Raw genomic sequence first — 144179 nt, forward strand, 5'->3', positions numbered from 1 at the left:
CACTCTCACTGAACCTTTTCCTCTCTCTTCCAGGATGGGTGGGTGTGACAAGCTGCCTGTAAGCGCCCCTTCCCCTCTCCCTGGAGCCATTCAGCTCTGGCCAGGTTGTGTCTTTCCTCCTTTTGCCCCTCTCTGGGCTGCCTATTCTACCTCCTACATTCCTAATCCTCTCTTCCCCTGAGTTGGCTGGCTGTGGCCCCAACTTTGTGCCTCGCTGCTCCCCCACTTCAAGAGCCCGCTGGGTACCAGGAAGCTTCCTTGGTTGCCTGAGGACTTTCTCCACTCTCTGAGCCTGCTGAACGCTGGTCTTGCAGGCAGTAACCCTCTAGCTTCCTTGGCACTATGAGCCATCTGTCTGCTGGTTTGAGTGCCCTATGTTCTTCAGTTTCCCTGTAGCCTGGCCATCTGGGCCCACTTTCTAGCTGCATTCTCCAATTGCTCCCGTGATTCCATGACTTTCCTTCTGCTAGGTAAACCTGCCTAACTTCCTGATGTTTCTCAAGTAGCAGGCTGTCATTCCCTACTCTGCCATCTTGCATCTTATTGCATGTTTTGTAATGAATCTTGTGAGGGAACTGATAAAATTATCTATAGATTTTGGTTGGGAGTAAGTATAAGTAGTTATGCCTTAAGTTCATAAAAATTCAAGCCAAGGGATGGGATTCCCGTAAGACAGACTCATATTCTTTTGGCCCTTGGGTGTCTGCATATTGCTTCCACACTTACGTCCTTTCCCATAAATAATATATAACTCCATAATATTGAAAACAGAACTTTACAATGAAATCATTAGTTACTTAGTTGAGAGAATAAAGATTAAAATATAACTAGTTCTATACGAGTAAATTCACCATTAATACTATATCCAATGAACACATGTGTAATCAGCTGTAATATTGTGGGAGCAAGCCAGAAGATAAGGACATCTCAAAGAAGAAGAGACTAGGCATGAAATATATCTTACTATACTATGGTATAATGCTCCTAGAACAGTAACAATATTTTGTCTTGAAACATTGGAAACAGAGATTTGTTTCACTCTTATATCGTCTTATTTCAAATTAAAACTGAAATAACTATTGAAGTTATTTAATTCATTTTAGAGACAGAAATCAGGGTACATTCATAAGCAATGAGAAATATCACTATGTGAATTACTGAAATGTGGATAGAAATTAATATTTCATGGATTCTCTTAATATAATGATAACTAATAAATTTCTTTAAATAGCTATAGAAAAAAATTTTTAATTCAGAAAGGGCATTCACTAAATGCCTCTAAGCAATGATAAGAGTTTGAAACGAATATGTTCAGCAAATATTTATTGAACACTATGCTGTCTAAGGCAACATTCTAGATGCACTCGTAGGGATTGCTAAATTAAGTAGAAATTGAACTTATCTTTAGAAAACTCACTGACCAAATTAGAATAGAAGGAAATAGATTATATTTGTCATGATGGAGACAAAGATTTTTAAGAAATGAGAAGGAAAATATTTAAAGTTATCATAATATAGTTATTGTGCTGTCAGGATACATAAGCATTATTATTACAACTGTTTTAAAGATAAAATAGCTAAGGCTCACAGGAATGAAATATTTGTGTATTTATATGCTTATGTATATGTATATGCTTATGTATGTGTGCATACATATATGCATGCAATTTCTTATGTGTGTGTTCATAAGTATATCTGTGGAGAATGAAAGTTGGACAGGAAAAAAATGACAAGGAAATCCATAGGAGACATACTATTTATAGCTTTTTCAATTACTAGTCTGAATAGTTTTCTTACATTCAATATTTATTCAAAATATCATGTTTACTATTGCATAAGTTCCATTAAAATCCACCAGGATTTACTATTATTATGGTTCCAAAATTTGCTCTTAAAACAATGATGTATCAGTTTAAAAAGGTTGATTGACTAAACTTCATTTCAGTAATTCATTAACATAATCGTAGAGCTATAATCTCCTTAACTAATACACAATGACCAAGATAAAAAAAAAAAAGAGTTACAAGCTGAAGGATGATTTGGATTGAGAAATGGCCAACCAAGTCTTGATAAACAAAAATTAGAATTTTGTGGGAGAGGAAGCAGTTATTCAGTAGAAGCCAATTTTCCCTGCAGAATCCAAAAATATTTGCAGTGATGTAAAGCAGGAATGAGATATAAAGTAGAAAACAGATTACTGATGTTTCTGCAGGAAGCGAATGATTTCCTCGATCCTATCCTTTTCCCTGAACACAGAATTCCTGGATCCAGTCTATTGACAATCTCTGTGAAGAATCAGAATGATTTGCTAAAAGTGAATAAATATGCCCAGAGATGAACTCTGCATTCTGGCCTAAAGGATCAAAGCATAGTGGTTGTTGCTCTGCCTAATGATTCTTAGCAAATCGCACTGATCATACGTCCGTCCATATCTACATAACTCCAGGGTACCTTTCCTGGTGGCCTCATTCCTACCTTAAGGAGACATCCAAGACCAACATGAATTGAAATATAGTGAAACATGAACTAGGCCTCGATTAACAGAAAAAAAGTTCTAATAAATCAAATAAATTAAGGAAACTAAACAGTACTTTAATGCAAACTAATCTCCTCTTTAATCATACCAGTGCGAGACAATATTGAATTAATCAACAATGTACGGGCTGGGCCGCCTGGTGGCAGCGCGGGCTGCAGCCTGGAGGGGGCGTCCGCCGAGGCCCCCCCCCACCCCCGGCTCCCCGCTCTCCAGCCCTCGCGGCGGGCCCCGGCCCCTTCTGCCGCCCTCCCGCCCGCGGTGCCCACCCCTCGGAGCCTTTGTGCTCGCGTCGCCCCACGACCCTCTCTCCGCAGGAACCCCAGCGCAGCCGGCCCGCCACTGCGTTCCAAGCCAGCGTGGGCGCGCGCCTGAGCCGGTGGCGAGGGGCCGCGGCGCGTGCCCGGGCGCTGCGGGCAGACACCGCCAGACTGGCGACGCGCCCACCAGCATTGTCTCGGTCCGGTGCCCTGGTCCCGAGCCGCAGGCGGCGCCGGAGAAGCGAGGAGCAAGCCGCGGAGATGGAGGAACTGACCTAGGAGGTCCCTGGTGTGACTAGCAGGAGCTGGAGCAGGGGCTCTTCCAGGAGGAAAACCTCCACCCCAGGCCTGCTGGATGCTTAGCAGATGCTCGCCTGGAACAGCTGAATTCGAGAACCCTGCCTAAGGGAGGATAGAGACCATCCATCCTCAGGGGGAAATAATGAAAGAGCAGAACCCTTGGACCACTTTACATCAGCCCCGGAAGAATGAAGTGTTGCCCTTTCTGCGTTTTGATCTGAATTTACACAATCGACTCCAACTAAGCATTGTCTTAAGAAATAGCCTCGTGCTGTGAAAAAGACCAGTGACTTCCTGAACAGTATTTTAGCAAAACGAACGAAATAAGCCTCCCCTTTTGTACCAGTACTTCTGTTTCTAGGAAAATATTCTAAGAAAGTAGGAAGTGATTTGCGCAAAGATTTTTGGTCAAAGAAAATAATTATTGTTTCATTTTTAACAGAGAAAAATGTTAAACGCCGTGCAGGTCCAACAATAAAGACTTTTTTAGGAACATCTCTTTAGAGACCTGTATGCAATAGAAACCTATCCGTACCCTATTGTTGAAAGAAAATAACAGGAAAACATGATTCTGTTCACACAGGCTTTCATCTATGATTGTTTACAGCACAGAGAACCGGTTAGAAATATAATCACAAATACTAACATTTCCTTTCTCTAGGGGTGTATCGTCTTTTCTTTCTTCCCTGCCCCCTGACACACAAGCACACACCTGCACACACACATGCACCTGCACACACATACGGTGCATCTTTAATTACTTACACATAGCATTATCCTTTCACAAACATTTCAGACCAAGTTCATAAAATGAAGGAAAAGGTGGATGTCAACGAAAAACCAATCCAAGGGGGCAAGATATGAAATATAGAACTTTCTGAAAAAATAACAGGGAAGAGACATGGGAAGGTTGTTCAGATACACTGCTGGGGAAACGGACTTTGGCCCAGTGGTTAGGGCGTCCGTCTACCACATGGGAGGTCCGCGGTTCAAGCCCCGGACCTCCTTGACCGTGTGGAACTGGCCATGCGCAGTGCTGATGCGCACAAGGAGTGCCCTGCCAGGCAGGGGTGTCCGGGCGTAGGGGAGCCCCACGCGCAAGGGAGCCCCACGCGCAAGGAGTGCACCCCGTAAGGAGAGCCGCCCAGCGCGAAGGAGGGAGCAGCCTGCCCAGGAATGGCGCCGCCCACACTTCCCTTGCCGCTGACGACAACAGAAGCGGACAACACAGAAAACAGACAACCGGGGGAGGGGAATTAAATAAATAAAAATAAATCTTTAAAAAAAAAAAAAAGATACACTGCTGAAGAATTACTCAAACTAAATAAATGATGTCAGTATGATTTGGACCAACCAATTGTGGAGCAAAATGAATGAGATAAAGAAATTTACTTTCAAAGCGCAGTGTAATTCAAAAGTCTAAAATACTGAGATTATCCTAATATTTATGAAGAAATAAAATCATTGAAATGACCAGAAATATTTCAGCAATACTGATTGTTATAATATGAAAAATAAAAGTTAAACTTGAGGAAGAAATGTTTCCCCTAGGAATACACTCCTAGCAAAAGTATCATTCAAGGGTAAATGTAGAATAACAAATTGAAGACATGCAGGGTTACCAGGTTGCTATCTGCATACCTTTTCATAGGAATTGTGCTCCGGAGAAATGAAGGAAAACCAAAACAGAAAGCAAAACCTTAAAAACTGTAGATTTCTATCAATAGAGTTGTAAAGAGTTGCTTTAATATCATACTAAGCAACGAGCTTTAACTGGAACAGGGTAATGGAAATGTTTGTGGGGAGAAAAAACATTACAGAATATCTAATATGATTGTGAGATTAGAAAGAGGGGCCATGATGAAAACAACACTAGAAAAATAACATAAAAAAATAAACTAATAACTGAAGAAAATGTATTCCTAGTATTTACTTCTGCAATAGAAAATATTTATGTAATCAAAATTACATTCAAACTTCCTATCACAACTTAATACTATGAAGATCTGTGGAAAAGAGGAAAGTATTAAGAAAGGTATCAACATCTAGTGTCACATTAAATTAGTAGATTGTGTTAAAAATGATACATGGAAGATGATGGTATAAAGAATTAAGAGAAATGGAGGGTCCTCACTAAGGAGTGAAATTATGGACAGATACTTCTGCATGTCTTTGTAGATATCACACTTCTTTATTTTATTAGTTTAATGTTTTAGCAAGTTTCTCAAGGTATAATTCACATACCATAACATTCACCATTTTAAGTTACAATCTAATGACTTTTTGTACATTTACTGAGATGTGTAACCATTACCACAACCAGTTCTAGGGCATTTCTATCACTGAAGAGATTCTTTTCATAATCATTAACAAATAATATTTATTCTCACTGTGAAGCCCTAGGAAACTGTTAATCTGCTTTTTGCCTGCCTAGATCTCCCTTTACCAGACATTTTATATTATTGTATTATTTAATTTTAACTAATTCTCATATATTAGTTTTATAAGTTTTTGACACTGAAATGCAAATATACATTCTTATACAGACATATTTGCCCACAATTATAGTTATTATATCTTAATGTGAACTCAAAAAAGAAACTTGGTGGATGTTGAAAATTGTGTTTAGTCAGGCATGTTATTTATTTGATCTTTAACCAATATTCATCCAGAATGGAAGATATTCCTAAAACATTTCAGACATTCATAAAAGCAAGTCTACATATTTGGTAGGAGTGAGAGGATAATAAAATGATTTTTTTAAACTTTGTTTTTTGATGTGTAGGAAGATGTTATATACCATCTAAAGAACTCATATTATTTACTTTTTCTTTCATAATATCTTTCATCAATTATTTATAACATATGTATTATATTCATCTTAGTGACTCTTTTTCATTCTTTAAATTGAAATTTTCCAGATTGTAGTTTTCCATTCAACTTGTTAATTGTATATTTAACTTCTTTGATCAATGATATTTTATTTAATTAAATAAACAATTCCTTACTTTATGGAATATGAATTTGTCTTTACGATAATAAAGTATTTCACATCTGAAAAAAATTATTTTAGTTCTTTAATATCATTCTTTATTTTGCATTTTTAAATGAAATATTTGTTGGTTCATATTATATGGTTGAAATGTGATGCTTTGTATTCCAGTTAATTCTGTGTGTCCACTTGGCTAGGTTATGGTGTCCAGGTGTTAGATCAAGTAAGCCCTAGACTGACTGTTACTGTGATGATATTTTATTGATGGAGCTAAGTCATTAGTTAGTTGACTGTGTCTATGGCTTACTACATCTACAATCAGCAAAGGAGTTTGACCTCCACAATGAAAGGAATCTCCTAAGTCAATTAGATCTGAGGATTTCAGCCGTCAGAAAGAATTTCTATCTCTTTTTCAGTCAGCCTGCTGCTCCTGGAGATTCATTGTCATCCTCCAGATCCAACCTGTGGCTTATCTTATGAAATTCGTATGTGCCAGTGTCATGATAATGTGTGCCAATTCCTATAATAAATCTCTTTGTGTTTATATATATATATGTAATACTGACATACATATAATTATATATATGCTATTGTTATAATATCTATTATAAATGTATATATTACTGTATAAGATATGCATATATGTATGCCAATTTTATTTTTCTGGGAACCCTAATACACTTTCATTCTATACATTTTTAATCAATTGTCTAAAATCCACTAATTCTGGGACATTAAGTAAAGACGGGGGTATGAAAAGGGCATGGTACACACCATTCTTCAGGGAATATTTCCCGAAACAATTCCAGGATGAACAGGTATATACAGCCCTTTGTAGTTTTTTAATCTGAAAACAGTCTTATTGTGCACCTGTTACTCATACCTCCCAATAATGCCTACCACCACGAAATCTGTTCTGACTTAGGGTAGCCACAAGAATATAAAATAGCTCTTGGTTTTCAGGCAAGTATTGCTTTTCTAGCATCATCTGGCACAGAAAGGGAAGGATGAGCAGTGATTCTATCCAGCTTAATGTCCTCTTCAAGAATAGGAAGTAGAAGGAAAAAGGAAGAAATTAACTCTTAGACTTCATATAAAACCTTTCAAATTCTGAGAGAGATCAGAGCAGGAGTGGGAAACAATGTAGATAGCATTTGAGATTCCTTCTTACATACACAGAGGAATAAATAGATATAATCTATATAAGTATTGTCTATAGTGCCACACAATCCATAAATTTGAATCTCCTGACTTGTGGAAATCATCAGAAGCCTCACATTTCCAAGGACACTGTTGTTAGACAGGAAATATGGCCATATTCTGTTGAAATGCCTGTGGCAATAGACTGATTCTCATGATTTTTAAAATATATTCTTACTAGGAATATTATACCCAGCAATTTAGCATGGAAAGAGTGAAATGTATAGCAGAGGAATGTCTGTAAAGCAACACTATATGAAATCATAAATGCAGAAGTACATATATGGTGTTTAAAGAGCAGGAAGTGTCCAATATAGCAGTGGATGAGTAAGAGAGGGGGGAAGAAGGATATGTTGTCAGAAAGTCAAGGGTGGGGATGATTCAGCACCATTTATGGACCATAAAGATATTTGCAGGATGTTGATATCTTTCTGAAATAGAGATAGAAAAATGGAGGGTTAAAATTTAGAGAAAATAAGTATTTCCAAGTATTTAGTAAGATTTTACTATAAGGAAAAATAAATCTGTTTGTAGTAGTATGGAGAAATTTAATCAAGAGTGTTTGTCAATATAGGTTATGAAAGCGATCTATGTTCATTTCACTAAAGTAACAGCAAAGAGAGAGAGAGAGGGAAAATCCCATCCAGTGTTTTATTCATTATTAGAGAGGTTGTGCATTTAATGGACAATCATGAAGAAGAAATCAAGATATAAATTTCATTTACAATAACAATTAAAATAATAAAATGTCTAGGGATAAATCTAACCAAGAATTTAATCAAGAATGTAATGTAGTCTGTGTGTGCAGAAAATGACAAAACATTGCTAAAAAAAAAAAAAAAATCAGAGGACCTGAAAATACAAAGGAATTCCACGTTCATGGATGGTAATATTAGATATTGTTAAAATGTAAATCCTATCCAAAGCAATTTATTGATTCAATGCAATCTGAATAAAAATGCCAACAACTATTTTTGCATAAATGGAAAAGGCAACAAACAAATTTATATGGAAGTGTAAGGGTCCCCGAATATCTAGAGCCATTTTGAAAAAATGAAGAATGAAATTGGAACACTCATAATTCCTGACAGAAAAATTTATTACAAAGTCACAGTAATCAAAACAGCTTGATACTGGGACAAGAACATATATATAAAGCAATGAAATAGAATTAACACTCATATATCTAGAAATTAATTTAGCAAGAAATGTAAAGGATCTTTATTCAGAAAACTATAAAACAATGCTAAAAGGAAACAAAGAAGAACTAAAGAAATGGAAGGACATTCCGTGTTCATACATGAAGAAGTCAATTCTACTCAGGTTCATTTACAGGTTCAATACATTACCAATGAAAACTCTAACAGCCTACTTTACAGAAACTGATTAGAGAAATAGGACTTAGGACTTCCTCAAAATGAAACACTTTTGTTTTTCAAACAAGTTTTTAAGAAGGTAAAAATGCAGACTCTTCAATGGGAGAAAATCTTCAGTAGCCACATATCCAACAAGGGTTTTATTTCCATGTTATACCAAAAGATCACATAACTCAATGACAGAAATATGAAAACCTAATTTAAAAATGGGCAAAAGACTTGAATAGACATTTTTTCTAAGAAGAAATACAAATGACCAATATAGCTTATGAAAAGATGCCCTGCATTTCTAGCTATTAGGAAATGCTGATGAAAAGTACAATGAGAGTTTCATGCCTTATAGAATGGTAATTATTAAAAAAATAGAAAGCTATGTGTGCTGGAGAGGATGTGGAGAAATATGAACACTTCTTCACTGTTGGTGGGAATGTTAATGGTGTTTCTTCTGCGGAGGATAATTTGATGGTCCCTCAGGAAGCTAAATATAGAACTGCCCTCTGCTTCAGCCATCCTACTACTAGGAAAATACAAGCAGAAGGACTGAAAGCAAAGATGCTAAAAGATATTTGCACAGCCATGTTCATAGCGGTAAAACTGACAATTGCTAAAAGATTTAAATTTTAAATGTCAATCAACTGATGAAGGGATAAACAAAATGTGGTATATACATACTATGTAATACTATTTGGGTGTAAGAAGAAATGTAATCAGGATTCATGTGTCAATAAGGATGAACCTTGATGATATTATGTTGAGTGAAATAAGACAGAAACAAAAGGATGAATATTGTATGTTCTCATTGATATGGACTAAATACAATCAGTAAACTTAAGGAATTACATTATAGTATATAGATTAGGAGACAATGCTGGTTAAGAACGGGAGATGATACTGAATGTATATAGAATGTTTAATGAGGTCAATTGTAAATATGCTGTAATGGAGAGAGTTGATAGCACATTATAATGACTATTACACACACTGCTTATTTATAACCTGGGATTGAAGTTGAAAGATGTAGTCTAGAGAGGTTAATGTTAATTGAATGACAACATAACGGTAATCTAGGAGTTGCATAAAACGGTGATTTTGGTGGTAGATGAGGATTGCGGTTAATACTATAAATACAAGAATGTTCTTCAATGACAAGATGTTAAGAATTTTGTGATAAATAGGAAAAATACAACTAATAAAATTTGTGGCCTATAGTTATCAGTACTATTATAATATTTTTGTAGAAATGGTAAAGAAGGTGCTATATTGCTGCTAACGGGAAAAAATACATGTTTAATTTTATGAACTATGAATAAGATCAAAGATTTTTTCTTCAGTTTCTTCATTAAGAAGGAGACGTTGGTCATGACATGTAACCTATGTCGAATCATTTATATATCTTTTTTATGGGCTAAAAATAGCTTATTTCAAAGGCTGTGGCAGAACTCATTAAAAGTAGGACTTTTCCATCTCTGGACCTATAAATGAGCCTTCAACAATTATGAAGCACAAAACCCAGTGTGCACATATTCTTCCATCCCGCTGGTCAGAAAATATCTGATTAATAAAATCTTCAGTAACATAACCCACTGTCCAAGAGGCTCAAGTACTGGAATGCCTTTTCATTCTGGCTAGTATTCAAAAGTAAAAAGAATACTACTCCTAGTAGTAGTAATAACATTGACGCCGCACCAATAGATTTATTCAATAACACTCCAACCAACGAAGAAGACCACCATCCCCTTTCAGGAAGCTGACAGGTGGGCAGGCGGTAGGGCTCCACCTGGAGAACCAGGCAGCCGAGCACCGGGCGGCAGGAAGTGTCGCGGGGCAGGGCCGAGGCAGGGGCTAGATCTAAGGGCGCCCCCCACGGAGCCACCAGTGCGTGGAGGTGGGAAGAGAGCAGCCCTTTAGCCCTCGGCACCGCCGCGGCCGTGTTCCGTCCACCCCGGCTTGGGCCTCGGCCCAGGGAGAGCCCAGCTTAGAAAGTCCCAGCGCTGAGCCCGGGCCCCGGCTCTGCCCTTGGCCGGGAGGAGGGAGGCTGGAGCCAGGCACGGCGCCCGCGGACCCGGCCTCCCGCCGCCTCCCGCGGAGTGAGAGGGGTCTGGGAGCCCCGCGCCCCCCTCCCTCCAGCCGAGGCCGGGCCGGCGGGACGCAGCCCGCGGGGCGGGAGGTCACGGCTGCGGGGCCCAGGCGAGGGCAGCGACCTCAGCGGTCCCTTTGGCCTCGCGGCCTGCGGGGCCTCGTCCTCCTCCCGCAGCAGCTTGGACGGAAGGAGCTGGGGCTGCTCGCTCAGCTCTGAGCCTCCTCCTGGCCAGAGCGCGGCGCCATCTCCACCGCGGGAGGAGAAGCCGGGACGGCTGAGGGGGCGGCGGACTGAGGACCCTCAGCGAGGGCTCCTGGCGCCGCCGGGCTCGCGGGGGACGCAGCCCGAGAAGCCGCGGCGGCGGCGGTTGTGGCAGCCCCGACAGGTCCCGCCTCCTCGCCCGGCCGGCCCGGTCCCCACGGACGGAGCCTGCGGGAGACGGGGAACCCATTTATGTGTCTTTCTTAACACTGGGGAAACAGTCGTTAGCTTTTAGGATAAATAAGATAAATGTGACTGGAAAGAATATTTTAGATTAGTGCTTCCCTAAATTGTTAAGCTTCCTTTTGTCTGTTTTTTATTTTTTGAACTTGTGATAAAGTCAGAAAAAAATCAGGGAGGGAGGTGGTTCCCTGCTTTTCCCATGTGGGAGGTCCTGGGTTAAATCCCTGGTACCCACTAAAAACAAAACAAACAAATGAGAAAATCGACTGGCATTGGGGAGCAGATGCAACTCAGTGGGTGAGCGCCTGTTTTCCGTGTACAGGTCTTGGGTTCAATCTCTCCTTTAAAAAAAAAAAAATCAGCGGTGGAGGGGTGACGTCATCAACACAGCGACGGAAGCCGTCTCCTGGAAACGTCTCCCCTGAGTCTCTGGAGAGTGGCTGAGACTGGGGGACTCCACAAATGCTGAATTGAAGAAAGAGAAAAATAGCAGGTAGGAAATTCCCATCAAGGACCTACAGGTCCTCCTCCTTTCCCTCCCAACTGGTCTGTTCAACGCTTGGGATTTCTCCAGAGGCAGCTGGCAGCCTGGATACCTCTCACCCGGGAAACAGATTTTAGAGAACCTCACAGTAGTGCGATAGAACCCCATGCATATCCAGGTACAGAGGCAAAAGCTCACAGAGACCTAGTGCTGAAAACAAGCGGCTGAGGAATGCTAAAAGCAAAAAGGCCGCCATTTGAGGAGGGTAGGGAGTAGAGTCGCAGCAGAATGGCTATGGCCTAGTAGCGCCCTCACTCAATCCAGATACTACTTTTGGTGGAATTCATTATGGACTCTTCTGGGGGTCCCACCTTTCTGGAATGACCCTGTCTGACTCTCAGAGGCAGGATAACCTAGTAGGGAAGAAATGTTTGGCAGAAAAGCCTCAACGAGAAAAATGGAGGGGGAGGGTTGAACTGAACTGCTGCTAGATTGGAGAGTTCCAGAAATGAAAAGTGTAACAAAAATGGTGCACTAAGTGAGAAAGGAGCACGTACAAGAGGTAGAAACTAAGTTAAGCTTCAGTTTACTGATGTAAGGCTTAGCACAAAGGAGTCCAGCGAGGGCCCCCTGTTTGATCTGGCCATTGAGAGTTGTGATGAAAGTGTAGAGTGTGGAGCCCATTTTCAGTTACTGCCTAAGGTCTTAGTGTAGTACTTGCAGATTATTTTCATGTTGGGCTCATAGATGTTCCTGATGCCAGTTTTTCCATGATCATCACTTTTATGTCATTCCAGACATGAAGAAATCATTTGCTCCATCACAAGTGGCTGGGAACATACATTCAAAACTCTTGAGAGTAAACAGTACACCAGGGAAACTGCCATGAGTACTAGAGTGATAAAAGGCCCAACTGCCTACATCCTAGTTATCTCCTAAGCCCAGGACTCATGATTTGACCCAACTGAAATCAATGTTATCAAATCAGGTCCTTGAGGAAGGCCTACCTATTTAAACCATGTAGTCTGTCCAGTTATTTCATGCAGTTGTGTCTCACCTTCCTCAGAAGTGTCTACCCAGGTACAACACATGGTGTTGGCAATGGCAAAAATGTTTCCTGTTTCAACTAATAAGTAACAAGTTTGGCAATGCTATTGTCTAAAAATTTAATTTTTTAAAAGAAATTTGCTTTTACTTCTGTTTTCACCAGAAATATTAGAATTTTGTTTTCCTTAATTTCGGGAATTATACAACTATTGATTTACATATGTGCTTATTTATCTTTAAGCCAACTTGTATAGAGCTCTTTGAATGAATTCCATGTTACTTTGGTGATAGTATTCAAAGATAGGAAAATGTCATACATCAAACATACAGACAGACAAATACAGAACTTATAGCTTCAATTAAAACTAATTTAGCCATTTGTCAGACACAAAAGCAAAACAAAATTCCTCTGAGCTTACACTTTCTCATTTGTCTTTTGCGAAGAGTCCTTTAAAGAAACTATTTTTCTTGCATTTCTTGGCAAATTCTGAGTATTAAATGTAGTAGACATTTCATTTAGCTGTTTTGTTTTGGTGCTCCTTTTCTAGAATGATAAATAGTTTTTTCTAAGTGGACATTTCCCGAAATGAACATGGTAATTCTAGATTGTCTTTGGTGAGATCTTGCCATTTTGTTAGACTGATACAGCTTCCAGCCCCCAATTTTTTAAAAAGAGACTTTAAATTATCTAAATGTTACATGAAAATATAGGGGATTCCCATATATCCCACTCCCTCCCCCTACCACACTATCCCACGTTAACAATATACTACATTAGTGTGGTACATTTGTTATAATTTATGGACACATATTCAAGCTTTGCTACTAACCATGGATTATAGTTCATAGTATAGCTTATACTCTGTCATGCATAATTTTGTAAGTTATGACAAAATATATAATGGCCTGTATCTGTCATTGCAAAGTTATTCAGGACAATTCCAGTGTCCCCAAAATGCCCCCATATTACACCTCTTCCTTCCTCTCCCCACAGAACCTCCAGTGATCACTCCCTCCACATGAATGCTAAAAGTTCTTCCATTGCTACAATAATAAGTTTATAGTAGAATAATAGTAATTCCATTTTAGTCCATTGTTCATTCCCCAATCTTGAGGATTTTGGGATGGTGATGCCTACTCTGCCTTTAATTCAAAGGGGACTTAGATTCCTTGGGACAGATGGATGGAACTATCTTGCCTGCAGTTGCAGACTCTCTGTTCCTTGGGATAGGTTTTGTCTTTCATCATCAAATTGTTCTGGGTGAGCTCAATGAACTGGAAAGTAGGTTTTGCAACTCTGCTGACATTCAGAACCCAACTGCCATGGGGACAGACCAAAGATTTAAGTGTCTTGGACATACACCTATCAAGTATAATACTACCTGTAGCTTCAAATAGAAGATGCAGAAGAACCAAGTGTAGGGAAACCACAGATGAGTCTAGCTCTGTCACAATGAGGAGCATAAATTCCAAAGTAAGGCCCACACTCTCAGGGTGCCAAACTCCTGAGCTGTCCGCCCTGCCTATACTCTCTGGATATCTCTAGAGTCCTCAGTAGCCCCACTTTTTGAGGCATTGTTTACTGTGGCAGTGAGATCCTGCTGAGATGTGCACAAGTATAACCTCTGGAATGAGCTCCTGGCTCACTTTGAAATCTCTTAGCCATAAAAACTCACTTGTATTTACCATTCCCCCTTTTGGTCAAGGTCTGTTTTCAGGTTTATTGCTAGTTGGTGCTTGGTAATAATCCTTCTGTGCCAGGAAGGCTCATCCCCAGGAGTCCTGTTCCATGATAGGGGGAGATAGTGTGTTTATATAGTGAGTTTGATTTAGAAGCCACATTTGAGCAATAAGGAGGCCCTCAGGAGGTAACTCTTAGGCAATATATGGTTTATATAATCTCAGAAAATTTTATAAACTCCAAAGAAAACCTCATACTCACAAAAGTAGTTATTCCATATTTTTGACTCCCCTCAGTCCCTGTCAACCATTAATCATCTTTCTATCTCTTGATTTTCCTCTGCTAGATATTATATGTAAATGGAATCTTTTATAAATTGTCCTTTTCTATCTGACCTAAGTTTTGAAAACACTTAGCACATTTTCAGGTCTTTTCCATGGTATAGGTTATAAATTAATTCATTCCATTTTAAAACTGAACAAAATTCCAATGTATGGATATTACACGTTTTGCTTATATATTAGGCGATAGAAATTTTGGTTGTTTCTACCTGTTATTTTAAATAATGCTAATGTGAACATTTGTACACAATTACTTGAATATCTTTCTTCAGTTCTGAGGGGTATCTAACAAGGAAGAAAATTGCTAGATGTTCAGCAAATTTAGTGTCAATCTTATTGAAGAACTGCATAAATATTTTTCAAGTGGTTGTTCCATTGCACATACCTACCAGCTATGTACAAGGATTCCAGTTTCTCTACATCCTTATCAACAGTTGTTTTAGACTTTCAGAAAAAGTAAAACTATCCTGGCAGATTTGAAGTAATGTCATATTTTGATGTTGATTTCCACATCCCTAATAAGTAAAGATGTTGAGCATTATTTCATGTGTTTTTATCCAGTTGCATATATTCTTTGAAAAAATGTCTACTCAAATACTTTGCCCATTTTTAATCATATTATTTGTCTTTATGTTCAAGGGTAAAGGATTTTAAAATATATATCTTCTGTGTTATTAGGCCCTTATCAGATGTATGATTGTAAACTTATGTTTTCCTTTATGTAGGTTATCTTACTATTTTCTTGGTAGGGTTTCCTTTGATTAAAAGGCTTTTAGTTTTTGTGAGAAACAATTTGTTTATTTTTATTTTTAATTATTTTAATGTCATATCTAAATATCAATTGCCACATGAAAAGTAATGAAGAATTTCCCCTATATTTACTTGTAAGTGTGGTATAGTTTTGCTCTTATATTTACATTGCTAAATGACAAGTATACAAGGTAAAGATCAAAATTCATGCTCTGTATGTACATATCCAGTTGTTCCACCACCATGTGGTGAAGACACTGTTCTTTCCTGAGTGCAAGACCGTGGTACTATGTATGTTAAAAATAAATAGATGATATATATATAGGTTTATTTCTGAAGAATCAATTCTATTCTATTGTTTAGGTGTTTACCTTTATGCCAATATCATATTACGTCAATAAACGTAGATTTGTAATACATTTTGAATTATAGAGTTGGATACCTTCGAGTTTTGTTCTTTTTCAGTATAATTTTATCTATTAAGGTGTCTTCATAATTCCATGATTTCAAGGGTTGGTTCTTGTATTTATTTTGTTTAAAACAAATCAAGTTTATGGTATATATTAATAAAGAATAAAATTCATCTGAAGTGTACAGTGAGTGGTATTTGGTAGAATCACAGTTGTGCTTTCATGTCTATCTTTATTAGAGCATTTTCATTAAGAGGGGAAGAATTTTCTTGGTTTTTTAATTTTTTTAAGTGGCTATGAGATTTTGATAAGCATTCATTGTATTTCTAAATGTTCTGAGGGTAGAATTGCCACCTTAACTATATTAAATCTGCCATTCCATTAAATGGGCTATCTTTCCTTTTATTCAGGTCCTCTTTATTTTCTTTCAGCAATATTTTATAGATATTATACAAATTTTGTATATTTTGGTTAAAATTATTCATAGCAATTTTATTATTTTGGTGCCTCTGAAAATTATATTTTTCTTAATTTTCTTTTTGGATTCTCACAATCTGTTTGCCTAAATACAACTAACTTATGCATGTTAATCTTTTACCCTGAAACTTTATTGCATTTATGTATTAACTCTAGTAGATAGGGTGTGTGTGTGCATGAGTGTAAATAGACATGTGTTTGTGTGGTTGCTATAGGATTTTTTACTTATAAGATCATGTCCTCTCAAAATAGAGATAATTTTACTTCTTGTTCTAAAATATATTTTTATTAGGGTTGTAAAATTTCAAATCAATCATGAACATGTGTGGAATTCCCACACAACAACTATCCATCAACACACTATATTGTTGTGGAACATTTGTTACATATTATGAGATTAAAAAATGAGAATATTACCACTAACTGTGGTCTATAGTATTCATTTTGTATATATTTCCATTCCCCCTATTATGAACACAGTACCTCTTTGTATTGATACAAGAATATTACAGTATTGTTGTTAACAATAATCCATAGGTTAAATTAATTGTATTTTTTCCATGCTTCTCCACATTCTTACCACCTTGCAATAGTGATGTACATTTTTGTATTTCATGGAAGGACTTTTCATATTTGAACTATTAGCCAAAATTCTCAACCACCTCTGGGTTAACTATGATATTCAACCCCTAGATTATTCTAGAGCTTTAATTCAATTCACATTTACATCATGAGGCTACCCTTTTCAGCCTCAATTATAGACCAGTTACGTTAGTACTACTCACTGTTTTACCATCAAACCCATTTCCACACATTTACAGTCAAATTAATTTAAACTTCCACATATATTAAACATCAGTACACCTTCTCAGCCCTCCTTTTATCTCCTAAAAACCTTTACTCTAGATTTTAACTTCAAGCATTTATTCTTCATATTTAATTCATATTAGTGAGACCAGACAATATTTCTCCTTTTGTCTCTGGCTTAGTTCACTTAAAATAATATCTTAAAGTTCATCCATGTTATCATATATGTCCCAATTCATTTTTTCTTAAAGCAGCTTAGAATTCCATCATATCTGCATACCACATTTTGTTTACCTATTCATTGGTGGATGGACATGTGGGTTGCTTCCATGTTTTGGCACCTATGTACATTGCTGTGCTAATGTCTGTTTGCATCACAGTTTTCAGTTCTTCTGAATATATTCCAAGAAAAGGAATTGTTGGATCATATGGTAAATCTATATTTAACTTCCTGAAGAACTCCCAAACTGTCTTCCTGAAGAACTCCCAAACTGTCTTCTATAGAGGCTGCACCATTTTACAATCCCACCAACAATGAAAGAGCATTCCTCTTTCTCCACATCCTCTCCAGAACTTAACTTTTTTTTTAAAAAATGGCCATTCTCTGTGGTGTGAGATGATATCTCAGTGTCATTTCGATTTGATTTTTCCCTAATAGCTACTGATATTAAACATTTTTTCATGTCCTCTTTGGCCATTTATATTTCCTCTTTGGAGAAATGCCTAAGTCTTTTGCCCATTTTAAAAATTGGATTCCTTGCTCTTTTTTTGTTGAGTTGTATGATCTCTTTAAATAGAATGGAAATCAAACCTTTATTGGACATGTGGTTTCCAAATATTTTTCCATTGAGTCGGCTGCCTTTTCACTTTCTTGGCAAAGTCCTTTGAATCATGAAGTGCTTTTAAGTTTGAGGAGGTCCCCTATCTTCCATTTCTTTGTTCCTTATTTCAGTGTAAAGTTAAAGAATCCACCTCATACCACCAGGTCTTGAGGATGTTTTCCTACATTTTCTTGTAGGAACTTTATTTCTAGCTCTTATATTTAGGCCTTTGATCCATTTTGAGTTAATTTTGGTATAAAGTTTGAAATAGGGTCCCCTTTCCTTCTTTGGGCTATGGATTTCCTGTTCTCCCAGCACAATTTCTTGAATAGATTATTCTGCCCCAACTGGGTGGCTTTAACAGCCTTGTCAAAAATCACTTCACCATAGAAGTGATTATTTCTGAAACATCCATTTGGTTCCATTGGTCTGTGTTTTTATCTTCATGCCAGTACCATGCTGTTTTGTTACTGCTTTAGCTGGGTAATATCATTTAAAGACCAAAGTGAAATTTCTCCATCTTCACTTTTCATTTTTTAGATGTTTTTCACTATTTAAGACTACTTACCCTCCCAAATAATTTGAAAATTGTGTTTTCTGCTTGTTTACAAAATAATGATGCAAGTTTTGTCAGGATTGCATTGAATCTATATATCAATTTGGGTAGAATTGATATCTTAATAATAATTAGTGTTCTAGTCCATGAGCATGGAATCTTCAATTATTATGACCATTTATTTATTTATTTTTAATTGTATTTTTTTGAAGATACATAGATCACAAAAATGTTAGATTAAAAAATATAAGAGGTTCTGTTATACCTCACACCCCACCCTCCCCACTCCTCCCACATCAACAACATCTTTCATCAGTGTGGCACATTCATTGCAACTGATGAATACCTTTTGGAGCACTGCAATACAGCATGGATAATAGTTTACATTGTAGTTTACACTCTCCCCCAGTATGTTCAGTGGGTTATAGCAGGATATATAATGTCCAGCATCTGTCCCTGCAATATCATTTAGGACAACTCCAAGTCCCCAGAATGCCCCCATATCATACCTCTTTTCCCTCTCCCTGCCTTCAGCAACTCCTTTGGCCACTTTCTCCACATAAATGATATAATTTCTCCCATTGCTACAGTCACAATATTTCTATAGTAGAATACCAGTAAGTCCACTTTAGGCTATATTTTATTCCTCCATTCTGAGGTCCCTGGGATGGTGATACCCACTCCTCCTCTAAATTGAGAGAGGGCTTAGATCCCACGTGGCTGATGGATGGGATTCTCCTGCTTGCAGTTGTAGGCACTTTCAGTTCCTTGGTATGGTGGTTGACCATCCTCATCTCCCTGTTAGCTGACCTGGGTAAGTCCAATAAACTGGAGAGAGTAGGTGTTGCCTTGAAAATCTCCTCAAGCTCAGGACCCAGCTGGGACATGGTTAGTCCAGGGATTCATGTCTCCTGGACAAACACCAACCTCAGCACCAACCACAGGTTCAGTAAAAGTAACAGAAGAGGCATGTGTAGAAAGGTCACATCTGAGTCAAACTCCATGACACTCTGGGACACAAATTACAAAGTGGGGCCCACTGACAAGGCACTGAAGTCCAGAGCCATCTTCCATGACCATAGGACCTGTGTGTCTCTGCAGCCCTCAGGAGCACCACTACCTGTTGTGGTATCTACTTTGGCTGTCTCTGGGATCCTCCTGAGGGTTGTGTAAGTCTGACCCCTCTGATGACCTCCTGACTCTTTTTTTGGAGACTCTTAGCCACATTAACTCATTTGTTTACCATTCCCCCCTTTTATTCAGATCTTTTTCTAGTTGCATCACCAACTAGTGATTAGTAGTAATCCATCGGCACCAGGGAGGCTGATCCCCGGGAATCATGTCCCATGCTGGGGGGAAGTTAATGCATCTACATGCTCAGTTTGACTTAGAGAGTGGCCACATTTGAGCAACATGGAGGTTCTCAGGAGGTAACTCTTAGGCATCCTGTAGATCTAGGTCATGTTGACATTTCAAGCACATAGGCTCATAAGCATAGCCATTAATATCAAGGGCCCATCATTGGACCATCCTTCACTGGTCTTTGCCCTTGCACTTGGGGGATTGTCACTGTTCAATTGGGGAATGCGACAGAGCTCCCTAGGATGTGAACACAGCACTCCCTCAGTTGTCATTTGAAACTGTACCTCCTATGTCAGTATCCCATGAATAGACAAACATATCTATATACCCTATATGCATGCCCTGGAGAACTCCCACCTATATATCCCCCATCAATGACATCCCACAGCAGTGCTCCTCCCCTGCCATAGTTGAACCCCTCTGATCCAAAACTTCTTCAAAAATGAAGCTTAATACATTGCCTAATTCCATTAAAAGGAAATAAAATAGTAATGATTGGTTTAAAGATTAGAAATAAAATACATTGTAATTTAGAAAAAATAAAGTAAAAAATAAATTGTGGTATTAAGAAGTGAAAAATACAAATTTTTTTTTAACATTTTGCCTTTCATCACTTTAATAGCTGTTGTCCTGCATGTGCAGTGGCAAGGCAATCTTTTCCATTTCTTCCTCAATGTCTTACATCTTTTTGTTATCATGTCTTCAAAAAAGTTTTAGTTCACAATAAAATCACATATAGAATATAGGGGACTCCCATATACCCAACATTCTCCCCATTTCTCCTTTCCCCAGCCATGATCTTTTTGCTTGTGGATGTTACATTTACTACAACTGATGTATGAATATTGAAACATAGCTACTAACAATGTTTACATTATGGTTTACATTATGGTTTACATTTTAGACACTTTTATAAATTTTTGGTAAAGTTTAACATGGTCTATATCCATCATTGCATGATCATGCAGAACACTTCCATTGCCCCTCAGTTACCACTGCTTCCATCTATTCTATTACTCTCTTCCCCTCCCCTCCCTTTGGGGCTCACAGTGACTCCCACGCTTCACTGCTTGAAGGACAAGATTCATAGATACTTGCAACTGTGCTGAGGGCTTGACACACTAGTCTGTCCTCCCCCATTGGGAGCCACCCATGCTCTCAAGAGACACCTTCCCCTCTGTATGAGAATATCAGGCCTCCCCAGGATGGGGTTACAACACCTTCCCACTCATTGTATGGGCCACCACCCACTGATATAACACAATATGACAAGATGAGCACTTACACACTCCCTAGAAGCCTGCCCCAGGTGCCCCCATCAAACACCTTAAATCCATAACCTTTCCTTATATTTTCTGAAGAATTTTCTCAACTTTATAGTTTCAACCATGTACCTGACAATTTTCCATGTTCACCTCCTCCCCAATATTCTCCTGTGGTCCATTTTATTTTTGTGGGGTCAGTTGTAACATCCCCCTTTCATTTCTGATTGTATTTATTTGTAGCTTTCTTTTTTTCTTTGTTATTCTAGATAGGGGCTTATCAATTTTATTCATCTTTTCAAAGAACCAGTTTTTGCTTTTGTTGATTTTCTCTATTGTCTTTTGTTATAATTTCATTGATTTCTTCTCTAACCTTTATTATTCACTTCCTTCTGCTTACTTTTATATTGGTTAGTTGTTGTTTTTCTAGTTTTTCCAATTATCCTGGCAGAGCTCCCAGGAATCGGTATTCAGTATTCTTTTGGTTATTGTGTGAAACTCAACCCAATGTGACAGTGCCCCATGAGCACTTGAATATATTCATATGCCTTATAGATATGCACCAGATTAACTTCCTACTGTGTATCCACCATCCATGACACCCCACCCCAATGATCCTCCCCTGTAATAGATGCAATCCTTCTGTGATCCAAAACTTCTTCAAATATGAAGCCAATAAAATAACCAAAAAATCAATAAGATAAAATAATTATAGTTTTGAAAATAAGAAATAAAATAGAAAAATTTTAAAAATACATTTAATAAAATGAGGAAAAAAAATAAACTTTTTGACATGTCTTTCAATACTTTAAAATCTGTTGTCTTATATGTACAGTGTTATTTTCTTCCTTTTACCCGTATTATATTTTTCATTTTGTCTTCAAAAAACTTTACAAAAAAGTCACTTACACAATATAAAGAATTCTCATATATCCATCACCTTTTTCCCCTTTCCCCTCTCCCATATAAATAACATTTTACTTGAGGATGGTTTATTTATTACAATTGATGTACAAATATTGAAACATTGTTACTAACTATCCTTTATGATTTACATTATGGTATTTATTTTGGACCATACACTTTTATAAATTTTGATGAAATTTAAAGTGGTCTGTATCCATTATTGCAAGATCATGTATTATAATTCCATTGCCCCAAAAATGCCTCATGTTCCATTTATTCTTCTCCCTCCCCTTCTCCTCAGTTCCTATGGCAACAACCAGGCTTCACTCCTTGAAGAAAAAGAGTGAACCTGTCCCAAATGTTCCCCACATCCAACACCCTAAGCCAATAACCTTCTCACATATTTGCCAAAGATACATTCCCAACTTTGTAGCTTCAACCACATACCACAAATCCCTAACTTCACCAGCTTCCTCCCCCAACCATCCCCCAGTTTTGTAGACCGCCCAACCCACTCTACACTCCCCACCTCACAAACCAGCACTACCCAACCCAATAGGGTCACTGTTCCACTAGTCATGCAGGACTACTGAACAACCATACCCTTCTGCCTTATAGATTTTGCCCATATGGGCATTGGCTAACAAACATACTCTCCCTTTCTGTCTCCTGTAAACCTGTCTCCCAGACTGTAGCTCTGTGAGTGTGCTCAATTTGCTTAATTTTTATCAGTGAGGTAATGTAATATTTGTCCTTCAGTCCCTGGTTTGCTTCACTCAACATAAGGTTTTCAAGAGTTATATATGTTATCCCATCTTTTAATGCTGCATTCCTTCTTTTTTCTTCCCCTCCCCCACCCTACTGGTTTTGCTGTGTCTATTCTGTGTGTGATCTTCCCTATTTCTCTTTTTGTCTTCTTATCTTTCTCTAGGATTCACTGGGATTTGATCCTGGGGAACTCTGATGTGGCGAGAGGTTCCCTGTCAATTGCGCCACTTTAGTACCTGGTCCCTGCTGTGCTTCACCGTCACTCTCCCCTTCATCTCTCTTTTGTTGCATCTTCATCTTGTTGTGTGACTCACTTGCATAGGCACTGGCTCACCAGGTTGGCACTCAGCTTGCTGCAAGGGCCCTGGCTTACCATGTGGGCACTTGTACAGGCACTCAGCTTGCCATGCTGGTACTCGACTCACCATGCAGATACTCAGCTTACAACACAGGCACTTGGTTTGCCATGTGGGCACTCGGATCACTGCATGGGCCCTCACATTGCCACATGGTCACCTACACAGGCACTTGGCTCACCACATGGGCACTTGGTTTGCAGTGCAGGCACTGTCTCACTGTGGAGGCATGCTTTCTCTTCTGTTTTAGCCAGGAAGCCCCAGGGATCAAACCCATATCCTCCCATATGGTAGGCTGAGGCCCTATCACTTGAGCCACTTCCCATTCCCTGCATTCCTTCTTACATCTAAGTAATTTGTTAATCCATTCATCTATTGATGGTCATTTGGATGGTTTCCAACTTTTGGCAATAGTGATGATCCCTTTATGAACATTGATGTGTATATATCTGCTTGTGTTCCTGCTTTTAGTATTTCTGAGTGTATATCCAGCAGTGGAATTGTGGAATCATATGGCCGTTCTATACCTAGCTTCCTGAGGAAATGCCAAACTGTCCTCCACAATGGCTGCACCATTCTACATTCCCAACAGCAGTGGATAAGTGTTCCCTTTACTCCACATCCTCTCCAACAGTTGTAGTCCTCTGGTTTTTTCATAACCACCAGTCTAATGGTTGTGAGAGGATATCTCATTATAATCTTGACTTGGATTTCTCTAATAGCTAGTGATGTTGAGCATGTTTTCATGTGCTTTTTAGCAATTTGTATTTCTTCTTTGGAGAAGTGTCTATTCAAATCACTTGCTCATTTTTTAAATGGGTTGTTTTTTTATTTTTCAGGAGTAGGATTTCTTTACATATGCTGGATATTAGGCCCCTATAAGATATTCGTTTACCAAATATTTTCTCCCATTGATTAGGCAGCCTTTTTTATTTCCTTGCAAACTTTGAGGTATAAAGTTTTTCAATTTTGAGGAGGTACCATTTATCTATTTTTTCTTTTGTTGCTTTGGTTGTAAAGTTCATGAAGCCATTTCCTAATAAAAGATCGTTTAGATGCTTCCCTACATTATCTTCCAAGATCTTTATGGTCTTGGCTCTTATATTCAGATCTTTGATCCATCTTGAAATATTTTTTGTATAAGGTGTGAGATGGTGTTCCTCTCTCATTCTTATGGAAATGGATGTCCAGTTCTCCAAGCACCATTTATTGAAGAGGCCATTCTCTCCAGTTGAATGGGCTTGGTGGCCTTGTCAAATATCATTTGTATATGTGAGGATCTATATCAGAACGCTCAGGTTCCATTTGTCATCATGTCTACCCTTGTAACAGTACCATGCAGTTTTGACCACTGTAGCTTTGAAGTATGTTTTTCATTCAGGTGGTATGATTCCTTCAATATTATTTTTCTTTTTCAATGTATCTTTGCCTCTTCAGGGCCACTTGCCGTTCCAAATAAATTTCATAGTTAGCTCTTCTATTTCAGTAAAAATGCTGTGGTAATTTTTATTGGGATTGCACCAAATCTCCAAATGAATTTGGATAAGATATACATCTTAATGTTGTTTAGTCTTTCTATCCATAAACAGTGAATATTCTTCCATTTATTTAGTTCTCCTTTGATTTCCTTGAACAGTGTTGTACTTTTCTGTGTACAGTTCATTTACATCTTTAATTAAATTTATTCTTAAGTAATTGATACTTTTCATTGCTATTGTAAATGGGATCTTATTGATTTCCTCCTCAGATAGTTCATTAGTGGGTTACAGATATACTACTGATTTTTGTGCATTTGATCTTATAACCTGTGTCTTTACTGATCACATTTATAAGTTCTAAGAGCTTTATTGTAGATTTCTTAGGGCTTCCTATATTTAGGATCATGTCATCTGCAAATAGTGAAATTTTTACTTCTTCCTTTACAATTTGGGTGTTTTTTAAAAAAATCTTTTTCTTTTCTAAGTGCTCAACCAAATATTTCTAACAGAATGTTAAATAAGAGTGGTGAAAGTGGGCATCCTTGTCTTGTTTCAGATATTAGAGGGAAAGCTTTTAGGATTTCACCATTGAAAACTATGTTCCTTGTTAGTTTTTCAAATACACCCTTTATCATTTTGAAGAAGTTTCCTTCTATTCATATCTTTTACAGTGTTTTTATCAGAAATGTGTGCTGTATTTTTTCAAATGCTTTTTCTGCATTTTTGCAGCTCTGTTTATGTGCTATATTACATAGATTTTCTTATGTTGGACCATCCTGGCTCACCAGTCTTGAAACTCGCTTGGTCATGGTGAATAATTCATTTAATGTGTTGTCAAAAATGATTACCAAGTATTTTATTGAGAATTTTAGCATCTAGGTTCATTAGAGTTTGGTCTATAATTTTCCTTTCTCTTTCATCTTTGGCTTTGGTATTATGGTGATGTTGGCATCATAGAATGACTTAGGCAAAGTTCCTCAACATCTTTATTTTGGAAGAATTTAAGCAGGAATTGTGTCAGTTCTTTCCAGAATGTTTAGTATAATTTACCTGTGAAGCTTGTCTTGTCCTAGACTCTTCTTAGTTGGGAAATTTTGATGTCTAAATCTGTTTCATTACTTGTGATTGATCTGTTGGATTCATATTCTTTCATCAATGAAGTCTGCTTGTGTGTCTCTAAGAATTTGTCCATTTCCACTAAATTACCCGTCTTGTTGGCATACAATTTTTCAAATAATCCTCTTATGATACTCTTTATTTCTGTGGGGTCAGTAGTGATAGCATCTTCCTCACTTCTTATTTTATGTGTTTGCATCTTCTTTTTTTCCTTTGTTAGTCTGAGGTTTTATCAATTTTATTAATCTTCTTAAGAAATTGGCTTTGGCTTTGTTTATGTTTTCTAGTGCACTCTTAGTTTCAATTTTATTTAGCTCTGCTCTAATCTTTGTTATTTCCTTCTTTCTGCTTGCTTTGTGGTTATTTTGTTGTTCTTTTTCTAAGTCCTCCAGGTTGCTGACAGGTGTTTGATTTTAGCTCTTTCTTCTTTTCCAATATAGGCATTTATGGGTATGAATTTCCCTCTCAGCACTGCTTTTTTTGCAGCACATAAGTTTTGATATTTTTTTGTTGTCATTGTCATTTGTTTCTGATAGTTATTGATTTCTTTTGAATTTCCTCCTTGACCCACTGATTGTCTGAGTTGTTTTTTAAATGAATTTTTATTTATTTTTAAAAGATACTTAGATTACATGAAATGTGGCATAAAAATTATATAAGGGATTCCCATATACCACCCTCCCCACATGTGCCCCTTTTCCCCACATTAACAATTTCTTTCATTAGTGTGGTATATTCATTGCACATGAGGAACACACTTTGGATTATTAACACATAGCATGGATTATAGTTTACATTATAGTTTACACTCTCTCCCACTCTGCTCTGTAAGTTATGGCAGGATATATAATGGGCTGTGTCTGACTTGCAGTGTCATACAGGACAATTCCAAGTACTGAAAGTGCCCCAATTTTACACCTCTTTTACTCTCTCCCTGCATTCAGCATCTCCAGTGGCCACTTATCCATATCGATGATATAATTTCTTCCATTGCTAGAATCACAATAAATCTATAGTAGAACACCAGTAAGACCACACTAATCCATATTTTATTCCCCAATCCTGAGGATTCTGGGATAGTGATGCCCAATCCACCTCTAATTGAGAGGGGTTTTTGCTCCCATATGACTGATGGATGGGACTCTCTTGCTTGCTGTTGTAGACTCTATTCCTTGGTGTAGATGTTGTCCAACCTTACCTCCTTGTTAGTTATCCTTGATGAATCCAATGAACTGGAGATTAGGTGTTGCAATTCTGCTGTGGCTCAGGGACCACCTGGCAAATGGACAGCCAAGAGATTAAAGTTTCTTGGACATACATTTACCAACTCTGCTGCCAACTGTAGGTTCAATAAATGGGACAGAAGAGGTACGTGTAGAGAAGTCACATCTGAGTCCAGTTCTGTCACACTCAGGTGCACAAATTCTAAAATAGGGCCCACTGGCAAGGCACCAAAATCTGTAGCTATCTGCCATAACCATAGGATGTAATATTCTCAAAGCCCTCAGGAGTCCCACTATTTGGGATAGTATCTACTTTGGCTGTTTATGATATCCTGCTGAGATGTGCATAAGCATTGCTTCTCTGGTGACCTCCCAACACATTTAAAGTCTCATAGTCATATGTACTCATTTGTCTTTACCATATACCCTTTTCATTCAAGGTCTTTTTCCAGTTGCATCACCAGCTGGTGCTTGGTAGTAATCCCTCAATGCCAGGGAGGCTCATCCCCAGGAGTCATGCCACATGTTGGGAGGAATGTAATGTTTTCGTATGCTAAGTTTGGCTTACAGAGTGACCACATTTGAACAAAATGGTGGTTCTCAGGTGGTAACTCTTGAGCACCCTACAGCATTAGGCTAAGTTGCAATTTCAAGAACAAAAGGCTCATAAGCATAGTCATCAATATTAAGGGCCCATCAATGGGACTATCCTCCTTTAGTCATTGCCCCTGTACCTGGGGAATTGTTACTGTTCCATTAGAGAATGTGGCAGGACTCCTGAGAATGGGAATTCTGTATTCTTTGAGTTCTGTGAATTTCTACCCTTGGTGGCATTTGAACATATTTATATACATTGCGGGTATACCCAGGTGAACTTCCTCCCATGTATTTTCCCATCACTGACACCCCATGCCGCTGGTCCTCCCTTGCCACTTTTGTAAACCATTCTGTGATCCAAAACTTCTTCAAAAATGAAGCCATGAATACTGCAAATTCAATTAATGGGAAAATGAGATAGTAATGATAGGTTTAAACACAGAACATAAAATACATAATTTAGAAAAACTAAAAGTAAAAAAGAAAAAATTGCAGGTTTAAGAAAATGAGGGAAACGGACTTTGGCCCAGTGGTTAGGGCGTCTGTCTACCATATGGGAGGTCCGCGGTTCAAACCCCGGGCCTCCTTGACCCGTGTGGACCTGGCCATGCGCAGTGCTGATGCGCGCAAGGAGTGCCGTGCCACGCAAGGGTGTCCCCCGCGTGCGGGAGCCCCACGCACAAGGAGTGCGCCCGTGAGGAAAGCTGCCCAGCGTGAAAAGAAAGTGCAGCCTGCCCAGGAATGGCGCCGCCCACACTTCCCGTGCCGCTGACGACAACAGAAGCGGACAAAGAAACGACGCAGCAAATAGACACCAAGAACAGACAACCAGGGGAGGGGGGAAATTAAATAAATAAATAAATCTTTAAAAAAAAATGAAAAATATTTGAAATATTTTTGATGTTTTTTTCATCCCTAAAATAAATGTTGTCCTGTATGTACAGGGGCAGTTTCTTCCATTTCTTCTTCATTGTCTTTTTTATCATTATTTCTTAAAAGAAGTTTTAAGTCATAGTAAAGTCACATACAGTATATAAGTGACTCCCATATACCCAACATTCTTCCTTTTCCCCTTCCCTATTACTGAACTTTTTACATTTGCATCATACATTTGTTGCAACTGATGTACAATTATTAAAACATATCTACTAACCATGCTCAGTATTTTACATTATGGTTTATAACTTAGACTTACACTATTATAAATTTTTGATGAAATTTAACATGGCCTGTATCCATCATTGCAAGATCATGCAGAACATTTCTACTGCCCCCTAACTACCCTCTCTTGCATCTGTGCTATTCCTCCCTCCCTCTCCCATGAGGGCCCAACATCAACCACCAGGTTCATTACTTGAAGGTTGAGATTCGTAGATACTTGAGGTAAAGCTGGGGTTTGACACACTACTCTGTCCTCCCCTATTAGAAATCACCCATGCTCTCAAAAGACAACCTCCCCTCTGAGAACATACCAGGCCTCCCTAGTATGTGAGTCCAATGCCTTCCATGTGTCTCCTCCCACTGATAACACACTATGACAAAATGATAACATGCATATTCAGAAGACTGCCCCATATGCACCCTGTCCCAAATGCCCCTCCATCCAACACTCTATACCAGTAGCCCTTGCCAAAAGTTTTCTCAACATTGTAATTTGAAGCACATACCCACCAATCCCTTGTGTTCACCTTCTCCCTCCCACAACCCTCGACCAGTTCAATTAATTGTCTAACCCATTTTCCCCACCCTAGAACTTTGTCAAGTTTGCACCACCCAACCCAATAGTATCCCTACACTCTTGTCATATCCCTTCACTGCAAAACTATTCACTTCTACCTTATCATAGATTTCATGCATGTGGGCCTTGGTTCAGAACCTTCTCCCTATTTCCTGTAAACCTATCTTCTGGACTCCAGCTCTCTGAATTCACTCAGTTTGCTTAATTCCTATCAGAGAGGTCATGTCATGTTTTTCCTTCAACGCCTGACTTGCTTCACTCAACATAAGGTCCTCAAGATTCATCCAAGTTATCCTGTGTGTTAACACTCTAGTCCCTCTTACAGGGGAGTAATAGTTCATTGAATGTATGTACCACAGTTTCTTTATCCATTCATTTGTTGATGAGCATTTGGGTTTATTCCAACTATTGGAAGTAGTGTTTAAGGCCAGTGTAAACTATGGTGTGCATATATCTGTTCATGTTCTTGCTTTCAATTCTTCTGGGAACATAAACAGTAATGGAATTTCGGGATCATATGGTAGTTCTATAGTTTTTTGAGGAACTGCCAAACTCTCCTCCACAATCACTAAACCATTATACATTCCCACCAGCAGTGGACGAGGGTTCCCATCCCTCCACATCCTCTCTAACACTTTCAGTCCTCTGATTTTTTATATTCATCAGTTTAATGGGTATAAAGTGGTATCTCATTGTATTTTTTATTTATATTTCACTAGTAGCTTGTGACCTTTAGTATCTTCAATGTGCTCTTCACCCAATATTTCTTTTTCAGAGAGTATCTTTTCAAGTCACTTGTCAATTTTTTGAATGGGTTGTTGGTATTTTTATTTTTGCAGTGTAGGATTTCTTTATATATGCTGGATATTAGGCTCCTATCACTTATATGCTTTCCAAATATTTTCTCCCATTTGGTAAGCTGCTTTTTTACTTTCTTGATAACCTCCTTTGAGGTGCAAATGTTTTTAATTTTGAGGTGATCCCATTTATATCTTTTTTCTTTCACTGCTTGTGTTTTGGGCGTGAAGTTCATGAAACCATTTCCTATTACAAGGTCCCATAGATGGTTTCCTACATTATCTTCCAAGTCTTTATGTCTTGGCTCTTATATTTAGATCTTAGAACCATCTTGAGTTTATTCTTGTATAAGGTGTGAGGTGATATTCCTCTCTCATTCTTTTTGATATGGATTTCCAGTTCTCCAAGCACCATTTTTTTTAGGAGACCATTCTCTCCCCATTGAATGAGCTTGATGGACTTGTCAAATATCAGATGACTGTGTATGTGAGGAACTATATCAAAACTCTGGATTCAGTTCAATTGGTCAGTGTGTCTATCCTTGTGACAGTATCATGCCGTCTTGAACACTTTAGCTTTCTAATGTGTTTTAAAGTCTGATTTCATTTTTTTTCTTTTAAAATAAGTCTTTGGCTATTCAGGGCCTCTTGCCTGTCCAGATAAATTTCACAATAAATTTAGTTTTTGCAATGCAGTAAAAATTGCTGTCTTCATTTTTATTGCATTAAATCTATAGATTAGTTTGGGTAGGATAGACATTTTAATGATGTTTAGTCTTCCTATCCAAGAACATGGAATATTCTTCCATTTATTTAAGTCATCTTTGATTTCCTTAACAGTGTTATGTAGTTTTCTGTGTATACATCATTTATATCTTCAGTTAAATTTATTCCTATGTATTTTATTCTTTTAGTTACTATTGTAAATGGTATTTTTTTTCTTGAATCCACCTCAGATTGCTCATTATTGGTATACAGAAATGCTACTGATTTTTGTGCATTGATCTTTTAACTTGTGACCTTACTGAACTCATTTATAAGTTCTAGAAGCTTTGTTGTAGATTTCTCAGAACTTTCTTTCTTGTCTGCAAATAGGGAAATTTTGACTTCTTACTTTCCAATTTGAATGCCTTTTATATCTTTTTCTATCTTAAGTGCTTGAGAAAGTACTTCTAAAACAATGTTAAATAGGAGTAATGATAGTGGGCATCCTTGTCTTGTTCCAGATACTAGAGGGAAAGCCTTTAGGATTTCACCATTGTATATAATGTTAGCTGTGGTTTTTTTCCATATATACCCTTTATCATGTTCAGAAAATTTCCTTCTCTTCCTATATTAGTGGGTTTTTTTTTTAAATCAGGAAAGGGTGCTGTATTTTGTCAAATGCTGTTTCTGCACCTATAGAGATAATTATGTGATTTTTTTCTTTTGATCTATTTATATGGTGTGTTACCGTGATTTTCTTATGTTGAACCACCGTTGCATACCCAGGATGAAACTCGGTCATGGTGTATAATTCATTTTTTGTTGAATATGATTAGCAAGTATTTTATTGATAATTTTAGCATATAGATTCATTAGAGAGAATGATCTGTAATTTTTCTCTCAGGTAGCATATTTGGCTTTGGTTAGGGTAATATTGGCATCATAGAATGAATTAGGCAATGTTCTTTCTACTTCTATTTTTTGGAAGAGTTAAAGTGGGATTTGTGTTCCTTCTTTCTGGAATGTTTGTTAGAATTCACCTGTGAAGCTGTCTGGTCCTGGGCTCTTCTTATTTGGGAGACTTTTGATAACTGATTCTATATCTTTACTTGCGGTCACCCCTCGGGCTGAAGCGTGGTTTGCTGGCCTGGCAGGGGAGCGGCCGCGGTAGGCCAAGCCGCTGCCCCCATAATAGGGTGGCTGGTCGGACTCACCGCCACCCCTAAAGGAAGCTCGGCATGGGCGCAGAGTGCCCTCGGGTCTCCCCTTCTCGGCAGCCGTGCTTCCGTGGCTGCCCCTCCTCCCGGATGGCGCCACACGATGCCTGTGGGGCGGCACCCTTCTTCTTTCTCCCTGCACAGGCGCAGGGCGGAAAATTCCAGTCTGCCCTTTTCCCCTCCCCCGACAGCAGCAACAGCCAGGCGTGGGCAGGAAACTCAAGTCTGCCCTCCACCCCAGCAACAGCAGCCACCAATCCCTAAACCCTGCCCCTTCCCCCAGCAACAGCGACAGCCAATCCCTAACCACCACCCCTCCCCCGTCCAGTACCGCCCACTGACCTTTCGCCGGCAATCAATCAGAACAGGGCGTGGCTTCGACCAATCAGCCTTCCCCAGCCCCTATAAAACTGTTGCCTCTCCCTCAGTAAAGTGGACTTGCGTGTTTACCTTGTCTCCGCGGTAGTTTTTCTGCCGTGCGCCCTCCAGTCCTGAGAGCCCCCGACAAGGGCCTGGCCTCCCTTGTCCCCAGTTCATCGCCTGCTTCTCCGGGCGACCCCTTCGTCGCCTGCTTCTCCGGGCGACCCCTTCGTCGCCGGCTTCGCTGGGCGACCCCGTCAGCCGAACCGCGCAACCCCTGTGAGACCGATCCCTCGTCTGCTGCCGGATCGACCCCTCATCCCCAGCGGGACCGACCTCTCATCCCAAGCGGGACCGACCCCTCGTCCAGAGCTGGACCGACCCCTCGTCCGCAGCCAGACCCCACCTCTACCGACCGAGCAAACCGTCGCAGTTGGCGCCCAACGTGGGGCAGAGCAACCCCACCGCCACCGACTGAGCAAGCCGCCGCAGTTGGCGCCCAACGTGGGGCAAAGCAACCCCACCACAGCACAACGTGGGGCAAGCAACCCCACCACAGCACAACGTGGGGCAAGGCAACTCCACCACAGCCTCACTCCATAACCTGGCGGCCCCCCCCCTCCTCTCTTCTCACCTTGGGACTTCTCTCGTGCAACATTGCTGCTACCTGAGCCTTGGCTACCTCATATGATCCACGGCAGTCTGGGAGAATTGCTGGATGGCTTTCTCCTTCCATGTCGGGGGCTTATACCAACCCGCTATGATTAAGAGGAGCCTTGGATTTCTCGGGAGCGCGCGCTTGCACGTCTGAAGTAATCCTACCACAGCCCTACGCCCTCCTCTCTTCTCACCTTGGGACTTCTCTGGTGCAACATTGCTGCTACCTGAGCCTTGGCTACCTCATATGATCCACGGCGGTCTGGGAGAATCGCTGGATGGCTTTCTCCTTCCATGTCGGGGGCTTATACCGACCCGCTATGATTAAGAGGAGCCTTGGATTTCTCGGGAGCACGCGCTTGCACGTCTGAAGTAACCCTACCATAGCCCTACGCTCTCCTGTCTTCTCACCCCTATCTTTTCACTCTGCATTGCTGCTCCTGAACCTTGGTGACCTCATACGATCCACGGCGGTCTGGGAGAATTGCTGGATGGCTTTCTCCTTCCATGTCAGGGGCTTATACCGACCCGCTATGATTAAGAGGCGCCAATAAAACTCTCAGGAGCGCGTGCCTGAGCACCTCCACCCCTGCCTTCACCTCTGCCTCCTCCCCTCCATGCTTGCTCCCCTTTGCCTTGCTCCACTGCTTGTCGTCCCGCCCTCCCCTCATCGGGGCCTTCTCTTGGCCCGCGACCACAGTCGGAGCCCCACCGGCTCCAACCCCTCGTCTCACCACGCACCTCGGCTCCCATCGCCGCGCTCTCAAGACTTTGGCCTTCTTGTTGCCCTCGCCTACGTCTCCACCACTCCCGACGCTGCCGCCACCACCGTCGCTGGTGCCCTGACGCGACTTGTCCTCACTGCTACTATCCTCCAGACCATCACACAGTCTGCCTCTACCACTCTTCGCCGCCAAGAAGAGATCAACTACCTGTAACGCGCTGTCATTCGGGACTTTTAACAACAGATGGACCTTATAGCCACCGAGATCAACGAGAATTGGACATTGGCCACCCTTGCTTGCAACGGCAAGATACCGCCCCCCAAATTGTACTTTTATATCCCCGTCATACTCACTTCCCTCTTGAGCCCCGCTTCCCTCATTGCTTACTGCCTCTTGGGCCTCAGCTACTTGTTGCTGCTGCCATCCTGGTCCTTATTTGAAAAGAAGGGGGAAATGCGGTCACCCCTCGGGCTGAAGTGTGGTTTGCTGGCCCGGCGGGGGAGCAGCCGCGGCAGGCCAAGCTGCTGCCCCCATAATAGGGTGGCTGGTCGGACTCACCGCCACCCCTGAAGGGAGCTCGGCATGGGCGCAGAGTGCCCTTGGGTCTCCCCTTCTCGGCAGCCATGCTTCCGCGGCCGCCCCTCCTCCCAGATGGCGCCACACGATGCCTGTAGGGCGGCACCCTTCTTCTTCTTTCTCCCTGCGCAGGCGCAGGGCGGAAAATTTCAGTCTGCCCTTTTCCCCTCCCCCGACAGCAGCAACAGCCAGGCGTGGGCGGAAAAATCCTGTCTGCCCTTTTCCCCTCCCCCGACAGCAGCAACAGCCAGGCGTGGGCGGGAAACTCAAGTCTGCCCTCCACCCCAGCAACAGCAGCCACCAATCCCTAAACCCTGCCCCTTCCCCCAGCAACAGCGACAGCCAATCCCTAACCACCACCCCTCACCCGTCCAGTACTGCCCACTGACCTTTCACCGGCAACCAATCAGAACAGGGTGTGGCTTCAACCCATCAGCCTTCCCCAGCCCCTATAAAACTGTTGCCTCTCCCTCAATAAAGTTGGACTTGCGTGTTTACCTTGTCTCCGCGGTAGTTCTTCTGCCGTGCGCCCTCCAGTCCTGAGAGCCCCCGACAAGGGCCTGGCCTCCCTTGTCCCCAGTTCATCGCCTGCTTCTCCGGGCGTCCCCTTCGTCGCCGGCTTCTCCGGGCGACCCCTTCGTCGCCGGCTTCGCCAGGCGACCCCGTCAGCCGAACCGTGCAACCCCTGTGAGACCGATCCCTCGTCTGCTGCCGCACCGACCCCTCGTCCCGAGCAGGACCGACCCCTCGTCCAGAGCTGGACCGACCCCTCGTCCGCAGCCAGACCCCACCTCTACCGACCGAGCAAGCCGTCGCAGTTGGCGCCCAACGTGGGGCAGAGCAACCCCACCGCCACCGACTGAGCAAGCCGCCGCATTTACTTGTGATAGTTCTGTTAATTCTTTCGTCAAGGTAAGCTGCTTGTGTGTTTGTAAAAAATCATCCATTTCCTCTAAATTGTTCTTCTTGTTGGCATATAAATTTTCACAGTATCTTCTTATGATACTCTATTTCTGTGGGATCACTGGTGATATGCCCTTCCTTTCTTCTTCTTTTGTGTGTTTGCATCTTCTCTCTCTTTTTCTTTGGTAGTCTAGGTAAAGGGTTGTCAATTTTATTGATCTTCTCAAAGAACCAGCTTATGGTTTTATTTTTTCTTGTGCTTTCTTACTTTCTTTTTCATTCATTTCTGTTGTAGTCATTGTTATTTCCTTCTTTCTACCTCATTTGGGGTTAGTTTGTTTATATTTTTCTAATTCCCCCAGGTGTGCTGTTAGGTCTTTGATTTTAGCTCTTCTTATTTGATATATGCATTTATGACTTTCAATTTTCTTCTCATTACAGCTTTTGCTGCATCCCAAAGATTTTGATGTGTTGTCTTGTAATTTTCATTTATTTCAAGTTAGGTACTGATTTCTTTTGAAATTTCCTCCTTGACCCACTGGTTGTTTAAAAGTGTATTGTTTAACTTCCATCTTTGTTTCTAATCTGGTTCTCTGGATCTTTCTGATTTCCAGCTTCATTCCACTGTTTTCATAGAAATTACTTTGTATATTTTTCAGTCTTTCTGAATTCCTTGAGAATTTTTCTGTGGCCTAGCATTTGGTCTATCTTAGAGAATGATCCATATGCATTTGAGAAGAATGTATATCCTGCTGTATTTGGATGTAGTGTTCTGTATATGTATATTATGTCCAGGTCCTCTAATATATCATTCAAAGTCTTTGCTTCTTTACTGATGTTCTCTGAAGATGTTCTGTCTAATGGGTAATGGTATATTAAATTACCCCACTATAATTGTAGAGGCATCTATTTCTCCACTTAGTTTTTCCAGTATTTACCTCATGTATTTTGAGGTGGTCTGGTTAGGTGCATAAATGTTTGTGATTGTTCTTTCCTCTTGAAAGATATCCCCTTTTATTATTATACTGCATCCATTTTTGTCTCTTACAATAGTTAGTTTTGCATTTAAAGTCTATTTTGTATTATATAAATATAGCTACTCCCACCATTTTTAAGTTATTGTTTCCTTGTAAGATTGTTTAATGGTCATTCATTTTCAACTTCCTTGAGTTCCTGGGTCTAAGGTGGGTTTCTTGTGGACAGCATAAGGGTGGATCATATTTCCTTATCCATTCTGCCAACCTGTGTCTCCTGACTGGTTATTTTTATCCATTAACATTCAGTATTATCACTCTCAAGGAATTACTTCCATTCACCATATTTTCTTTGGTTTATGTATGTCATATATTATTTCTTTTTCCTTGTTATTACACTCACCTCCAACTCTCTCCTGTTTTTTCCTTTCAATATGCAGAGATCCTTTTAGTGTTTCTTGAAGGGCATACTCTCTTAATTTCTGTTTATCTTTAAATATTTTGAACTTTCAATTTTTAAATGCCAACATTGGTGGATAGAGAATTCTTGGCTGGAAATTTTTTCATTTAGTACCTTAAATATGTCCTGCCACTGCCTTCTTGCCTCCATTGTTTCAGATGAGAAATAGCACTTAATCTTATTGGGCTTCCCTTGGATACAATGGTCCTCTTTTCTCTTGCTGCTTTCAGTATTTTCTTTTCTTGACCATTGTACAGTTTTACAAGTATATGTCTTGGAATAGACATGTTGGGATTTATACACTTTGTTGTGTGCTGCACTTCCTGGTCATGTACATCCATCTCCCTCAAAAGGGTTGGGAAGTTTTCAGCCATATTTCTCCCAACACTCCTTCTGTCCCCTTTTTCTCTCTCTTCTCCCTGCGATGCTTATAATGCCTATGTTTGTGGATTTTGTGTTGTTGTTCAAATCCCTAAGTCCCTGCAGGACTTTTTCTTTTTATCTATCTCTTCTTTTTGATTTCAGATGTACTGTCTTCCACATCACTAATTCTTTCCTCTGCCTATTCAAATATGCTGTTATATGCTTCCTTTGTACTTTTGATTTCTTGGATTGTGCCATTCACCACCTTCATGTCTGTTATCATTTTACTTATGTTTCAGTTTCTTCAGTATGTTTTCCCAGTGTCTTCTGAATATCCTTAATCTCTTCCTTCACTTCATTAAGTTAGTCCATGATATTTTTTTTGGACAGTGCCAATTAGTTGTTCACTGTTCTGCATCTCTTCCTGGTTTTTAGTTTCTTCATTGGACTGGGCTATGACTTCCTGTTTCTTAGTGTGATTTGTACTGTTTTATTGCCGTCCCATCATCTTTTTATATTGGTAGGTTTTTTCAGTTGATTAGTTTCTCTCACTATCAGATTTTATTTAGTTGCTGTTTTTGTGTATGTGTTAACTTTTCTTTTTGGTACTTTTTTCTTCTTATTCCATTTCCTTGCTGAAATCTATGTTCCCTTAAAAGAAAAGATTAGGGCCAGAGAAAGCAAAGGAGGTAAGAAAAGAGAAAGGACAATAGTAATAATAATAGTAAAAGTTAGAAGAGGAACCATATAAGACTTAAGAAAATTTATATTTAACTCATGTAAGCAGTGTAGAGTAATAGGAATAAAAAATGTATTCCAACAATGAAATGGGAAATCAAATAGAGAAAAATATATAGGATATATTAAAAGCCAGAATGATGAGAAGAGAGGGGAAGAGAAAAAAGTTAAAAAGGAAAATAAATGTTAATAAAAGGAAAAACAGATGAGATAGAAAAAAAAAAAACCAGGAAGATTGAGGACTGAAAAAAGAGAGTTGGAATGTAAGAAGAACAGAAAATAGAAGATAGAAAGATGAGGGACAGAAAAGAGATAGTTTTGGTAGACAAAATGGGTAACCCATAAAAGGGGAAACCAAGGAAGAGTTAACACAGCAAACAAGGAAAAAGCAGCAGCACCTACTTTTTTTTTTTTAAAGGAGGGAAGGAGAAGAGGAAAGGAAAAGAAAATGAACAAAAACAAGCAAGCAGTCAAACAAAAACTAAGGTAAAATAGCCTTCCATCTCAGTCCCCTGAGGAGCTTCTCATGCTGCTAGTGTTCACCAACCAATTACACTGCTACCTGCCCTTTCTTCAGGTTTTAAAGTAAGTTTAAGCAAGCAAACTAAGTTAAATTTTGAAAATGTACCCTTTTTAGAAAAAAATAAGAGATCCAAGAAAAGCTAATAAATTAAGGTCTATGTTTTCCCTGTCCCAAAGTAACAGCTGGATATTTGATATCCTGATGGAAAATTACTCTAAGAGGAGCCTGCTATCAAACTAGGGACTTTGTGTATTCAAGGTGAAAGTCTTACATTGAGCTAAATTTTCTCATGGGTCATTTAGCTCTTCAGAAAGCTATCCAGTCTCTTTTCCTTAGTTTTTTACTCTTTGCCATTGGGTAGATAACTGTTGATTAGGAGCCTGTCTGTTCCTGCCCCTTTTCTCTTCTTTTTGCTTTCTCTCCCAGGGTGGCAGTATGCAACAGTCTGTGTGAACAGATACCCCCTCACCTCTCCTTGTCAGATTGGGTTCCTTTCTGAAATTTAAAGGGAATCCTGATGGCCAAACTTGACAGGAAAATTACTCTCAATCCTCTTCCAGACCCCCCTTCCTCCCAGGTTACCCTAAATAATCTCTTGGAAGCTTATTAAGCACTTCCTACTGCCTGCCTCCCTTAGGGGAGTTGAAATTTTGATCCTTTTCACCACAGAGCTAGTCGATTGGCTTCAATTTTCTCTATCCCAGGGTGGTTAAGTAAATCAGGCAGCCTCAGTAGATTTGCCTCTCCTTTCTTCTTTGTGTAGTCTTTAGCTGGCTGGTATGCTCCCCAAAGCTCAAAGGGGGTCCAGGCAACCAAGCCCACAGAAAAGAAACCCCTCCCACCTTTCATCATAATCCTCCCACTCTTGGAGAACACTCCCTCCTGCTGGTGGTTGGTGGGAATTGGGACTTCCAGGGTTTTTTTGCCTTGAGGGTGGGGCTTAATCATCCCTCATTTCCTGCCACAGGGGTGAGAAATCTTTGTTTTACCTTGAGCCATTTATCTTTGTCCAGCTTCCTCCAGATAAATGCTCTTAAGCTCCTGTTCTTTGTTTCCCAGAACAGCTCACTTGCGCAGGATCTTGCCTGCACTCAGCGATTTTGTGTGGGAGAGATAGTGAGTGTCCACTTAAACTGATGCCATCTTGCTGCCTCCCCCTTGGGCTGTCTTTTATCTGTGTCATTTCCAGTAGACCAATTATCCTGGTGTCAGATTATGATTAGTGGTGTATGTCTGTCATTTGGGACAGGAAAAATGTCTTTTACTTGTTGAAGAAAACCTTTGGTATAATGCATTTAAGGAGTTGCAAATTGGGTCATATCATGGTGTGACAATAAGTGATCAGTTCTCAATTTTATTCCCAGAGACAAGTCTGCTTGTAACAATTTCATACGGGTTGGGTTTGTTTCCCGAAAGGAATGCTATGAGTAAACATGAGGGCCGAAAGTAAAATTTTGGGCCAGAGAAGGCCAGGTTCTTCAATTAACTTAGACAGATTTAATTTAAATTTATAATTACAGTTCTTTTATTTGTGGTTGCTTTCACATGAAAATGTGAAAGAGCATTTTATAAAATTTCAGACTCTATCATTTCTGGGTGAACCTCTATCTTAATGATGGCAAGCATAGATGGGAGTAAAATGGCAGAAAAGAGGTAATTTACTTGTTCATAATTTTCAACTGGCATACCAGAAGAAGTGAAAATCCCTGTTTCCATAGCATGCTGAAATAATAAGTTATAACAAAAGCATATATGCTGTCAGTATAAATGAATTCTCTTTCAGATAGAAAGCAAGAATGGGTAAGAGAATAGAGTTCATCCTCTTTGGCAGAAAAAATTGAAGAAGGCTACCTAATTCTATCAGTATGTGGTAACTACATAGTCTTTTTGGAATGTACCATTTAAATTTTCAGTACAAGAAGCATTAACAAATAGAATGACATTGGGTTTGATCATAAGAGCATGTAGGGAGTTAATTTTTTAAATCAATTTATTGAAGTATATCACGCATGCATAAACATACATAAACAATAAGTGTATAATAATAGTTGAGTACTTAGAAAACAAACGTATGTAACATCATACAGGACTCTCCTAACACACCCTACCACCAATAACTTGCATTGTTGTTAAACCTTTTAATTAATGATTAAAGAGCATTGTCAAAATATTACTACTAACCAAAGTATTTTTACCCCAGCCAATCCTATTATTATCTTTATATCATTTATATATGAACATACATGAGCAATTAAGTGTATAGTAAAAGTTGTGAACTTACAAAGCAAATATGCATAACGTTATATGGGGTCCCATACATCAACCCACCACCAACACCTTGGATTGTTGTGAGATGTTTGTTACAAATTATGAAAGAATATTGTCAAAATCTTACTACAAATCATAGTCCTTATCTTACATTTAGTTTGTTTTTCCCACAACCCACCCTGTTATTATTTTTTAAATATATTTTTTATGACAGAAGTTTTAAAGTTATAAAACAATCATGCCCATGTGCAGAATTCCCAAACAGCACCTCTCCATCAACACACATTTGCTACAGATAAGATAATACCTGAATGTTACTATGTCCATAATGTACATTTGGCTCACATTTTCCATGCTGCCTCATTTTCAACACAGTACTTCTTTTGCATAGATGTAAGAATTTTATATTACTGCTAACCACAGTCCATAGGTCACTCCAGCTCTATTTTTCCCATTCTTTTCATTCCCAACACTGTGCAGTAGTGATGTACATTTGCTCTAGCTTACAAAGGACATGCTTGCATCTGTACCATCAACCACAATTCTCACCCACCTCTTGGTATACTGTGCTATTCAGTTCCTAGATTATTCGCTCACATTCTGTCAGTTGTCTTTTACATACCTAGACTACCATTTTCAGCCACTTCCCCATTTATAAGCTAGTTGTTACTCACTGTGTTATCCACTCTACAGCTTTCCACACTTCTACAGTAAAGCTAATTAAAGCTTCTACATACATTAAACATCAGTAGTCCATCTCAGTCCTCCTCTTATCTCCTTTAAGATTCCACTACCTACCACCGGGTTTTGAAGATATTTTCCTACAGTTTCCTCTAGAAGTTTTATGGCTCTTTTATATTTGGGTTTTTGATCCATTTTGAGTTACTTTTTGGATAAGGTGTGAGATAGGTGTCTTTTTCCTTCTTTCGGCTATGGATACACAATTCTTTCAGCACCATTTATTGAATTGACTGTTCTGCCAAGCTGTGTGGGTTTGACAGGCTAGTCAAAAATCACTTGACCATACATGTGAGGGTCTGTTTCTGAGCCATAAATTGGTTCCATTGGTTTATAGGTCTGTCTTTATGCCAGTACCATTGTGTTTTTACACTATAGCTAGGTAATACGATTTAAAGTCTGGAGATGAGGGTTTGCTTTTTCCTTTTTATGATGTTTCTGGCTATTCAGGACCCCTTACCCTTCCAAATAAATGTGATCATCTTGTTTTCAACTTTTTTTTAATGCACGTGGATTTTTTTATTGGGATTGCATTGAATCTGTTTATCAATTTGAGTAGAATTGCCATCTTCATATTTATTCTTCCAGTCCATGAGCATGAAATGTTCTTCCAGTTATTTAGGCTATTTTTTATTTCTTTTAACATTGAGTTGCAGTTTTCTGAATACAAGGGCTTTATATTGTTGGTTATGTTTATTCCTGACTATTTTATATATCTGTCATATTTTATTTTCACCACTCTTTTGACACTTTTAGTTACTATTATTGATATAATCTTTATTTCTGAACTTTCTTCCAGGCTTCTCTCTCCCATTTTTCTTTACAGGTTCTAGCACACCCTTTAGTATTTCCTAAAATTCTGGCCTCTTGCTTAGAAATTCTCTCAGTTTCTGTTTATCTGGGAATATTCTAATCTCGCCCTCATTTTTGAAAGACAGTTTTGCTGGATATAAGATTCTTGGCTGGAAGTTTTTCTCTTGTAATATCTTAAATATATCTTTCCTCCATGGTTTCTGGTGAGAAATCAGCATTTAATCTTATTAGGTATTCCTTATATGTTATACATTGCTTTTCTCTTGCTCTTCTCAGAATTTTCTTTGTCTTTGGCATGCAGCATTATGATGAGTATGTGTCTCAGAGTTGGTCTATTTGGATTTTTTTTTAATTTTTTTATTTTTTATTGACTTTGTAATAATATTACATTAAAAATATATATGTGAGGTCCCATTCAACCCCATACCCCCACCCCCCCCTCTCCCCCCCCCCCCCAACAACACTCGTTCCCATCATCATGACACATCCATTGGATTTGGTAAGTACATCTTTGGGCACCTCTGCACCTCATATACATTGGTTCACATCATAGCCCATACTCTCCCCCATTCCATCCAGTGGGCCCTGTGAGGATTTACAATGTCCGGTGATTCCCTCTGAAGTACCATCCAGGTCAGCTCCATGTCCCAAAGACGCCTCCACCTCTCATCTCTTCCTGCCTTTCCCCATACCCTTCGTCCACTATGTCCACTTTTCCCATTCCAATGCCACCTCCTCTATGTGGACATTGGATTGGTTGTGTCCATTGCACCTCTATGTCAAGAGGAGGGTCAGATTCCACCTGGATGCTGGATGCAATCCTCCCATTTTCAGTTGTAATCACTCTACGCTCCATGGTGTGGTGGTTGTCCTTCTTCAACTCCATCTTAGCTGAGTGTGGTAAGTCCAATAAATCAGATTGTAGGTGCTGGAGTCTGTTGAGGCTCAGGATCTGGCTATCACATTGTCAGTCCAGAGATTGAAATCCCCTAAATATATCTTAAACCCCAACATTAACTGCACCTCCAGCACATTGGCATGAAAGTCTTATGAAGTATTTGGATTTTTTTGGATGAGAGTGTGTTGTGCTTCTGGGACATGGATATCTATTGCATTCAGTAGGGTGGGAAATTTTCTACTATTATTTCTTCAAACATTCCTTCTGCCACTTTTCCCTTCTCTTCTTCATCTGGGATACATATGACATGTATATTTGCACTCTTTTTGCTGTCATTTAGTTCCCTGAGACCTTGTTTAATTTTTTCCATGCTTCATCTGTTCTTTTTTATGTTCACTTTCAGAGGCCATTTCTTCAAGGTCACCAATCCTTTCTTCTGACTCCACAAATCTGCTATTATATGATTCCAGTGTTTTTTATTTTCATTTATTGCACCTTTCATTCCCATAAGCTCTGCTATTTTTCTATGTATGCTTTCAAATTCTTCTTTGTTCTCATCCAGTGTCTTTTTAATATCCTTAATCTCTTTAGTCATCTCATTGAATTTATTAAGGAGATTTGTTTGAACATCTACAATTAGTTGTCTCAACTCCTTTGTGTCATCTGGAGGCTTATCTTCTTTAACTGGGTCATAGCTTCCTGTGTCTTGGTGTGGATAATAATTTTTGTTGGTGTCTTGGCATCTGGGTTACTAGAGTATTCGTTCTGGATTGCCAAACCATCACTTTCTCCCCCATTTTGGGGAAGTGCCGCTTTCAACTCCAGCCACCGAACAACTCCTAAGGCAGCTTATATCTCCAGTGGGGATGGGCACTGGGCTCCATGGTGTGGAGCACTCTACTTATGAGTCTTCTCTGCAGATGGCCAGTCTCCTCCCATTCCTTCAAATGTGTTGCAGGATGGTCTTCTGGTCCCTGGAGCTCCCAAATAGGTGCTTCAGCTAGCTCCAGATACCTCTGGGTGCTTACTAACTGCCCCATAGCAGGAGTTGACTCTAGGAGCTCCTTACTCTGCTGCCATCTTGCTGGTATTTCTTGGAGTTGTTAATTTTGAAGTTAGCAGTTTACAGTATGAGTTTATCCCCTCATTGCATAAAGGTAGCAGAGTAGCAAGGCAAGAACATTGCATTATATTAGGAGATTAAGAGGTGAAGTAGAAGGATCTCATAAGAAGTCAGTTTTCTCAAAAAATGTTACATCTGCACAGAGTTAATTTGGAAAAGGTTTAAGTAATTTTGCAGCTTAACACAGTTTGGATAAGCACAGGTAACTGTGCTCATAGGCTTGTAACTCTTGTTTTGCCAAAAAAATCTTAACAGCTTTCTCAAAAGAAATTACAATAATTTCAAGTTATTCAACAAAGCAGCTATTAAAGTTCCACACCCTGAAAAAAAAATCTGCATTTATAGAGCTCATGGACCCACCATACAAATGTTTCATACAAGATTCCCTAATCAAAAAAAAAGAAAACTATAAAATAATGAGAAAGATAGAAGATAATCTATGACCTGAAAATAAAGGGGTAAACCTCATAAAATAAGATGTATGCAAATAAAAATATGCATTATGAAAAATATCAAAACTAATTGAATACATTACATAAAATTTCCAGAGTCACAAATCTAAACCAATATTCCTGAAATAATTATTGGTCTTGCTTTGTGTAAAATACTGATATAGTTAAAATAAATAACTAAATGATAAAAGTAGCTACCTTAGAAGTTAGAGTAAGTAAAATTAAACATTAGAGTGTAGACATATAAGTTAATAGAGCAGCAAAAAACAAATCATTTATAAATGGAAAAAAATAGAATAGCTAAGATTCAGATTAGCATTCTTAATAATTCTTTCTGCAATGAAGATAGTGTTCTATTTCTGCACAAGCTATTACCGAAGCCACAAGCAACATATAGCTATTGAGCACTTGAGATTTGTATGCAATTACTTGAATATCTTTCTTCAATTTTGTGGGTCATATATCAAGAAATATAATTGTTAATCATCAGCTAATTCCATGTATATCTTATTGAGGAACTGCATAAATAATTTTGACAGTGGTTGCATCATTGTACATAACTACCAGCTGTGTACACAGATTCCAATTTCTCCACATCCTCACCAACAGTTGTTTTAGATTTTCAAAAAAGTATAACTAACCCAGCAGGTGTGAAGTGATATCACATTGTGGTGTTGATTTGCACATCCCTAATGACTAAGCATGTTGAGTATCATTTCATGTTGTTGTTATCCAATTTCATGTATTCCTTGGAGAAATGTCTATTGAATACTTTGCCCATTTTATATTAGGTTATTTGTCTATGTTAAATGGTAAGGGATTTTTAGAATATACATTCTGGATATTTGGCCCTTCTGAGATATGTGATTAGAAAGTAATTTCTCCCTTTTCACTTTCTGGAGAGGGTCCTTTGATGAAAAAGTTTTTAAATTTTTTGTGAAATACAGTCTGCCTATTTTTTTCTTTTGTTTCTACTTATTTTAATGTCATATCTAAGCATCAATTGGCACATCCAAAGTAATGAAGAATTACCCCTATATTTACTTGTATGAGCGTTGTTGTTTTGCTGTATCATTTACCTCTCAAAATGACAATATTCTGTAAACATTGTAAGGTAAGGATCAAAATTCATGCTTTTTATTTGCATATCTAGTTGTTCCACCACCATACGGTAAAGACACTTCCTTTCTGAGTGCAAGACCTTGATGCTTTTTTGGGGGAAATTAATTGACCATAGATATATGGGTATATTTCTGAAGTATCCATTCTGTTCCATTGTTTTAGATGTTTACCTTTATGCCAATATCATGCCATTTTAATAACTGTAGATTTGTATTATGCTTTCAAATATAGAATTTGATGTCTTCTAGTTTTGTTCTTCTTTTTCAGTATATTTTTACCTATTCAGGGTCTTCTGTAATTCCATGATTTCAAGTGTCAGCTTACATTTCTTTTAAAAAATGGGCTGTGAGATTTTGATAGGTATTGCTTTGTATTTCTGAATCTTTTGGGGGAGATTTCCACCTTGACTATATTAAATCTGCTATTCCATTAAATGGGATGTCTTTCCATTTATTTAGGTATCTTTAATTTCTTTCAGCAATATTTTATAGATATTTTATAAATCTTGCATACCTTGGATAAAATTATTTGTAGCAATTTATTATATTTGATGCCTTTCAAAATTATTTTTTCTTAAAAATTTTGGATTTCTTACAATTTGTTTGCCTACATACAACTGATTTATGCATGTTAATTTTTTACCCTAACACTTAACTGCATTTCTTAGCTCTAATAGTTAGGGTATGTGTGGGTGTATAAGTGTAAATAGGCACGTGTGGCCGCTATAGGTTTTTCTATATAATAATATCGTGTCATCTCAAATCAGATAATTTTACTTCTTATTTTCCAATTTGCACCCCTTTTCCTTCTTTTTATGGCCAAGCTGATTTTACAGGAATATTGAGTACAATGTTTAATAGCAGAAAGTGAAAGTAAGCATCCTTGCCTTGTTACTGACCTTAGGAGGAAAGCTTCGGACTTTCTCCATTGTATATGATGCTGGCTTTTGATTATTCATAAATTCCCTTTATTAGGTTGAGGAAATTCCTTTCCATTTCTAGTGTGTTGATTGCATTTATCATGAAATGATATTGCATTTACCAAATGTTTTTCTGCATCAAACTAGAAATCATTTTTGTTACTCTAATATGGTTTAATACATTGGTTGATTTCTATATGTCAGCACATCCCTTGCCACCTTAAGCTAAACCCCACTTGGTCATGTTGTGTAATCCTATTAGTATTCTGCTAGATTTGGTTTGCTAGTATTTTGTTGAGTATTTTGGCATCTGTATTGAAGAGGGATAATTGTCTATAGATTCAGTACCTTTTACTGGCTTTCTTATAAGGTTAAGGCTGGACTGATAGAGTAACTTAGGATGTATTCCTTTCTCTTACATTTTTTGTAAGAGTTTGAGAAGGATTGGTGCTAATCCTTTATTTTTTATTTTTTAATATACTTTCTAACTTTTCTGTAAGATACCTAGATTATATAAATTTTACATAAAATATATGGGAGATTCTCATATGTCCCGCTCCCTACCCCTCATACATTTTCCTACATTAACAGCACTCTTCAATCATGTGGTACATTTCTTACAATTGATGAACACATTTTGGAGCATTCTCCAGGATTGACCACATGCTAGGCCACAGATAACTCTAAATGAATTCAGAAAGATTGAAATTATACAGAGTATTTTCTTTGACCACAATGGAATGAAGCTGGAAATCTGTAAAGGGCTGAGAACGACATTACACAAAAAAGTATGAAGGTTATGTAACACACTCAAACAATGAACCAAGGAGGGAATCACAAAAGAAATCACAACTTCCTTGAATGAAAATGATAACACAACATACCAAAACCTGTGGGATGCAGCAAAGGCTGTACTGAGAGGGAAATTCATAGCTGTAGATACCTATATTATAAAAGAAGAAAGAGCTAAAATCAAAGACCTAACTGCACACCTAGAGGAATTAGAAAAATAACCAAAAACTAACCTGAAAACATGTAGAGGGAAGGACATAACAAAGATTAGAGCAGAGCTAAATGAAATTTCAAGAAAGTACCAGAAAAAATAAAACCAAAAGCTGGCTCTTTGAGAAGATTAATAAAATTGACAGTCACTTAGCTACACTAACAAAGAAAAAAGAGAGAAGATGCAAATTCTAATTCTTTAAATGTTTCATAGATTTCATCAACATAACCATTTTGTCTTGAAAATGTCCTTCATTAGGTACTGCTCATGTAATAGAGATTCTTGCCACCCTATTAAAGAATGTAGCATGACTCCTCAAGATGGAAATTCAATATTCTTTCGGTTATGATGTGGCTCTCTACCCACCAAGATAACACCCTTATTGATGAAACACTCTTCAAAATCTTCCAGGATGACCTCTTTTCAAATACTGACCCATGCCTGAACAATTTGGAAGCCTTCCTTGAATACTCAAATCCAATTTTATTGCCTATCCAAAGTTTATGAAAATCTCTGTGTTTCTACCAAAGCCTGTCCTACTAATAATACACTTTTCTTGACTGAACTCTTAACTCTAAAATTAAATCCAAATGGCCAGGTATCTTGTCTGTCTTATCTTTCACCATAAGAGTTTATCATATGAAGAAGCTCAGAAGCATTATTTGCAGAATGGAACACTGGTTTGGGTCTTTGTTATTTATTAAAGTCCAAGTTTAGGGATTAGCATTGATGGAAACCACTCATGAGGGAAGTAATTGAAGAGTTATGAAGAAGTGAGTGTCCAACCAATGAATGCTGGGGGTTATAGTGGATGTATATGTGGGCTACCTGAATCAGTTGCAAGGATGATTGAATAAATATCATCAAGTTTTGTTGAAGCAAACCCTTGGTGATGATAAGACAACATACATATTTCGTGGTATCAAGCTGGGGATTGAATCTGGGACCTCATATGTATGAAACTGGCACTCAACCACAGATCTTCATTGGCTCCCAAGTTGATATTTTTCATTTGTTTGACTATTGATTGTTGTTTGTTTTTAGGAGGCACTGGGGCTGAACCCAGGACCTCCCATGAGGGAAGCAGGCACTCAACCACTTGAGCCACATCCTCTCCGCACTATATATTTTTGTTTCATCACTTTAGGGGTCCTTTAGATTATTCTGAAAGTTTCTCTTTTCCATTTTATCTAAATCATTTCATGTTTCATATCTAATTTACAAAGAATGGTTGCTGGATTTCTTAGCCTAATTTATGGCATCTATTTTTAGGTATTTTAATAACAGATCTTCTAATATTGAAGATGAATAATTATCCATAAAGTTTGTTGTTTCCTCAATTTATCCTGAGATGTTTCTGCTTTTAGAATTATTCCTTCCAGAAAAAAGTTAGTGAAGATGTTTGATAATATTTAGAAAATTTGGAAGATTGTGAACAGTGCTCCTTTCCTTTCTAAAGATTATCCTGTTTTCTATGGTTTGTATGTTATAATTAGTACTCAAGTATTTCTACATTGTTCTGTTCAACTTGCATGCAATTTTTTCTAAATTGATAAAATATCTAAGGGCTCAAACTTCATAGTTTTTATATGGAAGACGTGAATGGGAAAACCCTTGATACAAAAAGAGCTTCAGGGCCTGAAAACTAATAACAAAAATAATAATAATTAAATAGCAAATAAAATATGATTGTTTTATAAAACTTCAAGGGAATATATGAAAAATATATCAAGATAGAAATGAGAAGGAATTCAAAATTTTACAATACAGAAAATCTAATAAATATGAAAGTAGGCATTAATGGGAGAATTGAGGGTCAATAAAAGATATTACACTCAAAAGACAATTAAAAATGGCTGAGGATACTCCTACATTATCAGTAGTAACCTTAAGTGTAAATGGATTAAACTCTGAAGTCAAAAACAGAAATTTACAGAATGGACAGAAAAACATGACCCAACTATATGTTCTCTACAAAAGACTCACCTATCATTCAAGGACATACATAGATTGAATGTTAAAGGTGAAACTATGCCATGAAAGTACTACCAAAGAGAGCTGGGAAGTGAGACTAATAGATAAAAGACTTTAATATAAAAGAGTGTTATAGAGGCAAAATGTCACTAAATACTGATAAAAGAGCTATTCAATAAGAATATGTAACCATTATGAATATAAACGCAGAGGTCCAGAATATATGAGGCAAATTTTGACAGAGAAGAAGTAAAATCTGATGATTCTTAATTAATAGTAAGAGACAGTATTACACCGCTTTTACTAATGAATAGAAAATCAATAAGGAAATACAAGGCTTGAATGATACTGTAAACATGGGATTCTTAGCTTTTTTTTTATTCCACAGACATCTTTGCCAGTCAGGTGAGAACCACGGACCCTTTATCAGAATGTAACAGCAGATAGTTTTATGACACTCAACATTAATATGTCTTTAAATTGAAATTTTCCATTCAATCTCATGGACCCCAGAAAGCTTTCTCCTGAAATCTTTCCACTAACTGTTTTATGGGTCCATGGACCCCTGGTTAAGAACCCCTGCAAATAAGCTATACCTGACAGACATGTATAGAACACTTCACACAAAAGCAAAATGTGCATTTTTCTCAAGTGTACATGGATCATTCTACAGCCCCAATCATATTTTGACCCACAAAACAAGCCTCAAAATTAAAACAAACAAACAAACATGGAAGTCATATGATGTGTCTTCAACCATAATGGAATAAAACTAGAAAGCAATACCTTAAGTACATCAGAAAATAAAACAATAAGTGAAAATTAAAGGACAGATTCTTAAAACTACAATAAGTTAAAGAGAGACTCACAGGGGAAATTAGGAAATAATTTGAGGTGAATGAAAATGAAAATGTATTATCAAAATTTGTGGGATGCATGAAGGGCAGCGCTGACAAGTAAAATTATAGCTATAAGTATTTTATGTTTATATTAAAAAGAAAGATTTCAAATCAGAGACCTATCTTCACACTGAAAAAACTAGATAAATAAGAGCAAATTAAGCCCCTAGTGAACAGAAAGGACATAAATATTAGAACATAGATAAATAAAATAGAGAATTTTAAAAATCAAAAGAGAGAAAAGTTAAGCTGTAAGTTGGTTCATTGAAAAGAGGTAAAATTCTCAAAACTTCAGCTATACTCATGAAAAACTAAGGAGAGAGGATACAAATGACTAAAATAAGAGATGACAAGTGGGCTTTATATCTGTCCATCCTGAAATAAAAAGGACTATATGAGTCCTTTTTATAAAGGTCTATAATAGCACTATGAAGAAGTGTATCTAATGAAGGAAGTTGATGTGGGAGGAGTGGGGGCGTGGGGAATGGGGTATATGGGAACCTCTTATTTATTTTAATGTAACATTTTGTGTATGTATGTATCTCTAAAAAGAGAATAGGAGTTGGACTTGGCCCAGTGGTTTGGGCTCCGTCTACCACATGGGAGGTCCGTGGTTCAAACCCTGGGCCTCCTTGACCCCTGTGCAGCTGGCTCATGTGCAGTGCTGATGCGCGCAAGGAGTACCGTGCCATGCAGGGGTGTCCCCCATGTAGGGGAGCCCCACACGCAAGAAGTGCACCCCATAAGGAGAGCCACCCATCACGAAATAAAGTGTAGCCTGCCCAGGAATGGCGACGCACACACGGAGAGCTGACACAACAAGATGACGCAACGAAAAGAAACACAGATTCCCATGCTGCTGACGACAACAGAAGTGGACAAAAAAGACACAGCAAGTAGACACAGAGAATAGACAACTGGGGTGGGGGGGGGAAGGGAGAGAAATAAATAAATCTTTAAAAAAAAAGAATAAAGTCTGAAAGTGTATGCGAAAATGTTAGCTATTCTAGATGAAATGGCCAAATTATTCTTCGAAATACACAAACTCCCTATGCTGAATCCAAATGAACCAGGTGATCTCAAAAACCCAATAAGTAGTAGAGAGATAGAATCAGTTATCAAATACCTCCCAAAAAAGGAAAGCCAAGGACCACATGGCTTACAGGAAAATTTTAATATTCAAAGAAGAATTAACACCAATTCTACTCAAACATTTGCAAAAACTTGGAGGAGGTAAAACTCCTGAATTCTGTGAGGCGAGCATCACCCTCATACCAAAGCCAGATAAACCTAACCAATTAAAAGAAAGTTACAGACCATTATTTCTTATGAATATTGCAAAAATTCTCAAAAGAAATACTAGCCACTAAAATCCAACAGAACATTAAAATAATTATACACCATGACCAAGTTGGATTTATCCCAGGTATGCATGGGTGGTTGAACATAAGAAAATTAATGTAATACACCACATTAACAGAACAAAGCCAATAAAACCCACACAATCATCTCAATTAATGCAGAAAAGGCAGTTGACAAAATCCAGCATTGCTTCTTGATGAAAACACTTAAAAATTAGGAATAGAAGGGAACTTCCTCAATATGATAAAGGATATATATGGATAGCATGCAGCTAACACACTACAAAATAGTGAAAGACTGAAATCTTTCCGTCTACAATCAGGGAAAGGACAAAGATATCCACTGACACCAGAGGTATTCAATAGTGCACTGCAAGATCTAACCAAAGTAGGCAAAAAGAAAAAGGAAGGAAAGAAGGAAGGGAGGGAGGGAGGAGACATCCATATTGGAAGTGAAGTGTAGTCTCCCTCTTTTCAGATGACATGATTCTATATATAGAAAATTCTGAAAACTTTATAACAAAGTTAAAAGAGCTAAAAGTGAATTTAGCAAATTTGTGGAATATATGATCAGAACAGAAAAATCAGTAGTAATGTATCTAAACACTGGTAATGAACAATCAGAAGGAAATCAAGAAAACATTCCATTTATAACAGCATCTAAAAGAATCAAATATCTAGGAATAAATCTAACCAGGCATATAAAGTACTTGTAGAGAGAAAACAACCAAACATTGCTAAAAGAAATCAGAGGAGGCCCAAATTAATAGATATTACATGTCCATTGATTGGATTTCTGATCTTTGTCAAGATGTCATTTATACCAAAAGCAATTTCTAGCTTAGTATAATCCCATCAAAATTGTACTGACCTTTGCAGAAATGGAAAAGCCAATCACCAAATGTATATGGACGGATAAGTATTCCCTAATATCCAAAGCTGTCTTGTAATGGAAGAATGAAGTTCATAAGAATAATATTTCCAAATCATAAAAATCTTCAAAGCACAGTAATCAAATCATGGTACTGGCTGGAGTCAAACATACAGACCAATAGGATTCAATTGAGGGCTCAGAAACCTACCCTTATTTTGACGGATAGCTGATTTTTGATAAGTGGGCCAAATCCACCTTTGGGGATGGAAGAGTCTCTTCAAAATGTGGTGCTGGGGAAATTGGATTTCCATTAGCAAGAGATTGAAGGAGGATGCCTTCCTCATACCATATACAGAAATCAACTCAAAATGGAACAAAGTGTGAAATATGAGCCAGAACTTTGAAATGCCTGGAAGCAAATATGTGGAAGCATCTTTAAGAGATTGCATTAGGCAATGGTTTTTTAGACTTTACATCCAACACACAAGCAAAAAAAAAAAAAAGATACGTGGGACCTCAACAAAATTAAAAATCTTTGTGTTATTGGAGGTGGCTCAAGCAATTGGGCACCTCCCTCCTACATGGGAGGTCCCACATTCTGTTCAGGGGCCTCCTTAATAAAAGAACAAGAGCACACAATGAACAGACACAGAGACCAGTCAGTGAGTGCAATGACAGGAGGAGAAATAAATAAAATAAATCTTAAAAAATAATTGCTAACCTGTCTGAATCAAAGGGCATTACCATGAAAGTAGAAAGACAACTTACCCAATGGGAGAAAATATTTGAATCTGAATATCCAATAAAGGTGTAATGTCCAGACTATATTAAAAAATCCTTAACATTTTCAATAAAAAGAGGAATATTTACCTGTTTGAAATAAGGAAAAAGTGACCAGGTATTTCTACAAAGAGGATGTACAAATGACCAAGAAGGCTATGAAAATTTGCTTATCATCATTAACACTTAGGGTATGCAGATTAAACCATAATATAATTTCACACTCACTAGAATGGCTACTATTTAAAAATGTATAATTACAAGTATTGGAAAGGATGTGGAGAAATAGGAACACTCATTCATTGTTGGTGGGAATGTAAAATTGTGTGACTGCTGTGGAATAAATATTGGCAGTTTTCAGAAATTTAGGTATAGAAAGTTAGGTATAGATCCAGTAATCCCATGACTAATTAAAGAATGGACTCAAAGAGATATTTGCACACCCATTACCATAGCATTATCATGAAGTGTGAAAAGATTGAAGAAACCAAGTATCCATCAACTGATGAATGGATAAATAAAATATAAGTACATAATATGTATTGAATATTATTCAGCCATAAAAAGAAATGGAATTTTGAAGATACATGGGTGGACATATAAGACATCAGGCTGAGTGAAAAAATTCAGACACAAAAGGACAAATATTGTATGAGCTCACTGGTATAAAATAATTAGAACAAGAAAACTTAAAATCTGAGCCTAGAATATTGTTTCCCATAGGAACAAGACATGAAATGAGTTAGGCTCAAATTATACAGGGTTTCTATTGGGGTGGAGTGTAATGTTTTTGTAATGGAAGGTGGTGATGGTATTACAACATTGTGAATGTAATTAAGGACTGAATTACCTATGCATATGTTGTTCAAGGGGAAATCATGTTCTATGTATGCTACTGGAATAAAATTCTAAAAAGCATACAGCTGTACAATAGATTCTGGGAGCAATATTGTAAATAATGGACTAATTAATCATACAATTTTTAATATGTTCTTTCAAGAATTGTAACAATTCTACATATGAATACATGTTAATTATAGGGTGATATATGGGAACTCTTTATTTTATGCATGATTGTTAGCCAAACCCATAACATTTCTAATAAAAAATAAAATTAATTTTCAAAAATTGAAATTGGAAGAAAACAGGGATAGTTAAGGCAACCCCACATAAATACAAGTTGTGTGAATCTGTGACCACTATAAATGCCCTACAAGAAGCAAAAGGAAGTTGTCCATGTTGAAAGGAAAGGACACTGGACAATAGATTGAAGATTCATGAGAAAATAAAAATCTCCCATAGAGGAAATGACATGAGTAAAAATAAATGTCATTACGATTGAGGGGGGTTCTAATTCCACATTTTCCATACTATAGGATCTAAACTGCAAATGCATGAAAAGTCACAAATCAATGACTTTTGATTTATATATAATTAAGTAATTAGTGAAGTAACTGCATAACTATGGAGGGATAGAGAGGTATATGAACATAGCATGTATATGATATTGAAGTTTCACTGATATAAAAACAGATGAGATTGTTATAGCTTTAAGATGTTAAATTTAAGTCCCAATGTAATAACAAAGAAACAGTGGGAAAAATGCACACAAAGAAATGAGAAGGTTTTCTCAAGTTTTCTCTATTAAAGTGAGCAAAGGACTTGAATAGATATTTATCCATAGATGTTGTACATATGGCTATGAGCATATGTAAAGATATTCAGCATCATTGACCTTTGGGGGGGTATAGATCAAAGCCATAGTGAATTACTACCTCACAACCCCTAGAATGACTGCTTATTAAAAATGAAAAGAAGCTAGTGCTGATGAGGATGCAGAGAAATGGGATAAAGTACAGTGTTGGTAATGTGAGATGATGCAGCTAATGTTCGGTGGTTCCTAAGGTAGTTGAATATAGAAATACTAATTGAAAAAGCAATCCCAATTCTAGATATGTAGAAAAAGTATTGAAAGCATGGTCTGGGATATGTATATGTGCACAAATGTTAAGAGGGGCATTGTTCAGAATGTCAAGGGGTGTAGTGGATCAAATGCTAGATTCAAAGAAAATGAAACAAATTGCTAAATTATGCAAGGAACATCATTGCAGTAGCTAGAAATTTGTATACAGCTATACTTAGCAAAAAATAATATTTGGGCAAGGATACAAGTAATGAAATAATTCAGCTAAAACTGTGACTATTTTTAACATGCTGGGCAGATTTGCTTTGAGAATGCTAAAATTTTGATATTTTAAGTATTTGTTAGAAGAAATAAATTTTAAAATGAATGCATGTAATTGAAACATGGGGATATGCATGAAAAGAGTTCCAGTATACAGAATCTATTACATCAGAAAATGGGGAAAAATAGGACAAACTCCTGTCATTCTATGATTGGCTTATTAACCAGTATTTTAAACAAAGATTACTTTATTTTGAGACAAAATTCAAAGCAGGGGAAAGAAGTTGGGAAACTAGGAGCTTAGCACAAAACTCAGGGTATCTGAAATTTTATCATGTAGTCAAAATCTCTGGGATTATCTTTCTGTGAAATGTCAAACTTTTCTCTTTTTAGCACACATTCATTTTGATATGAAACTATTATAACTATGATCCCTAGCATGCATTTGGGATATTTTTCCATATTCCTCTATTATTAATACAATACATCTTTGATATTAATGCAAGAATTTTACAGTATAACTATAATCTGTAGTCTATAGGTTACATTATTCATATTTTCCCATGCTTCTCCACATTCCCACTACCTTGTTTTCATTCACAGAAGGGCATTCTTGCATTTGTACTATTAATGACAGTTCTCATCTGTGGCTGGGTTCACTGTATTCATTCCCTAGATTATTGTCTAGCTTTCTTTAAATTGACATTTATACCCCTAGATTACCCTTTCAGCCACAATCCCATTTATTTACCAGCTGCTACTCACTGTTATGTGTTACCATCAACTCTATCCATTTCCACACTTTTGCAGTCAAGTTAATTAAAACTTCTGCATACATTATGCATTAATTCTTCTGAGTTTTCCTCTTATCTCCTAAAACACAGAAAGCAGTGGAACCAATAATAAACCCAATAGCCAACCAATAATAAATCCAATAGGCTAATTCTTGTTTTATACTGCCTCCCCACCCCCACCTTGTCATGCATTATTACCTATAAAATATTACAAATAATATTGGTAATATTGTCTGGTTTCATTATGATGGCATAGGGTTTTTGCTCCCTCATTTTCTAATGTGACCATCAATTACCAAGTGGAGTTGCTTATCTCCTCCTTGGTGGTACACACTTTGTGTAAATGGCCCTGGAGCAACAATTTAAATTTACTGAAAGAGATTATGGGGGAAGAGTAATCATCTATCCCTTCTATCCTGTAAAGTGTGAAACATACTTAGGTGTTGAAATTTAGGTACAAATGAGTTCCATAACAAATGGTTCCATAACAGAGTTTGGGGCTGTATGATAATCTAACATTAATGGGCCCCAGGAGAGTATCTTCCCTCCTCAGGCCTCCAGTCCTTATGGGTTGGGACATGATAGAAAATATTCATGAGAAAAAATATTATTGAAGGGTCTCTTGTATACAGAATTTTCATAAACATGAAGATGGACATGCTCCATATAAATACATAAAAGGGCAAGAGGAATGGTTGCAAAAATTAGTATGTGATGCAACTCTTCCCAAAGAAGAGAAATTAGTGTTTTGGGCAAAAGTGAAACCCAAGCAACAAGAATCAGTGGTTAGGCTTCTTGGATGATGGCATCAAAGTAGTTCAGACAGGTTGCAGCTCTCTTACAAAATAGGGAGAAAGCAAAGAATTCAACCCAGGAAGCTGGCTTTGGGACCTGCAAACCAGCAGACTGCTGCACAAATCATCCAGGGGGGACTGGGAATGGAGAAACTAAGAGGTCAAAAGGAAAACTGGGTTGCTGCACTGTCTGGGAGTAATGCCCATCATCACTCCCTTGAGGAAAACAGCCTTGCTAAAACCTGTGGCTTAGAAGCCAAAGGAGAGGGGAAAGGACATATTACTCCTCAGGAAGTGTGTTTGTGCATCAGAGGGCTGTGTTTTTCTTCTGTGAGTTTAACCAGCATAAAGTCAGTTTTTAATCTCTGGCTTAGAAGCGCAGGTCCTTGGAAACTGAAGGATTCAACTCAGGTTTATCAAAGGTTGCCACCTGGTGGACAGTAGGGAAAGGGAAAGAAGACAAAGCTTGACTCACTTTCATTTCACAGACAACTTAGATCTGGTCTATTCCCCATTAGTGGCTCCCTGCCCCTCTTTTGATGACTTAAGCTGGGCAAGCTTAAAGTTTCAAAAAAATTTGAAACAAAACTCAAAGAAGAGCTGTAAAATAAAAACACTAGTCACAAAAGAGAATTCCTGAACAGTAAAAAGTCAACACAATCAGATGCCTACATATCAACAAAAAAATGCAAGCCATATTAACACACAGGAAGATATGGCCTGGCCAAAGGAACAAACCAAAATTTTAGATGAACTAATGAATTATGTTTACACAAGTCTCCTTAAGCAATTCTAGTTATTGAAGGGAAATATGTCTAAAGAGATAAAGGATATTAAGATGACACTATGTGAGCATGAAGAACAATTTGAAAGTCTGAAAAGGAAAGTAAAATTTATGGGAATGAGGGACACAATAGATGACATTTAAAATATATTAATGGTGGGAGCTGATGTGGCTCAGGTAGAATGTTGGCTTCCCACATATGAGGTCCCAGGTTCAATTCCCATCCTTGGCACTTAAAATAAAAATACATTAGAACCCACCCACTGGGCGGACTGGGGGAGAGTGTAAACTACAATGCAAACCATTATCCATGTGGCAGAGCAGTGTTCCCAAATGTATTCACCAAATGCAATGAATGTCCCATGATGATGAAAGAGGTTATTGATGTGGGAGGAGTGGGGTGAGGGGGTGGGGGTATATGGGGCCTCATATTTTTTGAATGTAACATTTTTTAAAAATAGAGAAAAAAAAGATGAAGATCACAAAAAATACATTAGAGGTATATAATAAGAGATTTGAATTGGTTGAGATCAGAATTAGCATCTGAACTTGAAAAGACAGAAAAAACAGAAAGAGGAAAGAATGGAAAAAACTGAACAGGCTCTCAGGAAAGTCAAAGATAATGTGACTTACACAAACTTATGCATTATAAGTGTCCAAAAAGGAGAAGAAAATGGGAAAGGGTCAGAAAGAATATTTGAGGAAATAATGACCAAACATTTTCCAATCCTTATGGAAGGCAAGGATATTAATATTTAATAAGTACAATTGTGATGATTAGGTTAATGTGTCAACTTGGCGGGGTAGTTGTGCTGAGTTGTTTGGTTAAACTAGCACTGGGCTAATGTAATACAAGGACATTTATGGATTTTAGCCATTACTGAGTTTACTGCATAGATGGCTGTTTATATCTACGATTAACCAGGGAGATTGCCTTCAGCAAGAGCATTATTTTATCCAGTCAGTTGAGTACCTTAAAAAGGGAAGTGACTTCAGCCTTCAGAGAGAATTTCCAAGCTCATCTTTGGACAGCCAACATCTCCAACGTACACAAGAGCTTCATTGGGCCACTGCCTAAGAGTATGTTAATTTCCATATCTTTGTGCATAATCTCTTTTTTTTTGCCCCTTACTGATTTCCAGTTTCATTCTATTGTGGTCAGAAAAATTACTTTGTATAATTTCAATCTTTCTGAATTTATTGAGAGTTGTTCTGTGACCTAGCATGAGGTCTATCTTGGAAAATGTGCCATGTGCTCTTGAGAAGAATGATATCCCACTGTATTGAGGTGTAGTGTTCTGTATATATCTAGTAGGTCCAGATCTTGTAATGTATTATTCAAGGTCTCAGTTTCTTTATTGATCTTCTGTTGAGATGTTCTTTCTAATGGTGGTAATGGTGTATTAAAACCCCCGCTATAATTATAGAGGCATCTATTTCTCCACTTCATTTTTCCAGTGTTTGCCTCAAGTGTTTTAAGGTGACCTGATTAAGTTCACAAATGTTTATGTTGTTCTTTCTTCTTGAGAGATCACCCCTTTTATTAATATATAGTGTCCTTCTTTGTCTCCCATTTTGTTCAAGTTTTTTACTTAAAGTCTATTTGTCTGATACTAGTATAGCTACTACTGTTCTTTTCTGATTGTTTTCATGTAAAATTGTTTTCCATGCTTTCACTTTTACCATCCTTGCATCCCTGGGTCTAAGGTGAGTTTCTGGTAGACAGCATATAGATAGTTATATTTCCTTTACCATTCCTCCAATCTGTGCCTCTTGATTGGATAATTTAACATTTTAAAATTCAGTGTTATTGGGGAGGAGGAGATGGTTGGCTGCCGATTTCACCTACTGATTGGGAGACTTGGCTGCCTAAGAGATAACCCCGGGAACAGCTGGAGTGAGAACCAGCCCAAGTCAGAAAGAGGCCGGTAACCACCATTCTGACTCTGCTCCCAGCCTGAGGAGAAGCCAGACTGACAGTTTCTTTCATGCAGATCAGCCTGCAGTCCACCTAGGCTTCAGCCCCACCTCTGGTGGGGAGGAGGCTGAGGAGCTCTGCACCAGCCTGTACAGATAACTGCAGGGAGCTTTGGCTGTCATAGACTGAAAATCAGAAGTCTACCAGGGCAACTGCGGTCATCTTGGACCCACACTGCCTACATTGCTGCCCACACCTGCAGCTCCATCCCTGCCCCAGGCAGAAGAGAAAGGGATGTGAAGCTTCATCAGTCTCTCTGGGCAACTATAGTCTAAGCCTACATGTAGATTATCCCACAGAGCTGTGACTCTGTCCCTACCCCTGGCAAAGGAGAAAGTTGGAAGAAGCTTCACCGGTCCCTGGTGCAATGAGGGAAGCTTCAGCCTCCACATCTTATAGCAGCAACTACATGCTTGGCTCATACTACACAACCAGCAAGGGAGAAACAATAGTAAGCCCTAAATTAAAGAGAAAACTGCACCCAGAAAAAATACTCTAGTAAGCCAGATGCAAAGACACCAAAAATTGCAATCCACACCAATAAACAGGAAGCTATGTCCCAGTTAAAGGAACAAGATAAGCCTGCAGATGACATAAAGGAGTAGAGACAACTAATCGTAGATGTTCAAACAAATCTCCTTAATAAATTCAATGAAATGGCTAAAGAGATTAAGGACATGAAGAAGATATTGGATGAGCACAAAAAAGAACTTGAAAGCATACATAGGAAAATAGCAGATCTTATGGGAATGAAAGGTGCAACAAATGAAATTAAAAAACATTGGAATCATATAATAACAGATTTGAGGAGGCAGAAGAAAGGATTGGTGAGCTTGAAGAAATGGCCTCTGAAAGTGAACATACCAAAGAACAGATGAAGAAAAGAATGGAAAAAATTGAACAAGGTCTCAGAACTAAATGACAGCAAAAGGTGTCATGGGCATCCCAGAAGGAGAAGAGAAGGGAAAAGGGGCAGAAGGAACATTTAAAGGAAATAATGGTACAAAATTTCCCAACCCTATTGAAGGACATAGATAACCCTGTCCAAGAAGCACAATGTACTCCCACCCGAAAAAAATCCAAATAGACCAACTCCAAGACACATACTTATCAGAATGTCAACAAAAACAAAGAGAAAATTCTGAGAGCAGCAAGAGAAAAGAAATGCACAACATATAAAGGATATCCAAAAGATTAAGTGCTGATTTCTCACCAGAAACCATGGAGGAAAGAAGACAGTGGTCTAATATATTTAAGATACTGCAAGAGAAAAACTTCCAGCCAAGAATCTTATATCCAGCAAGACTGTCTTTAAAAAATGAGGGCAAGATTAGAATATTCCCAGATAAACAGAAACTGAGAGAATTTCTAAGCAAAAGGCCAGAATTTTAGGAAATACTATAAAGGGTGTGCTAGAACCTGTAAAGAAAATATGGGAGAGAGAAGCCTGGAAGAAAGTTCAGAAAAAAAGATTATATCAATAAAAGTAACTAAAAGTGTCAAAAGAGTGGTGAAAATAAAATATGACAGATAAAACTCAAATTGTCAGGAATAAACTTAACCAATGATATAAAGCACTTGTATTAAGAAAACTGCAGTTCAATGTTAAAACAAATTAAAAAAAAAAACTAAATAACTGGAAGAACATTCCATGCTCATGAATTAGAAGACTAAATATCATTATGGTGTCAATTCTACTCAAATTGATATACAGATTTAATGCAATCCTGATCAAAATTCCACCCGCATTAAAGAAAAAATTGAAAACACTATCATTAAATTTATTTGGAAGGGTTAGGAGTCCTGAATAGCCAGAAACATCATAAAAAGGAAAAATGAACCCTCATCTCCAGACTTTAGATCATAATACCTACCTATAGTGGTAAAAACAACATGGTACTTGCCTAAAGACAGACAGAAAAGATCAATGGACCCAAATTTATGGTACAGAAACAGACCCTCACAGGTATGGTCAAGTGATTTTTGACTAGCCTGTCAAACACACAGCTCAGGCAGAACAATCCATTCAACAAATGGTGCTGAAAGAATTGGACATTCATAGCTGAAAGAAGGAAAGAGGACCCCTATCTCACATCTTATCCAAAAGTTAACTCAAAATGGATCAAAAAACTAAAAATGAAAGCAAGAGTCATAAAACTTCTAGAAGAAACTATTGGAAAATATCTTCAAGACCTGGTGATAGGTGGTGGATTCTTAAAGGAGATATGAGAAGGACTGAGTGGAATACTGATGTTTAATGGATATAGAAGCTTTAATTAGCTTTATTGTAAAATTGTGGAAATGTATAGAATGGACGGTAACACACAGTAACAGCTAGTTTATAAATGGGGATGTGGACTGAAAATAATCTAGTTATGTAAATGCCAATTGACAGTATGCTTGAGAATAATCTAGGAACTGAATAGCCTAGTAAACCAAGAAGTGGCTGAGAATTGTGGTTGATGGTACAGATGCAAGAGTGTCCTTTGTTAGCTAGAACAAATGTGTATCACTACTGCAGGGTGTTGAGAATGTGGAGAAGCATGGGAAAAACTGCTGGAGTGACTTCTGGACTGTGGTTAGTAGTAATAATATAATATTCTTGCATCTATGCAAAAGATCTACTGTGCTGATACTGAGACAGTATGGGAAATGTGAGCCAAATGTACACTATGGACATGGTAACAATCAGATGATATTATTTTATCTGTAACAAGTGTTCCACCACTCTGTGGTGTGTTGATGGAGGGGTGTTGTTGGGGAATTCTGCACATGTGCATGATTGTTTTATAAGTTTACAACTTCTGTCATAAAAAATATATTTAAAAAATAATAATAGGGTGGGTTGGGGAAAACATTCCAAATGTAAGTAAGGACTATGATTAATAGTAAGATTTTGGCAGTGTTCTTTCATAGTTTGTAACAAACATCTCATGACAATGCAAGGTGGTGGAGGGTTAATGTATAAGACCCCTGTCTGATGTTATACATGTTTGCTTTGTAAGTTCACAACTTTTACTTTACAATTAATTATTTATGTATTGTCATATATAAGTGATATAAAGATAATAATTGGATTGGTTAGGGGAAAACTACTTTGTCTAGTAGTAATATTTTGACAGTGCTCTTTAATCATTAGTTAAAAAGGTTTAAAAACAATGCAAGTTATTGGTAGGGTGAGATGTTTTATATGTTTGATGTTATATATATTTGTTTTGTAAGTTCACAACTATTATACACTTATTGTTTATGTGTGTTTATGTATGAGTGATATATTTCTATAAATTTTTAAAAAATGTATTATAAAAAATTCAATGTTATTACTGTCAAGGGCTTTCTTACATAAGCCATATTTTCTTTACATTTATGTATGCCATATGTTATTTTTATTTCTCTTTTTACCTATTGTTCTTACACTCCCCTCCAATTAACTCTCTTGTTTCTTCCTTTCAACATGCAAAACTCCTTTTAGTATTTCTTGAATGGCAGGCTTCTTATTGACATACTCTCTTAATTTCTGTTTACCTGTGAATACTTTGAACTGTACCTCATTTTTGAATGTCAGTTTTTATGAACGGAGTAGTCTTAGCTGGAAATCTTTTTCTTTTAGCACCTTCACTATGTCATACCACTGCCTTCTTGCTGCCATGGTTCAGATGAGAAATCTGTACTTAATCTTATTGATGTGGTGGATCTCTTTTCTCTTGCTGCTTTCAATATTCTTTCTTTGTCTTGAACATTGGACAACTTGATAAGTATATGTGTTGTATTAGGCCTGTTGGTATTTATTCTGTCTGGGGTGACAGTGCTTCCTGGACATGTACATCAGTTGTCCCTCAATAGAGTTAAAAATTTTCAACCATTATTTTCTCTAGTACTCCTTCTGCTCCCTTTCCCTTCTCTTCTCTTTCTGGGAGACCTATAATATATATGTTTGCCCATTTTGTTTTGTCATTTAAATCCCTAAGTCTCTGTTGGATTTTCTCTATCTTTTTATCTATCTGTTCTATCTGTCTGATTTCAGCTGAACTGCCTTCCACATCGCTGATTCTTTCATCTGCATGATCAGTTTTTGCTGCTCTGTGCATCCTGTGTATATTTGAGTTCTTGCTTTGTGCCATCAGTCACCTTCAGGTCTGTTTTCTTTTTATGTCTGCTTACAGTGTTTTCAGTATGTTCCTCCAGTGTCTTCTTATAATACTTTCTCTCTTCCTTCACTTTATTAAGTTGATTCTTGATATTTGTTTGGACATCCTTGATTAGTCATTCTACATTCTGCATCTTCTCCTTTTTTGTTTTTTTAGACAAGGATAGGTTTTCCTGTTTCTTAGAATTGCTTGTGATTTTTTGTTGGTGTCTGGGCATCTGTTTATCTTGAGGGGCTTATTTGGTGAATTAGCTTCTCTTTTTACTTTAGGGTTATATTTTGTTGTTTCTTTTTATGTTAATTTTTTGATACTTGGCTCCTTTTATTCTATATCCTTCCAATTGTCTTTGTTTCCTTGGGAAAAAACATAAGGACCATAGAAAAGTCAGAGATAAGAGAAAAAGAATAATGGAAATATAATACAAAAAAAAAGATACAAGAGGATATGTGCAAGAGCTAAGAAACTAGGTAATACAAGTAAAAAATTACAAAAAGAATACAAAGGAAAAAGAATAAAAGGTGAAATAGAAAAAATAAATGGGACAAAATATAGGGAAAAATATAATGAATTAAAAAGACTGGACAGATGAGCAGAAAAGATACAACTAGAAACAAAACAGAGAGAAAAAAATAGAATTAATTAAAAGACAGGCAGATGAGACGAGAATAGATGGAGAGAATAAAAGGAGAGAGAGGAAAGGTAAAAATGAAGACCAAGCAAGAAGTGATGAAATGGAAGAAAAGCAGAAGACAGAAAAATTAAGAAAAGTAGAGAAATAAAGCCGGTAAAAAAAAAATAAGCAAAATATAAAAAGGAAACAGAAAGGGAAAACAAGTAACAAAAAACAAAACAGCAACAAAGAAGCAGCCCAGGAAAAACAATCTTCCCTCATAGGACCATAGAGAGCTTCTCAGGATGCTAGTGCTCAAAAACTAATCGCCCTGCAGCCTGCCCTCCCCAGGAGATATATCCAGTTTTAGCAAATAAAATGAAAGATAAAAAAATCCAAAAAGCAAGACAGTAGAAACTCATTCATATGTTCTCTATCATAAGGTATCAGTTGCATGCCTTAACTGTTCCTGGATCCCTTCCCTTGGTGGTATCAGGATTTGAACCAGAGACGTACATGGAAGGCAGGAATTTTCCCACTGTGCTACTGGAGCTATATAGACTAAAGAGGCTTTTGAAAGATTATTGGGCTCTTTCTGCCCCCTTTCACTTAGGCAAGATGGACTTTTCATAGTTTTCAGTGACTGGACTAGTTATTGTCTTATCTCTGCCCCCTCGCTGGTCAAGTTCTTTTCTCCCATTGCAGCTGGGTGTGACAGCCTTTCCGAGCAGATTCCCCTTTCCCCTTGCCCTGGGGCTACCTCAATAATAGCTGGTATCCTCCCTGAGACTCAAATGGAACTCTTGTATCCAAACACACAGAAAGGAAATGACTCTCCACACTTTGTCAGTCCTGTATCCCTCCCAGGGAATATTCCCTCTTAGCTGGCTGGTGAGAGCCAGGTCATCCACAGAGCCTATTTGCCTTGAAGGGGGCTTAGCTGCCCACTATTTCCAGCCACAGGAGTGAGCAACTCATGGTTTTCCCTTGTACTCTATCCCTTTGTCCAGCTTCCTTCAGATCAATGTCCTGAAGCCTCCTGCTCTGTGGATTTCCAAAGCAGCTCACTCATGTAGGATTTTGCCTCTTCTTTGCTGTTTTTCATTAAAAAGCTGGGCAGTGCCTAATTGCAATGATGCCATTTTCCTGGAAAATCCAGCCTTTCGATTTCAATCTATTGGTATCCTTGGGACTAAGGTAAATCTCTTATTGACAGCATATAGATGGCTCTATTTCCTATCAATCCACCAGTCTATGTCTTTTGATTGGGGAGTTTAATCTGTTAGCATTCAATGTTATTACTCTAAAGGCAGTTCTTTTTTTTTTTTTTAAGGTAATTGTATGCTATTTTTTTTTTATTTTATTCATTTTGTAAAAATCTTACATTAAAAAAATATGAGGTCCCATTGAACCCTACCACCACCACCCCACCACCACCCCACCACTCCCCCCACAGCAACACTCACTCCCATCATCATGACACATCCATTGCATTTGGTAAGTACATCTCTGGGAATCTCTGCACCTCATGGTCAGTGGTCCACATCATAGCCCATATTCTCCCACGTTCCATCCAGTGGGCCCTGGGAGGGTTTACAATGTCCAGTGATTGCCCCTGAAGCACCATGCAGGGCAACTCCAAGTCCCAAAAACACCTCCACATCTCATCTCTTCCTCCCATTCCCCATACCCATCAGCCACCATGGCCTCTTTTCCCACACCAATGCCACCTTTTCTCTGTGGACCTTGGATTGGTTGCGTCCGTTGCACCTCTGTGTCAAGAGGAGGCTCAGATTCCACATGGATACTGGGATGCAACCCTCCTACTTTCAGTTGTAGGCACTCTAGGCTCCATGGTGTGGTGGTTGTCCTTCTTCAACTCCATCTTAGCTGAGTGGGGTGAGTCCAATAAATCAGAGTGTAGGAGCTGAAGTCTGTTGAGTCTCAGGGCCTGGCTATCATATTGTCAGTCCAGAGATTCAAATCCCCTAAATATATCTTAAACCCCAAAACCAACTACAATTCCAGTAAAGTAGCATGAAAGTCTTGTGAAAAGAGATCCCATCTGAGTCCAGTTCCATCACGCAGAAACACCAGCTCCAAAGAAGGGCCATCTGACATGGCAGTGAACCCCATCTGCCATGACCATAGAACCCGTGGGTCTCTTTAGCCCTCAAAGGAACCAATACCTGGGGTTGTATCTACTTTATCTGTATCTTAGACTCTGCTCAGCTGTGCATAAGGGCAATCCTTCTGACAACCTCCAGACTCTCTTTTAGAGACTCATAGCCATATAAACTCATTTCTCCTTTCCATTTCCCCCTTACATTAGGTCAAACAGCATTTTAATGTCATGTTATTATATGTAGACAGGGATATTCTGCTGATCCACATTGAACCTTTAATTCAAGGTCATTTTCTAGTTGCATCATCAGTTGGTACTTGGTAGTGATCCCTCGGTGCCAGGGAGGCTCATCCCCGGGTGTCATGTCCCACGCTGGGGGGAAGGCATTGCATTTACATGCTGAGTTTGGCTTCGAGACTGGCCACATTTGAGTAACAGATGACAGATGAAGGCTGTCAGGAGGAAATTCCTAGGCACAGTGCTTCTCTAGACCTTGTTCTTATTTCAGGCATATAGGCTCACAAGCATAGTCATTAGTATCATGGTCTCACTGTTGGACCCTCATTCCCTCCTGGGGGACTGCCACTGCTCCCCTAGGGACCACGACAGAGCACCCCCGGCCAGGAACCCAGTACCCCCCCCAGCTGTAGTTTTTAATTGTTGCCATTATCAGTATATCCAAACATTACCATGCACCCTTTACATAAGGCAGTTCTTATTTCACCTATTTTGACTGTGGGTTTTATCTGTCATATTTTATTTTTACCAATCTTTTAATACTTTTAGTTACTTGTACTGATATAATATTCATTTCTAGACTCTCTTTCAAGCATCTCTCTCAGTATCTTAAATACATCATGCCACTGCCTTCTTTCCTGCATGGTTACTCATGAGAAATCAACACTTAATCTTATCAGGTATGCCTTGTAGGATATGCATCATTTTTCTCTTGCTGCTCTCAGAATTCTCTTTGTCTTTTTTATTTGACATTCTGATTTGTATGTGTCTTGGAGTTGGTCTATTTGGATTTATTCTCATAGGAGTATGTTTTGTTTGGACATGGATATTTATGTCTTTCAATAGGTTGGTAAATATTCTATCATTATTTCTTCATATATTCCTTCTGCACCCTTTCCCTTTTCTTCTACTCCTGGGACAGTCATACTAGATGAGATGTTTGCACATCTCTTGCTGTCATTTGGTTACTTGAGACCCTGTTCAATTTTTTCCACTTATCCATTTTTTCTTCATCTTTTTGTATGTTCACTCTCATAGTCCATGTCTTCAAGTTTTATTCATTTATTTTCCCTTTCCCAACATCGCTCCCTCATCTGTCTGCTCATTGTTTTGTACTTGTGTCTGCTCACTATGTGTGCTCATCTTCTTTAGGAGGCCCCTGGAATTGAACCCAGGAGCTCCCATGTAGGAGGTGGACACCCAGTTGCTTGAGCCACATGTGCTGCCTGCTTGTTTCTCCTCGTGTCAGCACATTGCATCATCTTGTTGCATCAGCTCATCTTATTTAAGAGACAATGAGAACTGAACCCAGGACCACCCATGTGAGAGCCAGACACCCAACTGCTTGAGCTACATCCATTCCTTCCAGTGAATTTTTTATTTAATTTGTTGTGCCTTTTGACGTTTGGGGGGTTCCTCTGGCTCTGCCCAAGCTGCTTGAGGGGGAGGTGTTAGATGGACGCACAGCGGGCACGAAGAATGCTGCGGAGACGGCAAGTGGTGGTAACATGCAGTCTGCTTTATTCAGGAAGTGCTGGACAATATATATTGTGGGGTGAGGGGATGGGGCAGGCAGGAGATGGCATGTGGGGCATTGGTCGGTTGGGGCTGGTGGGAGTTAGGCGATGTGAAAGTTGGCCGGCGGGGATTGGCCGGTGGTCGTTGGATGGCATGGCCCCGGCGAGGGGGAAGAGGGGGAGGCAGTAGGTCGGGCTCGGCGGTTAGGCAGGAACGGTCGAGAGGGCGTGGCTTGCCCGTACCTCGGCGAAGAGCGGGCGGCCCATTCGCCAGACAGGGAGGGCGGGACTCACCCATGCCCCTGCGGAGAGCAGGAAGCCGTCCGTTCTACCAGTTCCCTTGGCCCACCGCAGCTCGCCTAGATAGCCTTCCCTCAATTCCCCCTCTCTGAGTGGCAGGGAGGTGGGCGAAGTTTGCATTGGCAAAGGAAAGAGGGGGAGCGGGAGGGCATAGTGGCAATCTGGGGCTAGCAGGTAGCCAGTCGGCAGGTCCGCAGCTCGAAGGTGGTCTGGCGATGGGACAGGCGAATGGCTGCTTGGTTCTGGAGGGCAGCGGCGGTATTGGCAGGGCCCGGGGCAAATGAAGTTTTGGAAGATCCATCTCCTGAAAAGTTTGTGGGGGCTAAAAGGCAGGTAAGCCATGGGCTGGGGGAAGTGGGAGCGCGAGGTGTCGTGGACAGTTTAGCGGGGCCGTAGCTGCTTGAGAGAGAGGGCAGCAGGTGGGCTGAGGTTACAGGAGGCGCGGGGCACCTGCGGGGAGAACGGGCGGGAGGAGGCCAGGAAGACAAAATGGGGGGGCGTTCTCCGTGGTGGCAAGTCGCTGATAGTTGACCTGTACGTGTGAGCTAAAAATTGCATTAGCCTGATCCTTGGCGAGTTGTCCAACTGCCAAAGCGAAGAGGAGAATAATTAGGGGGCCCAAAATAGGGAGGATGTAGGGGAGGATCCAGTTGAATCCCCAGGAGAGGCCTCCTTGGGTTTCTCTTTCTCTTTTACGTTTTGCTAGCCCCTCCCTCACTTGGGCCATGTTATCTCTAATGAGGCCGGAATGATTAACATAAAAACAACATTCTTCCCCTAAGGCTGCGCAGAGCCCTCCCTCTTTAAGGAAGAGAAGATCTAAACCTCTGCGATTTTGGAGCACTACTTCGGACAGAGAGTTTAGGGATTTTTCTAGGTGGGAAATGGAGCTTTCCAGACGAGTTATGTCTTTGTCGACGGCTCTCCTGATAGAGGAAAAGGAGGTTTGTTGTGTAGTGAGGGCTGCAATCCCAGTACTAGCTCCAGCGAGACCTAGAAGTGAAGCAATTGTAATGGCGGTGATAATTTCTCTCTTCTGTACGTAGGTTGGTAGAAGGTGGCGCTGCCAGGAGTCAAAGAATTGGTTATCATTGTGAAAATAAATGCGGGGGAGTATAATAGCGAGCATGCAGGTTTCACGGGTAGAGTTGAGGGTTTGGACACTAAGACATGGGGTGAGGCCGGTGGAGGAACATAGCCATCTTGTGTCATTATGGGGTATTAGGAACTGGGCAGTTGCTTCAGGGGTAGCGGTGAAATTGCAAAGAGTTTTCATGGAAAAAACGATAGTACCCCCGATCTTAGTGATGCAGAGCCCGCTCTGAGAGACTGACCGAATTGTCAGCCCTATTCTCGTTTGATTCCAGCTGCAGGAGGCAGGATTGCTACTTGTGGAGGTTTGGTAAGAGGCATTGGTGGCTATAGCCTCATAGTATGGTGCCGCGGAGGAGTAGCATAACCAACAATCTTTTGTGAGATTGGGGTTGGAAGAGTTTAGAGAGAGAAATGAGGCATTAAGGAGGGCGATGAGCGGGTTATGCAGACTCAGTGAGGGTTCGTCAGAGGAGACATTAGAGGAGACGCTAGAACGAGAAATGATAGGGCGAGTATAATGAGGCAATGGATTGAGGACTGAATTAGGGCCGACTGGGATGGGGGACGGTGAGGAGATGGCCGGGTTTTTTCTTATAAGAAAGAAGGCACCAGCGTCATGCCCATTCATGTAGAGCCGTATTCCCCATGTGCGGCCAGCAAGCCATTGGACGTCACTGGGATTTTTTACTTGTAGGGTGACGTTGGTTTGCTGCGGGGAGAGTTGACGACCGAGTAATTTAAGGTTGGGGTCATTATTCGGGGCTCCCTGCCATCCGACTGCCATGGATTCGCACCCCCAGGCGGGGCAATAATAGTGTGCAGGGTCATGGCAGGAACGGGAGGAGGAGCCTGCTGAAGAAGGACAGATATAAGAGCCTGAAATTGGAGGTCCCCCGGGGCCTGGGACAGCACCTCCCCCACCGCCATAGCAGCCCTGTCCCTGGCATCCCGGGTAACAATTGGGACTTTGGCCTGTAAGGCGGCAAAGGTGAACAGAGAAGATAGGGGAGGTGGAGGTGACCTTGTATTGAAGTAATTTCTCCTGTTGCCAGAGGCTCAATGTCCAATTAAAGGGTTGGTGTGATGGGTTAGAGAGGACAGGTGCAGGGTTGGATAGGAGCACGAGCATTAAGAGGAGCAAAGATTTAAGTGGAGGAGTACCCGTTGGGGAGGGTGCAGCCTGAGATGTCACGGGCTCGGTGGTAGAGCCAGATTAGCTGCAAGAGTTGGGGGTCATTGGTTGGGGCGATTGGAGAGGTCTCTTCGCTCAGCGTCATCTTGGACACCTGATGGGCGAGGAACCACAGCTTGCGCTTGTCTCGTCGTGTCATTGTGGGCGGTGGTGGCGGGCGGATGTTGCCTCCGGGGATCCAGATTGGCTGTGAGGTGGTTTCTGGAAAGACACAAGCAAAACCTCTCCCTTGGGTAAGGAGGGGGCATGGCCCTTCCCATGTGTTCTTCTCTGGGTCTTTCCAATAGACCATGGGCATGGGGGTGGGCAGATAAGATGGCCCCCAGTGCTTATGGGTGGGCGAGAGGCCCTTGTTGTCGAAGGTTAGAAGGTTTAGGTGGATGAGACATGTTGTAATGATTTCATCTGCAGAATTTTGGGGGGCAATTGCCTTCTCTTTCTCTATTTGGGTTTTTAGGCGGCGGTGCTTATTTTCAACGAGCGCTTGCCCCTGTGGGTTGTAAGGAATGCCAAAATGGTGCGTGATGTTATAGGCTTGCAGGAATAATTTAAAGCTGCTGCTGTGGTATGCGGGCCCATTATCAGTTTTTAGATCCCAGGGGACGCCCATGAACAGGATGGCCTGTCGGAGGGCCTTGATGCAGTATTTGGCTGATTCTCCTGGGAGGGCGGCCGCATAGGTGAGGTGTGAGTAAGTGTCAATAGCAATGTGGACATATTTGAGCCTCCCGAATGAGGGGACGTGGGTAACGTCCATTTGCCATCGAGAGTTGGGTTTTAGACCTCAAGGTTTACTCCTTGAGGCTGCAAGGGCCGAAGCGGAAGGAACGGCGCGCAGGTCTGACATGAGCGCACGAGGTGCTTGCACGTTTCAATAGGTAAGTCTGGCAGTAGATGCCTTAGCGAGGCGGCCGAGAAATGAGAACGGGCGTGTAGGGACTTACCCTGGTTAATATGATCCCCAGCGGTGGCGAGGGCAAAGGCAGAGACTGCCCGATCGGCCTCCGCGTTGCCCGCGGCCAAAGGGCCAGGCAGGGCTGTGTGACTCCAAACGTGAGCAATGTACCAGGGGTGGGACCTCCCTTCAAGAAGGCGCTGGAGCATGGCGAGGGCCGTGTCAATGGGTGTATCTCTCGGGAAGAATACCGCATAGGCGAGGGACTTGCATACCTGCAGCGTATATAAGCTGTCTGTGAAGATGTTAAGGGGCTGGTCTGCAAAGGCTTGGAGGCAGGCGACAACTGCTGAGAGTTCGCCCGCCTGTACCGAGTGAGGGTTAGTAAAGACTCGCCTAATGGGCTGGTTTTGGTGCTTGACATAGGCAACAAACGCAAACTTAGTTTTAGAGGTGTCGGTAAAGGCCGTGGTACAGTGAGGCAGCGGTGTAGAGGAAGGGAAAGAGTGCTGCTGGGCTGCCAAGGGCGTACGAGTAAGTCCCTGGAGGAGTTTGTGGGAGGGGTAGTGGTTATCAAAGGACCCCTGGAAGCGTGACAAGAGGATTTGAGCTGAAGGTTCCTCTTGAAGAAGCAGGCTGAACCCTTGCGATGTGAGGGGCCAGACTATGGTGGAGGGTGTGGTATTGTAGGTGTGGAGGCTGAGTGTTAGGAGGTCATGTGCCAGGCTGAGCCAGGTGTGGGTGCAGCGGCAAATTTTGGGAAGTCGGCTCTTGGATAAGTGCACCCATTGGAGTGGACCCTCTTGCCAGAGGACGCTGGTAGGCGTTCCGGGGGTGTGGAGTACAAGGGCCAAGATGGGCTTACTGGGGTCATGCCTCTGTAGAGACATGCTGGTTAGAGCCTCATTGACTAACTTAATAGCGCCCCTAGCCTCAGGCGAGAGCTTGATGCTCCGGGCAGCTGCGGATGTCATAGGTCCTGGCTGCCTGAGGAGGGAGAACAGCGGCTCGAGTTGGGCAGTGGTGATTGGGATAGCAGTGTGAACCCAATTAATATTGCCGCACAGTTGTTGCAGCTCGGCTAGCGACAAGCGATCGGGTACGCACAGTTGCGGGGAGTGGGCTGCACATGAGAGGATATACGGAACCCCAGAAATGTAAATGGGGGTGCATGTTGGACCTTTTCCCTGCTGACGGTGAGGCCTAGTGCCAACAGGTTATCAATGAGCTTAGTCATAATGGTTTGTAGATGTTCTGCGTCCTGATGGGCTAGGAGGACATCGTCCATATAGTGGATGATATATGCCTCTGGCCGAAGCGGGGCGACTGTGTAGTTGACAAAATTCTGACAGATGGTGGGGCTGTTGCGCATGCCTTGTGGAAGGACGCGCCATTGATAGCGGGGGTTAGCCCCCCTGTGGTTGCCCAGGGGCACCGTGAAGGCGAACTTGGGCCTGTCCCTAGGGTGTAATGGGATGGAGAAGAAACAATCCTTGATGTCTAGGATGAGTATATGATAGTGTGCAGGGATGGCTGATGGGTGAGGTAAACCGGGCTACGCGGAACCCATGGGAATAATGTGTTTGTTAATCTCCCTGAGGTCATGTAAAAGCTGGTACTTATCTGTGGATTTCTTGTGGATAATGAAGACAGGCGAATTGTAGGGGCTGGTGGAAGGCTCTATGTGTCCCTTTTTTAGTTGTTCCTGCACTAGTTGTGCCAGAGCTTCAAGCTTGTGAGGCGGTAAAGGCCACTGCTCAACCCATATAGGCTCCTCTGTGTCCCACTGCAGAGGGGCGGGTTTTGGTCGAGTGCCGCGAGCAGTGGCCCACTCTATTGGTGGGGGGGCTGTGGTGATGGATGCTCCAGCCTGTGAGAGGACATCTCTTCCCCAAAGGACAGTGGGGAGCATGGGGAGGAAGAGGGGCCGAAAGGTGCCAGAATGTCCCTCTTCATCCTCCCAGGTGAGGGTATCGCGCGCCTGCTTAGAGGCGGCGGCCCCTGTGGCCCCTTGGACGGGGGCGCCGTCCACTAGGTACCAGTAATTTTCATAAAGGGAGGGGAAGCAGGAAACTTCCACTCCCGAGTCCAGGGTACCGTGAAACCATTGCCCATCTACTTTGAGCGCTAGCGTCGGGCGGTCGTTCCCGATGGGGAGCGCCCACATCAGGGTTTTGGAGGCCGCACAGTGGTCTCTTGGTGTTGGGGCTGAGACCTGCCCCACTGGGAGTTTAAAGGCGGCGCAGGCTGGAGGGAGGTTACGCGGCATTCTCGGGCCCAGTGGTAGCCGCGGCCACAGGCACCTGGAAGTTCTGCCATAGGATTCGATAGCCATGATGTCCATTTTCCTGTGGAGTCACTACACTGCTTCTTGGCTTTCAATGATATGGCTCTGTATCTTCTGAGGGCATCTACCTCAACAGTCTTGAATGGGATGTTAGAGGAGTGGGCAGAGACATGGTAGAGAGTTACTTGCTGCTGCTGGTAGGCAATCAAGTTGTCCTTCCACAAATTTCTCCCACACAGAGGGCAGCTCATGACAGTCCATTGTTCCTGTCTCATTTTTAGTATTTACAGTCCACCTCTTGATAGGGATGGCATGTTCAGAGTGACTGGACACTATTGGGTTAAGCCCTTCACTTGCATCAAATCTTAGGCTGCACATAGTTGCTTTTATAAGGGGCTATATTGTACTTTGGCCCTTTCCACAATTGTGACTAAAATGCAAGGGTTACTTGTTTAGAATGTTGCCTGTGTCACAAACCCCACCCAAAGCCATTATTCATGCTGGCCACATTCAATTAGCAGGGTAAGTCAAGGTCAGCCCCCATTACTGCTTGAGACTTTGCTATTGCCCTCTTTAACTTTTTTTAAAAAGCAGCCTGTGGGGTGTTCTCATTTACATGCATAACATTTCCTAATTAACACATACAATGGTTTTAATATCTGAGCTAAAAGTGTCTTCAATATGCCAACAACCTCAGAAAGACCATGAACTTTTTTAGAGTTTATGGTGTGGGAAAATATACTTTAACAACAATGGTTTGACAGAGCAGCAAGGACCTTGTAGTTTGTCCCAGTTGTTTGCCCATTCCAGGCACTTAAGATACCATTATTTCTGATGCTTCTTTTAATTTTGAAAGAATTAGTGGTTAATATATCATCAGTATAATGAAATAGGGTTACAACCACAAGTTTTTTTCCATGCAGCGAGATTCTTTGCCACGAGGCCAGGACAAATGGTTGAGCTATGCACATTGCCTTGGGGAAGCAGTGCAAAATACACCATTGCCCTTTTCACATGAAGGTGAATGTAGGCTGGCTTCACTTTCCTAAAGAGATAATAAAGCCTTAGCATGTTCTAAAACAAAGGAGTAATGATATAACTGGATATTAATTTCTTGCAACAGACTAGCAATATTTGGGGCCACTGCATACAGCAGTGTTATTACTTTAATTCATGATAATCTATTGTTATGCACCACCCCTGACTGTCCCCAATCACCACTCTCTTTCTGTAACCAGAGAACTGCTGCTTAAGTAAGAGGTGGAATAAATCAGTTACATACAAGCCAAACCATCTGCTGCTTGATTTTCAGAAAGAGAGGTTGTTTCTGTGACACATAACATTGTAAAAAAAATCATTAAAACCATAATTAACAATGTTGTACTTTTATCTGATATTATGCTGAAACATTGCTAAATTTCCAGGAATTTTATATACTCTTAAGTATTCATGTGAGCATTTTAGTCAAACAACTTTCATTAACAGAGAGTTAAAGAGTCTCTCTTAAATAAACATTTTTCATTCAACTCAAAACATATCAAATGAACTTAACCATCTCATTAGTTTACTTTTGTCTTTTACACCTTTACCATGATTACATTAATTAACAGGTATTTTATTTTAGCAGAACAGGAAAAAATACTTTCTCCTTAATTTTATGAAAACCTAAGGTTTCTAATGGAATCAAGATGTATCTCTCTACCACCACTTCAATATGCAGATTCAGATGGCCTCTTACAAGTTTTCCTTGTATGAAGCTACCTTTTGTTATTAGCATCAATTCAGTTCCTGTTTGATAATGACTTCCTGGAATTAGCCATTTAAATATTTCACTTTAAACAATACTTCTATAAACTCCTTATAACTATTCATAACCACATAGGTTATATTACTTCATCTTAAGACAAATTCCACCCTCACAGCACACAGAACACATTCCGTTTCTTGATGGTCCCTCTTACAATACATTCTACAAGTTTTGTTCCACATATTTCCATTCTGCTTTTATGAAAACCAGCCATTTTTTTTCCTTGTCTGCACCTGTTCTCATGCTAATTTTGGTTTCTTAGTTAAATTCTCCCTCTGATCCACATACATCAGTCAGAGATCCTGCTCCAACTATTAACTCTTCCTCCACTCACCTTGCCTTTGCTTTGGCTGCTAATGGATTGTTAGTACTATCGTGCAAGGCAAAGAGGAAGGACCAGGCAATGTCTACAACCACTATACATTGCTCTTTCTTAATAAAAGTTCCCTTTACTCTTTGCTCTAACTGCACTAATCCAGCAGGAGTGTATGGGGCATCCCCCAACTCCCTCATGGTCCTCAATCATCTCTCAGCTGGTCAAGCTCATATTACATGGAAGTGCCTGATTGCCCCAGGATCCTACCCACAGCAGACACCCGATGTAAAGTAGGGTCTCCCTAACACTATCTGGAATGGCTAGCATGCTTTCAACTGCCTTATCCTGGTGGGATTCTCTGGAAAATCCTGCAAACTATGCCATTTGTAACACAGGAGGATCAAGCCTGGTAAAGCCAACAAAATATTTTTGATATTCCGAAGAATCCACATAGAAGTTATAAAGCCAGCAGAAGCCATGCCATTTTATTTACTCACATAACCCAATGATGGCCATCAGGCAGTGACTGTGATGTGGGCTATGGGTGGAAGGCTCTTTGTCTCTTCAGAGATAACTAAGCTGTTTGACTTGTGAGTGTGGAACGGTAAGAGGCTGCAGTCCTGCCCTTAGGGAAAATGGCAACAGGCTCCAGTCCCAGGAAATGTTTAACAATGCAAAGGCTATAAACTTTAAGTATTTAGGGGAAATGCGAAAAGTAAATATGCTAAAAGCTTATCTAGAATATCTGGAGTCCATGCTAAAAGCTTACCTAAGATATGGAAGATATATGCTAATTGAAGCCTATTGAGAACTGGAACAAAGGGACCATTTGGCCTTTCCTCTCTGTATAAAAGACGTTTGAAAATCTTGTTCGGGACTCAAGATTCAAACAGAAGTTCCCGAGTCCGGCCAGCCGTCAATAAACCATTTTTCCTTCTCAAAATCATTCCTGAGTCCTGGCCTCTCTATACTTAAATAATTAAACTTCTCTTAAATTCCACAACATTTTTGGCGACCACGAAGGGACAACAAATGAAGGCCAGAGACGGTAGCATTTTGCTGCCCCTTCCAAATCCCCGAGGAAGCCGGGAGGACTCAGGTGAACCCCAAATCTGGGCGCCCCTGGATTAAATTTAATCCAGAAAAGATGTGGGCTCCACCAGAATCTTCCCAACAAAAATCGAGGGCAATGAAAGGTCTGAAGAGAAAGATTCTGGGAACGAAAAAGAACTCCGAACTTGGAAGAAAGTAAGACTCCCTGGGTGAGCACAGTCTGGAAGGCCCTAGCTTTAATTGCTAGGAAGGGGAGGCTGATCACCTCCCGAGAGAACCCTAGTAGCCCCAGAAGCCTGGGAAGAAGCCATTCTCTCTAGGCTTGGGAAAAGGAGAAAAACCGGGGAAAAGCCCTGGTGTTTTGGGTTTGTCTAACTGCATGTTAGAATCTGGTACTTGTCTTATATCCACTAAAGGAGTGGAGTCTCGATTTTAATAGGAAGGGCTATTTATAGGTTCAAGTCCTAATGTCCTGAAAATTGGTCTAGATTAAGGAAAACAAAACTTGGTTACAGGAAAATGGATCGGCTTTTCTAGTGGAGCTTGGTCTGGGTGTAAAGTTTAAACAGAAGAAAAGTCTAGCTGAAATCTTTTGTTATGGTGCTAATTTGTGAATGAATTCGCTTTATACCAAATGTTAAGTGTTCTGAGGTTTGTGATGGCTGTGGGGGCAGCCATGGTGAAAATAAATATATAAACTTGTGGGTCAGATTAGTAACCTTTGTGCTTCTGTCTGTGTCAGCTCAATGCTAATGTTGGAGTTGTGTCCTTATGTAAAGTGAAATTACAGCTGAGCTGGAGCCCTCCCTTGCCATTGGCAAGGGGGTGAAATGATTCTGGGGCAAAAGCTGAGGAGTCTGGATGTTTGCAGAGTCTAGCTGTTTGTGCATGCTCTGCTGTCTTGTCTCTGGTCTGGCCCTTTGCCGGGGCTTGGAGGCCATCTGTGTCCACGCCAAGCACCCAAGTTTGTTGGGAATGTCCCAGTCAGGGCGGCTGGGTTCCTGGGAGAGTTGCCAAATTTGAGTAGGTTTTGTCTGCCCATTTTGGCTGAAAGCTGGAAAGGGGGGAGTGGCTTGCCCCTTTCCAGTGAGTCCACCCTTCTATTCATAAGCTGCATTCCTGTTTGTTGTGCAGCCGACTGCCTGGAAGGGGGGGAAGTGAAGGGGGTAGAAAGCAGAATCAGAATAAATGCAGTAAAGTTTCCTCCTTAGGGTGTCAAAGCCAAAATACATTTGCATTCTGCTCAGGTTCTTAGAAGGTATTGTAGTAACTTTATGTAAGAGAATGTGTTCTGTGAAAGTAAAATTTGTCTTAAGGGTATAAATAATTATAAAAGTTTTACAAAGCATTGTTTAAATTAAGGTTTTTAAATGGCTAATTGCAGAAAGTCATTATTTAACAAAACTGAATTGATAATAATAATAATAAAAGGCAATTTTATAACAAACTTATTCGGCAGCCAATCTCCCCTGCCAACTTGCTTCCAAAAAAAAACTGTTTCTAGTATTACATGCTACTAAGTATTTAAAGTGAAAAAAAGTTCATTATTTTAACAAGCTTGTTTAGTATTAATGGCAATTATATGTTGTAAGAAGTTTGCCTGGTAACTTAGTATGTGGGATATATGGAGTGTGTTTTTATTGTTAAGGAAACAGAAGATGATTTTGTCCTAAGATAAAATGATTGATTATTGGAAAGAGTAGAGTGTGAGACAGAACCTGAATGAATACTGAAAGTGTAGAAGGTTTGTGGAAGAAAAATTTTTATGATTAAAATTGAGTAAGATCAATATACAAAGAATCTTTTATCAATAGCTTCTTGTGCTTTAACCTCATCATTTCCTCAGTGTTTAAAGAAGAGTCTTACCTCTTTTAAAAGAACATTTATGTTCTAGAAATCAAATCCTGAAAAGTAGCTTTTTATTTCAAACTAACTGCAGGAGATTTATTCTTTTACTTTAAAGAAAAAATTAAAGTAATAGTTAAGTTCATTTAATATGTTATAAGTCAAATGAAAGGTATTATAAAATTAATAAGTTTTTTAAAAAAATTAATAAAAACTGTAACTAAGTGTTAAAATCATTTATAAATGCATTTATATTATAAAACAGTGGAAAGACAATAACTAAAATTATACCTGAGTGAATTTAGCCTGAAACTATTATTTAAGTGTAAATTCTAAACTAACCTTTCCTTTGTTTATGGTTACTTCAAGCCTAACCTCACCCTTTCCCTTTGCCTATGGTTATTTCATAATTAAGAAGAGCTGGGACATCACTGTCTCCTCTCCTGGTATTAGTAACCCTTTCTCTCATGAATTCAAGTGTAAACTAAATAAATTGCTGCCTGATAGAATAAGGTTAAATGACCACTAAAGTTTTATTATCTCCAAAACCAAAAAGGGGGGTAGAGGGGAAGAAGTCTCCTGCCTTGACGGTCAGTGTTCCTAAGAGTGGCAATTCATGAGAGAAAGCAGTCTGTCTCCCTGAGGCTTCAAATAGCCTCAGTAAATATATATAAAATTAATCTTGTTGCTTATCCAAAATTCTTCTAATTTCAAAGTAAAATATAAAGTTCTAAAACAAAATAGTGCTAAGGCATTGAGAACATTTTAGTTATTACAGTCCATTAAGTAAGAAGGAAAATTCTTGTAGTAAACTGCATAGTCATAATGCAAATTAAAAAGAGTTTCAAGAGTCCTTGAAATGTTTGCAGTCACACTTGTTTGTAAAGATTAGAAGTTTAAAGTAATTAAAGTTATGTTTTTGTCTCAAACTATATCTGCCTATTTGCTCAAATTGTTGAAGTTAAATATGCAGTTATATAAGTAATATATATTTCTGGACCCCTAATTAAGCTAAACAATATATAAAATAATGCAAACTATAAGTAATATCAATGAGTTGTGTTTGTGTCTAACCCTTTGTGTCTGCCCATTTAAAAAAAAAAGTGCTCAATGTATGTCTTCATACATCAGGATAATATCAAATTAACAAATAAAAATTCTTAAAAGAAGTCTATTCAAATTGTTAAAAATTAAATATGCAGTTATATTTATAAATATTCTTGAAGCCCAAATTAAACTAAGCAAGATAAAAAAGTCATAGAAATCTGATTATAGAAACAATTAAGAAAGGGCCTCCTCTTTGCAAGAGCTTTTAAAACAAGACTAGGTGTGGCAGATTAAACCTATCTACTAGGCTAGAGAATTAAGAATCAGTTTGCCTAGTAATTTCCCAGTTTAAACCTTTGTCAGCCATAAAATGCAAAAAAAAAAAAAAAACAAAGATCAGGTTAATTTTCACATAAAAAAAATGTTAATGTAACCTTGTGGCCTGCTGCCTCAGTCTCCCACTCCCGGGTTGGACAGCAGTAAAAGAGACCAGTTTAAGCCAGTCCTATGGGCAGTAAAAAAATGCCCAAGAAGGAGCTAACTAAGTTAGTGCCATTTCAGCACTAAATTCTATTCCTTATTTGACAAAGAGGAGCAAGTAAAAACTAAAATAGTTGGAATGTGATAGAAAAAGCAGTTAAATCAAACTTTTGCGTGAGAAAGTTAAATCTCAGATAAGCTGTAACTTCTGAAGTATCCAATCTATAGAAAAACAGAGGAAGAGCTTGCATGCTAAGCTTAGGGGTATAAATTGTGTCATTTTTCTTTGTTCGTGGCACCAGCCATATCTAGCTCTGCACCCCTTCTTGCAAGATTGAGAATAAATTATTTTCTTCTCCACAATCTAGTGAGCCTTATTTTCTTCCAGAAGATTTCTTTCCAACAAAATAAAAGTAATTAGTGGCTCTATTAACAAATTTCAGTAAGTAAAAGAAAGTCCATAAAAACTATGGAGAGATCTTTCCCGAGTTATGATTTAAAAAATTAAGTAATTGTGTAATGTGTTTTAAAACCTAGTAGTCAGTATGCATGTGTTTTAAAACCTGGTAGTCAGTATGCATGTGTTTTAAAACCTGGTAGTCAGTAAGCTTTTAAATTAATAATTTTCATAACTTAAAGAAAAGAAGTTTTTAGCTTCCTGTAAAAGAAAAAGAGAACATTCCTTGCATAAACTATTATAGTTTCAATTTTATTTAACTTGAGTGTAATCTCCCATAGTTAATTTATAAACTAAATTAACATTATGTACAAAATCTTTAGAGTAATAAATATTGTAAGTTCACATTAGTGAAATTATGCTAAAGGAAAAAGATTGTAGATATGCTCTCTTAAATAGTGAATTTCTTTCATTAGTAATTGTAATTTAGTAAGTTTATTTAAACATGAAGTGACTAGTCAATGTAGTTATAGTCAATTATAAAGAGTTTGTAAAACATCTTCCAAACTAAAAATGTTTAAATAGTTCTAGTTGTAGAAGTCATTGTTAACTAAAAAAACTTAGATTAGTATTAGTAGCAGAAATAACTTCATGATAATAAACCTGTCTGAAGGCCACTGCAAAGTACACATTTAAGTAAATGGTAATAAAAAGTTGTCTTGATTCTATTGGAAATATTCTGTTTTCATTCTAACAATGAAAAATAATATTTTTCCTCTTACTAAAGTAAAGTACCTTCTGTTATCTTCATAGTAAAATTGTGTAAGTAAACAGTCATTTGATATATCTGTTGCATTAAGTTGTTTAAAATATATATAAAAACAAAGAATAAACTTTAACATTGTCAAACTCTTGTGCATTCAAACCAGACCTTGAATACATTACAGGTGGCCTCTCCATGTGAGTTATTGGCTAGGCTGGTCACTGACCCCTCAATTAAAATATGTGCTATATCAGTCTCTGGTTCTGCTCCTAAAGTCAATGAAAACTATATTGCAGTTTCAAGCTCCTGCAGCAGCCAATAATGACTCAGTACAGCCAAGTGTACAATAGATATCGCCTCCAGACTGGCACTGTTCCATAGTGCCAGAGAGCACTATGCACCAGGCTAGTAGAATACTAGAAAATCTCTCTAAGATGAAAGATGCTGCAACTTGCTCACTGCGTTGCAGAACATGCTAAGTAGAGCCATGATACCAGGATACTGTAAGTAAAACTTAAACACAATTGGCATTATAGCCTGCTCTCATGGAGAGATAACATGTAAGGTATTACAAACCTGAAACTCAAAACTAATAATTGCAACTCTGAATCCTTATGCATTAAGTAATACATTAGTTAATATTAAGTGCTGTATTTTTATCCTGTACTAAATATATGCCTAATAATTGTAATGTTATCTTTTCTATTTTGAATCAAGTGCAAAAGTATATTAGACATGTTAAATTCCTAGTAAAATCATTTTCTAAACAGTTAATAACATGTCTATAGAATAAGGTGGCAGTCTCAGCCAGTCTCAGTCACCTTCTATATTCTGCTGTACTCTGCTGTGTAGCAAAAGTAAGGCTTGCTTGCTGATAGTGAGTCACCTATTGAACAAGTCAAAATTGCTAGAAATTGTACAATAAAAACCAAGGTGTAAAAATCTTTATTCTGTAGTTCTGATCACTCCCACAAATGAAAACTAAGAGTATTTCCAAATTAGTGTTCTAATCCTGAGTGAAGCCAGTTGCCCAAGGAGCGCCAGTTCACCAGGAGCATCTGACAGAGCGAATGAGTGTCAATCATTAAACAGCTTAGAATGTGTCTTCAGACAAAGCTAAGTGTCTGTTGCAATTTATCTCTAAAGATAAATAACTTAAAAAAGAATATATATGCTGTTCCCACCAGCTTTTAAAAAGTGCCATCTTTATAGGCATCTAACCTTGTCTACCTTTGTAATCCAATGGGTCCTCTTTTAAAAACGGGTATTCCAAATTTTTAATTAAGTTTGTTTCTTTCAGAGTGAACATCTTATTAACCATATGAAAACTTCATCCAACTTTGTACAAAATGCCAGATCCATCTTCCTCCAGTTAGAATAAATTAAGAGTTTTACACCTTATTAAGCAATGACTACAGCCCATGGCCAGCAGGAAGCAGTTACAGAAAAGAGAACGTCTCCCTTCAGCACCCCTTTTAAATTAAAGGTGTAAACTCTTTAAGAGTAAAATAAAAATAATAGATGGATCTGGAACCTGACTAGAAATCCACGTGAGTGCCAGTGGCAGCAGAATAACTGCAAGAGGCCCCTGCCCAAGATTCTGCTGTCCAGAATAAAAAGTTCTAAACTTCTAAAAACAGTCCTGGATGCTGTACTAAAGACTGATAAATAATCAATCAAAACAACAAACAGCCATCCACCTCATAGCTCCAACAATAATTATGCCAACGCTTAGCAAGTTAACTTTGGCAAAAAGAGGAGAATAATGTGGGCTATGGGTGGAAGGCTCTTTGTCTCTTCAGAGATAACTAAGCTGTTTGACTTGTGAGTGTAGAACGGTAAGAGGCTGCAATCCTGCCCTTAGGGAAAATAGCAACAGGCTCCAGTCCCAGGAAATGTTTAACAATGCAAAAGCTATAAACTTTAAGTATTTAGGGAAAATGCGAAAAGTAAATATGCTAAAAGCTTATCTAGAATATCTGGAGTCCATGCTAAAAGCTTACCTAAGATGTAGAAGATATATGCTAATTGAAGCCTATTGAGAACTGGAACAAAGGGACCATTTGGCCTTTCCTCTCTGTATAAAAGACGTTTGAAAATCTTGTTCGGGGCTCAAGATTCAAACAGAAGTTCCGGAGTCCGGCCGGCCGTCAATAAACCATTTTTCCTTCTCAAAATCATTCCTGAGTCCTGGCCTCTCTATACTTAAATAATTAAAATTCTCTTAAATTCTACAACAACTGCACCCATACAGTAGGGAAACAAAGCAGCACAAAGTGGGGTGCTAGCTAATACCTAGCATATGGAATGATTAACAGTGAGTACTTATCTGTGTGGGTTCCCAGGACAGTAAATCAATGGTTTGAGCAATTAACATTCTTTTGTAGGAGACCAGTTGTGCTCTTGGTGCCAGTCGATCCTGAGGGGGAATGATCCATCAGCCAGTATGGCCTTCCCCTCCCAGCCCTTCTGCAGACAGCTCAAGGAAAGGGCATTCCTTCTATATACTCTACATTTACATTTTGGTCTGTACACTTTGATAACATTCAATGAAATTTAAAACAGCCCATACCCGTTATTGGAAGATTATGTAGAACAATTCTAATGCCCTAAAAAAAGCCCTATGTTCCATCTATTTTATTCTTCCTTCCCCTTCCCATCAGAACTTTTGGTAACCACAAAGTTTCACTTTTTGAAGAACAATAACTCAACACTAGATAAGGGAGGTGACAGTGGGCATCCTTGTCTTGTTCCAGATCTGAGGGAAATCTGGGGGAAGGAGCAGGTGAAATCTGGGGTTTTGCAGGTCCATGGTTAAAACTACAATATTAGTAATGTCCTCTTGGCAAATATATCATAGGAGGATTACTGGTGTACGGCGTTGGATGTAGGGGGTATGTGGGTCAGGGTGCACATGGGCAGCAGTCTATGGAATATGTTAGTGTTCATCTTGTCAAAGCATGTAATATCAGTTGGTGATATCTCATTTATTGATATCTCAATAAATGAGAAAATATTCAACTCCAATCCTGAGGAGTCCTGCTATATTCTAAATTAGATGGACAACAATCCCACCAGAACAGAAGTAGTGCCTAATAAAAAGAAAACAGACCAATATGTCAAGTTGTCAATTACCCCTCCCTTTGCTAATTCCAATGGTTGGGACCCCAGCTGCCATTGGCTACCCCACAAATGGGTAGCCATGCTAATCGTGAGGATTACTTTAACTTTAAACAAGCTTGTTAAAAATTACAATTAGTAATCAAAGAAATTCACTTTAACCATTTTAAGAGATGGTAAATCTCCATTTCCTTCTATAACATAATTTCATTAAACATGAATGTGCAACTTCCATCATCCTAAAGATTTAATACATATAATGGTAATTTATCTCATTGGTATCCTATAAAACTAGGGAGATTATACATAAGCTAAATAAGATTAAAACCATTATATTTCATGCAAGGAATATTCTTTTCCCTCCCTTTACAGGAGGCTAAAACCTCTTTAATAAAATTGCAAATGTGTGAATAATCTTGAAATATACTGACTGCTAGGTTTTAGAATATACTTGTTTAAATTGTTTTAAAAGATATTTCCATAGTTTTCAAGGACTTTTCCTTCATTTATTGAAATTTGGTAATTGGGTTATTAACCACCCTTATTTTAAGGCTGGTAGTTTTAAATTGGGGAATTACAGGGCAAACTGATTCTTAATTCCACAGCCTAGAAGATACAATTTTAATCTTTCACACCTAGCCCCTCCCTCAGAGCTCTTGCAAAGAGAAGGCCTTGAGGATTGGATAGGTCAAAGATCTTGGAAAATGTTTTTCCCTTTCCCAATTGTCTCTATTTTCAGATTTCTATATGACATTTCCTTCCTGCTTAGCCTAATTTAGGTTCTAGGAATACTTATTCACATATATAAGTGTGCATTTAATTTTACAATTTGAATAGATCTCTTTTAAGAATTTTCAGTTGTTAACATGATATTACCATCTTGGTCCAGTTCCCAGGGTGAATACTCAAGCTGGGCTGACCCTAGGAAAGGACTTGGCTAGAGATATTTCTTTTGCCTTCTTTTCAGAGGTGTTGGGAGTCAACCATGAGCAAACTAATCTCGTGGTGACTCTCAGAATCTGAGTTCTGCAGTTAAATCCAACATTAAAAGCCGATTAAAAAAACTAGAGACTAATTATTCTGTGGCTTTCCAGGAAGCAGCTTCAGGGAGCTACCAATGGTGGGACTTATTCCTTGCTTACAAATACATTTTTGGTTTCTAAGGCATCCTAAAGCATCTCACAGGCCCAAAATGAGGACAGCAGTAGTTGGAAGATTAAAGGCATTTCTAGTTAAACAGTTAACTAGTGGTCTAAGAAAATGATATGATGGCCAAGTAAACTCCCAGTGGACTCCTGTTTGACTTAGTCCACTTGCCTAGTCATGTCACAAGGACTTTTTCACCTATCACCCAGAACTTCCTTGGATCTACATGGCATCAGTTCTTGCCCCTACCACCTCTGTAGAGGAAACAGACTTAGTTTTTGTCATGTGGGAAACTATCCAGGAACCCCTTTAAAATGGCAGAACCAAGAGTGCACAGACAGGCTTCAATTAAAACTCACCCATCTCTGGTGGGATGGGGCCCACCACTTGTCTGCCAACTGAAGCTGGGGAAGTGTTGGATTCCTCTAGGTCCATGGCTATATTGCATGAAAGAATTTTAGAGCATGCCCGTTGAGTTAGGCCAATAAAAGAATTTATTAGGAAATGGAGGAAAAGAACAGAGCTTGCTAAGAAATGGTAGAGAAGGATAGAAATATGCATTGATATTTTCTGAGGGCTCCTCTAGGCAAAAAAAGATTCTTCTTTTTTAATGTAAGCATTTATGGTTTTAAATTTTCTTCTCAGTATTCTTTGCTGTGTCCCAGATGGTGTGATATGTTATGTCCTCATTTTCATATATATCAAGATATTTGCAGAATTCTCTTGCAACTTCTTCTTTGACCCAGTGATTATTCAAGTATGTTTTTTTAATCTCCATATATTTATGAACTTTCCCATGTTCTGTCCATTATTTCTTTCCAGCTTCATTCTGTTATGAAAAGAAAAAGTATTGTGTATCATTTCTATCTTTTTCAATGTACTGAGACTTTTTTTGTGACCCAATATAGGGTCTATCTGGGAGAATGATCAATGAGTCCTTGTAAAGACTGCTGTTTTGGGGTGTAATGCTTTATAGATGCCTGATAGACCTAGTTTATTCACCATATTATTCATGATCTCTATTTCTTTATCTTCTGCCCAGGTGTTCTGTTCTATACTAAGAGTAGCATATTGAAGTCTCCAACTGTTATTGTAGAGACATCTCTTTCCCTCTTGTTTTGCCACTGTTTGTCTCATGTATCATGTGGCACTCCATTTAGGTGCCTAAATGTTTAGTATGGTTTCTTCCTTTTGGTGAGTTGCCCCTTTAATTAATATATAATGACCTTCTCCACCTTTTATAACCATAGTGCATTTAAAATCTATTTTGTCCAATGTTAGTATCACTACTCTAGGTGGGTTTTCTTTTTTGGGTAGATAACTAGTACTAGGCAAAGTGAAATCATAGCCAGGAGATGACTTCTAACCTCCACACCTTTTCAAAAGGGCTTTCAGTAAAACTTACTCTAGGGAGACTAAAATGAAAAATAAATATTGTGAGAGAAGCAGAAGGCTACTGTCCTTAATTTCTTTCATTAATTGTCTTATCTTAAAAAGAATTAATTGAAAATGACTGACAAATATTACCTGTGAATGCTATAGATTTTGTTCTTATGTTCTTGTTTTGCATTAGGTATTTGCTCCCTTAATGTCATGGTTTACTGGTACTGCTAGTAGGTTTCAATTTGTGCACTAACATCCATTGTCACTGAGTATTGATTAAAATTACTGGGATGCTATCATTGCTTGCTTTTTTATATGCCTTGAGGATTAAAAAACAAATGAAAATAAGCATATTAGAATTTTAATACCTGCTAGATATTACAATTTTTTTGAGAAATGTGTCATTGACTTCTTTTTCATAAAGGTCCATGCTTATGGAAACCACTCATCTGGAGGAATGGATTATAGAACCATATGTTACCAACTGGATATTCTGTTAGAAATCAATGCATAGTGCCTAGTATTTTAAATAGGCCTAGGGCCTTAAAATATAGAATGTATCTCTGATTACCCTCATGCATCTAAATGGTCAAAAAGGAAAAATATTTTCTGGAGCAGGTTCTCTGATAGTGCTAGTAATTATTTAGCACTACTAAAATAGTAGGCTTTGTTAAAACTCAAAATAAACTGAATGTATTGTTAAAACATATACAGCATACACTAATTTTAGTTTACACAATTCTTTAAAACCTGACTTCTTCATAGGAAAATCAACAATGAAACAATCATTTCTTTTGGAAACACCTAAGATTTTGAAGTTTGAATGTAGATATGACATAATGAGACCTATACTGGATAGTTTTTCCATTGCTTGATAGTAAAATATGCATACTCTAGAATAACTAAAACTTTCCTTGTATATTTCTTCAGCACAAATATTTCAACTCGTTTGGAGTCCTGTGGATGACTGAGAAAGTAATTGTAGTTTTAAGTTCTTCTCAGATATACAGATTAGTAAGAATCTTCTTGGTATAGGTGCTTTAGAGTACTTCCCCAGGACAACCAAAATCCATAAAAAATGTGGGGTGTATTTGAAAAAGCAGGAAGATTGGTTGTGAGACTTTTAGAAAGAAGTGAATGACACAAGGTGTGCCTTGAGTAGATCTTGACTAACATCCAACTTAATCGAGATATGTCTTTTGAATTATAAGACTTATGATGTTATTAACTACATAAAAAGATAGTTTGCTATCAAAGTGGTGCTTTTTCTAGAGCAAAAGAAACTCTGAACTACACATGTTGTGAAAGCAGGTTCATTAATACTTGGGTTCCTTGCATTCTCAGTCCATTTGTTTTCTCATGAATAAGGGAGAGAATTTTCACCAGGTGGAAGAGTCCTAATTTATTTTGTAAATGATTTTAATCAGAAAATATTATTTAATTTGACTGCAGGCCCAGGGTATGTGAGGTCAGGTTAACTTATTGAGGATATACAATATTTCTGGATTTAAAATTATTTGATCATTTTCAAAGGGTAACATTTAATCTATTACCATTCAAGGAAGTGTTTATGCAGTTAGACAAGGGAGAGAGACCAAAATATGAACAAACAAATAAATGTACAGTGAAAAATTATATGAGTGAACTGAAGGAATAGTAGAATTGTAGTATAGGCTATTGGAATGGCAAGGAGTTGGGCTCAATGAAGAGATCTCCAAGGAGATGGCAAAATAGAGACTGAAGGAACATGAGGATAATGTGTAAAGTGTTTGAGGGGATTTCCATGAAAATGAAGGATTATTGTAGTGGTCAGTGCTGAAATCATAGCTAAGTGACTGTATCTGTGTTTTTCTGAGTGATGAATTCTTATTCAATTCTTGGATGCCTGGTGGAGTCCTAACTTAAAATTACTTAATTTGAAGTGAAATACTTTGTTAAAGTGGAAAACCCAATTACATCAATCTTGATTGACATCTAGATTAATTAGAGAGTAAGCCTTAGAAGAGAATTTATTTTAGATTTCTGAGATCATGGTTGTATCCTGTTGTTTTGGAGCCAACAGTGGAATAATTTGGAGTAATTGAATAGTTGTCTGAGATTATCATGATAGTGTACAGTATGCAGAAATGGGAGAGAGGGTGGGCTACAATTCATCCTTGAGATGTTAGAATATTGTTAGAGTAATGCCATTTAGAACACAAGAGGAGTGCCTAGAATATCTTGATTACACTCAAGGGACTGAGATGTCTAAGGAGTCTAAGAAAAAGAACATTCCCAAAAAGTCCAATTTGTCTATACTTTCAAGTTAGAGACTGAAGCACACACACTTCATTTATTCATGGGATACTTATTGGAGATGGTAGCATGATTTACTTCAGAGGAAGTCCATGAGGTTATTAACTCATCACTTAAGGCTGTGTAAGAAAAGTGTAAAGATGCTTATGTCAATTGAAGGAAAAGATCAGGCATAGGGGGCCTTTAAGTTCATAAGGTTAAATGATAAGGTAATTGTGGTAGATTTTAAAAAGATACAGGAAAAACAAGAATTCAGTTGGAGACATTCAACTTAATCAGATGACAAGCCTCTTCAATGAGAGAGAAGGAGTAACTAATGGGTATGAGTGCATGAGTAACTAGACATTATGGTATTAAGTTTAGGTGATTTTTTAAAATTACATCATTCTCTGGTTATTATGGTAGTCTCATGTGACAAAATTAATGTGAAATATAAGAATATGTTATATTCAAACTATCAGATTTGAAGTGATAAAGGAAGATGGAAGAATAATTCATTAACCAAGACAGCCCTTTTCCCAGATATATTTGAAAGCACTAAGAGTTGTGATTCAGTATTTAGTCATAAAGCAAGATCTTACTAATGTGCTATGTCACATGCAATAATAAATATGACAGGAAATTAAAATCACCTCCTATGTAGGCAGATGTGGAAAATATTAAGATATTTATTTATTTATTTTTTTGGGGGGTATATTAATTTTATTATTATTATTTTTTTAAATTTTTTTATTTTTTATTGACTTTGTAATAATATTACATTAAAAATATATATGTGAGGTCCCATTCATCCCCACCCCCCCACCCCCCCTCTCCCCCCCCCCAACAACACTCGTTCCCATCATCATGACACATCCATTGGATTTGGTAAGTACATCTTTGGGCACCTCTGCACCTCATATACATTGGTTCACATCATGGCCCATACTCTCCTCTATTCCATCATGTAGGCCCTGTGAGGATTTACAATGTCCGGTGATTACCTCTGAAGCACCATCCAGGGCAGCTCCATGTCCCGAAGACGCCTCCACCTCTCATCTCTTCCTGCCTTTCCCCATACCCTTTGTCCATTATGTCCACTTTTCCCAATCCAATGCCACCTCTTCTATGTGGACACTGGATTGGTTGTGTCCATTGCACCTTTATGTCAAGAGGAGGCTCAGATTCCACCTGGATGCTGGATGCAATCCTCCCATTTTCAGTTGTAATCACTCTAGGCTCCATGGTGTGGTGGTTGTCCTTCTTCACCTCCATCTTAGCTGAGTGTGGTAAGTCCAATAAATCAGATTGTAGGTGCTGGAGTCTGTTGAGGCTCAGGATCTGGCTATCACATTGTCAGTCCAGAGATTCAAATCCCCTAAATATATCTTAAACCCCAACATTAACTGCACCTCCAGCACATTAGCATGAAAGTCTTATGAAGGGAGATCCCATCTGAGTCCAGATTCATCACACATAAACACCATTTTCAAAGAGGGGCCATCTGCCCTGGTAGTTAACCCCATCGGCCATGACCATAACTCCCATGGGTAAGATATTTATTGACACATTAGTTAAATAGAGTTCTCAGGAAGCATAAGCTGAAATATGTATGTTCAAATACATCTGGCAGTGAATATTACATGAGGTGGAAGCTAATGTTTGGAAAGTGGGTTCAATGCAATGGAGGTTTCCTTGTGACAGGAGAACTTGTGCATGGGTTTAATTGTAACAAAGTATATGAAGTTGTAGTCTTGACAACAGAGAGAGTATCTGATTACTTAAATGAGGCATGACAATTCATGCCATACCTAGGTGTGACATGTAACCATTAAGATATTAGAAATTGGAATATAGGAAGAAAAAAATTAAATCTAGTTGTGTCTTTGTCTGGCCATATAAGATTGTAATATTACTTCAGCTTTCTGAACCTCTTTTTGGGACATTTCCTAAATGAGTAAATTAACCTTTATCAACTGGGTTAATGAGAAGATTTAATGATTAAAAATATGTAATTCTATAAACATGTTGAATACAGTCATTTTCTTCCTAGACTTGAGGCACAAATGGCTAAGTTAATCCTAGATCTGATCAACCCCATAATAGTATAAATTCTTTTTTTCCCCTTTTCCTTTTAATAATATCTATGCCTAAGTTTCTTAGTTGATTTCCAGATACATTGATATGAGATATAGAACTCAGCTTTAAGGAGGTGGCATTGTTATACATCACATATGGAAGAACTAAGATGTTTAATGACAAACATCAGGTCAGGTTCGTGGTAGAGCAGGAAGTGAACAAGAGAACAGAAGACAGAAATGCATGTGAGAGAACAAATACTACTGCAAAAACAAGTAATAACTGAGTAAATTCAAGTCTGCTTCCTCTTGTGGTGAGGACCCAGTTCCAGATGTGATTTTGGTCAGGGTTTCTTATGTTTTGGAATCAGGGATGAATTAAAAGTCTCTGAACATGATGGGCTAATTAACAAATATAATTCTTGGATATTCATGTACTTATCTGTAGAATGAAGGTAATAATACCATATTCACTACCCAGAGAAGACAAGACTTCCAGCATCTTGTCTCATGGAAAGGAAAGTCTTTCCCTTATTTTTCTTGAGCACATCCATATTCTTTTTATTGATTGGGCTGGTGATTCTCCTGGATGAAGTTTTAGGTATTCATGACAAGTGGGGCAGAAAGTTGTGATCAACACTTGAATCTTAAGATTCTTTCTCCATTCTCAGCTTATGCGACCTTCTGCTCATCTCATTGTGAGTGAAAATCCAGAGGAAGGTAGATGCCAGCTAAGGTATTGATAATGCAATCATGCAATCACACGTGAGTAGAGAATTCTTCTTTAACTGAAATTCCACCTCTGTTGCCAGCAGATGGGAAGATTTCTCCTATTGGTGTGGGTATTCCAAGTGTATTCAGGAGACATTCAAGGATCTGAGCTTAAATTAAGTTTATACAGAACTCTAATAGTTATGGTAAGTTAGGGACTGAGCATTGAGTAATATTCCAAGGTAATTGCAAGAGTTGGTTCCAGCTTCTACAAAGACTGTATTCTCAGTATTTTCTTTTTCTCACACACCCTATGGCCTCATTGGATAAATAATGAATTCTTGAATCATGTTAGCACCTGAGATTGACCCTGGCATGTAATGAATTCAGTTGACAGAGATGAACAAGATGGGAAGTTTATAGTTAGTAGACTGGCTGAGTTGTTTTCATCTGTGGAGTTAATCCAACATTAGATGTAATTTGTTGTAGGGGTAGGCATATCTACCAGAAGCATGGGAACAGTAGTAAATTAAGGGAAATGAGGAACAACTTATTTTCCCCAAATTAATTTTCTTAAAATTTTGATGGAATATATTTGCACATTTTGAAATTTTTCTTAAAAGAAAATAGAAATTCACCTTACCACTGTTGTTAAAATTTCCAAACTTCAATTTTTTATATAAAATTTCTTCAGATTTTATTAATGAATGCAATGTATAGGATTTTTTCCCTTCATTATGGCTGTGGTTCAGGAGCTTTATTATAGGTAGAATAAAATTTATTTCTCTGTGAAAATTTTTGAAGTCTTGGAGAGACCAGAAGCAATGAACAGGATTCTATTACTCTTTCACACACAGATGAGATGGAAATAAAAGTGAGACAATGAAAATGTATTTGTAGACCCCAGAAAAAGTTGAGATTGTGAAGTCTTCATCCACAGGAATGGTCCTCATAAGGCAATGAGTGTATATATCAGTACAACTCTCTCAGAAGTGCCTGGCCCATGATCCTGAACCCTCTGTATTTATACATTATAATGCATGCCTGAGTTATGTATCTCTGAGGAAAGCAGGACTTACTGTTTTGATACCTATTCAGTTAAGCAGAATTCTGGATATTTCTTCAAGTTTCTCTGTCATTTCAATGAATAATAGACTTCTGAATTGAATTTGGATAGAAAGCAATTCACACATTAACTTGCATTTGTGAAAATGCAAAACATACTCTTAAATGATTTTATGAAAGAGAGGAAAATGAATTCATCTGTACAGGGGAATATGCTAACTCTACTCATTTTTTAAAATGACATGTGGGGAACGGACTTGGCCCAGTGGTTAGGGAGTCTGTCTACCACATGGGAGGTCTGCAATTCAAACCCCAGGCCTCCTTGGCCCATGTGGAGCTGGCCCATGTGCAGTGCTGATGCACGCAAGGAGTGCTGCGCCATGCAGGGGTGTCCCCCACGTAGGGGAGCCTCACGTGCAAGGAGTGTGCCCCATAAGGAGAGCTGCCCAGCGTGAAAGAAAGTGCAGCCTGCCCAGGAATGGCACTGCCCACACTTCCCGTGCCACTGACAACAACAGAAGCAGACAAAGAAACAAGACGCAGCCAATAGACACAGAGAACAGACACCCGGGGGAGGAGGGGGAATTAAATAAATAAATAAATCTTAAAAAAATAAAAATAAAAATAAAAAACTAAAAAAAATAAAATGACATGTGGATCTTGCTTGTCTTACAATAAGTGTGTAAATTTTCTTAAAATTGTTTGGAAAGATTGGTTTAGTTTTGAATGTTTAAATGAAAGCTTTATAATCAGCAGAAAGAAGGCATATTTGCAAGTTTATTGGGAAATTTTCAGGTGTATATAACATCCCATGTCATGGGATTTTCTTTTACAATGGGGTGTTATGTATTCAGAGTGTTTGTGTCTGAGAGTGTATCTGAAAAGCAGATGACAATTGAACATTGGTAATGCTGTTACCCTAACCCCATACACATTTTGAGTTTTATATATACAGTTTCTGCTTCTTTAGTGCTATTATTTTGTACATCACAATGTAGGATATTGGTTAGGATAATGCTGTGTGAACACAAATTTCCATGGTGTTTTAGGAGTATGTGACCTTCAAGGATGTGGCTATAGACTTCACCCAGGAAGAGTGGGACCTGTTATATACATCGCAGCAAAAGCTGTTCAGAGATGTTATGGTTGAGAATATAAAGAATCTGGTCTCAGTAGGTGAGACTCTCAAAATATGTCTACCATTTATATCTGTCTCATCTATCTACCATCTATCTAACCTATCTACTTATATATTTATCATAACTCAATGTCTATTTATTCAAATATAAGCTTCTCCATATTTTATAATCTTTATTTTCTCTTATATTTTATAATTTTAATACATTTATATTTTGTAATAAAATAAGTCTGCCTAAATGAATGTTTCCTTATTTTTTTATTTTCTAAGTTCATTTTTATTTATTTTTGTCATCTTTTTAAAGATACATAAATCACACAAAATGTTACATTAAAAAATATAAGAGGTCCCTATGTACCCCGATCCCTACACTCCTCACTCCTCCCACATTGACAACTTCTTTCATTAGTGTGGTATATTCATTGCATTTGATGAGTACACTTTGGGTCATTGTTCTACAGTATGGATCTTAGTGTCTGTTGTAGTTTACACTCTCTCCCAGTCCACTTAGCAGGTCATAGCAAGATATATAATGTCCTGCATCTGTCCCTGCAATATCATTCAGGACAACTCCAAGTACTGAAAATGCCACATTATCACGCCTCTGTTTTCATCTCCTTGCCTTCAGCAACTCCCATGGCCATGGTGTCCACATCAATGATACAATTTTTTCTACTAGAGTCACAATAATTCTATAGTGTAATACCAGTAAGTCTACTCTAATCCATATTTTATTCCTCTATCCTGAGGACACTGTGATGGTGATTATATATATATCCAGTTCACCCCAATAGAATTTAATCTTCTTGAGTACAACTTAATGCCTTCCTTGAATCTCAATTTCAACTCTCAGTGCTCTTCTGAGAACTCAATGAATATATTTTGACTAGATAAGTTAATTGACTATGCTGAAATAAGTATTCTGCTCCAACAGCTATGCTGATGCTTCAGAACATAGTAGTAAAAACATTGCATATATAATTTTCCATATAGAATTTAGATCATCCTTTTGGGACTTATGTTAATTGAATTATTTTTAACATAATATTCAGTCACTTTGGAAACATAGATTTCTCCCCATTTAGAATACTGATGACACTGCAGTTTCTTTTTGTACTAGTGCTTGGGTAACTAACAAATAGTCCTTACCGAAATGGGAAAAAGTTCAAGAGTTACAATTTCTGTTGAGACATTTTCAATGATTTGAGTTCTAGGTTTTGTTGTATTGCTACCTTCAATGCTTACATTATTCTTTGGTAACCTGCCATGTACATCATGATCATGCTCTGTTACTATCACAATTCAAAATCCAGGTAAATTTTTTTCCATACAAAGAGGATATCAAGTCTGCAAAGCAGATGTGCTTTCCCAGCTGCAACAAGGAGAAGTGTTGAGAGAAGGAATAGGATTTCCTCAATACCACATTTCAGATGAGCTATAAGAACCTGTGCATCAGAAGAGGGGTCTCATTAAATAGTGTGTATGTGATTTGTCTAGGTTTCTTTTTAAGACTTGTATTTCTAACATGTAGCTAAGGATATTGGGGAAATTTTAGTCACATGGGCTTATTCCAAATACTTCTCAAGCTTTATCAAGTGTCATTGGCATTGTAAAAAGGATATTCAGTTGTTATTGCAATTAAACCTTCATATGCTCCTCTTCCTGGTTCTATTATTGGAATATTTTTCCCTGTCTTTATCTCCCTAATATCCCAACTTCTTTTTTCTCATATTCCATGCCTGAAATTCTTTTCTGATCATAATGTCCTATAATGTTAATTTTATTATCCCTAAAATATTCATTAACTAAATATTCTCTCCTAGCTAATTGTGAATGTGGAAACATACTGAAGGAGATACTTGGAAATTTCCAAAATTTTGTCCCTCTAATGCTTTTCTAACAATCTTTTCTCAATTACTACAGGGAGGAAAAGTGCCTTTAAAACATATGATATGATAGAAATGATAGACTACCAGCCTACTTTTAGGAAAAACCCTTCCAAAATCATGACATTGGTAAGCTTAATTTTTTGAATCCTAGTATTACAAGTAGATACCTAGGGATGGGATGAATTAGGAATTCAGTAAAATGAAATTCTAATTAATGTTGGGATTAAGTACTAATCCAGCAAAAATCTGTGATAGTGTGAATTAAGGTGACAACTAACCTAAACATGAACTCTTGCCTGAGTTCTTATAAAAAGCAAATTGCTTAAACATGTTTCATATACATAATCTTTGAAACATCATGAAGCTAAAACTTGATCAGATATCTCTGCAATTAGATTGTTATAATAGAGAATATCTGTGTATGGAATAGAATAAAGTGTATATGAAACAAACATGGCAGATATTTTCATTGAAGACTATCCCTAGAGGATTGGTCTTGGTTTCATATGTGGGGAAATGGAGAAATTCATTTCATGGACAAATATTTTACAGTCTCACATCTCATTCCCCACAGCAAAGATTTTACACCCAAAAGAATTCCTTTGAATATAACTATTTGCAAGAAGATTCCTCTCATACATTCACAGTGAACCAACATGCATTAATTCACATGACAAAGAAATCCTGTTTCAGAAAACCACCTTCAGAGGTCCACAGTGATCATTCATCTTTTAATCAACATAAGCATATTCAACCTAGAAGTAAATCATATGAATGTTCCCAAAGTGCTAAAAAATTGTTTGCAGTACTCTGATCTCAGACAACACAATGGAATTCCCATTGAAGAGAAACCCCATGAATGCCATCTATGTGGGAAAGTTTTCAGTCAACATTCCCAACTTCAATGACATGAGAGAACTCACCCTGTAGAGAAACCCTAAGACTGTCATTTATGCAGGAAGTCATTTAGTCATTCTTCTTCCCATAAATATCCTGAGAGAACTCACGTTGGAGAGAAGCCCCATGAATGTCATCTTTGTGGGAAAGCCTTCATTTACTCCTTTTCCCTGAAAGAACATCAGAGAACTCACACTGGAGAGAGACCATATGAATGTCATCTTTGTGGGAAAGCCTTCACCAGTGTACTTCCTTAAGATGACATGAGAGAACTCATACTGGAGAGAAACCATATCAATGCAATCTTTGTGGGAAAGCCTTCAGTCACTCCTCTTCCTTAAAATGACATGAGAGAAGTCACACTGGTGAGAAACACCACAAGTGTCATCTATGTGGGAAAGCAATCAATTTGCTCATCTTAAAGAACATGAGATAACTCACACTGGAGAGAAGCTTCATGAATGTCATGTGGGAAACCCTTCAGTCACTCCTCTTCCTTAAAATGACATGAGAGAACTCACACTGGAGAGAAACCCCATGAATGTCATCTATGTGGGAAAGACTTTAGTCATTATTCTTCCCTTAAATAGCATGAGAGAACTCACACTGAAGAGAAACCCCGTGAATGTCATCTATTTGGGAAAGCCTTCATTAAATATTCTCATCTTAAAGTACATGAGAGAACTCACACTGGAGAAACCTCTTGAATGCCTTCTATTTGGGGAACACTTTAGGCACTCCTCTTCCTTAAAACATGAGAACACACACTATGAGAAACCCCACAAATGTAATCTATGTGGGAAAGCCTTCAGCCAATATGTTCATCTTAAAGAATATGAGAGAACTACACTGGAGAAGCTTCGTGAATGTCATCTATGTGGGATACCCTCCAGTCACTTCTCTTCCTTAAAATGACATGAGAGAACTCACACTGGAGAGAAACCCCATGTATGTCATCTGTGTGGGAAAGCATTTCATCATTATTCTTCTCTGAAATATCATGAGAGAACTCAAGTTGGAGAGAAAGCCCATGAAAATCCTTCAGTAAATATGCTCATCTTAAAGTACATGAGAGAACTCACACTGGAGAAACCCCTTCAGTGCCGTCTTTGTGGGAAACCCTTTAATCATTCTTCCCTTAAACACCATGAGAGAACTCACAAACTGGAGAGAAACCCTACGAATATCATCTTTATGGGAAAGTCTTCACTTGTTCCTCTTCCCTAAAAACAATCAGAGAACTCACACTGGAGAGAGACTGTATGAATGCCATCTTTGTAGGATAGCTTTCAGGCAATCCTCTCACCTAAGACAAGATGAGAGAACTCACACTGTAGGGAAACCCTAAGAAGGTCATTTATTTATGGAAGCTTTCAGTCAACATTGACATCTACAATAATTTGAGATAACTCACATTGGAGAGAAACCATAGCAATATCATTTTTGTGGGAAAGCCTTTGTATTAGCCAAAGGAGTACTGATGCAAATACCAGAAACTGGTTGGTTTTTATAAAGGGTATTTATTTGGGATAGGAACTTATAGATAGCAGGCAATAAAGCATAAGTTACTTCCCTCACCAAAGTCTATTTGGAGAAAGATGGCTGCCAATGTCTGTGAGGGTCAGGCTTTCTGGGTTCCTATGTTCCTGGGGTTTGCTTTACTCTGGCTTCAAGGATCCTTCCTTCCTGGGGCTGGCTTCTCTTCCTCTGTGTGCTGACTTCCTGCATCTTCAGCATCAAACTCTAACATCAGAAATCCCCAAATCTGTTCTTCATTGTGCCTTTTATCTGTGAGTCCTCACCCACCCAGGGGTGGGGATGCAATGTCCTAAAGTCAATAACTCAATCATGCCCAGATACAGATCCGATTACAAGCATAATCCAATATTTCTTTTTGGAAGTCACCAGTTATATCATACTGCTACCCTGTACCCTCTGATTCCAAAAGGACATTACAATATCCAAAAAAAATATATATATATATATATATATATCAGTTACAATGCAAGTACTAAATTGTATCACAATTTATTTTTTTAAAGATTTATTTATTTTTATTTATTTCTCTCCCCTTCCTCCCCACCCCCCACCCCAGTTGTCTGTCCTCTCTGTCTATTTGCTGTGTCTTCTTCATCTGCTTCTGTTGTTGTCAGTGGCATGGGAATCTGTGTTTCTTTTTGTTGCATCATCTTGTTGTATCAGCTCTCCATGTGAGTGGCACCATTCTTAGGCAGGCTGCACTTTGTTTTGCCCTGGGTGGCTCTCCTTATGGGGCACACTCCTTGCACATGGGGCTTCCCTATGCAGGAGACACCCCTGCATGGCATGGCACTCCTTGTGTGCATCAGCACTGCTCATGGGCCAGCTCCACATGGGTCAAGGAGGCCTGGGTTTGATACGCAGGCCTCCCATGTGGTAGACACCCTAACCACTGGTCCAAACCCACTTCCCGTATCACAATCAATTTAAGGAAATAATTTGTCCTGGGACAATGTCATATCCGCTATACACCTCTGAAATTAGAAAACAACTTATCTGCTTCCAATACACAAATGGATAGAAAATGGATAAACATTTTCATTACAATAAGGAGAAATTGGAAGGGAAACATGAGTTACAGTTTCTCTGCAATAGACCTGCAGGACATCCTCTATTTGATCTTTTTTTTAAAAAAGATTTATTATTTATTTATTTCTCTCCCCCCCACCCCAGTTGTCTGTTCTCTGTGTTGATTTGCTGTGTGTTCTTTTGTCCACTTTTGTTGTCAGTGGCACGGGAATCTGTGTCTCTTTGTTGTGTCATCTTGTTGCATCAGCTCTCCATGTGTACGGTGCCATTCCTGGGCAGGCTGAACTTTCTTTTGTGCTGGGTGGCTCTCCTTACAGGGTGCACTCCTTGCATGTGGGGCTCCCCTATGTGGGTGACACCACTGCATGGCACGGCACTCCTTGCATGCATCAGCATTGCACATGGGCCAGCTCCACACAGGTCAAGGAGGCCCAGGGTTTGAACCGCAGACCTCCCATGTGGCAGACGGATGCCTTATCCATTGGGCCAAGTCTGCTTCCCTCTTTGATTTCAAAGTCTGAGAATCATTCTCAAGATGATGGTTTCTTCTCCTTTGGGCCATGTGAGGACCCATCTTTTCCACTGACTTGCCCAACAGTCATTTTCTTGGTTCCACCTTCATCAAGCATCTGAGTGTCAACCAAGTTCCAGACCTCTCCTTCCAAGACTGTTGGGGTGATTGCCACACCTTACCCAATCTCTGGGTTAGTCTTAACCCCCCTAGCACGGTGAGGTAAAGATATTCCCTCTAATCTTTGGCATACAGGGTCAACCCTTTCAGAGCAAGGAGTTGACCACCTGGCCTCCCCTAACCTTTGTGGGACAGGTCCACCCTTCTCAGACCTGTGGGGTGCTAATCTTAACTGCTTTAATCCTTGGGGAATGTGCTCCATCCTCTCTGCACTCTAGGGGTGAAAAATCCCCCAGAGCATAGGTGGGAAAACCAACCCTCTTCAACTGCTGGGGCAAACTCACCCTCTCTGTACACATGGGTGGGGTTCCTCTCTTGGCCCAAGATGATGTCCTAATTTCATGTCTCAGTTTCCATGGTTTTCCTCTTAAAGCTCTTTCTCTTTAAATTTCTCCTTTCTATGTCCCTTTTATTCAAGGCTGGCAGTGGTTCTTTTCATACAGCTCTCTCAGAAAGTCTGCTGGGTTTAGCATGCAGGAAGCAGGGGTCCAAGCCATCAGACAATAAGACTTTCCACAAGTCTTTCCAACATAACTGCATCTTCAATCCTGATTTACAAGTTCCAAGTTTAGTTAAGTCCTCCAGTGGGGTACTTTCAACTGGGAACCTGATTTCCAGGGGATTGGAATTTTCAATATCAGTTTCTGTTTTCTTTGTTCCCAATATTTCAGTTCTCAGCTTATCTTGTTCATCTAGCATTTTGCTATAAGCTGCAAGCAGAAGCCAAGCCGCATTCTCCAGGTTTACATTGGAAATTGCTTCAGCTAAATGCCCAGGATCACCATTTTCAAATTTTGCCTTCCATAAAACACCAGGAGTTAATCTTGCTTAATTCTCTGCAACTTTAAAACACAGATTGCCTTTCTGCCATTTTCTGAAAATAGTTTCACCGTTTACTTCTCAGGCATCATAAAATTCTCTTTGGCATCCATATTGCTATCAACAGTCTCTTCAAAGCACTGTAGGTCTTTTCTTCCAAGCATCTCACAATCCCTCCAAAACATATCCTTTACCCATTTATAAAACCATTCCAGCATTTCAGTAATTGCAAAAGCACTCCTCCTCTCTTGTTACCAAATTTTGTATTAGCCAAAGGAGTGCTGATGTAAAATACCAGAAACTGGTTTGTTTTTATAAAGGGTATGTATTTGGGGTAGGAGCTTACAGATAACAGGCCATAAAACAGAAGTTATTTCCCTCACCAAAGTCTATTTGGAGCTAGATGGCTGCCAATGTCTGTGAGGGTTCAGGCTTCCTGGGTTCCTATGTTCCTGGGGCTTGCTTTACTCTGGCTTCAAGGATCCTTCCTTCCTGGGGCTGGCTTCTCTTTCCTCTGTGTGCTGACTTCCCAGGTCTTCATCAAATTCTAACATCAGAAATCCCCAACTCTGTTCTTCACTGTGCCTTTTATCTGTGAGTCCCCACCCACCAAGGGGTGGGGATGCAACACCATAATCTCAATTACTCAATCCTGCCCAGGTACAGATCAGATTATAATCATTATCCAATATTTCTTTTTGGAATTCAATTATATCAAACTGCTACAGCCTTCATTCAAGCCTCTTCCCTAAAATGTGAGAGAACTCACACAAGAGAGAAACCTTAGGAATGTCATATATGCAGGGATGCTTTCAGTTGCCATTCCCATCTTCAGTGACATGAGAGAACTCACACAGGAGAGAAATACCATGAATGCAATCTATTTGGGAAAGTTATTTCATCCCTCTTCCATTAAAAAAAAACATAAAACAATTTACTCTGGAAATAAATACTGAATATTATCAATGTCAGAAAGCATATAGTAATTATTCTAAGAGGACATGAAAGAATTCCAACTGGAGAGAAACATGAGTTTCATCAATGCAGGAAAGCTTTTAGTCATCATTCCCACCTTCAAGAACATGAGAGAACTCACTCTGGGAAAACTTCAATTTTCTAATCTTAAACACCGTGAGAGAACTCACACTGTAGGAAAGACACATGAATGTTGTCTATGTAGGAAAATTTTCACCTGTATTTCTGCTCTCCGGCAACATTACAAAATTCCTGTGGGATGGAAATAATAACATACTTATGGGAAAGCCTTTATTTTTCTAGCCTTAAGCCATAGGAGATTACTCTATATTCAAATGGAGAGAATCCATATGACTGTCAACAATTTGAGAAAGTCATCAGTCAATATTCTTATTTTAAATGTAATATTCACACTATAAATCTTTTGCATACTTAAGAGACTTCAGTCATAAATTTAACCTTTAAACATACCAGGGAACTCATATTCTGAAGAAACATTTTTTTTTTAAGATTTTTAAAAAATTTATTTCTCTCCCCTTCTCTGCACCTCCCCAGTTGTCTGCTCTCTGTGTTCATTCACTATGTGTTCTTCTGTGTCCACTTGTATTCTTGTCAGCAGCACCCAGAATCTGTGTCTCATTTTGTTGCATCATCTTGCTGCATCAGCTCTCCATGTGTGTGGCTTGTTCCTGGGCAGGCTGCACTTTTTCGTGCTGGGCAGCTCTCCTTATGGGGCACACTCCTTGCACATGGGGCCCCCCTATGTGGGGGACACCCCTGCATGGCAGGGCACACCTTGCATGCATCAACATTGCACATGGACCAGCTCATCACACAGGTCAGGAGGCCCTGGGTTTGAACCCTGGACCTCCCATGTAGTAGGTAGATGCCCTATCCATTGGGCCAAATCCACTTCCCTGAAGAAACACTTTTTAATGTGTTTAGAAGTTCTTGTTGTCATCCATGCTTCATCAGATAATCTAATAACATTCATAGTCTTGAGAATCCATGTGCATGTTATTTATGCAGCAAAGCCCTTAATAGGCAAATGATATTCTATGTGAGAAAGCACATAATGTAAATATAATGGAATTGGAGGGTGCTCTTCTACTACCTAATAAGCTAATCAGAAAATCACATGTGAGGAAACCTACAACTGTACTCAATGTCAGATTGCCTTAATTGCTAATTTATCCTTTAAATTAAATGAGTGAACTCCAAAAGAGTGAAACACTAGGTCTGTAATCACTGCACTATCATTCAGCCAAAACTAAGCCTTGTGCTAAAGGAAACTCAGTTTAAGAATAACCACAAAGATACAACCCCAGAATGTGGTGCTCTTGGGTTACAGAGACACCCAGGTCCTATAGTTATGGCAGATGGCTCTGGAGTTCAGGGCTTGCCAGTGAACCCAACTTTGGAATTTCTGCTCCTGCATGTGATGTAGTTAGACTCACATGTGACCTGGCTACACATGCCTTTTCTGTCACTTTTACTGGAACTGTGATTGGCACTGGGGTTGGTGTATGCTCAAGAGACTTGAATTCTTGGACTGTCCATGTGACAGCTGGACCCTTAGCCTCAGCAGAGTTACAACACCTATTCACTGGGTCATTGAACTTATCCACATCAGCCAACAGGGAGGTAAGGATGGTCAACCACCACACCAGGGAACCAAGAGAGTCTACAACAGCAAGCAGGAGATTTAGTTTAGAAGTGGAGTGGACATCATCCCAGGGTCATCCAGATGGAGGAATACAATATGGATTAGGGTGGACTTACTAGTATTCTACTATAGAATCATTGTGATTTTACAATGGAAGAAACTGTATCATTGATGTGGAAACTGTGGCTACGGGATTTGCTGAGGATAGGAATAGAGAAGAAGAAGTGTGATATGGGGACATTTTCAGGACTTGGAGTTCATATGAATAATAGTGCAGGGACAGATGTAGGACATTATATATACTGCCATAACCCACTGAATGGACTGGGAGAGTGTAAACTACAATGTAATCTATAATTCATGCTGTGTAGCAGTGCTCCAAAATGTATTCATCAAATGCAATGAATGTGCCATACTGATGACATAATTTGGTGAAGTGGGAAGAGTGGGGGATAATAGTGAGTGGATATATGGGAACCTCATATTTTTTAATGTAACTTTTTTGTGATCTATGTATCTTTTAAAAAAGGTAATAAAATAGGGGGGAAAATTATCACCCATACCAGAAACCCTTTTAATGCAAATTTTTAAAAAAGAGGAAGAAGACTGTTAGGAGGATGAAACCCCTTGAGGAATTTCCAGAATATTCATTGTGAAGAATGTAATGAAAAGTCATGGGAAATCATTTATTCACTGATTGGGATGTTGCATGATTCAGTAATTTTGTTTCTGTGATGGATATTATTAGAGGGGTTTTGCAAATGGGTATCTGATAGCTGACTTTGTGGATATCAACTAGAAGTTTTATAGGTTTGGGGATAAGAAAATGTGTGAAATCTGTGATTTAGGAGTCTCCCTCATAAATAACTGTGGTTCTCTTGTTGCCTTTCCTGTCTCAGCGATTAAATAGCTGAAGGTGAGCAACAGGTATGGTCACGTATTCCTAATGGTAGATGAAACAATACTTCACCTCTGTAACTAGAATTGTTATCAGTGAGTGTGATAATCATGAACACAGTAGTTCACTGTGCCAGGCAGAGGTACAGATCATTTGCACTTCCCATCACTAATTTCCCAGTATGATATATCTAGGAAAAATGCACTGCCATAATGATTTTGTTAATAAAATAACTAATAGATTCCAAAACCTTCCATGCCCATAGGCAATGCCCTTATGATGGATGACATTTAGAAATCATTTCCTTGACATTAATTATTAAAATATTAAGTTCCAGATCATGCAAATATGGAAAACAATAAGCAAAAAACAAAAACCAAGCAAAAATGCATCATCTCTCACTTTCTCTGATTCCTCTGATGTACATAGCTGCTCTTTTTGACTATTCTTGCAGATTTATTTATTTTAAAGTTTAACTGAGATAGACACAAATACAATATATCCTAATTGTGTAATTGATAGGTCTTAATATAATCAAAATGTGCCTTCATCACCAAATAGTTTTAGAACAATTTCATTACTCCATTAAAAAAATACCCCACACCCCTTAGCAGTCTCCTCACTATCCCTCTATCCTGTCACAATCCTACATTACTAATTTCATCTTTATAGATTGATATATATTTGCAAATTAAATGTAATCATACAATTTTGCACTTATTTTTGTATATGGTGTGATAGAATGGTCTACCTATTATACTTTTTAAACATATTTAGATCATTAAAATGTTACATGAAAAATATAGGGGGTTACCATATGCCCCACTGACTATCACTCCCACACAATCCCACATTAACAGCATCATTCATTAGTGTGGTACTAGTGAGGTTTCCTTCTATTCCAATCTTTTGAAGTGCTTTTATCAGGAAAGGATGCTATATTTTGCCAAATGCTTTTTCTTCATCTGTGGAGATTATCATGTGATTTCTTTTCTTTTGATCTGTTTATAAGGTGTATTACATTGATTTTCTCATGCTGAAACTTCCTTGCATAGGAAGGATGAAACTCATTGATCATGGTGTATAATTTGTTTGTTGTGTTTTTTAATACAATTATCAAGTATTTGGGTATTTAGCATCTAGGCTCATTAGAGTGATTGGTCTGTAGTTTTCCTTTTTTTGTGACATCTTTGTTTGGCTTTGGAATTGGGGTGATGTTGGCATCATAGAATGAGTTAGGCAGTGTTCCCTCCACTTCTATTTTTTGGAAGAATTTAAGCAGGATTGTTGTTCATTCTTCCTGGAATGTTAGGTAGAATTCACATGTGAAGCCATCTGGTCCTGGGCTCTTATCTGGGAGGTTTTTGATGACTTATTCAATCTCATTACTTGTGATTGTTCTGGTGAGTTCATGAATTTCTTGTTTCATCAATGTTAGGGTGCTTGTGGTTTCTAGGAATTTGTCCATTCCCTCAAAATTATCCACTGTTGGCATACACTTTTTCAAAATGTCCTCTTATGATATTCTATTTCTGTAGCATCTGTGGTGATACCTCCTTCCTTGTTTCTTATTTTATGTACTTGCCCCTTCTCTCCTTTTCTCTTTGTTAGTCTAAGTATTTGTCAATTTTATTAATCTTCACAAAGAACCAGATTTTGGTGTTTATTTTTCCTACTGCTTTCTTATTTTCAATTTCAGTTAGCTCTACTCTAATTTTTGTTATTTCCTTCTTGATACTTCCTTTGGGATTAGCTTGTTGTACATTTTCTAATTCCTCCAGATGTCCAGTGAGTTCTTTGATTTTACCTCTTCTTTTTTAATATAGTGATTTATGGCTAAGAACTTCCCTCTAAGTATAGGTTTTGCTGTAACCTATAGATTTTGATACATTATGTTGTCATTTTATTTAGTTTCAATTTAGTTTCTGATATCTTTTGCAATTTCCTCCTTGACTCACTGATTGTCTAAGAGCAGTTTTACTTCAATATCTTTGTAATATTCTTCTCTGTACTTGACCAATTTCCAGCTCCATCCTGTGGTTGTCAGAGAAACTACTTGGTATAAGGTCAATCTTTCTGAATTCATTGACAGTTTTTCTAGGGCCTAGAATATTATCCATCCTGGAGAATGATCCATGTGCACTTGAGAATAATGTTTATCTGGATATATTTGGGCATAATGTTCTGTATATGTCTTTTCGGTCCAGATCCTTTAATGTATTATCCAAAGTCTTTGTTTTATTATTGATTCTCTGTTGAGATGTTCTGTCTAATTCTGATAATGCTGTTTTAATGTCCCCCACTATAACTGTAGAGGCATCTATTTCTTTACTTAGTTTTTCCAATATTTACCTCAAGTATTTTTAGGAGTCTTGGTTAGGTCCATAAATGTTTATGTTTGTCCTTTCTTCTTCATAGGTTATCCTTTTTTATACAAGTTTTATTTTTTCTCCCCCCCCCATGGCTTTTTACATGCTGTCTGCCCTCTGTGTCCATTCACTGCAGTCTCTTCTGTGTTCTCCTTTGTCTCCCTTTTTGTTGTGTCATCTTGCTGCGTCAGCTCTCCATGTCATCTGTGGGCCAGATGGCACTACATGGCATTTGCAAGTGGCACTCCATGGCATCTACAGGCCAGGCAGCACTCTGTGGCATCTGTGGGCCTTGCAGTGTTCTGTGGCATCTGCAGGCCAGTTGGCACTCTGTGGTGTCTATGGACTGCACAGTACCATGCAGCACACGGGTAAGCCTGCCTTCACAAGGAGGCCCCAGGACGTAAACCAATGGCCTCCCATATGGTAAATGGGAGCTCATCTGATTGAGCCAGAGCTGCTTCCTACAATAGTTTTCTTTTCAAGTGTGTTTTGTCCGATATTAGTATAGCTACTCCCACCTATTTTTGGTTATTGTTTGTATGTAAAATTATTTTCCAACTATTTACTTTCTGCATCCTTTCATCTCTGTGTCTAAGGTGAGTTTCTTGTAGATAGCATATAGATGGGTCCTATTTTTGCATCCATTCTGCCAGTCTCTGACTCTTGGTCAGAGAGTTTAATCCATTAACATTCAATGTTACTACTGTAGAAGAATTCATTTATTAGCCATATTTTTAGGTTTCTGATGTCATATATTGTTTATATTTCTCTTTATGTTTTTTTTCTTACACTCTCGTCCAACTCTTTCCTGGTTTTCCTTTCAAACTGCAGAACTCTCTTTCAAAGAGAGTGCAGGTTTCTTATTGACAGATGCTCTTAATTTCTGTTTATCTGTGAGTATTTTGAGCTCTCCCTCATTTTTAATTGTGAGCTCTTCAGAATAGAGATTTCTTAGCTGGAAGTTTTTCATTTAGCACCTTAACTATGATATACCACTGCCTTCTTGCCCCTATGGTTTCAGAAGAGAAATTACCACTTAATCTGTATTAGTCAGTCAAAGGGACACTGATGCAAATTATCAGAAATGGGTGGTTTTTATGAATGTTATTTATTTTGTGTAATAGCTTACAGTTCCAGGCCATAAAACATGAGTCATTTCCTTCACCAAAGTCTATTGCTACATCTAGGGGCATGATGGCTCCTGTTGTCTGAGGGTTCTGGCTTCCTATGTTCCTCTCTTCCTGAGGCTTGCCTCTCTGGGTTCAACTGCTCTGCCTGCTTCAAAAGGTCAGCTGTAGACCATCAGGCAAATGGCTCTCTCTCTCTCCCTAGGACTTGATTCTTTCTGGGTTCAATTGCTTTGCATTCTACTGTGTGTTTACTTACTAGGCTCCAGGTAAAATCTCCCAACTCTGTCCTTTGCCATGTCTTTTCTCTGAGAGTCCCTCCCCACCAAGGTGAAGGGACTCAACACCCTACTCACATGGCCCAAAGTCCTAATCATAACTTAATCAATTAAACATGATACTTGTGACAGAGCATTTTACAAATATAATCAAATAACCCTGTCTTTGCAAGAAATCTGGCACTTTAGTTGGATATGATGCACCCTGATGTAAAAAGTTATTATCATTTTACATGTGGCCTTCAGAGAGAATGCATTTTCCAGATTACTGGCAATTTTGGGTCATTTCGTTGGAAGCATCAACCTGTTCAAATAATTACATCTAATAGTTATAGAGAGTCCTTAGCATGTACCATTTGGAATTTATTGAGCCTATTCCAACATATAGTATATAACCAAGTCCTTGTAGTAAGAATGCTTGGTTTCACAGAAACGGTTTACAATTTTAAGCAATAAACGCAGGAGTGTTCTTCTTCAGATGCACGTATGCAATAATAGTGATACATTTCAGAAAGAGATGTTGAAAATGGGAATTCATATTCCTGAAAAAGATGTGTCTTGGGAACTAGAGGAAAATGATTATTGAGAGATTTTGCAGCACCATGAGCCTTGTGATGTCCAGGGATGTTGCTGTAAAGGGCAAGAATAGAATGCACCTGACAGCAAATGAGAAATAAAACACTGTCAATGTTGTGGTTCTAGTGAAACCCATTTAGACTGTTGCTCACCACAATCATGGGAACAAAATTGGGAGTGTTCAGAATGTGGAAGGTATCATCTACAATTCAGGGGATTTCAAAAGAAGCCAAAAAACACACTCAGCCCAATTCAAATAACATGGACATTACTGATTGTTTGTTAGAAGAGTCATCACCGAAATTACTCAGTCACCTGGAGCCCAGATCTAATGAGAACACCCCTGGAAGTCCCACTGGTCTGGACACGAGCAAGGAATCAACCTGTTAGAAGAAGGCAAGGCAGCAAATTTAGAAGAGTTTTTAAAATGTATTAATAGAGTTAGGATTCCCAATTAAAAGAAAAACTAAAAAATTATATATCAACAAAGCCAATATCTGGAATATTGCCTTAGATAGATTCAGAAATCAAAGCTTTAATCCTGTATACTCAATTGAAATAGCCTATGTAAGCAAAAATGATGAATTTGGCCAAGAGCATCCTGGATCAAGACAAGAGTTTCTGAGTCTTTCAATGCAGCATCTTGAAAGCTCATCACTGTTTGAAGGGTCCTTGTCAAAGAACTTGTCCCTTAATGCCCAAGATAAATACTACAACAAATATGGCTGACTTTATCTCAGCAATAAATGAATGCTCTAATTACCTACAGATTATTGGATGTCTTAGACATTAAGTGGTAAATATATGTTGGTAAAAGACATACTTTTCTACCGTGTAATTAAGAGAGCCCAAACAACCTTTGGGAGTTTTAAGCAGGGTCTGAAAATTCTTCACATTTTAGATAAAATTCTGACTTCTCCAGAAGCATTTTGCAGCATCCTCTCTCATAAACCTTATAATCTTTCTGTAAAAATTCTTAGTGATCTTTTTACAGTCTACCCATTGTCTAACATAAAACTTTGGGATTTTGGAACAGTTACTTACAAGCTATTGAAAATTGTAAATCTGCAACAACAATGGAAGATATTCTTATTTTTGCAACTGGTTGCAGTTCCATTCCACCTACTGAATTTAAACTCACTCCTTCAATTGAGTGCCTGCATATGGATTTTCCTATTAGAAACAAGTGTAGTATCTCTTCCAATAAATAATACATTTAAAGAATTTCAAGAAAATATACAGTTTGCCATAAAGAAAAACACTTTAAGACTAGAAAAGGAAGAAAGTTCTCACTATGTGGGACATTAAAATGTTTCTTTGAACAAAGATATTTCTTTTAAAGTTGCTATTGAGCCTTTCTTTTGTTTCAGAAATCTGTCCATCATCACTTTTGAATAAACATGTCAGCTTCTGGGTCCAATAAAATTTGTATGAACATGAAGGAATGCTTTGGAAATTTAAGCTAAAAAAATTTTTGTTGAAGTGTACTAATCAAAATTGGTGAATTTTTCATTGTCTTAATATACATGCTTCATAAATTTCAATATAAATACTTACAGAATGACTGTAAAGAATTCTTGAAGCATAGTAGTATAATATGTAAGGAAAAAATGTTTTGCTACTTTTGTAAATTGTTAGCTGGAAGATGCCACAATGATTTTTCTCTTTTTATACAGTTTTCAAATTATTTCTTATTTAACTAAAGCATTTTGTAGAAAAGCTAAATGGATAATTCCTCTTATATAAATCAGAGGTGTATATTCTGGGCTGTATGTTTATGTGTGCTTTTCTAAAATGGCACTCAGTAGATGGTTAAACTGCATGAAAATTGTTGACGTATATTAAAACAGAATCATACTGCAGTTAGATTATGCATAATGGGAAATAGTATTATATAAAAAGCAAAAGTGCACAATATTCTGAAAGCTACAGACATTCCATTGGCTTGAAAACACTTTAGAGGTGGATATAAATTGTATTTGAAAATATCTAAGAAAGTCTGTCATTTTTAAAGCCTTAATTTTTTTTTTTTTATATCCAACATGTGGTATTAAACCATAGTTATGACTGATCCCCAAAAAGTTTAGGTATCTGAATGATCTCAGTAGATTGTCATATTGTAGGTTTGGCTATTTGACATTTATTTATTATCAGGATGTTTGTATGATAGGTAACCTGGCACCATAGCACTAGTTATTTTCTCTGGCTTTGAAGGGTATCTGTTATTACATAAGCAATGTAGAAATAAAGTGAAAACAACAACAACAAATAGACAAAATGAAAAATCCACACTAATCTCACCATACAGAGATAACTACTGTGTTTGTGTATGTCCTTCTATAAATTCTTTAATAAAATATTTGTATTTCCTTTCTAAGCTCTTTAAAAAACACCTGTCGATAGATTTAAATATGAATAATTATATTAATAGGAAAAAGAAATTGAAGGCATAAGTTATAAATAAAAAGGCATAATCACAAAAGACCTGGGATATTTTAAAAAGAATGAAGTTAGACTCCTGGAAAAAATAAATAAATAAATGCATCCTCAGAAGACAGATTTAGTACATTTGAATATGTATGTGATGAAATTACCCAGGAATGAATACAGTTAAATAGAAGACAAGGAAGAAAAGTTAACAGACCTTGAAGATAGAAGGGGAAGGTCTAACAAATTAATTAGAGCATCTGAAGAAAAGAATCCAGAGAACAGAAAAACCTGATATCAAAGATTACTACTGAGAATTTCCCATAACTGATTAAAGATAAGGGTCCTTGACTAGGGAACATATTTAATAAAATATAGAAAAAAATAAAGTAAAATGTACACCTAACCACATTGAAATTAAACTGTTGAGTAAAAAGGCAAAGAACAGTTTGTAAAAATAGTCAAAGAGAAAGAAACAGACTAATTTTCTTGAAAAAGAAATTTTACCTTTGCTAATATTTTAGTAGCAATAATGGAGTCCAGAATATATGGGAATAAAATTAATGTGGTAAAAGAAAATTATTTATAATCACGATCCAGCTTAACTTTGATTCTGAAATAAGGAAAAAGTAAAAAAAAAAAAAAACAATTCTAAATCAAGAACAAAAGAGAGAAGATTTCCTCTAAGTAAGGATATACTTCATGGTAAAAGAAGTTAAATTCAGAAGGAAGAAATGTATTGCAAGAAGGAGTGGTGAGAAAGGAATGTACTGGATAGAGTGCTACATCTAAAGAAGGATTGACTATATCAGATAATAATAAAAATGATTTCTAGTTGGATGGGGCAGGGAGTAAAACTAAAATGCCAGAAATCAAATAACATATAAAAGCATTTTAATCTTTGTATTCTTAGGAGAAAAGGATATAAATTGCTTTAGAATTCATGTCAAATATGTATGTTATCGTTTTTTAAATTTTAGAATATTTTAAAATTGTAGAATTATAACTTCCAAGTCAGGGATGCAAAAATAAAATAAAAATGATAAGGAAAGCTTATCCAATCCAATAGGATAAAGATAAATAGAATCATAGAATAAAAATTAATTTGCCCTAACAGTTCCAGATGAAATATACATATATCTTCTTCAATATATTATGTAGGGCATATTTGGGCCAAAATCCAGAGAAAGGCAAGAACCTACAGAAATAAGTAGAAGTTCACATTTGCATTTAAGGCATTGATTGAACCCAGGAAACTTAAGCTTAGATTTTATGGACTCAGAAGTATATCAGAGAACAGAGACAAAGACCAGGACGCACTTCCAAGATGGGGAATATGACAGGACACTCATTTATAAGCCTGTGGCCCCTACAGGGCTACACATTTCAATGCAAGGTAGATCAGGAAAAAAGCTCTGCTCCCTTGTCTTCTCCTACCAACAGGGACCTGCAAGAAGACTGGCTATTTCAAGTTCTGTCACTATCAAGGGGGAAAGACCAACAATGTGAATGTACTTAGTACTACTGAACTGTACACTTGAAAGTGGTTAAAATGGGAAATTTTGAGTTGTGTATATGTCTCTACAAAAAAAGTTAAAAATTAAAAGTTTCTCTTTGAGAACTAATAACCACAAACAGCCTTCCCTTGAATAGTTCCTCAGATTTAATGGTCTCATTTTGGGGGTGCTACCAGTCATATAGCAGGACCTACTGGAAATATTCTCTGAAAGAACCCATGTTCATTCCAGGCTGAAAAGTATTCACAGTGTTAAAATTCCAAGAAGTATGGGCTCATAGCAGACAATACAAGATTCAGGTGAAAACAATGTACTATGAATAACAACCAACAGAAACAAGAGAGTAAAATCTGACCTATGAAGAATTCCAATATTAGAACTGTCAAACACAATATAAAACAAGTATTTTTTAATATATAAATATTTTTTAAAACATTGAGGTAAAGTATATTGACTAGGAATAATTGAAAAACAAATAGAATGTTCTAGGAATGAATATTTTTATAACTGAAATATAATATATGATTATGATTTATAAATATATATGAAATAAAATATATAATTGAAGCAATAATAAGCTCAATAGGGTTAAAAGCAGTTTAGGTGCAGACATAATACAGCTGAATAAATTAACAGCCTGAAATATAGAACTGGAAATTATCCAGAAATGAAGTTCCAAAAGAACAGAAAGATGGAAAATATTTTTAAAAGGAGTGTATTGAACATGGAGGAGAGAATGAGGATGTTCAAATACAACTACTAGGGGCTTAAAATGAATAGCTGAAAATTATTAGATTGGAAAAAATGTTTTGATGAAATAATGAAGAAATGTCCAGAAATGATTAAAGGTAGTAACCCACAGAATCCAAATTCCCAAATTAATCCCAAACAGAATAGATGAAAATATACTATCAAGTTAAAAAAAATGGTAGATCAAAAATACACAAGTGGTATCTCAAACAAGGAGTTAAAATGTTTAAAATAGTCTAAGGTCTAATGTCCTCATATTCTTCAAGAGGAGCATAAACAGTTATTAAATAACTTTAGAGTTGAAAAACTTAAAAACACTTGACTTTCTATGATAAACACTAAAATGTGATTACACGAATAAAAAAATGGAAAAATCTAATAGTTAATGGAGAAAGAAGAAACATAGAAAGAGCAAGACAAATAGAAATCATGAAATAAAAATAGAAGTAATTATAAGATGTAGATGGATTAGGTGCACTTGTTAAATGTGAAAGATTACAAACTAGAATTAAGCAAATCCAGTTATATACTTTATGATGACATTTCAGACAAAATAGGCTAAAGAACAAAAAGTTTGAGGGGAGGTAGAGAGGATCTCTTCTTAATCAAAAGAGAAAATACTCTGGGAAGAAAACAAAAGCAATTCTGAAATATAATGCACATAATGATAGTCTCAAGAGTATATACTGCAAAACTTGAAAGAATTATCAAACAGAATAGATAAATTCACCTCCACAGTCAATTATTTTTACACAATCTTTCAGTAATTGTTAGATCAAGCAGTCCAAAAAAAATCAGAAAGGATATAGAAAATTTGAATAATAGAATTGATGAACTTAAACTGACAGACATATATGGAATACTGCATCCAATAACTGTAGATAAGATTTTGGTATAATCCAACCTTGGATTTAAGGATTCCTTTTTTTTATTTATTAAGAGTGTTTGGAAGAGCAATGTTCATAATTTGCCATAAAAATGCTAAAACAAACGAACATTTTTTTTCAGGCTCTCATGATCTAATGTTCTATAAGGAGTATTATTGGTTGCAAATTATTAGATTCCTATATCTGATGTACCAATTAGATTTTTTAAAATGGGCCTCATTAGGTTAAAATCAAGGTGTCAATAGGGCTGTTATTTTCTGGAGGCTCTAGGGGAACATCCATTTCCTTGCTCTTTCCAGTTTCTATAGACTGCCCGCATTCCTTGGCTAGAGTCCCTGTAGCAGTTTGATATAGCTATGAATTCCAAAATTACATACTGGATTTTGTTTGTAAACTGGTCTGTACCTGGGCATGATTAAATTATGATTACTGCTTCTCTTGAGCCACATCAGTAAGGTGTTGGTAGGTGGGGACTCACAGATAAAAGACATGGCAAAGGACAGAGTTGGGGATTTTCATGTTGGATTTTTAGGTGTTGGAATTTTGATGTTGGAAATTGGAGCTGGAGCCCAGGAAGTGTACACACAGGAGATGAACACAGAGGAAAAGAGACGGCTCCTGACACATGGCAGAAGCACTGGGCAGAGAGATGGAGCCATTTGTCTGATAGTCTACAGCTGGCCTTGTGGAGTGAGCACAGCAACTAAGTCCAGAGAGATATGCAGCCCCATGAAGAGAGGAACCCTCAGCCAGAGAGAAGCAAGTCCCATGAAGAGAGGAACCTAAGCCCAAACCGTGGCAGACGTGGGCAGCCATCTTACTCTAACACGTGGCAAAAGACTTTGGTAAGGGAAGTAATTTAAACTTTATGGCCTGGTAACTGTAAGCTTCTACCCCAAAATAAATACCCTTTATGAAAGCCAACCAATTTCTGGTATTTTGCATCAACACCCCTTTGGCTGACTAAAACAGTCCTCTTCCAACTTCGAAAACCAGCTCTAACTGATTAACTCTTTCTCATATCCTAATACTCTCACACTGACCTTCTTGCTTCCCTCTTCCATCTTCAACAGCCCTTGCTACATCCACTGTGTTCACCCAAATAACCTAGAATAATCTCCCTATCTTAAGGTTAATTAGCAGCCATATTTCTATTGGCTACTTTAATTCCTCTATATCATGTAATCTAATATATCCACAAATTCTAGGAATTGGAATATGGACATCTTTGGGAAGTCATTAATCAACTTACCACATATGGTATAAATATTTTTCAGCTTGAGTAGATAAAGTTAATTTGCTTTACAAAGCTTTATATATTTTTACAACTTTATTTATAATGCTGTGTAATATAAACTTATGAATGTGTCATAATTTCTTGTGCATTCTGGTTATTTCATATTTTTGTGATTGTATGAAATAGTGAAATGTAACTCCTATGGTTAATCATAACACACTTTTTTAAAATTCCCCTCCCTTATGGCTCTTTTTTTGCATACCGTCTCCTCTCTGTGTTCATTTGTTGGGCGTTCTTCTGTGTCTGTATTTATTTTTATTTATCCCCCCCTTGTGGCTCATTTGCTGTCTGCTCTCTGTGTCCTTTCACTGCACTCTTTTGTGCATTTTTGCTTTTCTCCCTTTTTGTTGCATCACCTTGCTGAGTTGGCTCTCTGCAGTGCTTGTGAGCTGGGTGGCACTCCACAGTGCCCAGGCTGGTGGCACTCTGCAGCATGCAGGTGAGCCTGCCTTCCACTGAGGCCCTGGGATGGGAACCCAGGACCTCCCATATGGTAGATGGGAGCCCAGCTGATTGAGGCACAGCCAATTCCCATATCATAATTTTTAGTATGAACATTTATAAAGTTTAAATATATGTGTGTATTTTCTATACTATTCCATAATTTTTAAATGGAGATAAGGGAAGTTGATACCGTATCAGCTATAAGACAAAGATGCTGCCATCTGGTCACCTACATGATTCTAACCACATCTAAGCTATTGGTAAATATGAACCAACAACCAGCCTATCAATTCCAGCTCATAGTACCTGGCACAACTCTGATGTTGACCTGCAGCTCTAGGACATATATTCAAGTCTATGGAACTTGTGTAGAACCTATATGCTAGGGTGGAAAACTTTTTAAAAACTCTGAAGACTTAGGGTTCAGTGCTGGATTAACCATGTATTAAGTTATGCATTGTCTGACTGAGTTTACTCAATCTTTTTTCACCAGTAGTCAATGCAATCTCATATAATCATTAAAGAATTAAATCAGATAGCAGTCATGAAACTCTTGGAAATTATGCCAATAATAAAATGAAATTTTCCAGATTTATAAATTGGTAAAAACCACTGGCAGTTTTTTTTAAACTTTTTATCATAGTAATATATATACAACTCAAAGTTTCCCATTTTAACAATTTCAAGTACACAACTCAGTGGTATTAATTACATTCACAAACTCAAAAAGATAAATATTATATGAACTCACTTATATGAAATACCTGGAAGACTTATTTAAGGTTTCATCAGTAAAACTTAATAATGTGATATAGGCAATCATAACTTATCAGTTATGTATAAAACAGAGATTAGTGAGTATATGGCAGCTGTTCAACACATTGAATGAAAATTAAGCCATTTTAAACATTAAATTCTGAAATTTGAAAGAGAATATATTTACATCAGAAATGAAACCAAAAAATCACATTTCACCATTTACTCCTCCTGCTCATGTGGTAAACATCACAAATTAATCATGGACACTCCTTTAAAGAGTAATGCAAGAAATATGAAAGGAATGATAGAAATATGATATGCTAGAAATATATACTTTGCAGCTCCAGAGTAATAATTGAATCAGGCAAGGATTATTGTGATCACCCAAACATTACTGGGGAATACACTATTTATATCTTGCCACAGTATCATCCTACAGATTATTTTTTAGTTAGGAAAAAATCATAAACCAAAAATGGGCTTCAATGAAGTGGTCACCACTTTAACCAAATGATCATAGGTAGCATCATATATACTGAGACAATACGGTAGTGACAGCATGAAATTCAATATTTCTTATGAAGTATTCTTTTCAATAATTGCAACCCCAATCTAGGCAAACCTTCAGATTAATCTTTTGGTTTACTAAAAACACATGGCATAGAAAACAAGTTAATGACATGGCAGAACAATAAGACCAATACAAGAAGGGGAATTTCTGAAAGACAACTGGCCAGGTCTTCTCATAATTCAATATCATTTTCAAAAATATAAAGGAAAAAGTGGGGGACTAGTCTGGATTAAATGAAACTAAAGAAGAAATTTTAATTTTGTCAGCATTTAGATAAGATTAGAGAATTAGAAAGTTATTGTTGGTTTTCTTAGGTGTGGGGAAATATTCTTATTTTAGAATATGCAAACTAAAGTATTTAAAGGTGAGGTGGTTTGATGTCTGCAATTTACTTGCAAATGGTTCACAGAGAGATGAACAGATCAGTAGATAAAATAGATACAACCAAATGATAACAAGGATAAAGTTAGGAGGATAGACTTTAGAGTCAAACTGGGGTAGTGTCAAGTCCTAGATCCATCTCACTCTAGTTCTATGGTCTTGAGAATTTTTAAAAAGCTCTCCATGTATTCCATTTCCTCTCTGTGCAATGAGATTTATACTGGTATCTGTTTCATAGGATTGCTGTTAGAATGAAATGAGCAAGTGCATACTAAAGCACTCAACTTCAGGCCTAGGACAATAATGTTAGCTAAAACAATAATTATCATTAATAGTTTAAAAAAACTCAATCTTTTAGTACCCTATGTGCTGTCCAACGTTCTACAGTATTAGTGATTTGATTAATCCGTGTCATCAACAGAATCCAAATGCAGTCTGTGGTAAAAGATAAATAAACTTGCATACCTTAAACTCTATTATCTAATATGGCAATGGGATCAGGACTCCCAATTTTAGTTGCAAGTTATCACAGTATTTATTGAAGTATAAATTCTCAAAGTTTTGTTAGAATATCATGCACTGATGATTCTGAAGGCACTCGGGATCTTGCCATATGAAGGTTATCACAAAAAAATGTGTATTACTTTATTGCTTCACATAAATGGTATAGATGGCATGGATTTCTAGCTGATAATAAAAGGTGGAGAGAGATAGAACTGGAGAGAAAAAGGAAGGGAGAGATACAGACCATGAAGATAGAATTATTTATTCTGTATGAAAAATAAGCAAAATGAGACTGCATCAAATTACACCTGGGAACACTGCAGAGAAGCACATTAAGATTTTATAAGAAAACAAAGTCAAGAGAGTGGAAAACTGGATAGGCAAGTACACAGCTAATACCAACTCAAAAAAGGAAAGAAAAATATGTGATTTCAGGCAGTTTTGTTCCACATGATAGCAAAATCTTAACTTATCATCCACAAAAAGTGAGGAGAGTGTCAAAAAGCACAATCTTTCAGTCTCTAGTGCATGTTTGTTTTTTAATATTTCCTGTTCAGGACATTAATTGGAGGAAATTTTCTTCTTTATTAACATAGGAACATTTTACATGCTTCAAATCATTAAAACATATTTTGAGAGAAGCCGATGTGACTCAAGTGATAGGGCTTCTGCCTTACCATATGGGAGGACCTGGCTTCCATCCCTGGGGCCTCCTGGTGCAAACAAAGAGAAAGCATGCCTGCGTGGTGAGCCAGTGTCTGCACAGCAAGCTGAGTGCCCACACACGTTACCATGCACGTGCCTGCACAGCAAGCTGAGTGCATGCATGACAAGCCAAGTGCCTGCACGAGTATCTGTGTGGTGAGCCAGTGCCTGTGGGGCAAGTCAGTGCCCATGCGGTGAGCTGAGTGTCCACAAAATGAGCCAGTGCCCATGCAAGTGAGTCACGTAGCAAGATGATGATGCAACAAAAGAGAGATGAAGGGGAGGGTCAAGGTGAAGAGCAACAGAGACCAGGAACTGAGATGGTGCAGCTGACAGGGAGACTCAGGGAAACTCCCTCCACATCAGAGGTCCCCAGGATTGAATCCTAGAGAAGAAATGAGAAAAGATGACAAAAAGAGAAATAGATACAGAAGATCACACAGTGAATGGACAGGCAGCAAAAATAGCAGGGTGGGGTGGGGAGGGAGAGGGGGAGGAAAGGGGGAGGGGAGGAAGGGGGAGGGGAGGGAGGATAAAGAAATAAATCTTAAAAAATATATTTTAAATGTTCAAGTCACCAATTTTAATTTTAATTTTGGCCCTTAAAGTTAATATTTTAGTGAGTTAGTATTTAGAGTTTATATTTATCTTTCAGTTGGTGCCCTGATTTATGAAGCAAAAAAATGCAGAGGAGAAGGCCATAGAATGACAACGGATGCCCTGTGCAGGAAAGGGTGGTCTGGCAAGGCCACTCAGATTAGGTGGCTTTTGAGTTGTCATGTAGAACTGAATATAAACACATAAATGGATAAAAAGTAATGAAAAATTGCTAACTTTAGTAACATAGGAATACCAAGGCAAGAAAACCTAGTAAATTTTCTAAATATTTTATTCTTCATCTAATGTTGGAAGAAATAGGAATTACCCATGGAATATAGCACTTAGAAATGAAAGAGCATCTGGTTTTGTTCCATCAGTTATATCTGTCCATTCTTTTCATGCTTCCTGTCCTCACACCACCATATTCAAGATGTCTTTGTTTTTCTTGCCTCTCCTCTGTTTACCAATGCCTCCTGAAAACTGTTATTTTGAGTCTTCTGCCTATACTTGACTCTGTATATAAAGAATAACTGGGATTATATTTGGATTGAATTTCAGAACTGCATCTTGAAGTTCATACAACTAATATCACCTTCTCATCCATGGAGAAATGATGCAGAAGTACATTCAGTCACTGGTTCAATTTCTCAGAGACAGTAACAGAGCAGGAGCCCCTACTACTGCTTGTCAGTTCCTAAAACAGTAATCTTCCCACTCATATTAAACATTTTCTACCTTAGTAATCTTCCTACTTCTATTAAATAAACTAATTCAGTATGTCTTACTTCCTGGTTGTTCCAAAAATACTGCCTTAATTCTCACCTCAGAGTTTTCCCCATAGAGGTGTCCCTTGCCTGGAGGACCTCTCCACCACCAGTGAAGTAATCAGTGGTCTAGTTGCAGCCCATCCTGCAGCCTTTCGTGACCCCTCTGCCATCACAGGTCTCTTTCTATGGCCAATCTGCCTTGATGCTTCCTGATGGGAAAGGTCTTTGAAAATTCCCCACTATCCTGCTTTGTTTTGAATATTACGTTCCCTGTGTGGCAGTGATGCTGACTACCCCCAATTCCAAAATTCTCAGTCTGCCTTGTTTTCACAATGATCTACTTACCTCTGGATTCTGAAATTTTGCCTAGGACTTACATTGCAAGTTATAACCCAATTAAGCTTATTCCAATTCCCTATGCCTATTCACTCCCATTTTTAAGCCACAGTAATAATAGTCTGTATGATCAAAGAGTAAAGAGAGAGATATAGAAATGTATATATTGTCATTTGGGTTACATAAAATTTACCCATTCATTTCCAATGAAAAAATCCAATTTTTTATACCTATGACTCTACTTTTATTTTTAAAATTAATCTTTTATAGATTACATCAAACTTCAAAATGCTTCTCAGTATAAGAAATGATTCTGAAATAATCTCTGACACAGAAGGAGATTTCTGCTTTTATGTGTACAGATAGTGGAATATTAATTGCTAATAATTAAGTACAATCTGCTTATGGCAATTTATTATTTTTTAATTCATTTTTTAAAAAATATTACACTCAAAAAATATGAAGTCCCATTCAACCCCACCGCCCCCACCCCCCACTCCCCCCACAGCAACACTCTCTCCCATCATCATGACACATCCATTGCATTTGGTAAGTACATCTCTGGGAATGGCTGTACCTCATAGTTAATGGTCCACATCATAGCCCACACTCTCCCACATTCCATCCAGTGGGACCTGGGGGAATCTACAATGTCCCATAATTGTCCGTGAAGCACCACCCAGGACAACTCCAAGTCCCGAAAACGCCTCCACATCTCATTTCTTCCTCCCATTCCCCACACCCAGCAGCCACCATGGTCACCCTTCCAACACCAATGCCACATTTTCTCTGTGGACATTGGATTGGTTGTGTCCATTGCACATCTATGTCAAGAGGGGGCTTAGATTCCACATGGATACTGGATGCAGTCCTGCTTTCAGTTGTAGGCACTCTAGGCTCCATGGTATGGTGGTTGACATTCTTCAACTCCATGTTAGCTGAGTGGGGTAAGTCCAATAAATCAGAGTGTAGGAGCTGAAGTCTATTGAGGCTCAGGGCCTGGCTATCATATTGTCAGTCCAGAGATTCAAATCCCCTAAATATATCTTAAACCCCAACACCAACTACAATTCCAGTAAAGTAGCATGAAAGTCTTGTGAAAAGAGATCCCATCTGAGTCCAGTTCCATTATGCAGAAACACCAGCTCCAAAGAAGGGCCAACTGACATGGCAGTGAACCCCATCTGCCATGACCATAGAACCCGTGGGTCTCTTTAGCCCTCAAAAGAACCAATACCTGGGGTTGTATCTACTTTATCTGTCTCTAAGACTCTGCTCAGATGTGCAATCCTTCTGACAACCTCCAGACTCTTTCTTAGAGACTCATAGCCATATAAACTCATTTTTCTTTTCCATTTCCCCCTTACATTAGGTCGAACAGCATTTTAAAGTCATGTTATTATTTGTAGACAGGGATATTCTGCTGATCCGTGATGAACCTTTAATTCAAGCTCATTTTCTAGTTGCATCTTCAGCTGGTATTTGGTAGTGATCCCTCGGTGCCAGGGATGCTCATCCCTGGGTGTCATGTCCCACACTGGGGGAAATGCACTGCATCTACATGCTGAGTTTGGCTTCGAGACTGGCCACATTTGACTAACATGGAGGCTGTCAGGAGGAAACTCCCAGGCACATTGCTGCTTTAGACCTTGTTCTTATTTCAGGCATATAGGCTCACAAGCATAGTCATTAGTATCAGGAGCCCACTGTTGGACCCTCATTCCTTCCTGGTCCTTACCGTTGCACCTGGGGGACTGCTGCTGCTCCCCTAGGGACCATGACAGAGCACCCCCAGCCAGGAACCCAGTACCCCCCCAGCTGTTGTTTTTAATTGTTTCCACTATGAGTATATCCAAATATTACCATGCACCCTGGACATATGCCATGTATAACTCCCTGTCAACCATATATCACCTGTCAATAACATCTCATACCCGTATTCCTCCGCTGCCATTGTTGAACCACTCTGTGATCCAAAACTTCCTGTAAATTGAAGCCCAATATAATGTCAGGTTCCCTTACTAGTAAAATGGAATATAGCGATGAGTTTAAAGGTTAGATCTAGACAGCAGAATATCCATGTCTACATAAAATACCATGACTTTAAAATGCTGTTTGACCTAAAGTAAGGGGGAAATGGAAAGGAGAAATGAGTTTATATGGCTACGAGTTTCTAAAAAAGAGTCTGGAGGCTGGCAGAAGGATTGCCCTCATGCACAACTGAGCAGAGTCAGAGAGACAGATAAAGCAGATACAACCCCCAGATATTGGTTCCTTTGAGGGCTAAAGAGACCCATGGGAGTTATGGTCATGGCCGATGGGGTTAACTACCAGGGCAGATGGCCCCTCTTTGGAAATGGTGTTTATGTGTGATGAATCTGGACTCAGATGGGATCTCCCTTCATAAGACTTTCATGCTAATGTGCTGGAGGTGCAGTTAATGTTGGGGTTTAAGATATATTTAGGGGATTTGAATCTCTGGACTGACAATGTGATAGCCAGGTCCTGAGCCTCAACAGACTCTAGCACCTACAATCTGATCTATTGGACTTACCACACTCAGCTAAGATGGAGTTGAAGAAGGACAACCACCACACCATGGAGCCTAGAGTGATTACAACTGAAAATGGGAGGATTGCATCCAGCATCCATGTGGAATCTGAGCCTCCTCTTGACATAGAGGTGCAATGGACACAACCAATCCAATGTCCACATAGAGGAGGTGGCATTGGATTGGGAAAAGTGGACATGGTGGACGATGGGTATGGGGAACGGCAGGAAGAGATGAGAGGTGGAGGCGTCTTTGGGACATGGAGCTGCCCTGGATGGTGCTTCAGAGGTAATCACCGGATATTGTAAATCCTCAAAGGGCCCACTGGATGGAATGGAGGAGAGTGTGGGCCATGATGTGAACCATTGTCTATGAGGTGCAGAGGTGCCCAAAGATGTACTTACCAAATCCAATGGATGTGTCATGATGATGGGAACGAGTGTTGTTGGTGGGGGGAGAGGGGGGGGGTGGGAGGGTGGGGTTGAATGGGACCTCACATATATATTTTTAATGTAATATTATTACAAAGTCAATAAAAAATAAAAAAATAAAAAAATAAAAAAAAAAGAGGACAAGGCAGGAGTGCCTTGGGAGACTGAACACTACAGGCTCTGTGTGGATGGAAAAGACAAGGTCCTTTTCAAGTAGATACTGTTTACTCTGTGATGTGTGACCCAGGATTCAGTACTGTATGTATCAGTTTACCATGAACTAAATGGGCATAAGACACATAATTTGTTGTTTAAAATGAATGTTTAATCTAAATACAGGAGAAGCCAATAAAATAACATTAGGCTCAAAAAAAAAATAAAGGTTAGATCTAGAGTATGTATTGATTTGGAAAAATTCTACATCCTATCTTTTTCTTTTATTTTTTCCTAATTATTGAGCTTCTCTTCACAAGAGTCTCAGATCACAGTAATTCATATATACAATATACAGTACTCCCACACATCCACCATAAAACCTGTTCCCTTCCACAGCAATAATCTTTTAACTTATTCATATCATATTTACTGAAACTGATGTACAGACTCCAAAACAATAGCTTTCAAACAAGGTGACATCTGTGCTTACAATGTGGTCCATACTTGAGGATATACAGTTTTCTAAATTTTCTAGTTATCCTATGTTTTACATTATGGTTTACATTATTAGTCTGTCATCCCCTATATGTTTTTGGTGTAATATGACATGTTTTATATTCATCCTCATATACTCTTGCAAAACTCCTCTCTTGCCCCCACATTTACCTTGGTCCCATCCATTCAACATCCATTTTCCTCTCCCCTTGGGGCCCACAGTGACAGCCAGTCTCCATTTCCTGAGGAGTCACGTCCAGAGATACTTGCAACAGTGTTCAGGGCCTGACTTGCTCAACTGCCCTTGTGCCCTGGGAGCCACCCTTTCTCTCGAGAGATACAGTTCTATTTGATGGCATTAGTCCTCCCCAGGATGTGGGTCCACCCCAACTCTCACTACTAGGGTCTCTACCCAATGGTACAACCCACCCTGGCAAAATGAGCATTCAGACATTCCCCAGGAGTCTGTCCCGCATCAGACCATCCCCTCCAAGCATCCTAAACAGGTAACCCTCCTAATTATATTTTGATACGATTTTCTCAGCATTTTTCTCTCAACCACCACATGACATTCTCCTATGTTCATATGTTGCCCCTCTCTGCCCCCAAATTTTTGGGAAATATTACCCATCCACCCATCCCCAGCCCCCCTCAAACACGCAAAGCCCCACCCAAAGGCAACCCCTTGTCCCCATTTTATCTCTTCTTTGTGCTCATACCTACCACCAGCTCATCATAGATTCCACCCCTGCAGACGTCGGCTCACATCCTTCCTCCACCCCCCGATTTCTTGTAAGCCTATGTTGCAGTATCTAGCTCTCTGAGGCAGGTTGCTTATTTCATATCATTGAGGTCATGTAGTGTTTTTACTTCAATGCCTGGGTTGCTTCACTCAACATAAGGTTCTCAAGATTCATCCATGTTATCACGTGTGTTTTTACTGTATTTGTTCTTAAAGCCAAGTAGTATTCCATTGGATGTATATACCACATTTTATTGATCCACTCATATGTTGATCGGCATTTGGGTTGATTCCAACTTTTGGCGATAGTGAACAATGCTGCTATGAACATTGTTGTACATATATTGGTTTGTGTCCTTGTTTTCAGTTCTGCTGGGTATATATCCAGCAGTGGTATTGCTGGGTCATATGGCAAATCTATGGTTAGTTTTTCGAGGAACCGCCAAACTGTCCTCCAGAATGGTTGAATCCTTCTATATTCCGACCAACAGTGGATGAGTTTTCCCCTTTCTTCACATCATCTCCAGCATTTGTATTCTTCTGTTTTTTCATAGCTGCCAATCTTATGGGAGTAAGATGTTATCTCATTGTAGTTTTGATTTGCATTTCCCTGATAGCTAGAGATTTGGAACATTTTTTCATGTGCTTTTTAGCCATTTGTATGTTTTCTTTGGAGAAGTGTCTGTTTAAATCTTTTTCCCATTTTTTAAATATGTTGTTTATCTTTTGATTTTCAAGATATAGGAGTTCTTTATATATGCAAGTTATAAGTCTGTTATCAGATATATGGTTGCCAAATATTTTCTCCCATTGTGTGGGTTCCCATTTTACTTTCTTGACAAACTCCTTTGAGGTGCAGAAGGCTTTAATTTTGAGGAAGTCCCATTTATGTATTTGTTCTTTTGCTGCTTGTGCTTTTGGTGTGATATTCCTGAATCCATTTCCTATTACAAGGTCCTGTAGATGTTTCCCTACACTGCTTTCCAAGATATTTATGGTTTTGGCTCTTATATTTAGGTCTTTGATCCATCTTGAGTTGATCTTTGTATAAGATGTGAGATGGTAATCCTCTTTCATTCTTCTACATATGGCTATCCAGTTCTCCAGGCACCATTTGTTGAATAGGCCATTCTCTCCCAGTTGAGAGGGTTTGGAGGCTTTATCAAATATTATATGGCTATATATATGAGGTCCTATATCAGCACTTTCAATTCGATTCCATTGGTCTGTGTCTGTCCTTATGCCAATACCATGCTGTTTTCACTACTGTAGCTTTGTAGTATGTTTTGAAGTCAGGAAGTGTGATTCCTCCTATTTCGTTTTTCTTTTTCAATATGTCTTTGGTTATTCGGGGCCTCTTTCCTTTCCAAATAAATTTCACAGTTAGTTTTTCTAGTTCCTTAAAGAAGGCTATGTTAATTTTTATTGGGATTGCATTGAATGTGTAGATCAGTTTTGGTAGGATAGACATCTTAATAATATTCAGTCTTCCTATCCATGAGCAAGGAATATTCTTCCATTTATTTAGGTCTTCTTTGATTTCCTTGAACAGTCTTGTATAGTTCTTGGTGTATAAGGTTTTTACCTATTTAGTTAAATTTATTCCTAAGTATTTGATTTTTTTATTTACTATTGTGAATTGTATTTGTTTCTTGATTTCCTCCTGATCTTGCTCATTATTAGTGTACAGAAATTGCGCATTGATCTTATAACCTGTGATTTTACTAAACTCATTTATGAGTTCTAGAAGCTTTGTTGTAGATCTCTCAGGGTTTTCTATGTATAGGAGCATGTCTTCTGCAAATAATGAAATTTTGACTTCTTCCTTTCCAATTTGAATGCCTTTTATATCTGGTTTTTGCCTCAGTGCTTGAGCAGGTACTTCTAAGACAATGTTAAATAGAAGGGGAGACAATGGGCATACTTGTCTTGTTCTTGAGTTTAGAGGGAAGGGTTTTAGGATTTCTCCATTGTAAACAATGTTTGCTGTAGGTTTTTCATATATACTCTTTCTCATGTTCAAAAAATTTCCTTGTATTCCAATCTTTTGGAGTGTTTTTATCAAGAAAGTGTGCTGTATATGGTCAAATGCTTTTTTCTGCATCTCTAGATATAATCATGTGATTTTTTTCCTTCATTCTGTTGATATGGTGTATTACATTGATTGATTTTCTTATGTTGAACCATCCTCACATACCTGGAATAAATCCCACTTGGTCGTGGTGTATAATTCATTTAATGTGTTGTTGAATACGATTAGCAAGTATTTTGTTCAGTATTTTTGCATCTAGGTTCATTAGAGAAATTGGTCTGTAATTTTCCTTTCTTGTGGTGTCTTTCTTTGGCTTTGGTACTAGGGTAATGTTGGCATCATAGAAGGAGTTAGGCAATATTCCTTCTGATTCGATTTTTTGGAAGAGTTTCAGCAGGATTGCTGTTAGTTCTTTCCGGAATGTTTTGTAGAATTCACCTGTGAAGCCGTCTGGCCCTGGGCTCTTCTTAGTTGGGAGGTTTTTAATGACTGCTTCTTTCTCTTTGCTTGTGATTGGTTTGTTAAGATCATCAATTTCTTCTTTCATCAATATGGGCTGCTTATATGTTTCTAGGAATTTGTCCATTTCCTCTGAATTGTCATTTTTGTTGGAATATAGGTTTTCAAAGTGTCCTCTTATGATAGTCTTTATTTCTGTGGGGTCAGTGGTGATATCGCCTTTCTCATTTCTTATTTTGTGTATTTGCATCTTCTCTCTTTTTTTCTTTGTTAGTCTCACTAAAGGTTTGTCAATTTTGTTGATCTTCTCAAAAAACCAGCTCTTGGTGTTGTTTATTTTTTCAAGTGCTTTCTTATTTTCTATTTCATTTAGTTCTGCTCTTATCTTTGTTATTTCCTTCCTTCTTCTTCCTGTTGGGTTACTTTGTTGTTGTTTTTCTAATTCCTTCAAATGTGCAGTTAGTTCTTCAATTTTTGCTCTTCTTTTTTGATATATGAATTTATGGCTATAAATTTCCCTCTCAGTACTGCTTTTGCTGCATCCCATAAATTTTGGTACGTTGTGTTATAATTATCATTTGTTTCAAGGTAGTCATTGATTTCTTTTGAGATTTCTTCTTTGACCCACTATTTTCCTAAGTGTGTGCTGTTTAATTTCCAAATTGTGGTATGAAATCTGGGCCTCTGTCCCTTGCAAATTTCCAGCTTTACTCCACTGTGGTCAGAGATATTGTTTTGTATGATTTCGATCTTTCTGAATTCATTAAGCCTTTCTTTATGGCCTAGCATATGGTCTGTCTTGGAGAATGATCCATGTGCGCTTGAGAAAAATGGATATCCTGCTGTGTTTGGGTGTAATTATCTATATATGTCCATTAGATCCAGCTCCTCTAATATGCTATTCAAATGTTTTGCTTCTTTAGTGATTCTCTTTTGAGATATTCTGTCAAGAATTGATAGTGGTGTATTAAAATCCCCCACTATAATTGTAGATGCATCTATATTTTCACTTAGTTTTTCCAGTGTTTGCCTTACATATTTAGAGGCGCCCTTGTTAGGAGCATAAATATTTTTGATTGTTTGATCTTCTTGACAGATGGTCTCTTTCATTAAAATGTAGTATCCTTCTTGGTCTCTCACAATTATTTTGCATTTAAAGTCTATTTTGTGTGATATTAATATAGCTACTCCTGCCTTTTTTTGGTTATTGTTTGCTTGTATGATTGTTTTCAGCCATTCACTTTCAACCTCCATGACTCTCTGGGTCTAAGATGTGTCTCTTGTAGACAGCATATAGATGGATCATATTTCCTTATCCAGTGTCCCAGTCTGAATCTTTTGATAGGTGAGTTTAATTCGTTAACATTCAGTGTTATTACTTTCAAGGAATTATTTGTGTTAGCCATATTTTGATTGGAGTTGTGTTTGTCATATTTTGTTTGCATTTTTTTCCTTCTATTTTTGTCTTTTTTGTTGCTCTTGCACTCTCCTCCAACTCTGCCTGTCCTTTTTTTCCCTTTCTTCCTGCAGAACTCCCTTTAGAATTTCTTGAAGGGGAGTTTTCTTGTTGGCATACTCTTTCAGTTCCTGTTTATCTGTGAATATTTTCAACTCTCCATCATTTTTGAATGCTAGTTTAGCTGGGTAGAGTATTTTTGGTTAGAAATTTTTTTTCTTTAGTACCTTGACTATATCATACCACTGCCTCCTTGCCTCCATGGTTTCAGATGAGAAATCAGCACTTAATCTTACGGAGCTTCCCTTTTATGTGATGTTTTTCTTTTCTCTTGCTGCTTTTAGAATTTTCTCTTTGTCTTGTGCATTCGATAATTTGACAAGTATATGTCTTGGGGTGGTCCTGTTGGGGTTTATGACCAGTGGGGTGCACTGTGCTTCTTGGGTATGTACATCTGTCTCTTTCAGTAGATTTGGGAAGTTTTCAGCCATTATTTCCTGCAACACTCCTTCTGACCCCTTTCCCTTCTCTTTTCCTTCTGAAAGGGAAATATAATATATATGTTTGAGTGGTTTGCATTGTCATTCAGGTCTGTAAATCCTAGCTGGATTTTTTCTATCTTTTTATCGACTAATTCTACTATCTGTTTGATTTCTGATGTACTGTCTTCCACATCACAAATTCTGTGCTCTGTCTCTTCTAGTCTGCTGATATTTGCTGCAAGTGTAGTTTTAATTTCTTGAAGTGTGGTGTTCAGTCCCATCATATCTGTTATCTTTTTGTGTATGTCTGCAATTTCACCTCCAAGTGTTGTCTTCATGTTGTTAACCTCTTCCTTTACTTCATTAAATTTGTCGGTGATAAATGTTCTGAGATCTTTCATTGCTTGTGCAAATTTCTGCTCCCCTTCCTGATTTTTAGTTTGTTCATTGGATTCAGCCATGTTTTCCTGATTACTGGTTTGGTTTGTAGTTTTTTGTTGCTGTCTTGTTATCATTTTATCTTGATGGGTTTAATCAGTTCCTTAGCTTCTTTGTCTAGTCTTGGAGATTAATTAGCTTTTGTTTTTGCATGAGTGTTATATCTTCTCTTTGTCACTTTGTTCTTCTTATTCTAATTTGTTATTGCTGGTTGCGTTCACTTTAAAGGAAAGTATTAGTGCTGGGGAAAGGCCACTATGTAAGCAAGGAAAAAGTGTAAAGTAGTATTGGTGATATATATTAACAAAGCAACAATATGAGATCTGGGAGGATGGAGGTTAGATTCATATAAATTGTGCAGAGTTATAGTAGTCGGTAGAGTACCTATAATGAAGTAGTTGACTGAATATGGGAGGAATATGGTATGAATTAAAAAGCTACTTTTTTCGTGAGAGAGGGAAAGAGAAAAGAAAGGCAATTGTTTCAAGAATGGATAACAGAAAACAAAACAAAGGTATTAGAAATTAAGAGTTAGACACTTTGTGGATTAAAGAAAAGGAGGTGGAATATAGGAGAGACAGTAGATGATGGAGGCTATCAAGATGTAGGGGAAAAGGGATAGTGTAGATAGCCAAAATCTGTTCACACAGAAATGAGGCAGTGGAGGATGAGGAAACCCAGCAAATGTGAGGTGTTCCCTGTAGCACCTATTATATAGTTAAGATAAAATAAAATAAGAAGAAGATGAGGGACAAGAGAGAGAGAAAAAATAGAAGAAAGGAAGAAAGAAAAAGGGGGTGGGTAAAGGACGGGGAACAGATAGGGAAAAGAGAAAAAAGATATACACCAACCACCACAGCCACAATACCAATAAAAAAAAAACCTAAATAACTGAAAATAAAGATTTTGGGGGATACACTGGGAGAAAAGACTAGGGGATAATGCAATGTTAGCAATCAGAACATTAAAAAAATAAAAAAATAAAAAAATAGAATAAAAATAAAAACAGAACAAACAAAACAAAAAAGAAAAAACACAAATGTTGAGGGCTAGGACATTCAAGGACCTCAGATGGACCTCAGGGCATGATGCAGTCAGGGATGGAAATCTGAGATATTGAAGACTCAAGAGGTGTGAGTCTCTGGGGTGTGGGCCACCGGGGTTTAGGGGACTCAGACCTGGCAACCTCAAGTCCGGTTAACAGGGAGCCTGGGAGCACCGCAGTGCATCACAGCCTTCAGGGATCCCCACAGCTGGGTGCCAGTCCTATGGGTGAGGTCACATCTGCAAGCTCTATCCTGTGTTCTGTACCCCCCATTTCACTCACTCACTGGGGTCTATTCTGTGGATGTATCACCAATTGACTTCAGGACCCCTCCCACCCTGTGATCCCCCGGAATGGCCACCTGGGGTCACCTCTAGACTGCAGCCAATTTAATGATGCAGATCAATAGCCAGGCCTGGGGGTGGGGCTCCAGCCAGAAATGCTAACAACAGAGTCCAAACCCAAAATTTCCACACTTCACAAAATATTCCCCTAATCAGCTTCCAAACTTCTCCCACCCTGCCAGACCCGGTGGTGTCTCTTTATTGCTATCAACCCAAGTCCACTGCAGATCGGCAGCCAGGTCTGGGGGAGGGCGGGGCTCCAGGCGGAAGCACTACTGTTTGTGTCCGCAATCAAAAATTCCCCCGCTTCACAATAAAACTCCCGTTTGTCTCCCCAAATCGTTCTGCAAGCTCCTCCTGTCCTATCAACCCCCCAACAGACCACCCGGGGCTTATGAATTCCCCAGTACCGCAGAGCCTCCAAAAACAAAAAACAAAAACACTGCAGCTCCGCCCACCCAAGGAGGGAGATTTCTGCGCGGAGCCGGGACATCCGTGTATATTTTATAGACATATTTTCTCTGTTACCTTCCCACCAAATCGACGTCCAGACACCTCCCGTCCTGCAAAAATCCCAAAACACCCCAGTCCCGAAGAGCCTCCAACGCTGCCCAACTGCTTCTATGCATGAGATATTATCAGGTGAGCTCACTCAGCCCCCATCTTGCCCCGCCCCTGTTTATGGCAATTTAAAAGCACAGGCAGCAGTGTGACAGCCTTGAAGTGGGACCTAGAAAGTTGATTGCACAGGATTCTTGAGTGTGACACTTGTATGGCCAAGTTATTTTAGATGGGGAAATGATTCTCCATAATGTTAATCTGGAAAAGTGACTAAAGTAACAGTTTATCACTGCTTTTAGACAAAACCATCATTGTATCTGTATGAAAGCAACATTTTAGCTAGATTAATATTAATCTATGTTTCAGATCATTTTTGAATTACTGAAAATTATACAGTTCCTCACATTTTTAAATAACCAATAATTTGGATTCATGTGATCCAGTGGTTAAGAAAAGTTTTCTCAAACTTCATGTACATACAATAGAGCAGGTGCTTATTATGTGCTATTGTCCTTTCCTTTTTTATCTAGAAAATAGAAAGCATGGATGTTGAGACATCATAGCCAGAGGTTGCATTTGAGAATCCAGACTCTGGAATCCACTTCCACTACTTGCTAACCCAATATATTAGGAACTCAGAAAACAGTAATGAGTCGATCATAATTTTTGTTATTAGTAACAGAGCTCCAGAGTTTGTACAGGAATTAGGAATGGAAATAACACAGGGCCCCAGTAGAGGAGGGTCTGTAGTAAAAGGCAGGAAAGCCAAGGCAAGGTCACAAACTCAGGAGGCAAGCCTCTAGATTTCTTAGATTAGATCCCATGGGGGCTTTAGAAACAAAAAATAAGATAAAACTCAATTATTAGAATAAACAACTTTTCTAGACTTATGTTTCAGGAGCTGGGACATGTGGAGGCATTGGGGTGAAGCCAGGATGTACCCCATTAGCCTCTAATTTGCCAACCTATCACCATAAAATTTAGCACTGATAAGTTAGGGAGGTCTGGTGGCTTCTCTCATAACCACTCATGGGGACCTTCCCACAAAACATTTGCCTCCTTAGCGGTTCCCACCCCTTTCATAACTTCTTTGCCAGCAGCAACTCCAATTGGCCTTTTAATGTCTTTAGCACAGGTGACATGGAGATGAAACAGATGGAGACCTGGTTACTTTGGTGCCAAGGTAAGTCCCAGAACCACTGTATCCAGAGGAAAAGCTATAGGACCCACATGTGGACATGAGCTGAGGCTGGCCCTGGGAAAAATATGTCATGACTCCCCTGTACTCATCAAGATCACAAGGGGAGAGCCTTGATTAGGAGATTAGGGACCTGCCTCCTTCTTCTAACATCTCAATGCTCTTTTGGATTCTTCATTCTCTTTCCTCGATTTCCACCATACCCACATTTTTCCTCACTCTGCCACATTTTCCCTTGGGCAATGTGAACATTTCCAGGATGAATGACTGAGTAATTCCTTTACCCACAATAAAAGTCATCAAGCCATATCCTGGCAAAGACTTGATAGGGATGGAATTCCCCTCCAGATAGAGTACACCCAATGGGTGATATCATTGCCCAGTTCAAACATCCCCTAAGCCAGCGGTTCCATGGACCACTTTGCCAGTCAGGGGAAAACCACAGACCCCTTACTAAGTCCACACTATACAGTGTTTTAATATGTCACATCTGCACCACACATCCCCAAAATAATACTTTTTAAAATTTAAATTAAAACTCACTGCCCTAAGCTAATAGTCTGTTCTTCAACTTTACACCATCCATCCCAGAGCACATCATACACAACCCCCCCACCAAATACAGTATATATTTTGTGAAATGATAAAAGCCACAATGTTTCAGAAAGTGTTCCCATCCCTGAACTCCTCTACAACTGGGTTGACTTGTGCTGAGGGAACAGTGGGGACACCTGACCCAGGCCTGAGGTCAGTTTTCATATTTCCACTTTTGAATCCAGTTCTCATCGTATGGCCATAAACAAACCTGTGAACCATTTGAATATGTGAAGAGATGTCTTGGCCAAGCTTATAAATAGCTTCTCCTCTTCTCAACCCAATTTGAAAGGCTCATTCCTCTGAACCACTCCCTTCTATCACATACCCTTTCATTTAGAGGAAAAAAGAACAGAGAAAGGAAATTTCTCTGTGTCCCCACAACCCACTACCTAGGGCTACCGTGTGCAGCAGTCAATAGCCAAGGTCACCACACCTGTGTGTGCAGTTATCACCATTCATGGACCTGCCTGCCCAGACTCTGGGCTTGAGAGAGGTTACACGATCATTGAACTTTTCATTGGGGCTGAGAGGAAAACAAGTCCCACAGTAGACTCCCTGGCTGTTCCCTGTGTACGCACATAGATACAATAGCTCTAGAGTGTGTTCAGGGGTAGAAGAATTACAAGTGGTGGAATGTTTTCCATTTCATTAAGGCTAAACAAAAAAAGTGGAAAGCAGGGCCTTCTCCCCCATCTTCATCAGTAAAGAAAGGAGACTTGGGTGAAGGTGTCTTCTTTTCTCACAATAAATAGATAGACATAGATTACTTCCACCTTTCTGATCTCAGCACTGAGGCAGCCCCAGACTTCCCCTTCTCACATTGGAGATATGTGATGCTGCAGGTCTCCCATCTTCCTGGATGGCAATTTCTGTTTCTAGTAAACCTGTGTATCCCCATCCATCTCATCCTTCTGAAGAATGGGAGGATAGGGAGGAACTTCCTGAGGCAGGACTGGGATTGGATCTCTATGAACTTTATAGATTCATAGAAATTTTAATGGATGCTTTTTGAAATTTTTAAAATGAAAAGGTAAGGAAAACATATTTTAAATGTAAGATATCTGAGCACATGAAAATGAACTGCCTGGTGGCAGTGGATGTGCAATGTCAGTATTAAATTCCTTCCATGGACACGGGCTTCTTTTAAAGGCCAAAACAGGCACCTAATAGGTGTTAAAACTACTTTATTTAAGCTCAAGCTATTGGAATACCTTAAACCTCAACCCAAATGTGGCAGACAGACACGACACTCTTATTTGAACAAAGAAATATATTTTTAAAGATTTTTTTTTTAAGTTAGAACAGAAAATGTGGTATGTCACTGGGGGCGGGGAAGAAGATTTATGATTCGGTGGGGGAGACACAGGACATGAAGCATAGCAAGGGGAAGTGGTGACGGTGGTCTCGGGGACCTTGCACTCTTGGTACATGCTGGTGGGCCCTGATGGGAGTCATCAACTCCATGGGTGGAATGGTAGAACTACGGCTTGGATGCTGTTGCTGGGAGACTAACACTGACCTAGTTGATTTCAGTGCAGCTTGGTGGCTATTTCTTTTTCTCCCTAGACAAATCCACTGTAGCATATGGCTAACCCTCTTCCGATGTTTGCTTTCTTGAGGTCCCTGTCCCCTTTGGGGCAAGAATTGGGGCATCAGACACTCTGTTGATCCCCCATCCTGAGAATGGTCGTCCATCATCTCTATATCAAGGGAGGGTCCTGACCCTGACTCTCTTTCTGGGTATTCTTCCAATGGGAAATCCTCGGGGTCTGCTTTTCCTGAATTTAGGTTTAAACTGGCATCTTCAACCATCCAAGAGGTCTTAACCTTAGAATCCCTTTGCTCCTGCAGGCCCAGGTTGCTCCCTCTGTCCTCTAGGTGGATATAGGGGCCCTGGGAATTGGCCATGTTTCCTCTACACACATTTGGGAACCAGGGCTCATAGTCCTCAGAAGACAAACTAGATGAATTGGGGAACCCTTCAGCAGCACAGCCAGGAGGAGACTGGCTCTGTGGCTCTCCCTCTAGTTGGAGCTTTGGCTCACTATCAGGATAAACTTTCAGAGGTGATTTCCCTACATCCTGCTCCCCCATTAGGTTCAGTATTGTGGGGCATTCACCAGGTGATATATTCCTTATATTGAACAATTCGTCGATAAATTGGGAATCTGCAAAATCACTGGCCCATGGGGAATCTCCTGATTTGGGTCTGAAGACAGTGGTCTCCCCAGCCTTGATGGTTTCCTCATACAACTGCTCTGGTTGATCGCCAGTGCTCAGGAAGGGCGGGGGCCCTGGGAAGTCCCCATCAATATCAGGCAAATCTACAGTTTTTTCAGAATTGAGTCCACATTTCCATCTGCATTTTCTTGGAAATACTTCTTCCTCCTTTTCTTTCTCTAACACCACCTGGACAACCACTATCCTTGTTCTATCAAGGGGCTCCTGAAGAAAATGGTGAAGGCCAAAGAAGCCACTTGATGCCTTATGACAGCATTCGTGGTATGCCCAGGATGAGGCCTGTGAAAGATGAAAAGACACACTTTATGGAGCACAGTGTGGGAACGTGGAAAAGACAAGCTCTTGTCAGGTAACTGCCTCCAGGAGAAGGCTGAAATGAGCAAACCTGAGTCCTCCAGACCTGATATTGTTAGAACAGAAGGCTCTAATCCAAAGGGAAACTGTGGAGTTGAGCTCTCTGGGCCAGTGTTCAATAGAAAAGGAAGCAAGTCAGACTGAGTCAGTATAAGATGCATATGTGGTATTGGAGTGGAAGAGCAGGTGGTGGAGCATGGCAGGCGAGTGATTCGTGGGATTCATGGGATGGCAGACTTGGGGGAGAGAGTGATATCCTGAGATTGTGGGCCCAGCTAAGGACATCCTTCTCTTGACTCTGAATTGACCCAGAAAGAATGAGGGCCTGGGACCCAGTTCTTACTGTCATTTCTTAGGCAAACTGCAGACCTTCATTTTTCATAAACTATATGACTTTCTACCTAGAATGCAAAGAACTGTGTTCCTTTCTTTTTATTCTTTTAAAGGGGACAAAATGTTTTCTACTTTTCCTTCTTTGAAAATCTCAACGTACTTTATGCACATGATCCTCTATTGATACTGCAGTCAGTGCTCTGTGTTGAGGAGAGTGTAATCTCCAATCTTTAGGTGTCTGGGGGGCCTTGTAAGATTCTGCTCCAAGGCCAGAGCTTGTGCTTAGCATCTGACTAGAGGTCTTCCAAGGCTCAATCTCACTCTCCGGGTCAGCTTCACCCAGAGACACCAGACTTGGGAAGGAGAATGATGAATAATTATCATAGCAGTGTTGGGGGCAGTAAAAATGAGCACACACCGAATTTAGCAGAGCCAGTAGCACGGCCACCGGAGTGGAGCCAACTTTCCTATTTGAGTAAGCTGTAATTAGTTCACCACAACATGGCGGGTCCCAAATCATGGCAGAACTCAAATCTGCCCTGTTACTTCCTCATTCTTCTCCCCCCTCAGTTCTTTGTTCTCTGTCTTCCTGCCACTGCCCAGGCTGATAAGATAGTGTGCAGGCGCAAGGCACGAAACTAAGGTCTGCCTCCCACCCCTGTGACAGCAACAACCAATCCTTAGCCTCTACTACCTCACTCCCCGCTCCTCCCCCACCGGAGGGTATATGTACTTTGCCCCCTTTAATAAAGTTGCAGTTTGATCAGAACCCTGTCTTGCTGTCATTCTTTGTGTCTCTTGTCCCACCATTCTTTCTCGGCAGGTTTTGGGTCTCTGTTGCTGTCCCGCAGGCCGGGGCAGTTTGGCGCCCAGCGTGGGGCCCAACGATTCCCTGTAATCGAGAATAGAACGTCGCTTCACCCAGGAAGGGAGTTCTCCCAGCACATCAGCCGATGAAAGGCTCCCAGCGGCAGAAAGGGAACAGCTCTGCACCAACCCGTAAATCCTTCAATCATTGGCGGTAGCCAAGCGGGTAAGCGAAATACTCTATTTCGCTTCACTTCTTTGTAATCATGGGACAAGCAAAATCCTCACACTCATTATTTCTTTGCCGAGTAAAGGAGGCACTCAAGACACGAGGAGTTAAGGTTAAAAAGAAAAGTTTAACTGAGTTCTTTAAGTTTGTTATCAAACCTGTCCATGGTTTCCCAAGGAGGGCACAATAGATGAAAAATGTTGGAACAGAGTAGGCAATTGTTTAACTGATTATTACAAAACTTTTAGACCTCAAAGGGTCCCCGTCACCGCCTTTAGCTACTGGCGGCTAGTACAAGATGTACTAGGAATCACCCCCCAACTAAATATAAAGAATTTAGTTACAGAAGGGGAGACTGCTTTAAAATTAAGTTCTCAACCCCCTTCGGGTTGCAGTAAGACATCTGAACATCACTCGCAACCCCATCATTCACGCCCAGACTCACCGTTTAGCTTAATTTCCTTTGACGATAAACCCCCTGATATTAAAAATATTATTATGGAATGAAAAACTGTCCTGGAAGGAAAAACTATCCTTAAATCACAATCACCTTCCCGCCCTGCCTCATGTTGTAGTGGCTGAGACAAGGAAAATAGAAACCGGGGTGGGGAAAGTACAAAAGAGAATAACCCTGAACATTCTCATTCACCCGTTAGCCTCATCTCTTTCGAAAACGAGTTCCTAATCCCTATTGCCTCCTCTCTCACTAATATTAAGCAGGGGCCAGAATAACCCTTTTCAAAGTTTGTAGTCAAATTGTGCACAGCTGCAGAAAAACTGTTTGGCGATACCAACACAGAAACAGACTTTGTTAAGCAATTTGCCTTTGTAAATGCAAATGTGGCTTATCAGGACGCAGTTAGATCTTATAGAAAGTAGGAGAACTTGTCTAGTTACTTCAGGCTTTCTTCTGAAATTGGCCCCGCCTATCAACAAGGCCAGCCACAAGCCCCAAAATCCAAACAAGCTTATAAGGCAATCAACTCTGTTCCAGCAAAAGCTCACCCCTTTCACAACTCGTCGGGCTCCCTACTATCTACATAACAATGTAGCTCTGGGCTAGTGATTTAATCCACTGGTATGAGAGAAAAACGTAGCAACATTTGTGTTTTGTTTTATTTCCATGCTAATTCTGATTGGGCTTAATTTAACCAAGATAATAAAATGAGTACAAAATTTTTATCAAGGTCTAAAAGGAATTTTCAGTTTTAAATCAATAATTATCTCCAGAACTTCAAGTCTCAATATAGTCTTAACAGTAATTATCCAAAAATGTGTGCTAATAGTCTGCCTAACTGCTGCTCAAGTTATTTTAACTGATTGCTGATAACTAATAAAAATGTTTCCAAGCACAAGCTTGCATATTACAGGCAACATGAATTCCAGAAGAAATCTTGAAAGGTACAATCTAAGATGTGCTATATAACAGAAGATTTAAAAGCAGCTATACCAAGAAAGTAAAGAATTATGAGTCAATTGTAAATAAATTGTATGTTTCTGTTAATGTGTTGTAATTATTCTGTGTTTGTCTGTCCATTCAATGTCAATATATATTGTGATACCTCCAGATGGTAAATATAAATTGCTAGAAATTTTTAAAAGAGCTCTATTCAAATGGCCAAAAATTAAATAAGCACTTATATTAATACTTAAGTTTATTATATTAATACATAAGTTTAAATGTTAATAAGATATCTACAATAATAAAAATTGTGAGTCTTAATTCACAAAATTACTATGCCTTTTCATAAAAAATGGTTCTTGCCTAGATTGAAATAAATAACTTATCTTTCTTCACAGGATAATATGAAGGATGCAAAACTTAAATGAACATTTGGTTAAAAGTTTGTCAAAATGCTAACTGAAATGTAATAAGTTTTGCAAAAAAGGGGTATTTTGTCCTAAAGTAGAATGGCTAATTTTTCATAAACTCTTGAAACTTAATTTGCATGTGGCAAGCTGTAAAAGGTATTGTGATAACTTTAAGTAAGGGAATGTGTTCTGTAAAGAAAATTTGTCTTCAATAGTCTATATGGTTATAAATAAAATGTTTAATAAAACATTGTTTACATTAAGGTATTAAATGCCTAATTCCAAAAGGTCATTCTTAAATATATATAAAACTGAATTGATGATAATAATAAAAGGTAATTTTATAACAGGAAAGATTGGCAGCAACCAGCCTCCCCTGCCAACTTGCTTCTAGGAAACTGTTTCTAATATTGCATGCTACTAAATATTTAAAGAAAAGTTCATTATTTCAACAAGCTTGTTTAGTGTTCATAGTATTATAAGAAGTTTGCTTAATAACTTTGTATGTAGGCTATATGGAATTTGTTTTTATTATTTAAGAAACAGAAAATGATTTTGTCCTGAAATAAAATGATTAATTATTGGAAAGAGTAGAATATAGGATGAAACCTGAGTGAATGCTGAAACTGCAGAAAGTTGGTGGAAAAGGAATTTTTACAGTTAAAGTTAAATAAAATTTAATGGGTCTATCTATAAAATTTTACAGGCTTTAATGTCGGGTAGTATGCTGATGCAAAGTTAAAAATTTTTGTTCTTTCTCAAGGCCTCTCACCATTAATGTGTTTTAGTAAAAGTTCTTATCCTCAGTCAGTATACAAAGAAAGTCTGTCTTGTGTTTCTTGTGCTTATCATTTCCTAGGTATTCCAAGAAGGAAAGCTTTATCTCTTAAAGGAACATAACGTTCAAAACTGCTTTCTCAAAACCTAATCCTGGGCAGTAGCCTTTTATTCCAAACTAATTATAAGAGATTTGTTCTTTTACCTTGAAAGAAAAATTAAAGTAATAATTAAGTTCATTTGATATGTTATAAGTCAAATAGAGGGTGTTTTAAAGTGTTATAAAATTAACAAGTTTTTTCTTTCCTTTAACCCTCTGTTAATTAAAGTTGTCTGAGTGAAAGTTTTCTATGGATGCTTGAGAGTGTGTAAAGTTACCAATATTTCAGCATAATATCAAAAAAAAAAGGGGGGTACAATGTGGTCGATTGTGGTTTTGATTATTGTGGAAGAGTATGTGTCATGGAAACAACCTCTTATCATAAATTAAAGTAACAACACTGGTGTGCAGCAATCCCAAATACTGCTAGTTTGTTGCAAAAAGTTAAAGTCCAGCTGTATGGCTATCACTTTGTTTTGAAACTTGCTGGGACTTTCTTTAGTGTCGTCTTAGACAAATCAAGCCGGCTGCATTCCTCTATCTGTAAAAAACCCAACAATGAACTTGTGCAGTGCTTTTCAGGGCTGTGTGCATAGCCCAACCATCCTGTACAGTATTTACTGATAGTAATAGTAATAGAAGGGCAGCATACGTTACTTTTCAAAAAGAACAGGTTTAGCCAACTCCTTATTCATCTGCTCAATGCACAGAGCTTTGAGCCATCATTAAAGTTTTACAAATGTTTTAAGAGCCCTTGAATATTGTCTCTGATTCTGAATATGTATGCCTTACTGTCAAGCATATTGAAACAGCTCATATCTTTGCTACTGATGAGTTATCTCAACTTTGCGCTGACTTGCAACATCTCATTAGGTTAAAATCTATTTACATTATTCATATATCTCTCATGCCTCTTTGCCTAGTCCTATGACATCAAATAATGCTCGAGCTGATTTATTGGTAGGGTGTTTACAAAGTGCTCATAATTGCCATGCTTTAACTCATATTAATGCTAAAGGCCTCTGAAATAAATATCAAAAGTTAACAAGACTACAGGCACAAGGAATTATCTGTACCTGTCCCACCTGTGGACCCTTAACTACAGTGTCTTTTCAGGCTGGGACTAATCCCAGAGTCCTGGCTCCTAATCAATTAAGGTAGATGGATGTTACTCACATACCATCCCTTAGTAAACTACAATCTGTTCACGTTTATATTGACACTTATTCTCATTTTATGTGGGCTACTGCTCAAAGTGGGGAACAGTTTCATCATGTTCACTCACACCTCTGGTCTGCTTTTGCTGTAATGGGATGCCCTCTGAAAATTAAAACTAATAATAAACCTTCTTACATTAGTAAATCCTTCAAATCTTTCTGTTTAAAATATGGTATTGAACATGTTACCGGCATTCCTTATAATCCTACAAGTCAAGCCATAGTTAAATGCAGCCATCATACTCTAAAAACTATGATTTTAAAACAAAAACGGGGAGATAATGGTATTATGACACCAAAAGATTAATTAGCAAAAGCTTTATTTACTTTACATTCTCTTAATGTTTATAATTCATTAACACCTGTGGAATGTCACTTAGAAAATGTCAAACATCTACAGTAGGCACAGGAAATGAAGATCAACCAATATTCTAGAAAGATATTTTAAGCAATAAATGGAAAAAAAGGCAGGATTAAAGTAAGGGGGTAAGGCTATGCTCTTATCATTTCAGAAAATGGAGAACAAATTTAGTTATCTGCGAAAAGGATTAAGCTCCAGAATGAAGAGATGGAGTTGTCTACAACTTCTGATGATGGTGATCGTAAGTAATAAGGAAGCTGCCAGCAATTACACTTCTTAGGCCTATGTACCTAACCCCCCATTACTTAGAGTGTTAACCTGGAAAAGTCCATTCTTTCATATGTATCTGAATAAAACCCATATATTCCCTATACCAATTGATAATCGATTGCCAATTAAACCCTATTAAGAAAAAGAATCGATAATCTCATATTACCATTTGATTATCAACGCTTATGCATTGGTAATCATCCTTCCTGTATGTATGTTAAAAATCAGGCCATAGCTATCTTCAAAAATAATAATACTCAGTTTATTGTGACTTTATTTCCCTCTTACGATTTAATCATGACTAAAAATCCTATTTACGATTGTCCGCAAAAAGACAGTAGGGATAAAGAAAGATGGCAAAAATGCCATATAAGAAGAAAATCTGTCATTTTTTAATGATTCCTATGGAATAGTGTGGGAAAGTGCCCCTATGGGGAGTCCCATTGAATATAATGACAGATTTATTTGGCACGGTCTAAATAGTAAAGGACAACAAAAAATAATTTTTACTAAAAATAATAGTGTTTGGAAACAGAAGGGGAAATGAATCCCTTCTCCATGGTGTAATATCACATCTATACGCAAGCAGAAGTATCTGTGGAAAGTTTTTCTAGGAATAGCTCCTACTATAGAATGGATTGGGAATAATAGTAAGAATAGTCAATATCTGCATTTAAATCAAATTCATCTTCAGGCATTTGTAAGAAATCCTTATGTGTTTGTGGTTGGAAAATTACTATAACCCAAAAATGTACTATTCTATAAAAATGAGGCCTTACATCCTAGTAGCCATTACCCCACAACTAACATACTATGGAGAAGGCAAACTAAAAAATTTT

At 38.6% G+C, this 144179-nt stretch overlaps 2 long non-coding RNA genes and 1 pseudogene across 2 annotated transcripts; all 3 read left to right on the top strand.

Moving 5' to 3' along the window:
• The first annotated feature begins 11163 nt into the window (after positions 1 to 11163).
• Positions 11164 to 95289, top strand: LOC131276941 (uncharacterized). Its single transcript, XR_009184152.2, has 3 exons — positions 11164 to 11678; positions 92909 to 93002; positions 95063 to 95289. It is a non-coding gene; the product is annotated as an uncharacterized lncRNA (long non-coding RNA).
• Positions 95290 to 109498: 14209 nt separating this feature from the next.
• On the top strand, positions 109499 to 111344 carry LOC131276664 (G2/M phase-specific E3 ubiquitin-protein ligase pseudogene; annotated as a pseudogene).
• A 22722-nt stretch (positions 111345 to 134066) lies between these two features.
• LOC131276942 (uncharacterized) lies at positions 134067 to 141438 on the top strand. The gene is made up of 2 exons (XR_009184154.1): positions 134067 to 134227; positions 137279 to 141438. It is a non-coding gene; the product is annotated as an uncharacterized lncRNA (long non-coding RNA).
• The last annotated feature ends 2741 nt before the right edge of the window (positions 141439 to 144179 follow it).

Source organism: Dasypus novemcinctus, chromosome 30, assembly GCF_030445035.2.
Source record: "Dasypus novemcinctus isolate mDasNov1 chromosome 30, mDasNov1.1.hap2, whole genome shotgun sequence".
Classification (NCBI taxonomy): domain Eukaryota; kingdom Metazoa; phylum Chordata; class Mammalia; order Cingulata; family Dasypodidae; genus Dasypus; species Dasypus novemcinctus.